The sequence below is a fragment of the Anomaloglossus baeobatrachus genome, chromosome 1, assembly GCF_048569485.1.
Source record: "Anomaloglossus baeobatrachus isolate aAnoBae1 chromosome 1, aAnoBae1.hap1, whole genome shotgun sequence".
In the NCBI taxonomy this organism is placed as follows: Eukaryota; Metazoa; Chordata; class Amphibia; order Anura; family Aromobatidae; genus Anomaloglossus; species Anomaloglossus baeobatrachus.
In genome coordinates this window covers 594,364,731-594,490,939 of record NC_134353.1, presented here as the reverse complement: position 1 = coordinate 594,490,939, position 126,209 = coordinate 594,364,731, and the positions used below count along the sequence as shown (strand labels likewise).

The 126,209-nt window shown below is 47.1% G+C and overlaps 1 protein-coding gene across 1 annotated transcript; it reads right to left on the bottom strand.

The window, feature by feature from the left end:
- Positions 1-9,273: 9,273 nt before the first annotated feature.
- Positions 9,274-104,132, bottom strand: OSTF1 (osteoclast stimulating factor 1). The gene is made up of 8 exons (XM_075340248.1): positions 103,976-104,132; positions 32,089-32,135; positions 31,706-31,756; positions 28,677-28,740; positions 19,574-19,627; positions 11,490-11,597; positions 9,859-9,908; positions 9,274-9,456 (listed from the first exon to the last, which is right to left on the bottom strand). Exons 1-8 carry the CDS (start codon positions 104,115-104,117, stop codon positions 9,289-9,291), a joined length of 684 nt encoding a protein of 227 aa, XP_075196363.1. The 5' UTR covers positions 104,118-104,132; the 3' UTR covers positions 9,274-9,288.
- Positions 104,133-126,209: the final 22,077 nt, after the last annotated feature.

The following is a 126,209-nucleotide window of genomic DNA, read 5'->3' as shown; positions in this document are numbered from 1 at the left end:
AATAACTGGTTTAAACAAATTCACTCCGAAGTAACGTCGGAGAACTGAAAACCGTTTAACATGAACAACATGTGTACCCGAAAAACAACCAAAAATCCCGAAGGACAACAGGGCGGGTGCTGGGTCTCCCAATAGGAGCTAGAAGAAAAGGAATTTACGGTAAGTAACAAAATTCCCTTCTTCTTCGGCGCTCCATTGGGAGACCCAGACGATTGGGACGTCCAAAAGCTGTCCCTGGGTGGGTAAAGAAATACCTCATGTTAGAGCTGCAAAGACAGCCCTCCCCTACGGGGAGGCAACTGCCGCCATGCAGGACTCTTCTACTAGGCTGGCGTCCGCCGAAGCATAGGTATGCACCTGATAATGTTTGGTGAAAGTGTGCAGACTCGACCAGGTAGCTGCCTGGCACACCTGTTGAGCCGTAGCCTGGTGTCGTAATGCCCAGGACGCACCCACGGCTCTGGCAGAATGGGCCTTCAGCCCTGATGGAACCGGAAGCCCAGCAGAACGGTAGGCTTCAAGAATTGGTTCTTTGATCCATCGAGCCAGGGTGGCTTTTGAAGCCTGCGACCCTTTGCGCTTACCAGCGACAAGGACAAAGAGTGCATCCGAGCGGCGCAGGGGCGCCGTGCGGGAAATGTAGATTCTGAGTGCTCTCACCAGATCCAACAAATGTAGATCCTTTTCATACCGATGAACTGCATGCGGATAAAAGGAAGGCAAGGAGATATCCTGATTAAGGTGAAAAGAGGATACCACCTTAGGGAGAAACTCCTGAATGGGGCGCAGCACTACCTTGTCCTGGTGGAACACCAGGAAGGGAGCTTTGGATGACAGCGCTGCTAGTTCAGACACTCTCCGAAGAGACGTGACCGCTACCAGAAATGCCACTTTCTGTGAGAGTCGAGAAAGTGACACATCCCTCAGGGGCTCGAAAGGCGGCTTCTGGAGAGCAACAAGGACCTTGTTTAGATCCCACGGATCTAACGGCCTCCTGTACGGAGGTACGATATGACACACCCCCTGCAGGAACGTGCGCACCTTAGACAGTCGCGCTAGACGCTTCTGAAAAAACACGGATAGTGCCGAGACTTGCCCTTTAAGGGAGCCGAGCGACAAGCCCTTTTCCAACCCAGATTGCAGGAAGGAAAGAAAGACAGGTAACGTGAATGGCCAGGGGGATACTCCTTGTGCAGAGCACCAGGATAAGAATATCTTCCACGTTCTGTGGTAGATCTTAGCAGACGTGGGCTTCCTAGCCTGTCTCATGGTGGCAACGACCCCTTGGGATAATCCTGAAGACGCTAGGATCCAGGACTCAATGGCCACACAGTCAGGTTCAGGGCCGCAGAATTCCGATGGAAAAACGGCCCTTGGGACAGTAAGTCTGGTCGGTCTGGTAGTGCCCACGGTTGGCCGACCGTGAGATGCCACAGATCCGGGTACCACGACTCCTCGGCCAGTCTGGGGCGACGAGTATGACGCGGCCGCAATCGGATCTGATCTTGCGTAACACTCTGGGCAAGAGTGCCAGAGGTGGAAACACATAAGGGAGCCGGAACTGCGACCAATCTTGCACTAAGGCGTCTGCCGCTAGAGCTCTTTGATCGCGAGACCGCGCTATGAAGGTCGGGACCTTGTTGTTGTGCCGAGACGCCATTAGGTCGACGTCCGGCACCCCCCAGCGGCGGCAGATTTCCTGAAACACGTCCGGGTGAAGGGACCATTCCCCTGCGTCCATGCCCTGTGTGGAGAGGGGCGGGCCCTGGGCGTGTTGAGACCAAGAGCGGGAAACTTGCGTCCCCACTGTGCCCAGTGAGAGGGCTGGAGCATGTAAATAAGGCTCCAGCCCTCGGCGCTGGCTATAGAACAGCGTCTCTCCCTTTCCCTGATTGACAGGGTGGGGGCGGGAACGAAGCAGAGCTAGGCCGCAAAAGCCGGGGACTAGATTTATGAGCGCTGCCGCCGTAAAAGCGCGGGCAGCGCGAGTCCCCGGCGCACTACAAGTCCCAGCGGCGCCGCCGCTCCCGGAGCGGCCGGCGCGGTAGTTCCCAAGACATAAAATCACTCAGCTAAGCTGCAGTGACTCTAACCCGAGCGCGCAGCGCTAGTGCCCCCGGCGCACTAGCACACCCAGCAAGCCTGGAGTGTGCGTGGCCTGTCTGTGCGGGGACACAGAGTACCTGAACGTTGCAGGGCCTTGTCCCTGACTGTACTCAGCTCCTCCAGCAGGGTCTCTGGGTCTGTGGATGGAGCTCGGCCTCAGGGTTTGGGGGCCGGTAAGATCCCACTTCCACAGAGCCCCTCAGGGAGATGGGGAAGGAAAGCAGCATGTGGGCTCCAGCCTCCGTACCCGCAATGGGTACCTCAACCTTACAAACCGCAAGTGGGGTGAGAAGGGAGCATGCTGGGGGCCCTATCTGGGCCCTCTTTTCTTCCATCCGATAGAGTCAGCAGCTACTGCTGACTAAACAGTGGAGCTATGCGTGGATGTCTGACCTCCTTCGCACAAAGCAGAAAACTGGTGAGCCAGTGATCCCACTGGGGGTGTATAGCCAGAAGGGGAGGGGCCTTACACTTTTTAGTGTAATGCTTTGTGTGGCCTCCGGAGGCAGTGCTATACACCCAATCGTCTGGGTCTCCCAATGGAGCGCCGAAGAAATAAATCCTTGCCTGTCCGGCACTAACTATACACGGTGTTATCCTAACTACCAACTGGAGGGCTTCTCCCTTCCAGCTAAACCATACAAACATCAGGCACTGCTCCTCACAAGTGTCTCCTACAACAGACAGGCTTACTGTGTTCCCAGATGGAGAGCCTCCCCCAACTTCCCAGATTCCTTTTACCTCCGTCCTTCACCTCCCATTAATCCATTAGTAGCCAGGTGATCCTGGCCAGGCTAAGTCACATAGGACCGATACCGGGGTGAGATATACCTGCCCTCATCCACTAATCCCATATGAGTCTCACTATATATATATCTGTCTATCTGTCTATATATCTGTCTATATATCTGTCTATATATCTGTCTATATATCTGTCTATATATCTGTCTATATATCTGTCTATCTGTCTATATATCTGTCTATCTGTCTATATCTATATATATCTATCTATCTATCTATCTATCTATCTATCTATCTATCTATCTATCTATCTATCTATCTATCTATCTATATATATATATATATATATATATATATATATATATATATCTATCTATCACAATCCACGGATATTCTATTTTCCTTCTTTATGTTTTACACTATTTTAAAGGTAATTATAATTAGATGGCTAGAAAATGATTGTGCTAAAAATTATGGATTGGACAAAAGTGAACAGAATCCACTGCATCGAATCTCCAAAAAAGTTACCAATATCCTGTAGGTGACAGTTATGATTTTATAAAGGAATTTTCTGGGACAGTTTCATTTTTCTAAAAGAAATGTTCTTCTTTGTCGCTCCATTGGGAGACCCAGACAATTGGGTGTATAGCTATTGCCTCCGGAGGCCACACAAAGTATTACACTCAAAAAGTGTAAGGCCCCTCCCCTTCTGGCTATACACCCCCAGTGGGATCACTGGCTCATCAGTTTTCATGCTTTGTGCAAGGAGGTCAGACATCCACACATAGCTCCACGGTTTAGTCAGCAGCAGCTGCTGACTATGTCGGATGGAAGAAAAGAGGGCCCATACAGGGCTCCCAGCATGCTCCCTTCTCACCCCACTTTATGTCGGAGGTGTTTGTTAAGGTTGAGGTACCCATTGCGGGTACGGAGGCTGGAGCCCACATGCTGATTCCTTCCCCATCCCTGTTACAGGGCTCTGGGCGAAGTGGGATTTTAACGGTCTCCAGGCACTGAGACCGTGCTCCATCTGCAGCCCCTGGAGAAGACGCTGGATATGGAGCGGAGTACATCAGGGACATGGCCCTGCTTCCTCAAGGTACTCTGTGTCCCCGTGCATTTCGCACGCACACCGCAGCATTGCTGGGTGTGTTAGTGCGCCGGGGACATCAGCGCTGCTGCGCTTGTGCCATTGTCTCACTTCAGCTTAGCTGAGTGGGCAGACTTATGTAGAACGGTCGCGCCGGCCGCTGGGACTGCGACGCGGCTGGGACTTGTGGTGCGCCGGGGACTTCCGCGCTGGCCGCGCTTTTACGGCGGCCGCGCTTATAAATCGAGTCCCCGGCTTTTGCGGCCTAGTTCGTTCGTTAACGCCCACAGGCCTGCCAGTCAGGGTAGGGGCGTGACGCTGCACATCACGGCAGCCCGGAGAGCTGGAGTATGTTTTGCATACTCCACCCCTCTCACTGTGTGCACTGTGAAACCGGATTCCCGCACTTTCTCAAGCACGCCCACGGCTTCCTTCTCTAACACAGGACGCCGGCAGCCATTATTGTCAGTTCTTTCTATAGCGATAAAACAGACAAGTGTGGGAACACCCTGACAGGGATTCTGAGGTTCACACAATCGCTGTGAGCAGGCGTTAATCAGCACTTGTGGTGCTAACCCCACTAGTGCCGAAGTGCATTGAGATATATGCTTCTACGCTATGCATTGCACTGTTTTGGTCGTACTTTTGTATATATCCTCCTTATTGTGCGGAGGAGATTACAGCATACTGTCTGTGGAAAACAGAGGTGCAGAAGCACATGTTTTCCATGCAGCCGGTACAGCAGGTACGGCTATATGGCCGGCAGGTTACATACACCCCCATTGTATGCAACTCAGCCGGAGTCTCTGCTAATGATCCAGAGGCTGGGGATGAAGTCTGCAGTGTTTACTGACAGATTTTCTGAGACTATGGCTGTGATACTAGAAGCCTTGCAGTCCAGACAAGTCTCTCACACCATGAGCACTGTTGAATCATTGATCCATGGTCCCCCTCAGTGTGAACAATTACAGCTCCGGGGGGGTCACGTGCATCCCAGAGTCACGGCTCTGACACGGACGACAGTCCCAGACAGCCTAAGCGGGCTCGCTGAGCGGCCCTCAGTTTCATCGCACTGGTCAGGGTCCCGCAGGTGGACTCTCTGGGTGCTGAAGCGGAGATAGCTGCTCAGGAGTCTTATCCTGAGACCGCTCTCAATCTCGGTACACCTGATGGGGACGCCATAGTGTATTATCTTATAGCGTCCATCAATAGAATGTTGGTCATTTCTCCCTCAGCTCCTCCTGTGAAGGAGCCAGCTGTACGGCAGGAGAAATTCTATTTCAGGTATCCCAAGCGTAAATTAGGTATTTTTCTGGACCACTCTGCCTTCAGAGAGATAGTCCAAAAACACCACGCTTATCCAGATAAGCGCTTCTCCAAGCGGCTTAAGATACACGTTATCCCTGCCCCTGACGTGGTCAAGGGCTGGACCCAGTGTCCCAAGGGACATCCTCCACTCTCCAGGCTTGTGGCTAGATCCATAATTGCAGTGGAAGATGGGGTTCCACTTACAGATGCCGCTGACAGACAGATGGATCTCTGGTCGAAATCCACCTATGAGGCTGTAGGCGCGCCTTTGGCTCCAGCATTCGCAGCCATAGAGGCACTCCAAGCCATTTCAGCTTGTCTTACACAGATGGACACAGTCACACGTACATCTGTACCGCAGGTGGCATCCTTAACCTCTCAAATGTTTGCATTTGCGTCTTACGCGATCACGCCTGTCCTACACTCTACGAGCCGTACGACAGAGGCGTCTGCTCACTCCGTGTTTTTACGCAGACCCTGGTCGTTAAGTGAATGGAAGGCAGATTTTGCTTCCAAAAAAGTACTTAACCAGTTTGTTTTTTTCTGCGGAACGACTGTTTGGTGGGCGTTTGGATGAAATCATTAAACACTCCAAGGGTAAAGATTCATCCTTACCTCAGCCCAGACAAACAAACCCCAACAGAGCAGGGGTCCCCTCGTCCAAAAGGACTCAAAAAGATCAGAGGAGCTCAGATTCGTGGCGGGCTCAGTCACGCCCAAAACAGACAGTCTGAAAACCCGCTTCCAAGGCGGCTTCCTCAGGACTTGCAGCCTCCTCTCTTCGCATCCGCGCTCGGTAGCAGGCTCTCCCGCCTTGGCGATATTTAACTGCCATAGGTCAATGGCCGTTGGGGGAGAGACATTCTGTCTCACGGGTACAGGATAGAGTTTAGTTCGTCCTCCAACTCGATTCTTCAGAACTTCTCCACCTCCCGGCCGAGCCGTTGCGCTTCTGCAAACGATAGGCACTTTATAGGCAGAAGGAGTGGTGACTACGTTTCTCTTCAGGACCAAGGTCACGGTTTTTGCCCCAATTTATTTCGGGTGCCAAAATAGGACGGGTCGTTCCGTCCCGTTCTGGATCTAAAACGGCTCAACAAGCTCGTGAGCACCAGGCGGTTCTGGATGGAATACTCCGCTCCGTCATCGCCTCAATGTCCCAAGGAGGTTTCCTAGCATCAATAGACAGGATGCTTATCTCCACGTGCAGATTGATCCAGAGCACCAGCGTTTCTGCGCTTCGTTATAGGAAACGAACACCTTCTGTTCGTAACTCTTCCTTCCTGCTGGCGACAGCCCCACGGGTCTTCGCCAAGTTCATGGCAGCAGTAGTGACAGTTCTGCACTCTCAAGGTCACTCTGTGATCCCGTATTTGGACGATTTCCTGGTCAAGGCACCCTCTTAGGGAACACTGCCCGTATGTTGCGCTGGAGACTCTCCAGAGTTTTGGGTGGATCATCAACTTTCAATGTCAGATCCGACCCTGACCCAATCGCTACCATATCTAGGCATGGAGTTTCATACTCTCTCAGCGATAGTGAAGCTTACGCTAAATCAACAGCGTTCACTACAGACAAGGCTACAATCTCTCCTTTAAGGACCAGTCGCACACATTGAGACGCCTCATGTACTTCCCAAGGTCCTTCCTACTCCCATCCTGGGTGGTAGTTACGACAGACGTGAGTCTATCAGGGTGGGGAGCAGTTTTTCTCCACCACAGGGCTCAAGGTACTTGGACTCAGAAATAATCCAACCTTCAGATCAATGTTCTGGAAAACAGAGCAGTGTATCTTGCTCGACTAGCCTTCCAGCAGTGGCTGGAAAGCAAGCAAATCCGAATTCAATCGGACAACTCCACAGCGGTGGCATACATTTACCACCAAGGAAGAACACGCAGCCGGCAAGCCTTCCAGGAAATCCGGCAGATTCTGACGTGGGTGGAAGGCACGGCATTCACCGTATCCTCAGTTCACATCCCAGGGGAAGACTGGGAAGCAGACTTCCTCAGTCGCCAGGGTATGGACGCAGGCGTATGGTCTCCTCAAGATCTGTCGCCGCTGACAGATGCCGGACGTCGACCTAATGGCGTCACGGCACAACAACATCGTCCCGGCTTCATGGCACGGTCTCACAATCTTCGATCTCTGGCGGCGAACGCCTTAGTTCAGCATTGGTCGCAGTTCTAGCTACCTTATGGGTCACGCCGCTGGCATTGTTGCCCAGAGTGCTGCGCAAGTTCAGGCCCGACTGCCGCCGCGCCATCCTCGTCGCTCCATTGGCCGAGGATGACGTGGTACTCGAATCGGTGGTACCTCACGGTGGGCCAACCGGAGGCACTACCAGACCGATCAGACTTGCTGTCTCAAGGGCCATTTTTCCATTTTTCCAGTTGAATTCTGCGACCCTCAACCTGACGGTGTGGCATTGAGTCCTGGAGCCTTGCGTCTTCAGGATTATCTCAGGACGTGGTTGCCACCATGGGACAGACTAGGATACCAACGTCCGCCAAGATTGACCACAGGATGTGGAAGATATTCTTATCTGGGTACTCGGCTCAAGGGGTTTCTCCCAAGCCGGTTCCATCGTCTATGTTTCCTTCCTTCCTGCAATCTAGGTTGGAAAATGGGTTGTCGCTCAGCTCCCTCTCGGGACAAGTCTCAGCGCTATCTGTATTTTTTCAGAAACGCCTAGCACGACTTCCGCAGGTACGCACGTTCCTGCAGGGAGTTTGTCTTCTCAGCACTCCGTACAAGCGGCCGTTAGAGCCCTGGGATCTGAACAAGGTTCTAATTGCTCTTAAGAAGCCGCCTTTCGAGCCTAGGAAAGATTTTCCCTTTCCCACCTTTCACGGGAAGTGGCCTCTCTAGTACGGTCACGGCTCTTAGGAGAAGTTTTCGAGCTAGTAACGCTCTCATACAAATCTTACTTCCTGGTCCTTTACCAGGACAAGGTAGTTCTGCGCCCGATTCCGGGATTTCTCCATAAGGTGGTATCCCACTCTCATCTCAATCAAGATATCACCTCACCTTCTTTGTGTCCTCATCCAGTCCACCAACTTCAGAAAGATTTGCAGCTGTTGGATCTGGTGAGAGCACTCAGGTTCTACACGGATGCACTCTTGTCCTTGTCGCTGGTCGGCGTAAAGAGTCGCAAGCTTCCAGATCCACCCTGGCTCGGAGGATCGAGGAACCAATTCTTGAAACCTACAGTTCTACTGGGCTTCCGGTTCCTTCAGGGCTGAAGGCCCATTCTACCAGAGCCGTGGGTGCGTCCTGGGCATTACGGCACCAGGCTACGGCTCAGCAGGTGTGTCAGGCACCCACCTGGTCGAGTCTACTTACTTTTACCAGGCATTATCAGATGCATACCTACGCTTCGGCAGACGCCAGCCTAGGTAGATAAGTCATTCAGGCGGCGGTTGGCCACCTGTAGGAGAGGGCCGTTTGACGGCCCTATCATGAGGTATTCTTTTACCCACCCAGGGATTGCTTTTGGACATCCCAATTGTCTGGGTCTCCCAATGGAGCGACAAAGAAGAAGGGAATTTTGTTTACTTACCGTAAATTCCTTTTCTTCTAGCTCCAATTGGGAGACCCAGCACCCGCCCTGTTTTCTCGGGGGTTTTTTCAGTTTTTTCGGGTACACATGTTGTTAATGTGGAATGGTTTCAGTTCTCCGATGTTCCTCGGATTGAATTGGTCCTTAAACCTGTTATTGGCTTTCCTCCTTCTTGCTTTGGCACTAAAACTGATGAGCCAGTGATCCCACTGGGGGTGTATAGCCAGAAGGGGAGGGGCCTTACACTTTTGAGTGTAATACTTTGTGTGGCCTCCGGAGGCAATAGCTATACACCCAATTGTCTGGGTCTCCCAATTGGAGCTAGAAGAAAAGGAATTTACGGTAAGTAAACAAAATTCCCTTCTTCTCCACCCGCAGCCCTGACACAACTGCATAAAAACGGTATTGCCATTGGAAGACACAATCATATGACTGATCAATGTATAAATGCCAAGCATAGGTCACAAGCATTCAACTCACTGTCTTACTTGATACACGCTCCTACAATAAGACAACTTCTTTTTTTTTTTTCTTTAAAGAATTCCTCATAAAAGGAGTAACATTTAAACTTGCCTTTTAAGAGCAGCAATTCGACGATGTCGGCATATCCTTTCCATGCAGCAGCATGCAGAGGAGTGTCGCCAAGCTTGTTCTGAGGGATGAAAGCAAATCACAGACCTCACTTTCTCTACTTGACAGCGCACACACACCCTGTCTAAATGGCCTGATTCCCTATGCTTTTATAATTTATCCCCGAGACATTCACAAGAACTGCTCAGCTCACAGTACAGTGATATTTCTTATAATATTAGGGCGAGACGTATGTTACAATAGCAGATTTTAGTAAAAAGCTGAACACTCCAGAAGAACTACTGAGAATACAGTGATTAAAAAGGGTAGACCCACAACTCGGGACCTTGACGGCCATGAGTTTGGGTTTACAAAGGGATGCATCACTTCAGTGTCTTCATAGATAACAGAGGTCCAACATCTACATAATAATACGTTATACACACATCTTACGCCTGCATATGCATGGGGAGGGATCACATACCTGTTGGTTGAGTTCAATGTTTGGCTGTGACAGCAAGACTTCTACAACATCTAAAAGGAGTAAAATGTGTAAGAATGAGTGGATAAACAAGTCACATGTGTCTCTCATACCACAAAGTAGGTCTGTCACATTATATTACATTTTATAAAAGCACTGTAGCGAATGGTCTACCAACTATCTGCTGTTTGCATTACTGCTAAAAATAATCCAATGCAGTCATAGCTAGGAGTTGACTTTTTTCACGAATACTGCTTCCACCCTCAGCAATGACTGACGCCAATGGCCGCTGATTATATTCCTGTAATCATAGTGGCCCTCACAGCTTATAAAGTAGAAATTATTTCTGACCAGCTTCTCCATACTACTATTCGTCTACAGATTGCACACTGATAAAGCTAAAGCCAAATTGGCTCAGAGGCAATCTATACCTTTGGCAGTCCCAATGATCTGGAAAGAGCCAACCAATCATACTAACAATTAGTGATTTGGTGCACCCTCCCCCCCCCCTCCATTAGGTAAGGATACAACCAACACAATACAGAACAACTGCCAGTTCCAAAAAGCACCAATATGTTTTCAGTTGACTCAAGTGAGGAAGGAGAGGGTGACATTAAGCATCTTCCTCTCACGACCCAGGCTTTCTATAAGCAACGTCAACTTTCCAACACCTTATAACACTAAGTGAACTGAACAATCTTATTAGATATTTGAATCTGTCCAATAGCATGGCTAAGCTCTTAGGTTTCAGGCTACAGAAGTGGAATCTCATAGCGGATGACGTTCGACTTTCTTTGTTCCGCAAACCATGATAAAGATCTTGTTCAATACTTCTTAAAAGAGTATATAAGGGACTCGCACTGCTCCTGCTGGCGATACAGTGGCTTCGTCAACAGAGCGGAGGCTTCTTATCCAGTCTGCTATGTAGACAGGGCAGGACAGATGACGTCATGCCAATTGACCATTGACTCCCCGATGTTTAACTGGGGGAGTCGGCTGTCCTGTCTCCTTTACGGAGCAGAGCAGATAAAAGACCACCGCTCTGTTGATGCAACGTCAACAGAGGCAACTGAATGGCGGCAGGAGCAGGCTGTGACCACTCTCTCCTGGCGAAAAAGGACACCGGGCACAACAGGCAAGTAGGTAACAACTACCTGTGTGTTAATGCTTACGCACATTTAAAGAAAAAGGAAAAAAAAAAAAAACTTGTTCTAGATGTACCCTTTAATGGATGGCGATCTTGTACCATGCACCAACATCGTGAAGTCACGTGAGCCCCAAGCCAATCATTGTCGGCTTCTCTTTCCTTCCAAAAAATTAGCTAGACAGGAATTGAGCGCTGTAGGTGCCGCTCACTTCCTATTGACTACTCTTGCGTCTAAAGGTGGCAATGCTGAAACGGCAGCAACAGCAGTGGTGAGTTTAAGCTTTTTTATTTTACCTGGCAAAAACATGTGGAATCAGAAGGGGTTGTCCTAGTAGTGGACAACTCCTTTAACATAGAAAAATGTTTGTGTTGCAGAACAGCAACAATTGGACCAACTCATTAAACTTTGTACAGTTCAATCGTAAAAATAAGTCCTCACCTAAATTAAAAAGTTAAACATTATATGAGGACAGCTGCTTCAAATTACCTCTATGTCCCCCGTGACATGCCCAATATAAGGCCGTGCTTCCAGCTTTATCCAAGCCATTGACTCCAACTCTGTTCTCTAAGCACTCTCTTAACCAACTAAGGTTACCTGGAACATAAAAAGCAGGTGTAATAAAAAGACATACAAGGAGATGTCACCCTCTTCCAAAAGTCACTGATAAATTGATTAGTAATATATAGTGGATATCAAAAGTCTAAACACCCTTGCCAAAATGTCATTTGAACATTTGTGGGGGGAAAGGGGGAGAAGGTGGGGTTAAATTTAAATATAGTATATTTTTAAAACCTTTTTCTTTTTACTGTATATCTGCACTGCTCCGTAATGCAGAAATCACAATCTCCTATAAATGGCGGCTCGCAAGAGTCTTTCGCAGAAATATAGTGGTAAGAGAAACAGGAGTAATCAGGTGACCCCCGGCTGCCACAACCACTGTCACGACAGCTGTGACCTCGCATCAAAGGCAGGGACAAGGCCAATGACAAATATATGTCATCGGCCATGAAGGGGTGAATGTTGCTTACAATCTGTACTATTCAATTGAAAAATAAATTAAAATCTTTTCAGATGGAAAAAAAAATAAATAGATAATGCCGTTACATACAAGTACTTTGTTGAAAACATCTTTGAATTTATTACAGTATTCAATCTTTTTGTGTAAGAGTCTATCGTATGGTACATCTAGAATTGGCAATCTTTGCCTATTCGTCCTTGCAGTATTGCTCCAAAACTGTTAAGATAGCAAGGGCATCTTCTGTGTACAGCACTCTTCAGGTCAACCAACAGATTTTCAAAGCCATTCTTTTGATGACTTGTAGGTATGCTTAGGGTGGTAGTCCTGCAGAATGGTGAAAATACTCTTCATCATCAGATTTTTTTTCAGCAGAAGTCAGAAGGTTTTGATGCAAAATTGACTAATATTTTAAGTTGTTCATCATGCTCTCCAACAACCCCAAATCATAATGCTGCCTCCATCATGTTTCATTAAGTGTATGGTGCTCATTTCATGATGTGATTCAGTGATGGCTTTGTGCTGAACATAGCTTTTGAAATTATGGCCTAAAAAGTTCAACCTTGGTCTTATCGGACCAGAACATGTTTTTATCCCCCATGCTTTCAGCAGACTTAATGTAGGTTTTGGCAAACCATAGCTGGGCTTGAATGTTTTTCTTTGTATGAATAGTGTTCCATCTCTCAATACTAACCCCACAAGCCAGACACTTAAAGAATACAGAAGATTGTTGTCACATGCAGTACACAACCAGCACTTGCACGAAATTCACGCAACTTCTTTAATGTTGCTGTAGGTCTCCTGGCAGCCTCCCTGAGCAATTTCCTTCCATTCTTTTCATCCATTTTTGATGGACATTTAGGTTGGGTTGTGCCAAAATTAAAGTGCACCAATCACCAGGATTTTCCTATATAACCTAAAGCCAGTGCTATACTGGCGCTATCATACTGATTCTATACATACCTTTAGTGGTCAGCTAGGATGTATAGGTTTTAAAATCCAAGCAAGTAAAGTTTGTAAAATTAGCTGCTTGTTGAGTGATAGCAGCAAAGGAGCAGATAATATCTGGGGGGTATTCATAGTTATTCGCTCCCCTTGTTATTTATGCTAATTCTATTATAGAATTGATTACTTTGTGACTAGCAGGACCTGTGCTGCTGCCATAGCCATGTGAACAGAAGGAGCGGGGCCTCAGCCAACAGAAAAATGTTGCTTCCTGATATCAGCTTTGTTGGCCGAGGCCCCGCACCTTCTGTTCACATGGGTATGACCTCACACAGGTCCTGCTAGTCAAAAATTAAATCGATTCTATAATAGAATTAGCATAAATAACAGGGGGAGGGGATAACTATGAATACCCCCCTAGTTATTATCTGATCCACAACTGCTGCCACTCAAGAAGCTGCTAATTTTACAACTTTACTTGCTTGTGTTTCAAAACCTATACATCCTAGCTGACAACTAAAGGTATGTATAGAATCAGCATGATAGTGCCAGTATAGCACTGGCTTTAGGCTACATAGGAAACTCCTGGTATATCTAATGCTTTGGAAAACTTTTTATTCACTTCTTACCAATAATTTTCAACAATGAGATCTCTCTCTTTGCTGTGTTGTTAGAGGTTTACAGATCATGTATTTTGCTATATAAGAATAAGAAATTTTACCTGCACTGAAACAAATAGCAAACTACAAAAAGGAAAAGGGAAACGTGAGTGCTTCTGATGAGCGAGAGACTGGATTTGACACTCTAATTAAAGATTGCCAGAAATAGCAATGCGGTTCACACCCTGCCAACAGTCTAATAATGCTGCTAGGACAGGGCCAATATTTGTATAGAAGGTGCAGGGATTTCCTCTCCATTTAGTGTAGCACGGCATTCAATGCATTTAGGCAATATAAAATGGACTTTTTGATTCTGTTCATACAGAAAATTGACAGTTCCTGAAATGACAAATTACTATAAAAGTTTGATTAAAGGTGTTTTCCAGTTACATGAAGCAAAACCCTGTCTCCAGGGACAGTTTGTTTAAAAAAAAAAAACCCCTTCCTTTACTCACTCTCCCCAAGTCCAGGACTACACCGCTGCTCTGATGTCTACGGCGCTAATGTCATGGCAGCAGCACTATAGCTCTGCTAGTGTAGTCGACGCAAGACACTCAGAGCCGCTGAAGTCTCCGTATGGCTGTTGGCGCGACATCAACATTGCAGAAAATAAAAGGCACATCGAGCATCAGCAAAGACTCAGCCCTGGACCTGAAGCGGATGGGGACAGTACAGTTATCTCTGGGGAAAAGGGTTTCTTGAAACTGGAAAACCCCTTTAGGCTATGTGCACACTAGGCCGTTTTACCCGCGGATTTACCTGCGGTTTTGAAGCACAAATTTCTTGAGAAAAGTTTGAAATCTTTCTGCAGACATTTCCCAGCAAAACCTATGGGAAAAAAAAAAAATAGCTGTGCACACACTGCGTTTTTTTCTCAAGAAAATTCTTTGTGAAGATTTTCTTGAGAAAATTTCCTGAGAAAATGTGCATGTCACTTCTTTTCCGCAGGTAGCTGCGGTATACCCCCGGTATTTCACTCCATTCACTGTACTGTAATCGCGAAATTCCGGGGGTATACCGCAGGTAGCAAATGATGTGTGGTATACCCCCGGTATAGCCGCGATTTACCTGCGGTAATGTACATCGCTGCCTGCGGTTTTGCAAGAAGTGATGTCATTATGCCAGGAAGAGGAAGCGGAGCAGAGTAAACACACACATCACACTCCCTGGACGTCGCCCAGAAGCACTTCCGTGTGACGTCCGGCGGGTGCCCGTGCAGTCTGTGTCCCACTCCGGCCCCGCGGCTGCCCGCCCTGCAGTGTGTCAGTGTCTACCCGCAGTATCAGCAGCTTGTCACGCTGCAGCACATACAGAAACTGACACACAGCAGTGCGTGCAGCCGCGGGGATGACGGGCGCTGTTGTCAGGAGGTGAGTTGAGATCATTACCTGCGGTGACGATCTCCTGCCTCCTGACGTCACCGCTGTCACTGCCTTCTATGCCCGCGGCCCGAGACTGTCTCTAGCTGTGACGTCACAGGCTCTCGCGATACTGCTGACAACGCGGCGGGCATAGAAGTCAGTGACAGCGCTGATGGCAGGACTGCAGGAGATCATCACAGCAGGTAATGATCTCATCTAACCTCCTGACAGCAGCGCTCGGCATCCACTGCAGTAACCTGGGCTGACCTATTGATGTTAGCCCAGGTCACTGCATTACTCTCCCAGCCAATGGGGAACATTCTGTTCTTCAATTACTGGGACAGTGACTATGGTATAGATCGTCGTGGGACCCCCCCCCCCCGATTGGATTACGCCGGACCCGGATTTGATTGTTCGTGTCAATAAATTGGTGAAAGAGGGAATGTGGGGAGTGTTTTTTCAAATAAAACTTTTTTTGTTGTCTATTTTTTAATTTCTTACTGACTGGGTTGGTGATGTCGGGTATCTGATAGACGCGTGACATCACTAACCCCAGGGCTTGATGCCAGGTGACATTACACATCTGGCATCAACCCCATATATTACCCCATTTGCCACCGCACCAGGGCAACAGGATGAGTTGGGGCGAAGCGCCAGGATTGGCACGTCTAATGGATGCGCCACTTCTGGGGCGGCTGCGGCCTGCTATTTTTAGGCTGGGGAGTGTCCAATAACAGTGGACCTCCCTAGTCTGAGAATATCAGACCCCAGCTGTCCGCTTTACCTTGGCTGGTGATCCAATATGGGGGGGAACCCCACGTTTTTTGTTTTAAATTATTTATTTAAATGTAAAATAACAGCGTGGGGTGCCCTCTGTTTTGGATTACCAGCCAAGGTAAAGCTGCCAGCTGTGGTTTGCAGGCTGCAGCCGTCAGCTTTACCCTACCTGGCTACAAAAGATGGGGGGACCTCACGTCATTTTTTTTTAATTATTTATTTTTTGGCTAAATACAAGGCTAAGCACCCTTTAGTGCCACATGAAAGTCACTAAAGGGTGCCTGCTTAGAATATGCAGGGGGTGGAACATTATATAGGTCTTTCTCATCTATCTATCTATTCATCTATCCCTCTATCCATTATCTGTCTATCGATTATCTATCTATTATCTATATTATTTATTGCAGTTCAGCATAAAAAAAAACGCAGGGACCAACCTGCGGAAAAACCGCGGCAAAAACGCATGCGTTTTTCCTGCGGTTTTGGTGCGTTTTTTCTTACCGCAGGTGCGGTAATCTTCAACTCCCAGAAGTTTCTCAAGAAATTTTCTTGAGAAAAATCACTTTTCTAGTGCGCACATAGCCTTAATTACCCAACTTGCAAAAAATCACCGTGGCAGCCAAGTGTGAATGCAGCCTAATTGACACTTCTAAGCAGAATAGATATTTGTACATTTAATAATTTTATAGTTTGAAAAGACTTCCCAAATCATGTCTTAATTTACTGTCAAAAAGCAGGTCTATAATAATTGGCAATGAACTAGAACACCATTAACAAGGTTAAGTGTGACAATTTGGTATTCATAAAAACACAGCAATTATTCTTTGAATATGCTGATTACTACAATATATTTCAGGAGATAAAAAAAGGTTGGTTACAGGATAGGTTTTATAAGGATATATTCGACCATTCTAATATATACATTAATGCGAACCAGTCAGCATGTTGTTTATATAAGGAAGTAGTCCAAGTGCCTGTCCACAACCCCAGTGCACTTCCAGCCTGATTTGCATTTGGCTCTACTTCTCATGTATGGAACATCTGATCTGATAAAAAAAAAAGGGTATTGGTTTCAGGGTATGTGTACATTTCGTCTTTTTCAGGTGAAGTCCTCTCTGAAAATTGACTGAAAAAAATGCTAACAAAGGCCCTGTGCGCACTAGAAAATGGAATTTTCTTAAGAAAATTCAGGACCCTCTGAAAGATTACAGCACCTGCGGTAAAAAACCACAGCAAACTGCACCCGAATACTGCATGCGGTTTTACAGCGGTTTTTCCCCTGTTGTTTTTCACTATTTCTATGGCAAAAATCGCAGGTAAAAAAGAGAAGTGACATGCAATTGCTGCAGAAAACATGCAGCAAAACTTGTTGGTAAAAAAAACACCATTTTTTTTTTACCATAGGTTTTGCTGGGGAAGGACTGCATAGAGGTTATGAACATTTTCTGCAGCAAAACATCGACAAAACCGCAGTAAAAACCGCAGCGTGATCACAGGGCCTAAGGCTATGTGCGCACTAGAAAAGTGATTTTTCTCACGAAAATTTCTTGAGAAACTTCTGGGAGTTGAAGATTACCGCATCTGCGGTAAAAAAAAACACACCAAAACCGCGGGACAAACGCATGCGGTTTTGCCGCGGTTTTTCACTGCGTTTTTTTATGCTGTAATTTCATAAAAAAGAAATTGACATTTAAAACATATAAGATAACCTCAAACAAATGTGAGACAGTGGATAATGGATGCACAAACATATAGGTAAATAATAGATGGATAGATGATAGATAGATAGATAAATGGATAGATAGATAATGGATAGATAGATAACGGATTGATGGATTACAGCTTTTATTTGTGATGTATGTGATCCCCCCCCCCCCCCCCCCCCCACAGTATTTGTGATAGAAGCAGTGACAACTGTGGGACCTCGGATCTGAGATCTCACAGGGTCACTGCCGGCCGGTGACGTCATGCTATTACCGCTCACTAGGTCGCGTGAGGACACACACGGTCTCGCTAGCGGTAATGTGATCAGCGTGGGAAATGTCCTGGAGTTACCCGTGCAGCCTCGTACATGGAGCTGCATTGAACACTCTGTCTCAGACGTCGCTGGATGCAAGCGTCGCCGGACCTCCTGTTTTGGACTACGTCGGACCTGGATGTTTGGGGGGGGGGTGTTAATAAAGGGGTGAAAGAGGGGGCTGTGTTTTATTTCAAATAAAGGCTTTTCGGTGTGTGTGTTTATTTACTATCACTTACAGATTAGTGATGGCGTGTCATAGACACTGCCATTACTAATTGTGGACTTAGCGGCAGCTATGGGCTGCCGTTAACTCATTCATTACCCCGTTGCCAGCACATCACGGCAATCGGGAAGGGCAGGTGACACGCCGGGACTGTGGCATCTGATGGATGCGACAGTCTCAGGGCAGCGCTGGCTGATATTCTTGGCTGTGGGAGGAGGGGGGCAATAACCATGGCCCTCGCCCTCCCCAGCCTGTGAATACCAGCCCCCCGCTGTGTGTTTACCTTGGTCGGGCGGTAAAAATATAGCGGAGCTCACGCTTTTTTTTTTTTTAAGATGTAGATTATGTGTCAGTGTATTATATATGGATGTATCTGTGTGTGAGTGGGATGGGTGTGTTTGGCATCACTTGGCATGATATCACTTTCCTGCAAATCGTAGGGTAGTGCCGAACATTACCGCAGGTAAACCGCATATCATTTGCTACCTGCGGTATACTCGCGGTATTTCGCGATTACATTACAATGAACGGAGTGAAATACCGCAGGTACCTGCGGAAAAGAAGTGACATTTTCTCAAGAAATTTTCTCAAGAAATTCTGCAGAAAGAATGTCCTTGAGAAAAAAAACGCAGTGTGCGCACAGCTATTTATTTTTCCCATATGTTTTGCTGGGGAATGTCTGCAGAAAGGTTACAAACATTTCTCAAGAATTTTCTGCAGCAAAACCGCAGGTAAAACCGCAGTGTGCCCACAAAGTCTAATAGCACAAAATAATGAATATATGCGTCTCTTTGTAATAAAACAAACTTCTTATTTATATGTTCAGTCTTTAACACCAACAGGTTTAAAGCAAGCTGACAATTCTTTCTGCTCTGAAAATGCTCTATACCAGAGGTCCCCAACCTGTGGCTCCCGAACCTGTGATGTGTGGCTTGCAGCTGTCTGCCAGCTTGGTGCACAAGCACTAGGTCTAGCAAACAGCTGAGAGCAGGTCTCCAGATGGCCATTTTTGTGGGTAAAGAGCAGACCTGAGTAGAGGTAGTGTAGGAACCCCTGGGTCCTGGAATACTGCCTTGGTGTGATTTCTGTGAAAAAGCTTTGGCTGTAATTATACTAGAAAAGGGAGTTCTGGGCGTCACTGCTATAAGAGCTGTATGTGTATCATGGTGCTGGATGTGGCTCACGTCCCTCTCTCAGAGCTGCATGTGGCTGTCAAGGACAGAAATGTTGGGGACCTCTGCTCTATGCAATATAATAAAAGTCAATGGGATAACTCGATGCTCGCCAGTGATGTCTTCCTTGTTGAATGGAGTTATAACAAAAATTAAAAAAAAAAGGTGTCAAAAAAAGGAAAGAAAAAAAACGCTCAAAAAGAACAAAAAAAAAAAAAAAAAAAAACAAAAAAACCACAGGCATTTCCAGAAGACTCTTCCTTTTGAACTACTACCTTTGGGTCACAAGCACCTATACATCCATACAAATACTTCTTTATGAAAAAATGGCTGACCGGTTCCTTTTAGACAACGAAACATCAGTCCTGGTACGTGACAATCTAGCAGATAACACTCACCTCTTTTAGCTGCCTCATGGAGTGGATTGTCAATGGATTCAGCCTGTTCTGCAACTGGAAAGACAAGCAGCAAGTTACATTTATATTTCGGGCCCCTGTTACATCTCACATCAGCCAAGCATTTTGTCGAGAAACATTTCATTATACCAATTTTTATATATTTGAATATTTAGGGCAATGATTCATATATCTGGATATACCTGGATAGGCACGGTGCATGCTAGTTTCATGCTGCACCTTCTAGTAAATGGTCGTTGCTTGTATGATAACCGTGGTGTAGTATAGACCATGGAAGGAGTAACTTTTAATTTTTATTTCATAAATCAATAGTTCATATGAAAATAAGCAATTTTTTATCATACGCTATCAGAGAAATCTTTCTCCTCCTGAATTTATCTTTCGCTCTCAAAAATCTCAATTTAGGGGTAAAATTTTCAGGTAATACAGGCTATTAAGATGGCAGTTACTACTAAAGAGATATGTAGAAAAGAGGAACTAGAGGCAGAGCGAAGAGCTAGAGGCAGAGCGAAGAGCTAGAGGCAGAGGGAGGAGAGCTAGAGGCAGAGGGAGGAGAGCTAGAGGCAGAGGGAGGAGAGCTAGAGGGAGCTGAGTTAGAGGCAGAGGGAGGAGAGTTAGAGGCAGAGGGAGGAGCTAGAGGCAGGCGCTAGAGGCAGAGCGAAGAGCTAGAGGCAGGAGCTAGAGGCAGGAGCTAGAGGCAGGAGCTAGAGGCAGGAGCTACAGGCAGGAGCTACAGGCAGGAGCTACAGGCAGGAGCTAGAGGCAGGAGCTAGAGGCAGGAGCTAGAGGCAGAGGGAGGAAAGCTAGAGGCAGAGGGAAGAGCTAGAGGCAGAGGGAAGAGCTAGAGGCAGGAGCTAGAGGCAGAGCGAAGAGCTAGAGGCAGGAGCTAGAGGCAGAGCGAAGAGCTAGAGGCAGGAGCTACAGGCAGGAGCTACAGGCAGGAGCTAGAGGCAGGAGCTAGAGGCAGAGGGAAGAGCTAGAGGCAGAGGGAAGAGCTAGAGGCAGAGGGAAGAGCTAGAGGCAGAGGGAAGAGCTAGAGGCAGAGGGAAGAGCTAGAGGCAGAGGGAAGAGCTAGAGGCAGAGGCAGGAGCTAGAGGCAGGAGCTAGAGGCAGGAGCTAGAGGCAGGAGCTAGAGGCAGGAGCTAGAGGCAGAGGGAGGAAAGCTAGAGGCAGAGGGAAGAGCTAGAGGCAGAGGGAAGAGCTAGAGGCAGAAGGAAGAGCTAGAGGCAGAGGGAAGAGCTAGAGGCAGAGGGAAGAGCTAGAGGCAGAGGGAAGAGCTAGAGGCAGAGGGAAGAGCTACAGGCAGGAGCTAGAGGCAGGAGCTAGAGGCAGAGGGAGGAAAGCTAGAGGCAGAGGGAAGAGCTAGAGGCAGAGGGAAGAGCTAGAGGCAGAGGGAAGAGCTAGAGGCAGAGGGAAGAGCTAGAGGCAGAGGGAAGAGCTAGAGGCAGAAGGAAGAGCTAGAGGCAGAAGGAAGAGCTAGAGGCAGAGGGAAGAGCTAGAGGCAGAGGGAAGAGCTAGAGGCAGGAGCTAGAGGCAGGAGCTAGAGGCAGGAGCTAGAGGCAGGAGCTAGAGGCAGAGGGAGGAGAGCTAGAGGCAGAGGGAAGAGCTAGAGGCAGAGGGAAGAGCTAGAGGCAGAGGGAAGAGCTAGAGGCAGAGGGAAGAGCTAGAGGCAGAGGGAAGAGCTAGAGGGAGAAGCTAGAGGCAGAGGGAGGAGCTAGAGGCAGGAGCTAGAGGCAGGAGCTAGAGGCAGAGGGAGGAAAGCTAGAGGCAGAGGGAAGAGCTAGAGGCAGAGGGAAGAGCTAGAGGCAGAAGGAAGAGCTAGAGGCAGAGGGAAGAGCTAGAGGCAGAGGGAAGAGCTAGAGGCAGAGGGAAGAGCTAGAGGCAGAGGGAAGAGCTACAGGCAGGAGCTAGAGGCAGGAGCTAGAGGCAGAGGGAGGAAAGCTAGAGGCAGAGGGAAGAGCTAGAGGCAGAGGGAAGAGCTAGAGGCAGAGGGAAGAGCTAGAGGCAGAGGGAAGAGCTAGAGGCAGAGGGAAGAGCTAGAGGCAGAAGGAAGAGCTAGAGGCAGAAGGAAGAGCTAGAGGCAGAGGGAAGAGCTAGAGGCAGAGGGAAGAGCTAGAGGCAGGAGCTAGAGGCAGGAGCTAGAGGCAGGAGCTAGAGGCAGGAGCTAGAGGCAGAGGGAGGAGAGCTAGAGGCAGAGGGAAGAGCTAGAGGCAGAGGGAAGAGCTAGAGGCAGAGGGAAGAGCTAGAGGCAGAGGGAAGAGCTAGAGGCAGAGGGAAGAGCTAGAGGGAGAAGCTAGAGGCAGAGGGAGGAGCTAGAGGCAGGAGCTAGAGGCAGGAGCCAGAGGCAGGAGCCAGAGGCAGGAGCCAGAGGCAGAGGCAGGAGCCAGAGGCAGAGGCAGGAGCCAGAGGCAGGAGCTAGAGGCAGAGGCAGGAGCTAGAGGCAGAGGCAGGAGCTAGAGGCAGGAGCTAGAGGCAGAGGGAGGAGCTAGAGGGAGGAGCTAAAGACAGGCACTAGCAGAGGGAGGAGCTAGAGGAAGAGCTCCTCCCCCTCTTCTATCTACATACAACCTCATCAGTAGCAACTGCTGTCTCCTATCTCTAATGTGAAAGGCATTATCCACTGAAAATCATTAATGGCCTCAAATCATCACGATCGGTAATTTTCTAGTCGGTCTTGTGGGGGCGGTGTTAGTCAGATGCTTGTGATTCATTATGAGGCTCAGGATCATCTGTAAAGATGCATGTTCCTCTACAATTGGACAAGCTGTTGCACTACGCCCACGCAGTGCCCCATTTTGGCAGAGCTGAGATAAACTGGCGTAAAAACACCAACGCAGTGTGGCAACAAAATTCTGTGACTTTTCATATGCAATTTACATCAGAATTCCAACAAATGATCTTTGACAAACGTGTTCGTTACCAGTGAACTGAGAATGCTGAGAATGAAGTTCTGGCAAAGTAAGAAGCAGATTTCTCTGATAAGATCTAGCACGGAGTTTCTGATTTTTATGTGTTCTACACATTTAGGAAATAAAAATTAAAATGACAGTTGCTCTATACCGCTCCAGGATTTCTCAGGTCTGCAGCAAAATTTGCCTGCATAATGTGATGAATTTGCTCAGAGCTTATGTTTTTGCATTGCAAAGTGCAATATCTGTACAAACAATTTACAGTCATGGTGAAAAGTTTGCAGACTGTCAATATATTTATCAATAATGGGTTGAAAACCTATGAAGTGTTTAGAATTGTGCATCAGTAGCCATAGAAAACATCGGATTAAAAAAAAAACAAAAAAAAAAAAACACTGAAGCAGAAGCTTTGCGAAAACCGAAATTTGTCAGCCTCAAGATGATTGGTGACGACTACCGCACAAATCTGCTGTAGTGCTTGGATACATATTACTAGGTTTTTTTTTCTCATTTTAAAAATTAAAAAAAAAAAAAAATAAGGAAACTTGAAAGCAGAGGTTAAAAAAAAATAAAATCCTATCATTAGGTTGGATTATATTTACATGGTTTCTCGTTGCTATAAGCTTAAAGCTGGCCAGGGACATGGTAACTATCTTCTCCAGTTCCACCATAACCTTGGCTACTGGATGTGCCTGACAGGCAGAATATTTACAGAGAAGGGGAATAGATTTTTCAAGCTAGATGACAGATGTGTAATTACTATAGACAGATGTAAAAAGAAGAACACTCCGATACTGAGAACAATGCCACTCTGAGAACGCATTCATTTTATTCTGCCTAGTTCTGCATTTTTAAAAAGCTGAAATTAGGACTTCCTCTTTAGCCCAAAATCCTTAGCCAACACAAAGGCTTCCAATACCCTCCCCTAGCTTCTGCTGCTGTCACAACTGCCTGCTCGGCATGCGGATCTTAGTGAGGGAAGAATCACAACGTCTGCCTCTTTAGTGTATGCCCATAGTCACATTGCATTTGGGCCAAACATTTATGGATCTGTAAGGGATTCTATCTGAAGCTAGGAAAAAACGTGATTCGGGCAAAAGCCATTTACTTTAATGAGGCAGATGGGGGTCATTGTGTGCGCTCTCGTGCAGGGTTCACCTTATTGAGTCACAGAGCACCGAAAACCATTGTCCTACACAAATCTATGAATATTCACTCTTAGTTTAGCCAAACGCATCAATCCCATAAAGCAGGGGACCCCAGCCTGTGGTTTGGGAGACATCTTTGGCTTGAGGGTCCCTCATGTGTGACTTGTGGCTATCCACTGAAGTGAGTGCCACTCTACTATCTTGGCAAACCCCATGAGGCATTATTACTAGGGATGATCAAATACCTCAAATATTCGGTTTCACAAATATTTTCCGAATAGGTCGCTGATATGCGAATATTCGATGCACAATGTAAGTCTATGGGAAGCCCGAATAGTTCCGAATAGTTGTTATTCAAGTTTCTCATAGAATTACATTGCGCATCGAATATTCGTGAATAGTCGAATAGCGACGACCTATTCGGAAAATATTCGCGAAGCTGAATATTTGAGGTATTCCATCATCCCTAATTATTACTTGTTAAGGGGCACTGAGGGACATTGTTACTTTGTAAGTGGCACGCAGGACATTAATACTATATTCAAGAAAGTACTTATGGGAATTATTACTTTTTAAAAGGAACATTCAGGGCATTACTAATTTCACAGAAGGCACTTGTTGCGTTGTATTTTAAGGGAATTACTACTTTATAAAAGGGACACTAGAGCAATTATTACTTTATATGGGTACACTTGTCAATATATATATATATATATATATATATATATATACACACACACATATACATATATATATCTATATATATCTATATCTATATCTATATATATAATTGCCTTATTCTGTCTGTCTTGCTCCAAAAATTGTGTCCTTACAGTGACAACCGTCGGATTGGTCGCTGGACTCGGCCTGGCCTGGCCCCACCCCCCGCATGGATTAACAGTTTGGCCAGGCCCGCCCCCCGCGCGCAATGCCCGCTAGGCCACGCCCCCCGCACGCGATGCCTGCTAGGCCACGCCCCCCACACGCGATGCCAGCTGGCCCCGCCCCCCGCATGGATTAACCGTTTGGCCAGGCCTGCTCCCCGCACGCGATGCCCGCTAGGCCACGCCCCCGCATGAGATGCCCGCTAGGCCACGCCCCCCGCGATGCCCGCTAGGCCACACACCCCGCACGTGATGCCCGCTAGGCCACGCCCCCGTACGCGATGCCCCTAGGCCACGCCCCCCGCACACGTTGGGCACTTGTACACCACCCCCCCAGGACTACTCCTATTATACTCCTCCTATTATACTCCACTCTGAGGGGTTCGCAGCATGGGGGATGGAGCACGATGGGGAGTGCAGCATGGGGATGGAGCACGATGGGGGGTGCAGCATGGGGGGTGGACCACGATTGGGGGTGCCCAGAATGGGGGGGGGATGAAACACGATGGGGGGTGTGCAGCATGGGGGATGGAGCATGATGGGGGGTGCGTAGCATGGGGGATGGAGCACGATGGGGGGGCGCGTAGCATGGGGGATGGAGCACGATGGGGGGGCGCATAGCATGGGGGATGGAGCACGATGGGGGGCGCATAGCATGGGGGATGGAGTACGATGGGGGGCGCATAGCATGGGGGATGGAGCACGATGGGGGGCGCATAGCATGGGGGATGGAGCACGATGGAGTGCAGCATGGGGGATGGAGCACGATGGGGGGTGCAGCGTGGGGGATGGAGCATGATGGGGGGTGCCCAGAATGGGGAGATGAAACACGATGGGGGGTGCGCAACATGGGGGATGGAGCACGATGGGGGGTGCGCAACATGGGGGATGGAGCACAATGGGGGGTGCGCAACATGGGGGATGGAGCACGATGGGGGGTGCGCAGCATGGGGGATGGAGCACGATGGGGGGTGCACACCTCCCCCCAAAACACACACACACACACACACCGCCACACACGCACTGCACAACACACCACACACACACTGGGAACCACAAACACCCACACACACAGACAACGACGCACACACACACACACACACACACAACACCCAACACACAAACACCGCGGCACACACAAATATACGCACATACCGCACAACACACACACTGCACATAACATACCTCCCCCCAAAACACACACATGCACTCCACACCCACACAAACCGCGCAACACACACAGCGCTACACAAACAACGCAAAACACACAACACACAAACAACACCGCTCTCACACACACCCCCACCCAAACAACACCCAGAACATTTACAGCGCACTACACAAACACTTGGCAACTACACACAACACATATATTATATATATATATATATATATATATATATATATATATATATATATATATATATATGTGTAACAGAAATCATACATTAACTACACAATACGTAAATTTTAGAATACCCGATGCGTAGAATCGGGCCACCTTCTAGTTATTTTATAAACAGCAATAATGGACCAAGTAATTTATAAGGGGGCTTAGGACATTATTACTTTGTAACTTGGCAATCATGGTATTACTACTTTATAAAAGGGGCAACTGAAGTATTATTAATTTACAAGGGGCTACTTGGGGGATTCTAGCTTTATAAGAGGCACACATTGGGCTTCTACAATTTCTTCACATACACTGTGGCTCGAGACCATCTTTCAGAGCTGAATGTGACTCTCAAGGCAATAAAGGTTGGACAACTCTGCCCTAAACAAACTGGGGAGAGCTTTAGATTATGGAGGTGCAAAATAAGCAAAAAAATAAAATCTGATTAACAGAGCATCTGTGCACAGCAAGCTGTCAAAGAGCTGGGCGTTCTGAAAGACGGCGGGCTCCTGGGAGAAATAAAGGCCATTTTCTCCCAGTAGCTGCTCTTTCAGTAGGGCGGACATACAGTGTTGTAACACTATTAACCTGCAGATTAACAGCGTCTGGGGACATGTCCTCTTTAGGCTATGTGCGCACTAGGAGTTTTTTACAGCGTTTTTGCGCGTTTGTCGGGTGCATTTTTGTTCAGAAAACTGCATGGCTTTGCTTCACCAGCAAACTATGAGTTTTCATTTTTGCGGTCTGCATACAGCGGGGTTTTTTTTTAGCTGCGTTTTTATGATGCCCACAAAAACGCAGCATGTCAATTATTCCTCTGTTTTTCACTGCATTTTTCACCCATTGAGTACAATGAGATGTTTAAAAATGCAATGAAAAACGCAAATTGCAACTATAGCTGCATTTGTATGACTAAAAATGCAGCTATAAACCCAAGGGGTAGGTAGTACAGTCACGTGTACAGGAAGAGGACTGTACTCACCCAGCATTCCATTTGTTGGTAAACACAGAAGAGTGAATCCTCCCGATACCGCCACCCCTGCTTCCACCTCCCGTCCTGCGCCATGTCCACTCCCAGGCTCCTCTCTCGGTACCGCCATCCCTGCTCCGGCTGTCTGCAGACTCCCGGGACACGTCCAATCGCTCCAGGACCTGCCGGTAATCAACTGATGCAGTCACCTGACGGCATAAGCTGACAGTTTAACTTCAGCGGTGAAGCCGGCTTTTTACCACCCAGCCGGTTTAAACGATTAGCTGATGCTGTCAGGTGACCACATCAGCTGATCACCGCCAGGTCCTGGAGCGATCGGACGGGAGTCTGCACAGAAGTGTGTAGTTTTTTTTTCTACTGATGCATCAGCTGATTGTATAAACGGCTTTTATACAATCAGCTGATGTGTCATGTGATTCAGGTCCTTGAACCTGAAACATCATCTGATCGCTTTGCCTTCCAGCAAATAGATCAGATGATATTGGATCCGGATTTGACATCGCAGCACCCTCGACCGAGGACTACGGCGGAGGGGGGTGGGGGTTCTTTAGTTCAATAAATAAGGAGTCACTAATTGTGTTGTGTTTTATTTCTAATAAAAATATTTGTGTGTGTTGTGTTTTTTTTTATTTTTACTAGAAATTCATGGTGGCCATGTCTAATATTGGCATGACACCATGAATTTCGGGCTTAGGGCCAGTTGATAATACACAGCTAGCCCTAACCCCATTATTACCCAGCGAGCCGCCCGGCACCAGGAAAAAGTTGAATACAGCGCCAGAAGATGGCGCTTCTATGAAAGCGCCATTTTCTGGGGCAGCTGCGGACTGCAATTTGCAGCAGGGGTGCCCAGAAAGCTTGGGCACCCTGTACTGCGGATTACAATCCCCAGCTGCCTAGTTGCACCTGGCTGGACACAAAAATTGGGCGAAGCCCACGTCGTTTTTTTTTTTTTTTAATTAGCTCATGACATGCAGGAAATAAATTAAAAAAAAGGGCTTCCCTATATTTTTAGTTCCCAGCCGGGTACAAATAGCCAGCTGGGGGTTGGGGGCAGCCGTACTTGTCTGCTGTACCTGGCCAGAATGCAAAAATATGGCGCAGTCCACGTCATTTTTTTTTTATTTTTTTTTTTACCATTTACGTTTTTGGGCAAAAAAAACCCCCTCCTGCATACAGTACTGGAAGGAGGATGCTGAGCCTTGTAGTTCTGCAGCTGCTGTTTGCTCTCCTCCATACACTAGTTTATGGAGTATGCTGAGCCTTGTAGTTCTGCTCTCTCTGCCTCTCCCTCCAGCATACAGTCCTGGATGGAGCATGCTGAGCCTTGTAGTTCTGCAGCTGCTGTCTGCTCTCCTGCATACACTAGTGGAGAATGAAGGAGAACAGATTGAAAAAGGAAATGTCATCAGATCTTTTATTTTTTTTTTTATTCACCAATCTTTAATGGAATTGTTCACTGATTAAAAAAAAAAACGCATAAAAATACAGTGAACAAAAACGCAGCCAAAAACGCACCAAATCGCGGTAAAAACGCATGCTTATTTGTTTCGGATGCATTTTTTGTGCATTTTTAGCAGCCAAAAATACAGCGTTTTTTGATGCCACAAAAAATGGTTAGGTGTGCACATACCCTTAAGCTAAGCAAGAGACAAAAACCCATAGTTTGAATCCGATAACACACACAAAAACACAGGAGACTTTAGCTGAGCCAACAAAACTGCAATCTTTGGTTGATGAAGGTAACAGAAGAATCTTACCATAATTACTTGGTATGAGTCCAGTTTTTCCCTTACAGGTGCCCTTCCACCAATTAGTATCACTCTATAAAGAAAGAAACCTTTTAAAGACACAATTAATACACAAGTATTCTCAATGTACAGCAATGCCAGGAGATAAAAACTATGTGAGGCTGCTTTTAGACAAGTGTAATATGGATGCTTTTAAGCAACCGTGTTATGGACGCACTAATTGAATTTCCACTAGATCATCAGAGCCTGAGTCAGAATACTGTGATTCTAATGATCGACAGGAGGTCTGTGGATTGTGTCTGTAATATAAAGTGCAAAAAGTTGTGTATGTGCAATGTCTCACAGCAGCAGTAGATAGGCTACAATAACATTTTACATAGTCAGCTAAAATATCAAACACTTGCAGATAAATGTACACAATTACCAAATTGCCTGGATATGTGGAAGCACGTACAACAGAAGGAACATTCTAGTGCTCACATTGAGCCATTTTCTCATTATAGCAAATTACCACTCATGTAAAATATGAAAGGCCAAAATCTGCTAGAGCGAAGGGCCTGTGAAGGTATTCCCTTCTAAGATGAGCAAGCTAGCTCTGATTTCTACAGCTTAAAGGGAACCTGTCACCAAATTTTTCCCTATGCAACTAAAACCACCTTCTGCAGCTCCTCGGCTGCAGTCTATGAAGGTGTGCCTTGTATCTGGCCCCCTTTTCAGACTGCAAAAATAACTTTAAATATTACCTTTTCGTATGTAAATTTTTTAGTAGGGCCTAAAGGGCGGGCTCTATTTCTCCTTCGTTCCCCCCTCCTGCCGCTGTACGCCATCCCCTATGTTGATTTGAATTGATGACGATGGTCCAGTGATCCTCCACGCTGTGCCGAAGAAGTTTCGCGCATGCGCCGTTCTCGTAGGCCGTTATCGCGGGCCTGTGCACAAACTATCCCACGCTTGCGCCTGGGATGTATTTGATCAGGCACGAGATTATGGGTGGCGCTGTGCATGACCTCACCAGCGTCATGCTAGTACCCACCCATAATCTCGTGCCTGAACAAATACATCCCGGGGTCGAATGTATCGTCATTTTAGCCATTTCCAATGGTTAGCGGTCAGTGCCAGGGCGCTGTTACAGCTGCTGCTCACTATGCACATAGGAGTGACAGAAGCCACACCGCCACCATTTCCTCCCGGCAGTGGGGCTCTCAGTGTGGGCGCCGGGCAGCTTCAAAACACTATTAACTGGCAGATTACTCCATATCTACAAGTTACTAGCTGGTTGTTAGTTTACCTGACAGTTTCCCTTTGACTGTTTTTTACTAATTACATTAAAAAAAACAAAACACAGTATAAAATTTGGCAACGACAGAATCGTTGTGCCACACAAAATATAAGTTATATGCAACTTTTACGAAATGTCAATTTTTAAAAACTATTGATTTTGCTGGTGCAAATGTAAGGCAATTTCATATTAGGGTTGAGGAAGGAGGAGTGTATGCTGGAGACACACATATAGACATGCTGTATGTCCACACACGCACATTTATATATATATATATATATATATATATATATATATATATATATATATATATATATATATATATATATATATATTATATATTATATATATATATATTATATACGTATATATATATATACATACACACACATATACATGTACACACATACATACATACACATATACATATACACACACATACATACATACACACACACACACACACACACACTCTACTCACAAAAAGTTAGGGATATTTGGCTTTCGGGTGAAATTTCAAGATGATCTTAAAATGCACTAGACTTTTAATGCACATGTATAACTGTTCAATGTTTCAGTACTTTTTACATAACTTGCCATTCTCCAATGAGGAGCTTGATGGCAACATTTACAATATGTGTTTGATCCATGAATCGCCCCATAAATGTCAGGATTTAATTGCATTTGGTATTTAAACAGTCCTCCTTATCATGCAGTCTACATTTTGACATCATGAGACCAAGACGACACCTAACAATTGATCAACAGTACCTCGTTAGAATAGCAGGGGGTAACACAATCTTCACAAAGATGGAAACGGGGATAAGCGCTACGCACAGACGCCAACTGTGACGACATCTTAGTTAATAGTAAAATTAGCATAGAGAACTGTGAGAGGGAGGAACAACCGGCAGGGGGGGCGGGAATCCATATGAATACCCACCCATATATTATCTGTTCCGTTGCAGATGCCACTCAAGCAGCTGCCGATTTTTTAAACTTCACTTTCATTGATTTGAAAACCTAAACATCCGAGCTCACCACTAATGGTATGTAGAGAATCAGCCTAATAGTGCCAATATAGCACTGCCTTTAGGTTATATACAAAAATCCTGATGATTGGTTACCTTTAAGCATCAGCCACTGTTGTCACAAGACGAACTTCGGTGGTGTTACTTAGTGAATGTTAGAGTAAAAATCCCTTTTACTCAAAATATTAAATCAGTCATTGTGTCCCTGCATGAACAACACAGGCCCAATTTCATCTTTGTGTACGACAATACTACAGCTTATCGAGGTTTCATCATTAGGGAACGGCTGCTAGAGACTGCGGTACCTCAAATGGAGTGGCCTGCACTTTCTCCAGACCTGAATCCCATAGAAAACCTATGAGATCAGCTGAGTCGCCATGTGGAGGCTCGTAACTCTGTATCCCAGAACCTCAATGACCTGAGGAACGCCCTTCAAGTGGATGTACCCACCACTGTTGGTTTTTGTTTCAATAAATTGTTTGAGATGAGGAAATAACCATTGCATGCTTCTACTTAAATGCCCTACTTTTTACATGCAACATAGATTTCACCCAAAGGTCAAATAAATATTATATATAGAGACACAGACAAACACACACACACACACACATGCGAAAGAGACCTACACACACACACACACACAACGTATTGTACATATATTTTGTTGCTTACCAGTCTAAATCAAGGAAATGAGGTAGGCGGAGATTGTGGCTGAATGACATACTTACCATATCAGAGATGTAAAGAATATCCCCTTCGTCAAAGTATAGTTCATCAGGCTAAAAACATAGCATAGACAATACAAGTGAGATCAAGCCTAATACAACTGGAAATTGAACATAAAAGTGTCTGGTTTGTGTGAACATTGCTGCTCAGCAGTATCAATTCTGAGAAACCGTGCTTGTTAGGAAAAAATAAATGTAGACTGTTTATCACCCCAACATGGTGGTTTTGTGACTGAGAAAGCCACAGTCTATTCTTATTGCTATATTAACACTTAAGACACTAGAACTCCTGTGACCTGTGGCTAATCTTACACAACTGAACTGTGACAATGCTTAACCTAATAATTTTAAAGAAGAAGAACTATAACATTGAAAATAGTACATACCGTTCTAGGTTCAAATGTGTACAGCGCCCGGAAAACTTTCACTTGCCCTGCAGAAAGGAAAGAAAAACATAGAAATCATTATTTAATATTAATCAATCCACCAATTTTCAAATAATTTGCGAGTTTGAATTTAATGGCAAATGGACATGCTGTATATCAATAATATGTCAAATAAATAAGTTATGGCTATTCTAGGGGATAACGCTATTACTTGGAAATTGGAGTTTTTCCAAACACAAGCGGGCTTGGTGAAGATACTGCTCCAGCGTTTTCTTTTATTATTGACAAGTTTATTCTGCTCTTACCAATATTAAGGTTATACAAAAATGTAACTAATTTTCCCTAAAATGATCCTGCTGAACTAAGACCGGATTTTGCTGCAACAATGAAACAAGTGAAGGGTTTGTCCACCAATAGACAACCCCTGCTTACTCAATTGAGGATGTTATAGAACATAAAAACAATGGATACTCATGTCCCATAGCGGCGCCTTGTCAATGTGTGTGCAGATCTGCCATGCACTGTAGGATAACAGTGAAATTGCTGGTCTACCTGTATAAGAAGGCCGAGCTACTCATGAACAGGTCCTGGAGCTGTCCCTTCTATATAAACATTTTTTGGCCACCTCCATTAGTCCCATAGACACTGAATACGGAGGTAGTGTGCACACATGGCCATCGGTCAACATACAGCTGTGCTCGTGATCGGACGGAAATGCCACCATCACTGAGTTATCAATCGATACTGTAGACCGGCAATAGATGTTCTTCATGGACGCACCATTAAGAGCTATTCTTTCTAACTCCCAAATACACACATGCAAGTGTTCTCAATGTGAAGAGGGAAATAAACCACTGATTGACAAACATGGTTGGCAGTATTCCATCTCCCAGCATATTTATGAGCGCTGTATAACTGCTAGATCTGCAGGAGAGAAAACATTGATTTTATCAAAATGACAGCAACAAGCTCAGTAAGTGACACATCGCTGGAATCAGGATATCTGTCGTTACATTATGCTGCTCTCGGATGAAGGAGCAAAAATCTGGTGACAGAGTCCCTTTAAGAGGCACATGAGGCCTCTACAGGAAGACATATCATAGGATCCTAACTCAATAGTGATAACAACCCAGGTTCCTTTCTTTTCCCTGGCATGAATATTTAAGTAAAAATGCAAATTTGAAAGTTTTGTACCATTATATGATATGCTCACACGCTGTATACAAATACCAAAATATTCTTTATTTTGTAAAGATTCCAGCCCATGTTTGTTGCGTTTGTGTTTGTTTACCCACTACATAAAATTAATAAAAAGATGATTAAATATAAAAAACTACTGTTTGGCCACATGTCAGGCTTGAGCAGAAGGTAGCCATTTGGCTTTTAGGCTATGTGCGCACTAGAAAAAGTGATTTTTCTCAAGAAAATTTCTTGAGAAACTTCTGGGAGTTGAAGGTTACCGCATCTGCGGTAAAAAAAAACTGCACCAAAACCGCGGGAAAAACGCATGTGTTTTTGCCGCGGTTTTTCAGCAGGTTGGTCACTGCGGTTTTTTTATGCTGAACTGCAATAAATAATATAGATAATAGATAGATCGATAGACAGATAATGGATAGAGGGAAAGATGGATAGATAGATGAGAAATATATATAATGTCCCACCTCCCTGCATTTTCTAAGCTGGCACCCTTTATTGACTTTCATGTGGCACTAAAGGGTGCTTAACCTTGTATTTAGCCAAAAAATAAATAATTAAAAAAAAAATGACGTGAGGTCCCCCCATCTTTTGTAGCCAGGTAGGGTAAAGCTGACGGCTGCAGCCTGCAAACCACAGCTGGCAGCTTTACCTTGGCTGGTAATCCAAAACAGAGGGCACCCCATGCTATTATTTTACATTAAATAATTTAAAACAAAAAACGTTGGGTCCCCCCCAAATTTGATCACCAGCCAAGGTAAAGCGGACAGCTGTGGTCTGGTATTCTCAGACTAGGGAGGTCCACTGTTATTGGACACTCCCCAGCCTAAAAATAGCAGGCCGCAGCCGCCCCAGAAGTGGCGCATCCATTAGACATGCCAATCCTGGCGCTTCGGCTCAACTCATCCCGTTGCCCTGGTGCGGTGGCAAACGGGGTAATATATGGGGTTGATGCCAGATGTGTAATGTCACCTGGCATCAGGCCCTGGGGTTAGTGATGTCACGCGTCTATCAGATACCTGACATCACCAACCCAGTCAGTAAGAAATAAAAAAAATAGACAACAAAAAAAGTTTTAATTTGAAAAAAACACTCCCCACATTCCCTCTTTCACCAATTTATTGACAAGAACAATCAAATCCTGGTCCGGCGTAATCCAATAAGGGAGGGGGTCCCACGGCGATCCATACCATAGTCCCTGTCAATGAAGAACAGAATGTTCCCCATTGGCTGGGAGAGCAATGCAGTGACCTGAGCTAACATCAATAGCCCAGGTCACTGCAGGGGATGACTAGCGCTGCTGTCAGGAGGTTAGATGAGATCATTACCTGCTGTGATGATCTCCTGCAGTCCTGCCATCAGCACTGTCACTGCCTTCTATGCCCGCCGCGTTCTCAGCAGTAACGCGAGAGCCCGTGACGTCACCGCTAGTGACAGTCTCGGGCTGCGGGCAGTGACAGCGGTGACGTCAGGAGGCAGGAGATCGTCACAGCAGGTAATGATCTCATCTCACCTCCTGACAGCAGCGCTCGGCATCCCCGCGGCTGCACTCACTGCTGTGTGTCAGTGTCTGCCTGCGCTGCAGCGTGACAAGCTGCTGATACTGTGGGCAGACCCTGACACTGCAGGGCAGGCAGCGGCGGGGCTGGGGCGGGACACAGACTGCACGGGCACACGCCGGACGTCACACGGAAGTGCTTCTGTGCGGCGTCCAGGGAGTGTGATGTGTGTGTTTACTCTGCTCCACTTCCTCTTCTGTCATAATGACATCACTCCCTGCAAAACCGCAGGCAGCGATGTACATTACCGCAGGTAAATCGCGGCTATACCGGGGGTATATCGCACATCATTTGCTACCTGCGGTATACCCCCGGAATTTCGCGATTACATTACAGTGAATGGAGTGAAATACCGCGGGTATTCCGCAGGTACCTGCAGAAAAGAAGTGACATGCACATTTTCTCAAGAAATTTTCTCAAGAAAATCTTCACAAAAGAATGTTCTTGAGAAAAAAAACGCAGTGTGCGCACAGCTATTTTTTTTCCTATAGGTTTTGCTGGGAAATGTCTGCAGGAAGATTGCAAACATTTTTCAAGAAATATCTGCAGCAAAACCACCGGTAAATCCGCGGGTAAAAACGGCCTAGTGTGCACATAACCTTAGAGGACAGATTTTACTACAATAGTTTGCAGGCGACAAATGTAAAGCCTCTAAAATTCCAGAACAGCAAAAAAACAGCAAAAAAAAAAAAAAAAAGAAAAACACAAGTGACCCCATTGTAGAAATTGCACCTCAAATTTATCTATTTATTTGTAACATCCCCACAACGCTTTTTTTCTGCACAAGCAAGAAGCAGTACAATAGTTATATTTATTTTTGTGCGGTTCACCGTGCTATACAAATCATAAGACAGCTTTATTCTTAGGACTGAACGATTACAGTAATACCAAATTTACAGACATGGCCGAATGTCTTGAAATCATTGAAATTGTTCCAAAAAACTTTCTCCCAGAAAATTATTGAGTTACGCATGTTTATTTCCTTTGTGTCTATTTAAAAACAGAAAAAATGCAAGTTGGACAGAACTTCATACAACTCCAAACATGGGCCCGGCAAAATTGTTAGCACCTTTCCAAAATTGTGGTTAAACTTCAAGCATGTGACGCTGATTCAAACTCACCTGTGGCAAGTAACAGGTGCGGGCAATATGAAAATCACACCTGAAATCAGACCAGAAGGGGAGAAGTTGACTCAATCTTTGCATTGTGTGGCTGTGTGTGACACACTACAAATGGAGAACAGAAAAAGAAAACTGTCTGAGGACTTGCGAACCAAAATTGTTAAAAAATAGTAACAATTTCAAGATTACAATCTATCTCCAGAGATCTTCATGTTCCTTTGTCCGCAATGTGCAACATGATCACGAAGTTTACAACCCTTGTCATTGTAGCTAATCTCCCTGGAAGTGGACAGCAGAGGAAACTTGATGAAAAGTTGCCACGCAGGATAGTCCAGATGGTGGATAAGCAGTTCCAATCAGTTTTAAAGAAATTCAAGCTATCCTGCAGGCTCAGGGTGTATAATATCGGCGTCACACAAAACGATATATCGGGCGATATGTCGGCGGGGTCACGTCGTAAGTGACGCACATCCAGCATCGTTTAATACATCGTAGCGTGTGACAAATACAAGCGACTGTGAACGAGCAAAAATACTCACCTTATCGTTGCTCGTTGACACGTCGCTGATTTTCAAAAAGTAGTTTTTTCTTCTCTGCGTCGGTTGTTCATCGTTCCCAAGGCAGCACACATCACTCCGTGTGACACCCCGGGAACAATGAACACAGCTAACCTACGTCCCGCTGGCAATGTGGAAGGAAGGAGGTGGGCGGGATGTTCCGGACACTCATCTCCGCCCCTCCGCTTCTATTGGCCGGCCACTGTGTGACATCGCTGCGACGCCAAACGTCCCTCCCCCTTCAGGAAGAGAATGTTCGCCGCCCACAGCGAGGTCGTCCGGGAGGTAAGTGCGTGTGACAGGGGGTTAACGACTTAGTGCGACACGGGAAACTAATTGCCCGTGATGCACAAATGACGGGGGCGGGTAGAATCGCTCGTGCGATCGCACGATAGATCGTACTGTGTGACGCCGGCATTAGTGTCAGCGTGAACTATCCGTCAACATTTGAAGGAAATGAAACACTATAGCAGGAGAACTCAGAGGACCCCACTGTTGACACAGAGATATAAAAATGCTACACTACAGTTTGCCAAGATGTACGTAAGTCAAAATCCTTCTACGGAAAGGGTCCCGTGGACAGATGAGACCAAGATAGACCTTGTTGGTAAAGCAAGTCATTCTACTGTCTACCGAAAATGGAATGAGGCTTATAAAGAAAAGAACACAGTACCTACAGTCAAATATGTACCTTGTTTTGGGGTTGTCTTGCTGCCTCTGCCACTGAGGTCCTTGACTGCGCGCAAGACATCATGAAAGCAGAAAATTACCAAAGCATTTTAGGTCGCAATGTAGTGTCCAGTGTCAGAAAGCTGGGTTTTCATTTTATGCCATGGGGCTTCCAGCAGGACAATGACCCCAAAGAGACTTCAAGAAACCCCCAGAAATGGATGGAAACAAAGTACTGAAGAGTTCTGAAGTGGCAGCAATGAGTCCGGATCTAAATCCCATTGAAGCACTGTGGAGAGATCTTAAAGGGAACCAATCAGCAGAATTTTCGCAATTAAACTAAAAGAATCCCCTTCTGCAGCTCCTGGGCTGCATTCTAGAAAGGTTCCTCTTGTTACTGTGCCCCCTTTCAGACCTAAATAAACACTTTATAAAATCTTACCTTTTGGTATGCTAATGTGGTTTTATGGTCACGGTGGTGAGCTGTATTGCGTCTGTTATTCGCCATCCCCCATTGCTCATTTACATACATGAGGCCGCTGCCCTCATGTAAAGCAGTGCTCCAGAGGTCTTGCGCATGCCCAGTGGCACTATCGCGGGACTGAGCACTGTGTAAAGCATGAGCGCTGGTGAGGTTATTGTGCAGGCGCGGGATTATGGGCGGCGATGTGAATGTTATCACCAGCGTCATCCAAGTACCCGCCCATAATCTCGTGCCCGCGCTTTTCCCTCTGCCTCCACCGTTATGAGCTAGCTGGGCATATCATCCACGTTACCTATTACCGCGGGCACGTATGTATGTAAATGAGCAATGGGGGATGGCGAACAGCGGCAAGAGGGTGAATAACGGACGCAATACAGCCCGCCCTCGTGACCATAAAACCACATTACAAAAACAGGAGGACAAAGAGTAAAATGCAAGTAAATAATTTAATTTAATGAGGAACAACTGGCACATTAGAGATCAGCAGCAAATCAAGCCGGCAATGTAGATAATAATTGTAAAAAAACAAAGTACAAAATACAAGTTAATATGGGACACAGAGGGAAAATGACAGTCTGGGTCCTAAAGTTGTTCCTCATTAAATTAAATTATTTACTTGCGGGGGGCGGAGCTAGACATGGCTGAGTGAAGACGTGATTCCTGGAGCTCCTCCATATAATCCCCCATAAAGCCGGCTTTCATATGCAAAATGGGCAAATCCACCACTAAGAAGGCTAAGCCCAGCACCCCAAGTCGGCCCCCTGCACCCCAGAACAACATTGGGGCATATTTCACCCGCTCCAAGGAGCATGAGACAACTGCGCAGCCGGGGCACAAATCGCGGCCTGCAGGGCCTGATCCGGTCCCTGCCCCTGTCCTGATGCCTGGGAATGTGACAATGCTGGAGACCCGGGATAGATGTGAGGCAGCAGAGACTCCCCGTGATCTGAGTGAGCCGGCCGAGAGACCCACAGCGGCGGTGTGCACATTCAAGGGCTCAGCGACGGGAGGAGCGGTAAATCTGCTGGCGCCATTCCAAGATGGCGCCCGCTCCCCTGAGACGCGGCCTGGAAGCCTAGCACTGGAGGGCGAGACACCCGTGGCCGCGATCTTGCCTCCCCTGCACCCCAAGGCGTCGCCGACGAGACCGGTTAGCCCCCACAACCTACCTGCAGCCAGAGCCAGTGGATCCTGGAGAGTTGCAGCGTGCGAGAGTGATCTGTACAAGTGCCCGGGCCCAGGTGATAACTCACCGCCGCAGCCCCGGGCATTGAAGAATCAGACGCCGAGCAGAGCAGCCGAAGCTCGGGTACTGCCAGCCCCTTATGTGAAGGCGACTGATGATGGTGGAGACGACGCAGCAGGCACCCCTGCAGGACTGCTAGACCAAACGTTGCAGGTACAGGGGGGAAAAGGGGACCTGCTGAAAGGGGCCCACATCAGGGGCGGTGGTAGCAGCATAAACCACACTCCCCTACCAAGGACCACACGGACCACAGAGGGACCTGCGGACAGAGGAGGACCGCAAGAGTCTATGGAGGTAGCCGCTGAGTTCTGGGGGATACCTCAGAAGGAGCTGCCCCCCACCTCTCCAGACAGTTGGTGCACGGGATCCTCCTGGGCTGAGAGCCAGACGGGCGCAGACGGGGTTCTGGATGGGGGCGCATTGATACCCGTACACAAAGGGCCCAGGAAGCTGGGGGCTCCCTCACACCATCTTGTAGCCGGACCACCGCTATGGGAGGACATGAACAACCCCCAAAATACGCAGAAAATGATCTTTGGCCCAGTTATACAGGACTCTTTTTATGCATACCCCAATATACCTCATGCTGCCGCCTCAGCGAGCGAGGATCGCCCGGCATCCCTGGCAGATCTGCGGGCACTGTTGCAAGCAATTCCTACTAAGAACGACATTGCAGCACTGGCCAAGCAGGTGGTGGCGGAATGTAAACAAGAATTTATCCAATTGCGATCTGATCTCTCCTCACTTACCCATAGGGTTGATACCCTTACCGACCAGCAATCAAATTCCCAAGTCTCTATTCAATCCATCCAAGAGACAGTACAGAACCAGTCCAAACAATTATTTGCCCTTCAACAACACGTAGATGATCAAGAAAACAGAAATAGAAGAAAACAATCTACGTGTTAGGGGCCTTCCTGAATCGATTGCGCCCCCAGACATCCCAGCCGTCCTCCGTTCCATTTTCAATAATCTATTAAGGAAGCCACCAGGAACCCCTCTAGAGCTGGACAGAGCCCATAGGGCTCTACGTCCCCCGGACCCAAAGAACCCTCGCCCAAGGGATGTTGTGTGCAGGGTCCACTTCTTTGCTGCAAAGGAGGCCATTTTACAAGCTGCCAGGAAGAAGCCGAACCTATCATACAACGGCTCTGCCATTCGCATTATGCCAGATCTTTCCAGGCACACCCTAGCCCAACGTGCTACCCTTAAGCCTCTTCTGGATGTCCTAAAAGAAAAGGGACTACCGTTCCGGTGGGGATTTCCATTCTCCCTATCGGTTCAGAAAGACTCCCGATGGTGGGTCCTACGCTCCCCAGAGGATATTCCGACGTTCACCGAGAACTTGGGCCTACCTGCCATTTCTATCACGGCCTGGCCACTTACGCTGCTCCAGCCCTGGGTCCCGAGAGAAAGGAACACCTATACCAGGCCAGACCCACCTTCTGGGTACAACAGGGGACTACCTCCACGAGGTGAACGGGGCCGTGGGGCGGGCCGCCCTCGTTACCTGACATAGAGAGGCTCAGAGGCCGCGTGCGCCCCTTTGGCCTATCTTATCTACAAATATTCAAAGCTAAATGACTTTTACTTGTGTTTTAAAGTTCACTCAATGCCCGTATCATATCAGCATCTAATTCTTTTGCCGGTGTTTATGGTTATCTTTAAGGTTCTTCATATATCCAGAGCTCTGCTTGGTCATGCCTGACATCCTTTTTCCCCAAATAGGTCGGGATCCTCTGTCCTGCCTAGTTAGGGCGGATATGTTCCCTAGGAACGTTTGTTCGGATTTAGTTTACTGTGCAAGGTCTTTTTAGCTGATGTTCTTTCTGTTTTCTTTCCCGCTACACTCTACCCATCTTAAACCTCTTTCTCCCCTTTACTTGGGCGGCCGGGCTGATCGTGTTCGATCCCCTTTCTCATATATTTCTAATGTATCACTCTCTTATAGATGGCGGACCTGACTATTGCTTCTTTCAATGCCAGGGGCCTTAATGTCCCGGAGAAGAGATCACAGATATTGTACCACCCTCACAAACGGAAGGTAAGCATGGTGTGTTTTCAGGAGACTCATTTCAAACAAGGGCATGTCCCCACTCTTAAAAATAAGTATTATCAGACATGGGTATCCTCAGACAACCCGGATTCCCGTTCCAAGGGTGTGGCGATAGCTATCCATAAATCCCTCCCACATCAAATTCTAAAGTGTACGACACATAGTTTTGGAAGATACATCATCCTCTCACTGAGGGTGGGGGACCAAATACTTACAATCATTAACGCATACGCCCCAAATCAAAAGCAGGACAGCTTTGTTACACGTCTGGTGGACGCTGCGATCCCCCTGATACAAGGTACAGTAGTTTTATACGGTGATCTCAATGCCACCCTTGACCCCACTTTGGATAACTCCAGGGGGAAATCTAACATTGCCTACACCACCATTAAACGGATCAAAAAAGCCCTATTACGCATTCAACTATTTGACACATGGAGATTGAAACATCCGTCCGACAGAGACTATAGTTACTATTCCCATACCCAAGACTCATATAGCCGCATAGATTACATATTATTACAGCACAACGCTCTCCCCTGGATCCAACACACTGAAATGGATAGCATATTGTGGTCGGACCATGCGCCGGTCTATTGTTCGATTGAGATTCCCTCTCTCCCAGCCCCCAGGGGGTCGTGGCGGTTGAATGAGTCGCTGCTGCTGGATGAGCTCTGTGTTACTGATGTTCAGACCTCTATCACAAGGTTCATAGAAGACCACTCCGTAGATGACACAGCTCTCACTTATAAGTGGGAAGCATTGAAATGTGTCCTGCGAGGTATTTTTATCAAACATGGGTCCCGAATTAAAAAAGAACGGGCCCAAGATATAGTAAAAGCTCTTCAAAAGGTTTCTGAACTGGAGCTCATTCACAAGCAAGCCTTATCGGCCGCAAACTTACAGGCTCTTTTGCAGGCCAGGATAGAGGTTAAAAAACTACTGGACTCCTCATATAAGCGCCTAATGCAGGTAGGAAAGGGGAGATTCTATGAGTTTGGAGACAAGCCAGGCAGGTTGTTGGCTAATGCATTAAGAGAAAGGAGAGCCCACACCCTCATACCCTGTATTAAGAACTCACGCGACGAATTAATCTATGCCACCACTGACATATCTAATACTTTCCATGATTTTTATTCCAAGCTATATAATTTACCTGTCGAGCCCCCTGCGTCGAGTGACTGATGCCCCGCAATACCCTCACCTTTTCGGCGTCTCAGTAGCTCCATAATTGAAGACCTGGAAAGTCCATTTTTATTGAATGATCGGCTAGCAGTGATCCGCGACACACCGGGTAACAAGAGTCCTGGACCCGACGGATTCCCTGCCAAATTTTACAAGGCCTTTGCGGAGCGGTTGGCACCTTTAATGCTTCTTTCCTTCAACTCAATCTCGGACTCTGCCCCTTTCCCGCCCCATTCAACCACTGCCTATATTTCCCTGATCCGTAAAGAGGGAAAGGACCCCATGGCATGTGGTAGTTTCAGACCGATATCACTCCTTAATGTCGATTTAAAATTCTACGCCAAGCTACTGGCAAATAGATTGAGCCCTCTGCTCCCTGGCCTAATTCATCTAGACCAGGTCGGATTTGTCCCGGGTAGGGAGGCAAGGGACAATACCATAAAGACCCTAGATCTAATCCAACACGCGCACAATAAAAAACTCCCTCTTATGTTGCTGTCCCTGGATGCCGAGAAGGCGTTCGACAGAGTCTCATGGCAGTCACTTTCACAGACACTGGAACATATAGGCCTGGGACCTGTTTTCTCTTCCAAGATTATGGCCTTATATCATTCCCCGACTGCATATCTTAAGATTAATGGCACTCTGTCGAGACCCTTCCCCTTCCGGAACGGGACCCGGCAAGGTTGTCCCTTGTCACCGTTACTTTATGTTCTAGTAATGGAACATCTGTTATCGGCCATCAGGAATAACCCGGATATACAGGGTGTTCGGATCGCCAACCGGGAGCATAAATGTGCCGCGTTTGCCGATGATCTCCTTATTTATCTATGTAACCCTCTCACATCCCTCCCGTCTCTACTACTGGAGCTAAACCGCTTCAGCAAATGGTCCAACTTTAAAATCAATTTCGATAAATCAGAGGCCCTAAATATCTCTCTACCCCTAACGACGGTAAATGCTCTTAAACCAAATTTTCCCTTTCGATGGCCGCCCCACGGCAGTATTGGATACCTGGGTATAAAGATCCCTGCTGACCCAGCCAGGCTTTTCCAATTAAATTATCAAACTTTCCTGTCAAGGCTCGAGGGAGATTTGGCCTCATGGCAAAAAGGCACTCTATCGTGGTTTGGCAGGATTAGCGCTATCAGGATGACGGCCTTGCCACGACTGTTGTACTTAATACAGACGGTTCCGGTCTACATCCCGGCAGCATACTGGGCCAAGGTACAACGCCTATTCAATCAATTTGTCTGGTCCAAAAAGCGAGCTCGCTTGAGATTCAGCGTCTTAACTAGGACCAAGAACGCAGGCGGGGCGGGTCTGCCTGATTGTAGGCGGTACTACATGGCAGCCGCGTACGCCAGGGTTCTGGACCTTCTGCATTGTTCTGGATCCAAGCTCTGGGTTGATCTGGCGCAGGATTTGTGCCCTTTGTCAATTCCGACCCTGCCGTGGACTTGGCCTCTCCTCACCAAACATAAAATTGAGATGTCCTATAGCACCAAACAAACATTGAAAACAATACATTCAATATCATCACGCAACCTCATGATCCAGCCTAGAGGACCCCTTATGCCACTAACTGACAATCCAGAGTTCCTGCCGGGAGCATCGTCCAACAATTTTCTGGGCAGCACGAAACTAAACCCCCTAAGATTAAAACAGGTGGCCCCGGGGGGTTCCCTCCTTCCGCTCCGGGAGATTGTGGAGGAGCGTAACTTCAAACTGCGGTTCCATTTTGAATATGCCCAACTCAAACACTTTATAACCTCTCCAGACACTGCCAGGGCCCATTGCCCGCCCCAAACACCTTTTGAAAATCTTTGTAGTGGGTCTTCTGATTCGCGCCATGCAATCTCAAGAGTGTACAAGTTTATGACAGGCGCGGCAGAGACGTCCCACCCTCACTTTTGTGCGGCATGGGAAACAGAGCTCAATCAGACGTTCCCTAGGAAACAATGGGAGCGTTGTTACCGCCTGACCCATAGGTCAGTGGTGGCCACCAGGATGCAAGAAACCAGCTATAAAATTCTTTCTAGGTGGTACAGGGTCCCAGCATCTCTTCATGCATGGTATCCTGAAGTTCCTGACACATGCTGGCGCTGTGGAGCGCAGGGGGGCACCATGTCACACATCTGGTGGTACTGCCCGAGTCTGTCGGTCTTTTGGAACAAAGTATTGGTGGCCATCCATGAGGTTACCGGGACTGTGGTTCCCAGCCGCCCAGAAGCTGTTTTGCTGCACATCTTTAACATACCCGAAAAGGTCTATAAAAAATCTATCCTAGGTCACCTCCTCCAGGCTGCCAAGACAGTGATCCCACGACGTTGGAAGGATCCTACCCCCCCTACGCTAGATGAATGGGTAATGGAGGTGAATGTAATTCACCGGATGGAAATGGTGATGGCCCAGTCACGTGGGCAGACGGTAGGGATAGCCGCCAAATGGTTTCAGTGGGAATCATTCCTGTCAGGTAAAAAATTTCTGGAACTAATCTAATCTCCGGAGGACAGGTACCCTGGCCCCCCTTATTCTTCAGATATATACTACCCTTTTGATGTATTATGGTCAAACAGACACAGTATCAGCTCCGGTCGCCGTGCCCAACTTCCCTCCCTTCCACTTCCTCCTCTGACCCGCTCTTTTCTCTCTACTCTTTACGACTGCCTCTTTTCTTCAGCTTTCTTCTTTGTTTCACTATCTTCAAGGGTTTAAAAATGATTATCCATATATCTTTGTAATCATACATATTCCATTATGAAGCTCTTGATAGTTTTTTTTTTTTTTTTTTTGTTTTTTATTGATTCAGATTATGGATGAACGCTATTTGATACAGTATGGTTTTGTGTCCTCCTCATGTATGTTTTATGTTTCTTTTTGAAAAATTTAATAAAACTTTAAAAATTGGAAAAAAAAAAAAAAATTATTTACTTGCACTTTACTCTTTGTCCTCCTGTTTTTGTAATGCTTTGAGTGTGCCAATACAGGTGCCATGTTTTGGTTTTCCTGTTTTTGTACTCTCTGGTCAATTTCTGCATAAAACTACATTAGCATACTAAAAGGTAAGATTTTATATAGTGTTTATTTAGGTCTGAAAGGGAGCACAGTAGCGGCCCAGGAGCTGCAGAAGGGGATTCTTTTAGTTTAATTGCGAAAATTCTGCTGACAGGTTCCCTTTAAGGCTATGCGCCCACATAGCGTATTTTCATGCAGTTACGCTGCGATCTGCACCACAGAGTAACTGCATGCGTCCTGCGTCCCCAGCACAATCTATGAAGCTTGTGCCCAATCCATGCCCACGTGGCGTATAAGAATGCTACTGCCGAAGCGCTGCATCATTCTAAGAAGGGACATGTCACTTCTTTCGTGCGCTTTACATGCAGTCCCCGCTCTGCCTATGGGAGGGGCTGCCTGCAGAGCGCATGAAATCGGCTTTTCACTACGGACTATTTCTGCAGCGCACGTGTGCTGTTCAAATCGCCGCAGAAACTTCTTCAGGGACAGAACGCAACGTGCGCACATAGCCTAAAATTGCTGTTGGGAGATGGCCCCTGCATATATTAGAGACCTGGAGCAGTTTGCAAAAGAAGAGACGTCCAAAATTCCAGTTGAGAGGTATAAAACGCTTGTTGATGGTTATAGAAAGTAATTGATTTCAGTTATTTATTCCAAAGAGTGTGCAATCAAATATTAAGCCGAGGGTCCCAAATATTTTGTCCGGCCCATTTTTCAAGCTGTGTGTGAAATGTCTAATTTGCTGGGGAGGGAGGGGTATAAAACACAAAGGAAATATGTGTACAACAAATCGTGCAATTGCAATACTTTTCTGTGAGAAATACTAACTTTTCAGGAAGACTTTCAAGGGTGTCAACACTTTCGGTGTTTAATGTATATATGGTAGTTTTTTTATGGTTTGCTACTACCACAGCTAAAAATGCTTTCTATTAAAAAAAAAAAAAACATTAAAATTGTCACCATTTTTTGAGAGCTGTAACTTTTTGGCTAATAGCAGTATGAAGGCTTATTTTTTGTGTGAAGAGTTGACAAACTTTTGGGGTACCATTTTGTAATATAAAATTTTTTAATCGCTTTTTATTCAGCTTTTTCAGACACAGAATTAACAAAAACCAGCAATTCAGATGTTTTTATTTTTTGCGTAGTTTACTGTATAGTAAAAGTGATAAGGCCGATGCACACTAAACAATATTTTACAAAAATTAATTTTGTTGCATTGCCATATTCCGAGAGCTGTAACTTTTTACGGGACGGTTTGGCCTTCTCCTTTGTACCATTATTTTTTTTACTTTAATCTTTTGGATTGCTTTTTATTAAATTTTCTGTGTTTCGGCATGATGAAAAAGCTAAGCATTCTGTAGCTTATTTTTTTACAATGTTCGCAGTACACAATAAATAAGATGACAGGTTGTTTTGGAGGTGGTAATATCAATTAAGTGTACTTTTTTTTTATTATTTTTGTTTTAAAGGGAAGGTGTTGTCAAAAAAAAAAGTATTCAATAACTAAAAAAAATGTAAAGTACTAATGTTTTAATTAAATACTATAATTAGTTTTTAATTGAGCAACATACAAAAAAAAAAAAAATGAAAGTTTCACACTCTTAGGGGTACTTCACACACAGCGAGATCGCTACTGAGATCGCTGCTGAGTCACGTTTTTTGTGACCTCATTAGCGATCTCGCTGTGTGTGACACTGAGCAGCGATCTGGCCCCTGCTGTGAGATCGCTGCTCGTTACACACAGTGCTGGTTCGTTTTTTTTTATTGTTGCTCTCCCGCTGATAAGCACACATCGCTGTGTGTGACAGCGAGAGAGCAACAATCCTGAATGTGAAGGGACCAGGAGCCGGCCGGCGCCTGACAGCCTGCGGTAAGCTGTAACCAAGGTAAACATCGGGTAACCAAGGTGGTTACCCGATATTTACCTTCGTTACCAGCCTCCGCAGCTCTCACGCTGCCAGTGCCGGCTCCTGCTCCCAGAACACGCTAAGTTAGGCGGTGTGAGCTGGTAACTAAGGTAAACATCGGGTAACCATACCCGATGTTTACCTTAGTTACCAGTGTCCGCAGCTTCCAGACGCTGGCTCCGTGCAAGCGCAGCGTCGCTTCCACACGTCGCTGCTGGCTGGGGGATGGACAACTGGTCGCTGGTGAGATCTGCCTGTTTGACAGCTCACCAGCGACCATGTAGCGATGCAGCAGCAATCCTGACCAGGTCAGATCGCTGGTCGGATCGCTGCTGCATCGCTAAAGTGTGAAGGTACCCTTAAACACTAGGGGGAGCAGCTGCTGAAATCCTACAGAAACCTACAGAACCTACAGAATCCTACAGAAATCCTACAGAACTAGCTCAGATTACAGTAAAAGTAGGTGGAATCTGCTCTCCTGTGTGCGATGTCACCTCCCCCTCCCAATCTGGGTATTTCCAAAAGGATAAGGCCGCTTTCACACATCAGGTTTTTGCTGTGCGGCACAATCTGGTGCTTTGCAGAAAATACGCATCCGGTTTTGCCGCCGGGTGTGGTTTTTCCTCAGACTTTTATTAGCGCAGCATTGTGCCACATGTACTTGCGTTTGATCCGGTTTTTGCCGGTTGCGGCAAAAATCGTCACTCCAGCGGCCGCACAGGATGCAGAGCGGAACGTTTTTTTGCCAGCGGCAAAAAACTGCATAGCTGTGCGGCATGGTGCATTATGAAAGTCTATGCAGAATTTGGTGGCATGCCTCAAACGCCGGAAGCATGTACCGGACTCGGTAAAGTGATATAAATTAATTGCTTGTCAGAAAATCAATCACTCACTGACTCACTCACGCACTGACTCATTCACTCACTCTCACCGATCACGGGCGCGGCGCTGCACGGCTGTCACACTGCTGGCGGCTTCACCTGATTTGAAAATGCCGGCCGCCCATTATTCAATCTCGTATTCACTGCTTTCCCCGCCCACCGGTGCCTATAATTGGTTGCAGGCAGACACGCCCCCATGCTGAGTGACAGCTGTCTCACTGCAACCAATCACAGCCGCCGGTGGGCGGGTCTATTTCGTGCAGTAAAAAAAATAAATAAATTTAAAAAAACGACGTGCAGTTCCACATCGCATTCACCTCAGATCGGCCCCTGGCAACCTGTCCTGTCAGCTTGGTGTCTGTTCCTCCTGTCAACGATCACAGCACAGAGCAGCGAGGACCTGCTAGCAGCAGAGGCCCTAGGTCAGCACAAGCGGGGAAGGGTGGTGGTGGGGGGGTGATTGGCAGGGAAGGGGGTGGTGGGTCGAGGGCTGGGGAGCCGCACGCCAGGATCAGTTACGATGCAATAACCACTGCCTGGCACCAGTACTCACCCCTGCCAGAGCGGGTGACAGGGAGAAAGTGCAGCACACAGCATACGCTGTGAGCTCCACAAAGATGGCAGCGATCTCGTCCCTCTGCTGTGATCTGCCCAGCCCAGGGGGCGTGTGTGTGACGCCCTGGACTAGCCAGGTAGTCACATACATACCAACATACACACCCCCCACCCTAGACAGTTACAGCAGTCAACCAAAAGCCCTTGTTGCCTCCCTCCAGGGTCTGATGTCCACACCGGGTGGGGAGGAGACAGGCAGTTGGCCCCACCCACCGGGGAGTTCATGGGCCTGGAGGCTGGAAAAGTGTCAGATCAGTTTTGGAGGTGAAAGTGAGAGCAGTAAACACTTGAGGTGTCTGGGTGGGAGCCCAGGCACTGACGGCGGGGTTGGCGGACGGTGGTTGCCGTCTGCAGGAGTTGGTGGAGCTCTGCGGGGCCATATGGACCGGGGTCGGGCGTTGGCCCGCCGGTGCCGGGCTGGGGAGCGGAGTTGGACTGGGCACACGGGCGGTGCCGTCGGGCCCCGACCAGGCTTGGAGCCGCTGTCAGTAGTCGGATCCGAGTGTGACGGGAACCCCAGGGGTTTCCCAACAACCAAGTCCCGACAGAAGGCAACAGCCCACACCGTGAGGATATACAGCCACAGGCTAGAGATCCAAGGGCCAGCGCCTGCGGGCAAAACGGGCTCCTACGGCACCTATACGCCGGGGAGCGGACTACCGGTGGCAACCACAGGAGTCAGAACATTTCTAACAGGTGCAGGGAAAGACAGCCACCATCAGCCGTCCGGGGAGAGCACAACAACAACACTGCAGTCGGCTGCGGGACCCGTCCATCCGGCCGTTTTGGTTTACCAGCGACTCTGTCAGTGATTGTCTGATAACAGAAATCAGTAGAGAGGGGTGGTAATGCCGCGCCAAAAATCACTATGAATGTCAGATTGACGTGTCTTTATTATTGGCATAGGTCTACACGTTTCAGGAGCTCTGCTCCCTTCTTCAGGACCGACAAGCATAAAAGAAACATCAAATCTACAACTGTGACAGCAGACATACATTAAATAGCCGCATTGACGTCACCAGAACCATCCCACTTGAAAAAAAATGGGCGGGAAACAACGAAGCAATGCAGTAAAATCATGACATCATGGATGCATTTATAAAACTAAAAATAAAGATATATACATGCAAAAAAATCGCATGAAATGAATAAAATTTGTTCAAACAATGTGTACATTTATTGTGATGCTTGTGAGCAAAAATATATCTAAGGATGTGAATTATATATAAAATAGTACGTGTGTAGGGACCAGAACCCACATATACTTGTAATTCATGTGGCACGTTAAGGGTCTGCAAGGTAGAGAAGATCCAGTGTGGCCAACAAGGCATGTGTTCTTTTTCCATAAGAAAAAACATAACCGAAAAGAACAGCTATGGAACAGGAGGTAGAGCGACCTATAATAGAATGTGAAACTAGGGCAAATATATGTGGATTTATCTCACTAGAAAGAACCAGGAATGAGGATAGTGGGAAAAGTGTGTGAAACTGCTACAGATCCTCATCACTGACAGCGGTTCACCAAAGTTCAATAGCGTGGGAAAAACTCTACCGCGCCTGCGCCGGGGATATGTATCAGGGGCAAGCAGGTTAGAGGAGTTCATAAGCGTGGGAAACAAGATAGGGCGCATGTGTGCTACCCGACAATAGAGATATGGTGTGTGTCAACATATAAGGACTAATAAAACCGATGTGAAACATAGAAAAATAAAGGTGGAGGTGAAGACTACCTTCCGATAGCCCTGACCACCTGATCATGCATGTAAACATAAAATAGAATCACTGTCCTCGCAGAAAGCCGGGAACTTGGACAAGACTGTGTACTAATACCGCTAGGTATAGCACTGAAAAACCCGCTACCCCAACCAAAGGGCAGGCTAGATTAGGACTGGATTGGGATATATCAAGTGAGAAGAAGAAAGATAATAGATATAACGGAAAGGTATAAAAGTGGACCAAAAAATATATGTTCAGTGTACCGAGGGTGTTGGCATAAAACAATGCTCATAGACAGGTATCAATATAATATTATTACACTAAAATTGTACTCATAAGACCACAAAAATATTTCAGTATAAATATATAAAAAAAATTACTCATAAGATCACATAAATAAAATATATATATACACACCGTAGCCTATAAAATGCCAATATAAAACATATGGTAATAAAATCAGAAGTAAATTATATCAATGGGGGGAACCCTGACAACATTGTCAAAGGTATAAAATATATATAATAAAACAGGAAATATAAAAACAATACATCATATATCATACTCAATGGAATAAATCAGTAATTTCATTAAGACCCCAGGGTTTAAGGGTATTGAGTTTTTATATCCAAAAAGTCTCTTTTTTATTTAGGACATTTATTCTATCAGGAACGTATGAAGGTATCTGCTCAATAGGGGTGACATTGAGTGTGATTTTCTTTCCATGGACTAAAGTAGCATGCCGTGATAAACCATGGAGCATGAACCCCACTTTGATGTTGTGTCTGTGGGAGTTCATGCGATTATGTAGTGCCTGTGTCGTCCTACCTATATATCGTTTTTCACAATCGCATTCTATCAGATAAATTACAAAATCAGACTGACATGTGAGGTGTCCTTTTATCGTAAAATCTGTATCCCCTGGGGTTAAACCAAAATTAACCCTTCCGTGCTGGATATTCTTACAGCAAGCACAATTCCTGGTGTAGCATCTGTATGACCCTGCAATACTATTGTTAATAGTAGGACTGACTATTTTTTAGCCTGCTGGGAGCCAGTTGGTTCCTAAGGTTGGAGGCTCTACGGAACGTAATCCCTGTGTGGGTGGGTAACACTTCTTTTAAATATGGGTCATTATGCAGTATAGCCCAATGTTTTTTTAAAATCTTTCTAATTAGTTCGCCATCACAGCTGAAAGTAGTGAGAAAGTTGGAAGCAAACTTGTCATTATTTCGAATAACTCTTTCTTGAGGGGTATCTGCTTTCTTGATAAGATCTATTTGCCTCAAGTCCTTGTTAGCCTGATAGGCTCACCTAATGGTCGCCCAGGGATATTTTTTGTCAAGAAACCTTTCTTTCAAAATGGTTGCCTGATCTTTAAAATCCTCATCCCCAGTACAATTTCTCCTGATCCTTTGGTACTGATTCTTAGGTATATTTATTAGCCATTTATAGTAATAACTACTGGTAAAATCTATATAACCATTGCTATCCACCTTTTTGAAGAAAGTTTTGGTCATGATAGCATTATTGGTATGGGTTATAGATAAATCAAGAAAGTCAATGGAAGTACGATCTATTGTGGGTGAAAAACTTAAGCCCCAGGTATTATTTTCGATGCTCTCTAAAAACAATGAATAATTATTATCAACGTCATCCCAGATAATGAATAGGTCATCTATGTACCTTTTGTAGATGACCACATGTTTAAACCACTCCGATGAATATATATATCGCATTTCAAAGAGGCCCATTACCAGATTAGCAAAGGTAGGTGCAGCCTTCGAGCCCATAGCTACTCCACAACATTGCCGGTATATACAGTCTTGGAACGTAAAAGTTGTTTTCCAAAATGAACAACATACTATTGAGCATAAACTCTTTCTGTGTCCCTGGAAGACGTTCATCAATCTCCAAAAATTGTCTAAAACATTCTAGTCCTAAATTATGAGAAATATTAGTGTATAGCGATGCAATATCCAAAAGTAATAAAAAGGAAGGAATCTTTCCATGCAATTCCCTTAAGAATCTCTATAAGATGTGGGGAGTCCCTAAGGTAACTTTTCAGATTTGTCACATGTATCCTCATCGTGTAATCAATATACGCTGCTAAATTTTCTGTGCAGCAGGCTAAAAAATAGAGTCAGTCCTACTATTAACAATAGTATTGCAGGGTCATACAGATGCTACACCAGGAATTGTGCTTGCTGTAAAAATATCCAGCACGGAAGGGTTAATTTTGGTTTAACCCCGGGGGATACAGATTTTACGATAAAAGGACACCTCACATTCAAGTCTGATTTTGTAATTTATCTGATAGAATGCGGTTGTGAAAAACGATATATAGGTAGGACGACACAGGCACTACATAATCGCATGAACTCCCACAGACACAACATCAAAGTGGGGTTCATGCTCCATGGTTTATCACGGCATGCTACTTTAGTCCATGGAAAGAAAATCACACTCAGTCACCCCTATTGAGCAGATACCTTCATACGTTCCTGATAGAATAAATGTCCTAAATAAAAAAGAGACTTTTTGGATATACAAACTCAATACCCTTAAACCCCGGGGTCTTAATGAAATTACTGATTTATTCCATTGAGTATGATATATGATGTATTGTTTTTATATTTCCTGTTTTATTATATATATTTTATACCTTTGACAATGTTGTCAGGGTTCCCCCCATTGATATAATTTACTTCTGATTTTATTACCATATGTTTTATATTGGTATTTTATAGGCTACGGTGTGTATATATATATATTTTATTTATGTGATCTTATGAGTAATTTTTTTTATATATTTATACTGAAATATTTTTGTGGTCTTATGAGTACAATTTTAGTGTAATAATATTATATTGATACCTGTCTATGAGCATTGTTTTATGCCAACACCCTCGGTACACTGAACATATATTTTTTGGTCCACTTTTATACCTTTCCGTTATATCTATTATCTTTCTTCTTCTCACTTGATATATCCCAATCCAGTCCTAATCTAGCCTGCCCTTTGGTTGGGGTAGCGGGTTTTTCAGTGCTATACCTAGCGGTATTAGTACACAGTCTTGTCCAAGTTCCCGGCTTTCTGCGAGGACAGTGATTCTATTTTATGTTTACATGCATGATCAGGTGGTCAGGGCTATCGGAAGGTAGTCTTCACCTCCACCTTTATTTTTCTATGTTTCACATCGGTTTTATTAGTCCTTATATGTTGACACACACCATATCTCTATTGTCGGGTAGCACACATGCGCCCTATCTTGTTTCCCACGCTTATGAACTCCTCTAACCTGCTTGCCCCTGATACATATCCCCGGCGCAGGCGCGGTAGAGTTTTTCCCACGCTATTGAACTTTGGTGAACCGCTGTCAGTGATGAGGATCTGTAGCAGTTTCACACACTTTTCCCACTATCCTCATTCCTGGTTCTTTCTAGTGAGATAAATCCACATATATTTGCCCTAGTTTCACATTCTATTATAGGTCGCTCTACCTCCTGTTCCATAGCTGTTCTTTTCGGTTATGTTTTTTCTTATGGAAAAAGAACACATGCCTTGTTGGCCACACTGGATCTTCTCTACCTTGCAGACCCTTAACGTGCCACATGTATTACAAGTATATGTGGGTTCTGGTCCCTACACACGTACTATTTTATATATAATTCACATCCTTAGATATATTTTTGCTCACAAGCATCACAATAAATGTACACATTGTTTGAACAAATTTTATTCATTTCATGCGATTTTTTTGTATGTATATATCTTTATTTTTAGTTTTATAAATGCATCCATGATGTCATGATTTTACTGCATTGCTTCGTTGTTTCCCGCCCATTTTTTTCCAAGTGGGATGGTTCTGGTGACGTCAATGCGGCTATTTAATGTATGTCTGCTGTCACAGTTGTAGATTTGATGTTTCTTTTATGCTTGTCGGTCCTGAAGAAGGGAGCAGAGCTCCTGAAACGCGTAGACCTATGCCAATAATAAAGACACGTTAATCTGACATTCATAGTGATTTTTGGCGCGGCGTTACCACCCCTCTCTACTGTTCTCTGTTATCTGCCTCCGGGGGGCTGCAGCCTGGATCATAATTTTACATGCGAGTAAAGGAGTTGTGACTTGCACAACTTCATCTGGTGAGTAGTACTCCCCCCCCCCCCCTTCACCCCACATTATTGGGGTAATACCCTATCTGCGCTTCTTTTTCCACAGCTCTATATCAGTGATTGTCTGAGTGAGTACACCAGTGCCGTCCGGCACCGCGCCGCGCAGTCCCTGCACCCCAGCCATCCAGCCTCCCCGTTACACCACCGGGCCCCGAGATCACCAACCCCCTACCCACGGAGGGGACAACATCCCAGCTGCACCCTACCATCTCTCCCGGGAACCCCGTTACCAGAAGCGGTGGTGCCATCATCACCACGTCCCGTGGGTGGCGTCACGAACAATCTCCCTAAACGTACCACCCCTTTTCACTCACGGGCGAGGAGCGCTGCTCGAGTCCCCGGGTCCGGCCCACCGCTCGAGCCACCGATCAGCAGAAGCAGAAGCCCCGGACCCGAGCGTGGCGAGCGCGTCCCATCCGCCCGCGAGATGTCCAGCTCACAGCAGAAGCAGTGTCAGTGTTAAGTATAGAGTCGCAGTTCGTCTATCTGATCCAATGCACAGAGAACTGCCATAAATGAGGTAACTGTCGATACTCCATGATGGCAGCCCCCAGTGTTTCAGTAACAATAGAATTAAATCAAAACTAAATAAAACAGTGAATTAAATTTTGTATTAGAAAAAATTGATTCCATAATCACTATTATTAACACAAAAACGCAACACCTTACCTTTAGGCTTTGTGCGCACTGGAAAATGGAATTTTCTAAAGAAAATTCCGCAAGCACTGAAAGATTACCGCACCCGCAGTAAAAAAACGCGGCAAACCGCACAAGAAAACCGCATGCGGTTTGCTGCGGTATTGTTCGCGGTATTGCTGCGGTTTTGCCGCGTGCGGGTTGGTACATGTGCTTTAATGCATTCAATGCAATGCAATAAAGCACATTGAAGAAAATTTTTTTCTCGATAGACAGCGGGATAGACAGCGGGATAGACAGCGGGATAGACAGCGGGATAGACAGCGGGATAGACAGCGGGATAGACAGCGGGATAGACAGCGGGATAGACAGCGGGATAGACAGCGGGATAGACAGCGGGATAGACAGCGGGATAGACAGCGGGATAGACAGCGGGATAGACAGCGGGATAGACAGCGGGATAGACAGCGGGATAGACAGCGGGATAGACAGCGGGATAGACAGCGGGATAGACAGCGGGATAGACAGCGGGATAGACAGCGGGATAGACAGCGGGATAGACAGCGGGATAGACAGCGGGATAGACAGCGGGATAGACAGCGGGATAGACAGCGGGATAGACAGCGGGATAGACAGCGGGATAGACAGCGGGATAGACAGCGGGATAGACAGCGGGATAGACAGCGGGATAGACAGCGGGATAGACAGCGGGATAGACAGCGGGATAGACAGCGGGATAGACAGCGGGATAGACAGCGGGATAGACAGCGGGATAGACAGCGGGATAGACAGCGGGATAGACAGCGGGATAGACAGCGGGATAGACAGCGGGATAGACAGCGGGATAGACAGCGGGATAGACAGCGGGATAGACAGCGGGATAGACAGCGGGATAGACAGCGGGATAGACAGCGGGATAGACAGCGGGATAGACAGCGGGATAGACAGCGGGATAGACAGCGGGATAGACAGCGGGATAGACAGCGGGATAGACAGCGGGATAGACAGCGGGATAGACAGCGGGATAGACAGCGGGATAGACAGCGGGATAGACAGCGGGATAGACAGCGGGATAGACAGCGGGATAGACAGCGGGATAGACAGCGGGATAGACAGACAGAGTCCCTGTGAGCACACGCTGCATTTCTCACGGGCAGTAGTGAGTTCACATTACCGGCTGTGGGAAATGCCCTGTGGTTACCGCTCTGCTGTCTCGCTGCGAAGCTGCATTCAGAGCTGTGTCTGTGTCAGTCGCGGCTGGATGCAAGCATCGCAGGACGTGAATTACGCCGGAGCGGTGTGTTTCGGGGGGGGGGGGGGGGTTAATAAACGGGTGAACCAGGAGCTTTTTTGTGTTTTATTTAAAATAAAGGATTTTTTGGTGTTTGTGTTTTTTCACTTTACTTACGGGTTGATCATGTCAGCTGTCACATAGACGCTGCCATGATCAAGCCTGGACTTGGTGACGGCGATCTGCCGCCATTAACTCCTTATTACCTGGATCGCCACCGCATCACGGCATCTAGAAGAGCTGGGGACACTCCGGTACTGACGCATAATGGATGCGACAGTCCCAAGGCAGCTGCGGGTGATATTCTCAGCTGCGGGAGGTGGGAGGGAGGCGGGGGACATTAACCCTGCCCCTCGCCCTCCCCAGCCTGAGAATACCGGGCCGCTGCTGTGTGCTTACCTCGGCTGGAAGGTAAAAATACGGTGGAGCCCACGTGTTTTGTTTCTATATTTCCGTTTGCTTTCTATGTGTATTCTATATGTCTGTATCTGTGTCTGTGAGGTGTGTGTGTTTACTCTCTGCTCTGCTTCCTCTTCCTGTCATAATGACATCACTTCCCTGTAAACCGCAGGCAGCAATGTACATTACCGGAGGTAAACCGCGAATACCGGAGGAAATAACGCAGGAAAACGCAATGAACTGCACAGAATTTGCTGCCTGCGTTATTCCCTGCGGGATTTCACGATTACATTGCAGTCAATGGAGTCAAATCCCGCAGTGACGTGCGGAAAGAAGGGAATTTTGTTTACTTACCGTAAATTCCTTTTCTTCTAGCTCCAATTGGGAGACCCAGACAATTGGGTGTATAGGCTATGCCTCCGGAGGCCGCACAAAGTATTACACTAAAAGTGTAAAGCCCCTCCCCTTCTGCCTATACACCCCCCGTGCTCCCACGGGCTCCTCAGTTTTGGTGCAAAAGCAAGAAGGAGGAAAAAAAAAAATTATAAACTGGTTTAAAGTAAATTCAATCTGAAGGAATATCGGAGAACTGAAACCAATCAACATGAACAACATCTGTCACAAAAAAACAGGGGCGGGTGCTGGGTCTCCCAATTGGAGCTAGAAGAAAAGGAATTTACGGTAAGTAAACAAAATTCCCTTCTTCTTTGTCGCTCCATTGGGAGACCCAGACAATTGGGACGTCCAAAAGCAGTCCCTGGGTGGGTAAATAATACCTCATAATAGAGCCGTAACGGCTCCGTCCTACAGGTGGGCAACCGCCGCCTGAAGGACTCGCCTACCTAGGCTGGCATCCGCCGAAGCATAGGTATGCACCTGATAGTGTTTCGTGAAAGTGTGCAGGCTCGACCAGGTAGCCGCCTGGCACACCTGCTGAGCCGTAGCCTGGTGCCTCAAAGCCCAGGACGCACCCACGGCTCTGGTAGAATGGGCCTTCAGCCCTGAGGGAACCGGAAGCCCAGCAGAACGGTAAGCTTCGGGAATTGGTTCCTTGATCCACCGAGCCAGGGTTGATTTGGAAGCCTGTGACCCTTTACGCTGGCCAGCGACAAGGACAAAGAGTGCATCCGAGCGGCGCAGGGGCGCCGTACGAGAAATGTAGAGTCTGAGTGCTCTCACCAGATCTAACAAGTGCAAATCCTTTTCACATTGGTGAATTGGATGAGGGCAAAAATATGGTAAGGAGATATCCTGATTGAGATGAAAAGGGGATACCACCTTAGGTAGAAATTCCGGAACCGGACGCAGAACCACCTTGTCCTGGTGAAACACCAGGAAAGGGGCTTTGCATGACAATGCTGCTAGCTCAGACACTCTCCGAAGTGAAGTGACTGCTACTAGGAAAACCACTTTCTGTGAAAGGCGTGCGAGAGAAATATCCCTCATTGGCTCGAACGGTGGTTTCTGAAGAACCATCAGCACCCTGTTCAGATCCCAGGGTTCCAACGGACGTTTGTAAGGAGGAACGATGTGACAAACCCCCTGCAGGAACGTGCGTACCTGTGGAAGTCTGGCCAGGCGCTTCTGAAAAAACACAGAGAGCGCAGAGACTTGTCCCTTAAGGGAGCCGAGTGACAAACCCTTTTCCAATCCGGACTGAAGAAAGGACAGGAAAGTGGGCAAGGCAAATGGCCAGGGAGAAAAACCCGCAGCAGAGCACCACGACAGGAATATTTTCCACGTCCTGTGGTAGATCTTGGCGGACGTTGGTTTCCTAGCCTGTCTCATAGTGGCAATGACCTCCTGGGATAATCCTGAAGACGCTAAGATCCAGGACTCAATGGCCACACAGTCAGGTTGAGGGCCGCAGAATTCAGATGAAAAAACGGCCCTTGAGACAGCAAGTCTGGTCGGTCTGGTAGTGCCCACGGTTGGCCGACCGTGAGATGCCACAGATCCGGGTACCACGACCTCCTCGGCCAGTCTGGAGCGACGAGGATGGCGCGGCGGCAGTCGGCCCTGATCTTGCGTAACACTCTGGGCAACAGTGCCAGCGGAGGAAACACATAAGGGAGTTGAAACTGCGACCAATCTTGAACTAAGGCGTCTGCCGCCAGAGCTCTGTGATCGTGAGAACGTGCCATGAATGCCGTGACCTTGTTGTTGTGCCGGGACGCCATTAGGTCGACGTCCGGCATCCCCCAGCGGCGACAGATCTCCTGAAACACGTCCGGGTGAAGGGACCATTCCCCTGCGTCCATGCCCTGGCGACTGCGAAAATCTGCTTCCCAGTTTTCCACGCCTGGGATGTGAACTGCGGAGATGGTGGAGGCCGTGGCTTCCACCCACATCAAAATCCGCCGGACTTCCTGGAAGGCTTGCCGACTGCGTGTTCCTCCTTGGTGGTTGATGTAAGCCACCGCTGTGGAGTTGTCCGACTGAATTCGGATCTGCTTGCCTTCCAGCCACTGCTGGAATGCTTTCAGGGCAAGGTACACTGCCCTGATCTCCAGAACATTGATCTGAAGTGAGGACTCTTGCTGGGTCCACGTACCCTGAGCCCTGTGGTGGAGAAAGACTGCTCCCCACCCTGACAGACTCGCGTCCGTCGTGACCACCGCCCAGGATGGGGGTAGGAAGGATTTCCCCTTCGATAATGAAGTGGGAAGAAGCCACCACCGAAGGGAAGCTTTGGTTGCCTGAGAGGGAGACGTTCCTGTCGAGGGACGTCGGCTTCCTGTCCCATTTGCGTAGGATGTCCCATTGAAGAGGACGCAGGTGAAACTGCGCGAAAGGGACTGCCTCCATTGCTGCCACCATCTTCCCCAGGAAGTGCATGAGGCGCCTCAAGGGGTGTGACTGACCTTGAAGGAGAGATTGCACCCCCGTCTGCCGTCTGTAGTGAACGCTGCTTGTTCAGCGGAAGCTTCACTATCGCTGAGAGGGTATGAAACTCCATGCCAAGATATGTCAGCGATTGGGCCGGTGTCAGATTTGACTTTGGAAAATTGATGATCCACCCGAAACCCTGGTAAGTCTCCAGAGTGGCGGTGAGGCTGTGCTGGCATTCCTCTTGAGAGGGAGCCTTGACCAGCAGGTCGTCTAAGTAAGGGATCACCGAGTGACCCTGACAGTGGAGGACCGCAACTACTGCAGCCATGACCTTGGTGAAAACCCGTGGGGCTGTCGCCAGGCCGAACGGCAGTGCCACGAACTGAAGGTGTTCGTCTCCTATGGCGAAGCGCAGGAAGCGCTGATGCTCTGGAGCAATCGGTACGTGGAGATAAGCATCTTTGATATCGATCGATGCAAGAAAATCTCCTTGGGACATTGAGGCGATGACGGAGCGGAGGGATTCCATCCGGAACCGCCTGGTCCTTACGTGTTTGTTGAGCAGTTTTAGGTCCAGGACAGGACGGAAAGACCCGTCCTTCTTTGGAACCACAAACAAGTTGGAGTAAAAACCGTGACCCTGCTGCTGAAGAGGAACAGGGACCACCACTCCTTCTGCCTTCAGAGTGCCCAGCGCCTGCAGAAGAGCATCGGCTCGCTCGGGAGGCGGAGATGTTCTGAAAAATCGAGTCGGAGGACGAGAGTTGAACTCTATCCTGTAACCGTGAGACAGGATGTCTCTCACCCAACGGTCTTTTACCTGTGGCAGCCAGGTGTCGGAAAAGCAGGAGAGCCTGCCACCGACCGAGGATGCGGTGTGAGGAGGCCGCAAGTCATGAGGAAGCCGCCTTGGTAGCGGCACCTCCGGCGGTCTTTTTAGGGTGTGACTTAGACCGCCATGGATCGGAGTTCCTCTGATCCTTCTGAGGCCTTTTGGACGAGGAGAATTGGGACCTGCCCGCACCCCGAAAGGACCGAAACCTCGACTGTCCCCTCCTCTGTTGGGGTAATTTTGGTTTGGCCTGGGGTAAGGATGTTTCCTTTCCCTTGGATTGTTTGATGATTTCATCCAGCCTCTCACCAAACAAACGGTCGCCAGAAATTGGCAAACCGGTTAAGCACTTTTTGGAAGTCGAATCTGCCTTCCATTCCCGTAGCCACAAGGCCCGAATTGTCGGCTGCAACCGCCGTACGGCTCGCAGAGTCCAGGACAGCATTAATAGCGTAGGACGCAAATGCCGACGTTAGAGAGGTTATGGACGCCACTTGCGGCGCAGACGTACGTGTGAGTGCGTCAATTTGCGCCTGACCCTCTGAAATAGCTTGGAGTGCCCATACGGCTTCGAATGCTGGAGCAAAAGACGCGCCGATAGCTTCATAGATGGATTTCAACCAGAGCTCCATCTGTCTGTCAGTGGCATCCTTGAGCGAAGCCCCATCTTCAACTGCAACTATGGATCTAGCCGCCAGTCTGGAGATTGGAGGATCCACCTTGGGACACTGAGTCCAGCCCTTGACCACGTCAGGGGGGGGAAGGGATAACGTGTATCCTTAAGGCGCTTGGAAAAACGCTTATCTGGACAAACTCGGTGTTTCTGGACTGCTTCTCTGAAGTCGGAGTGGTCCAGAAACATACTCGTTGTACGCTTGGGGAACCTGAAACGGAATTTCTCCTGCTGAGAGGCTGACTCCTCCACTGGAGGAGCCGAGGGAGAAATATCCAACATTTGATTTATGGACGCGATAAGATCATTCACTATGGCGTCACCATCAGGAGTATCAAGGTTGAGAGCGGCCTCAGGATCAGAATCCTGATCAGCTACCTCCGGGTCATCATACAGAGAGTCCTCCCTCTGAGACCCTGAACAATGTGATGAGGTCGAGGGGATTTCCCAGCGAGCTCGCTTAGGCGGTCTGGGGCTGCGGTCCGTGTCAGAGACCTCACCCCGGGATCTATGAGACACCTCGGGGGATTGTTGTCCCAACTGAGGGGAACCAGGGGGCAGTGATTCCACAGTGCCCATGGTCTGAGATACCGGTCTGGACTGCAAAGCTTCTAGAATCTTAGCCATAGTCTCAGAAAGTCTTTCAGTAAAAACTGTAAACTCCGTCCCTGTCACCTGGACAGTGTTAGCAGGTGGTTCCCCCTGGGCCCCCCTTAGCAGAGGCTCCGGCTGAGCAAGTGCCACAGGGGCCGAGCACTGTACACAATGAGGGTCAGTGGAACCTGCCGGTAGCGAGGTCGTACATGCGGTGCAGGCAGCATAGTAAGCCTGTGTTTTGGCACCCCTGCTTCTTGTGGGCGCCATGCTGTTGTCTCCCCTGAGCAACACAATAGGGTATATAGCCAGAACTAAACCGTGCACCATACAGTGTAAAGAATAGCCTATAAACATATAACCTATAATTACACTTCTGCACAAGTGGGGCCAGCACCTCAGGTGCTGCTTACCGGCCGCTTAAAGCGGTTGTGTGGCCACCAGAATCCCTGCCTGGGTCTCCCAGAGCTTGTCCCCCCTCTGCAGCGTCAGAGTAGCTGACAGGAATGGCTGCCGGCGTCCTGAGGAGAGGAGGGAGCCGTGGGCGTGACCCAGAAAGTGCGGGAACTGGTGCCCCACTGTGCACAGTGAGGGGGGTGGAGTATGCAAAGCATGCTCCAGCCCTCAGTGCTGCCGTCCTGCACAGCGTCCCGCCCTTCCCCTGACTGGCAGGCCTGGGGGCGGGAGAAAAAGAGACTAGGCCGCAAAAGCCGGGGACTCGAGTTATAAGCGCGGCCGCCGTAAAAGCGCGGTCGGCGCGGAAGTCCCCGGCGCACTAACAGTCCCAGCCGCGCCACAGTAATAACAATGGTAGCGGCGGTCAGCGCGGTAGTCCCCATACACTAACACACTCAGCGACGCTGCAGTGTGTAATGGCACAAACGCGGTCAGCGCCGCGGTCCCGGGTGCACTAGCACACCCAGCAATGCTGGAGTGTTGCTGTGCGCGGTCCCCACGGGGACACAGAGTACCTCAAAGTAGCAGGGCCATGTCCCTGAACGATACTCGGCTCCTATCCAGCAGAGTCCTCAGGAGCTGTGGATGGAGCACGGTCTCAGTGCCTTGAGACCGATTAGGATCCCACTTCACCCAGAGCCCTAAGGGGGATGGGGAAGGAAAACAGCATGTCGGCTCCAGCCTCCGTACCCGCAATGGATACCTCAACCTTAACAACACCGCCGACAAGAGTGGGGTGAGAAGGGAGCATGCTGGGGGCCCTGTTAAGGGCCCTCTTTTCTTCCATCCGACATAGTCAGCAGCTGCTGCTGACTAAGCTGTGGAGCTTATGCGTGCATGTCTGCCTCCTTCGCACAAAGCAAAAAACTGAGGAGCCCGTGGGAGCACGGGGGGTGTATAGGCAGAAGGGGAGGGGCTTTACACTTTTAGTGTAATACTTTGTGCGGCCTCCGGAGGCATAGCCTATACACCCAATTGTCTGGGTCTCCCAATGGAGCGACAAAGAAAGAAGTGACATGCAATTGTTTTTGCTGCGGGAATCCCGCAGCAAAACATGCAGCTGTCACATTCCGCATAGTGCGCACAGCATTTTTTTTTCCATAGGTTATGCTGGTGATTCACTGCAGAGATGTTATGAACATTTTCTGCAGCGAAACATGCAGCAAATCCACAGGAAATCCGCGGGAAAAACCGGTAAGTGCGTGCAGGGCCTTAACACAAAGGCTTTGGTTTTAGTGGCAAAATGAATTTGTGCTTTTTTTTTATTACACATTTCACTAATTTTTACTTTTTAATTTCGTCCCATGATATGAATATTTTTTTACTTTGATTGTTGGTCTCCTGCACTGCAGTGCCTTAGTCCTGTCAGTTTCTCACTGACATAGCCTGTTAGATTCTACTTATGTCATTGTCTAACAGGCCACCGTACTCTTGGGTCATTCAGATGACTTCGGGATATCATGACAACGATGGGGAGCCGCAATACTGACCGTGGGAATGGGGGGGGGGGGGGTGCGATGCAGCGAACGGTCGACTTTTAAGCCCCATTTAGCCACTTACATGTCGTCTTCGTGATTGACAGCAGTAATCAAAAGGGATAATTGGCCCCTATCTATTCCAAAACAGATCGGGACTGATGTTGTAGGGTGTCAGCTGTCACCCGTGGAATTATTACCCGAGGGGGAATGGGCCACTATTTACTAATACTTATTCCTGATCGCAGTTTTAGAAACCTTAATTTTAGCTTGAAACAAATGCATTTCCTATACTGTAGGTAAGAAAACCTTAATTATGCAAAGGATGCCTGGAAATGCAGTAAGAAACTATACAAAGAGCGGCAATCCTGCTGAGCTGCCTGTCCGTACACCCGATGAATCACTTATGCCCAACTTCTGCTGTAACATCATGACAGGAAGTGAAGGAAACGAGTTGAGACATCTTTCCTGCATGTCAAGCTAGATCCACCCTGTGCGATACATGATAAGTAAGCAACATTTCAGAGAGTGACATATAACATCTGTATCTGAGCCGTCATGCCACATTTCTACATCCCACTATCACAATTACAAGGAATCCAGTACAATAAATTGTGGTACTGGGTATGGAGCAGTGCTGCCTCCTCCATGTTACACAGATATGTATATAGAGATAGTGGCAGGAAACGCGGAGGAGAAATCACTTAGGCTGCTTTCACACATACGGCTTTTGCAATGCGGCACATCCGGGACTTTGCAGGAAAACCGCAACCGTTTTTTTTTGCTGCCGTATGCGTTTTTCCTGCATAGACTTTAATTAGTGCCGCATTGTGCCGCATGGGCTTGTGTTCGGTCCGGTTTTTGCCGCATGCGGCAGATTTAGCCGATGCGGCGGCCGGATGGAACGTTCCCTGGCACGTTTTTTGCTCCGGCAAAAAAAACCGCATCGCGCCGCATCCGGCCGATGCGGCGCTTTTTCCAATGCATCCCTATGGATGCCGGATGCGGCGCGATGCGGCAAACACCGCATCCGCCCGCCGCATGCGGTTTTTGCCACTGCGCATGCTCAGTAGCATGCCGCAAGCGGCAAAAACCGGACCGGTCGCATGTAAAAAACTTATGCAAAGGATGCGGTGTTTTCACCGCATCCGTTGCATAGGCTTCACAGCCGGATTGAGCCGCACTGCTCAAACCGGATGTGTGAAAGCAGCCTTAGGGGTGCTTCACACACAGCGAGCTCGCTGCCGAGATCGCTGCTGAGTCACGCTTTTTGTGACGCAGCAGTGACCTCATTAGCGATCTCGCTGTGTGTGACACTGAGCAGCGATCTGGCCCCTGCTGCGAGATCGCTGCTCGTTACACACAGCCCTGGTTCGTTTTCTTCAAAGGCGCTCTCCCACTGTGACACACAGATCGCTGTGTGTGACAGCGAGAGAGCGACAAATGAAGCGAGCAGGGAGCAGGAGCCGGCGTCTGGCAGCTGCGGTAAGCTGTAACCAAGATAAACATCGGGTAACCAAGGTGGTTACCCGATATTTACCTTAGTTACCAGCCTCCGCCGCTCTCACGCTGCCTGTGCTGCCGGCTCCGGCTCTCTGCACATGTAGCTGCTGTACACATCGGGTTAATTAACCCGATGTGTACTGTAGCTAGGAGAGCAAGGAGCCAGCGCTAAGCAGTGTGCGCGGCTCCCTGCTCTCTGCACATGTAGCTGCATTACTATCGGGTTAATTAACCCGATGTTTACTGTAGCTAGGAGAGCAAGGAGCCAGCGCTCAGTGTGCGCGGCTCCCTGCTCCCTGCACACACAGCTAAGCGGTGTGCGCTGGTAACTAATGTAAACATCGGGTAACCATACCCGATGTTTACCTTAGTTACCAGTGTCCGCAGCTTCCAGACGCCGGCTCCGTGCAAGCGCAGCGTCGCTTGCACGTCGCTGCTGGCTGGGGGCTGGTCACTGGTCGCTGGTGAGATCTGCCTGTTTGACAGCTCACCAGCGACCATGTAGCGATGCAGCAGCGATCCTGACCAGGTCAGATCGCTGGTCGGATCGCTGCTGCATCGCTAAAGTGTGAAGGTACCCTTAGGCTACTTTCACACATCAGTTTTCTGCATTCAGGCACAATCCTTTTTTCCCTGATCCAAAGGATCCGGCAAAAAAATGTAAAACCGTATCCACCGGATCCGTTATGCCGGATGCATAAAAAAACGGATCCGTTTTGCATCCGTTTTTGCATCCGGTTTGTCCGTTTTTTTGATGGATCAGTTTTTTTAATTAATTTGGTGCATGCGCAGTTAACAAAAACGGATCCGGCAGCCGCATCCATTTTTTACCGCATTGCGCCAGATCCAGCGTCCATAGGCTTTCATCGTAAAACACGCCGTATCGCGCCGAATCCGGCGCGATGCGGTTTTTTTTGCCGGACAAAAAAACGTTGCAAGACACGTTGCCTCAAGCCGCCGCTTTAATTATTGTGCCGCATCCAGAAAAAAACGGATGCAACGCAAAGCCATCATGTACAATCCGGTAGCAATGCAAATCTATGGGGATAAAACGGATGCGGTACCGGATCCGTTTAACCCGTTTTTTTCCAGATTGTACCTGATGGAAAAAAACTGATGTGTGAAAGTAGCCTTATTCAGCTGTCACTGACACTTCTATTTATCACTACGAGGTCAGGTTCACACTAGCGTATTTCACATTACATATATGGACCATAATGCCCGGACAGACCGCGGGTCTTCTGACCCTAACTTAGACATGAGACTTAGGGGTACTTTGCACACTACGACATCGCAGGTGTGATGTCGGTGGGGTCAAATCGAAAGTGACGCACATCCGGCGTCGCTGTCGACATCGGATTATGTGAATCCTTTTTACTACGATTAACGAGCGCAAAAGCGTTGAAATCGTATCATCGGTGTAGTGTCGGTCATTTCCATAATTTCGGAAGGACCAATGTGACGATGTTGTTCCTCGTTCCTGCGGCAGCACACATCACTGTGTGTGAAGCCGCAGGAGCGAGGAACATCTCCTCACCCGAGTCCCGGCTGCAATGAGGAAGGAAGGAGGTGGGCGGGATGTTTACGCCCCGCTCATCTCTGCCCCTCTGCTTCTATTGGCCGCCTACCATGTGACGTCGCACCACCCGCCCCCTTAGGAAGGAGGCGGTTCGCCGGCCAGAGCGACGTCGCAGGGCAGGTAAGTGCATGTGAAGCTGCTGTAGTGATAATTTTCGCTACGGCAGCTATCACCAGATATCGCAGCTACGACGGGGGCGGGGAATATCGCGCTCGGCATCGCAACCATCGGCTTGCGACGTCGTAGTGTGCAAAGTGCCCCTAAGTTCAATCCAGGAGACCTGCCACCAGACCAGGCATTATGGTCTGTATGTGGATCGGAAAATACACTAGTGTGAACCCAGCCTAAGGGGAACAGCACATACCTGCACTCTCCAAGAGGAGGGATTTAGAATTAGAAACCTGTGTGTCTGTGGGTTGGTGTATAGATTTGCAGTTTAAGGCCTTTAAAGGATTTTTCTCAATAGATTTCTAGAGTCTGAAAGATTAGCGCACTTGCGCTCAAAAAACGCACCAATAACGCATGCGTTTTTACCGTGTTTTTCCACAGGTTGGTCCCTGCGTTTTTTATCATTATCTATGGCAAAAAATCTAGGTACCTGCAGAAAAGAAATTACATGCTCATTGTTTTTCTCAACCTAAGTAACTATGTAACTATGTATATGTAACTATGTAAGAAATTCTGCAGAAAAAAATTTCTTGAGAAAAAAAACCGCAGTGTGCGCAGCTATTTTTTTCCCATAGGTTTTGCTGGGAAATGTCTGCAGAAAGGTTACAACCATTTTCTCAAGAAATTTCTGCAGCAAAAATGCAAGCGCGGGTAAAAACGCAGTGTGTGAACAAGGCCTAAAGGGGATTGCTCGGTCATAAGATATTAATAACCTATTCCTAGGGTAGTTCATTAACAGATTTAGTAGAGGTCTGACAACCACCAACCCCACAAATCAGCTGCTAGCAGCTCCATTCAGTGTAGTGCCTGCTGAGTACATAGATGTTAGGGGTGCTTCACACACAGCGAGATCGCTGCTGAGATCGCTGCTGAGTCACGGTTTTTGTGACGCAACAGTGATCTCATTAGCGATCTCGCTGTGTGTGACACTGAGCAGTGATCTGGCCCCTGCTGTGAGATCGCTGCTCGTTATACACAGCCCTGGTTCGTTTTTTTATTGTTGCTCTCCCGCTGTGACGCACACATCGCTGAGTGTGACAGCGACGAAATGAAGCGAGCAGAGAGCAGGAGCCGGCATCTGGCAGCTGCGGTAAGCTGTAACCAAGGTAAACATCGGGTAACCAAGGTGGTTACCCGATATTTACCTTCGTTACCAGCGTCCACCGCTCTCACGATGCTTGTGCTGCCGGCTCCTGCTCTCTGCACATGTAGCTGCAGTACATATCGGGTAATTAACCCGATGTGTACTGTAGCTAGGAGAGCAGGGAGCCAGCGCTAAGCAGTGTGCGCGGCTCCCTGCTCTCTGCACATGTAGCGACATTATGATCGCTGCTGCATCGCTGTGTTTGACAGCTAAGCAGCGATCATAACAGCGACATACAAGGTCGCTGTTACGTCACATAAAATGGTGACGTAACAGCGACGTCGTTGTCGCTGTCGCTATGTGTGAACCCAGCTTTAGGGTTACAGATTGCTACTAGATAAGCTCACTTACACATTCAATGGAAACTCACTATGTTATGTACAGTGACAAAGGCTGTAAAAGCTCAACAGCTGAGAATGTTCTAATCCTGTAGAAAAAAAGTTTTAGTTGAAAATACATGTATTTAAGAATGAGACAGAATTTATTATTTTAGCCCTTTCTAATGCAACCCCACCAGCACTTCAGATCGTCAGTGGGTAGTTTCTTACATCATTTTCTTGCTCCAGCTCCTCTATCAAGATGGGGCCACACGAGCGTATGGCATGCGATGCGAGTGCATCAGATGAGATATGTTAATGACACCCGCCTCCAGCTCTGCTGAGAACATGAGCCGAGTGTCTTTATACTGTGATGCGATCCTGCAAGGAAAGGGAGAGATTAATCTCTCCATGTTCTCCATTGCCTGTCTGTGCGTATATCACACTGCACTCGGATGTCAGCAGTGCAGTAGGAGGTTTCACTTGCACCCATAGACTTGTATGGGTGCAAGTGAATACGGCTCTTGCATACACTCGCGGCCTGCTGCGATTGATTTCGCTGTACGATTCTGCCCGAGAAAAAAAAATCGTAGATGAGAACTGCCTGACAGAGTAACATTGGTCCGAGTGGCATGAGATGTTGTTTTTTTTTTATCACATTCCATTAATCCGATTATACTCGCCGGGTGTTCTAGGCCTTGTGACTCCCTACCCAGTGCAAAGCGGGCCGCCCCCAGTGCAAAGCGGGCCGCCCCCAGTGCAAAGCGGGCCGCCCCCAGGGCTGCCCATGTGATCTCTGTAAACTACACTTCCCACAACCACCTGCTTCTCCTCCACATTTCCTACTATTCCCCATTCACAGATAATTTTAGCTACTCCCCGAATTGCTCTATGAACAGCTGATAGCCTGTGGGGCACAGCCAACAAGAGGAGACCTGGTGCTGTGCATAGTTTTTCTAGTATTTCAATAATACTTGTCCCAGCTTTGTATAAAGGTGACTAATTCTCCAAGTCTGCATGTGTTTCACATATAACCCCTCTGTGTCCAGCTGTAAAAGTTAGATTGCCTATAGCAGCCAATCACAGTGCAGATTTCATCAGCTCTATTTAAAGAATATGCGAGCGGAGATCTACTTGGTTGCTATAGGGAACAAAGACCATTTTTCTTTTTAGACCGCATATTGTAAAGGCTTGCTTGTACTATTGTATATATAGGTAGGAGGTGTCTACTGTAACAAATATGGACAGAAAATCACACCTTAATGAGAAAAACCATCGGTTGTCTAGTGACCGATATGTCCACTTTTTCTCTGCTTTGTCTATCATACAAGCAAGCAGCACAGATTGATATTGTGGAAATATCCCTTTAAATGGAATCTGTAACCAGGTTTTACTACCCAATTAGAGCAGCGAAATGAAGGGGCAGAGACCCTACTTCAATCGAAGTGTCACTTTACTGTGTGCTGCAGTTTTGATAAAAACTTATCTGCTGCAGATGTAGCAGTCCTCTGAATTCTGAGCTCTGTATAAGCCCAAACCACCGGTTGACAGCTTTCATGCCTGTGCACAATTTACACAGAAGGCTGACAATCAGTAGTGTGGGTGGGGTTATATATATTATATATATATATATATATATATATATATACAGTTAGGTCCAGAAATATTTGGACAGTGACACAAGTTTTGTTATTTTAGCTGTTTACAAAAACATGTTCAGAAATACAATTATATATATAATATGGGCTGAAAGTGCACACTCCCAGCTGCAATATGAGAGTTTTCACATCCAAATCGGAGAAAGGGTTTAGGAATCATAGCTCTGTAATGCATAGCCACCTCTTTTTCAAAGGACCAAAAGTAATTGGACAAGTGACTCTAAGGGCTGCAATTAACTCTGAAGGCGTCTCCCTCGTTAACCTGTAATCAATGAAGTAGTTAAAAGGTCTGGGGTTGATTACAGGTGTGTGGTTTTGCATTTGGAAGCTGTTGCTGTGACCAGACAACATGCGGTCTAAGGAACTCTCAATTGAGGTGAAGCAGAACATCCTGAGGCTGAAAAAAAAGAAAAAATCCATCAGAGAGATAGCAGACATGCTTGGAGTAGCAAAATCAATCAGTCGGGTACATTCTGAGAAAAAAGGAATTGACTGGTGAGCTTGGGAACTCAAAAAGGCCTGGGCGTCCACGGATGACAACAGTGGTGGATGTTCGCCGCATACTTTCTTTGGTGAAGAAGAACCCGTTCACAACATCAACTGAAGTCCAGAACACTCTCAGTGAAGTAGGTGTATCTGTCTCTAAGTCAACAGTAAAGAGAAGACTCCATGAAAGTAAATACAAAGGGTTCACATCTAGATGCAAACCATTCATCAATTCCAAAAATAGACAGGCTAGAGTTAAATTTGCTGAAAAACACCTCATGAAGCCAGCTCAGTTCTGGAAAAGTATTCTATGGACAGATGAGACAAAGATCAACCTGTACCAGAATGATGGGAAGAAAAAAGTTTGGAGAAGAAAGGGAACGGCACATGATCCAAGGCACACCACATCCTCTGTAAAACATGGTGGAGGCAACGTGATGGCATGGGCATGCATGGCTTTCAATGGCACTGGGTCACTTGTGTTTATTGATGACATAACAGCAGACAAGAGTAGCCGGATGAATTCTGAAGTGTACCGGGATATACTTTCAGCCCAGATTCAGCCAAATGCCGCAAAGTTGATCGGACGGCGCTTCATAGTACAGATGGACGATGACCCCAAGCATACAGCCAAAGCTACCCAGGAGTTCATGAGTGCAAAAAAGTGGAACATTCTGCAATGGCCAAGTCAATCACCAGATCTTAACCCAATTGAGCATGCATTTCACTTGCTCAAATCCAGACTTAAGATGGAAAGACCCACAAACAAGCAAGACCTGAAGGCTGCGGCTGTAAAGGCCTGGCAAAGCATTAAGAAGGAGGAAACCCAGCGTTTGGTTATGTCCATGGTTTCCAGACTTAAGGCAGTGATTGCCTCCAAAGGATTCGCAACAAAATATTGAAAATAAAAATATTTTGTTTGGGTTTGGTTTATTTGTCCAATTACTTTTGACCTCCTAAAATGTGGAGTGTTTGTAAAGAAATGTGTACAATTCCTACAATTTCTATCAGATATTTTTGTTCAAACCTTCAAATTAAACGTTACAATCTGCACTTGAATTCTGTTGTAGAGATTTCATTTCAAATCCAATGTGGTGGCATGCAGAGCCCAACTCGCGAAAATTGTGTCACTGTCCAAATATTTCTGGACCTAACTGTATATATACAGAGCCTATGAAAATAGAGGACTACATAGCAGCAGGATCATTACTCTTCTCATGATAATCAACTTCAGTAGAAAAGTGATTTTATAAAAAATTAAATCTGAAGTGACATCGCTGGAATCAGGATCTCTGCCCCTATATTACGTTGCTCTCGGCTTAATGGCAAAAAACTGGTGATAGATCCCCTTTAAGGGCCTGCATAACTGGTTTAGTGCTGTGTACCCTACAAAGTAGCGTTTCTTGTACACCAGGAAATGCTGCATGGTCCTATTCACATGAATTACTTCAGTAAGGCCTAAAACACACAGCGAGAAAAACGGTGCAAGTGGAGAGCGATAAAAAAAAAAAGACAAACACATTCCACTCGGACCAATATTAGCCTGTGTGTCAGCGCACATGAACGATTATTTTCTCCGCCCTAATCGGACCGAGAAAACAATCTCAGGATGCTGCGGGTGTAATGCGATCCTTGTTTCTCTCGCACCCATTCAAGTGTATGGGGCGAGAGGAAAAATCTCCCTGCACTCGCGGTACACCGGTGTACTGCGAGTGCAGAGCGAGAATGGCAATAGCCGGCTACGGAGGAGAGATGGAGATAAATCCCTCCCTCCCCTCCGCAGCGCTGGCCCTCCACTCCGCAGCTGAGGTCCACTCGCATGATCAGACCTCAGTCGCAAAGACACTCGCATGACACTCGGCTCTGTTGTACTGCCAGCGTGAGCAGAGTATCATGCAAGGGGATCGCCGTAATCCCCGTGTGGCCCCAGCCTTCCGTAATACTGTATTTCTTTCCCTGCTGGGGATAACCCTTCAAAGTGTAAAAAAAAAAAAAAAAATAAGCGCATACTGAACAAAGAAAACAAAAATTGAACTTACATTTTAGAAAACCCTAGTCCTTGGCAAGATAGCATGCTCAATAATATAACAGACATTATCTGGATCTAATACCAAGGAAAGTTATTCTATTATGGACAACAAATGGAGCCCTATATATGTTGTTTAGGGTACGCTCACACAAGCGTATAATTCAGACGAGTGCAATGCGAAAAAATCTCACATTGCACTCAGACCAATGTTATTCAATGAGTGAGAGCAGATGGGCAGCTTTTTTCTCATCCAGATTCTGAATGAGAGAAAAGTCGCAGCATGCTGCTATTGTCTGTGAGCACCGTGTAACCCAGCACCCATACAAGTCTATGGGTGCGAGTGAAACATCGAACTGTACTCTGATGATATCCGAGTGCAGTGTGATAATCGCATCAGCTGACAATGGAGGAGATTAATAACTCCCTCTCCTCCACAGCTACGATCCAATCGCAGGATCGGATCACAGTTGCATGACACTCAGCTCACGCTGACAGCAGAGCAGGAGGGAAGGGTCATTAGCATATCACTTCCAATGCACTCGCAACAGACGCCATACCATCGTGTGACTCCAGCCTTATACGGTGAATGGAGATTGCCCGTACATAACTAGAGAACGGTATATAAACATTAGGCTCTACTCACAACTATGCTAAACGGCCTTTATCAGATCGGACAGACGAAAAACCCAACAGAAAGTCCCTGACAGGTCTCTCACCTTCAAGGGGTGGTTCACCCATATTTTTTATTTTCTAGATCGATATTATATTGAGAAACAATGTTTCTCTCAAATACCTTATGTTGGCAATAGTGCCTGTGAGAGGTGCTATAGCAGGCCGCTGTTCCCCGCTTCGTGACCAGAGCTCCGTGACCTCGGGGATCCTGTGATGTCATGTCAAGTTCCTGACACCGCGGCCAGCCGCAATGTCCGTGAGTGATGGGCTGTGGGCGGTGTTTCACCACTCGTCACAGCCCATCTGCTCCCTCCTCCCTCACAGCAGAGCGCTGCAAGCAGGAGACATGCTGGGTTGTGACAAGTGGTGAAACACCGCCCACAGCTCAGTGACTCAGAAAGACTGGGGCCAGCCGCAGTGATGTGACGTGTCCGGAACTTGACGTGACGTCACCGGATCCCCGAGGTCACGGAGCGGGGAACAGCAGTCTGCAATAGCGCCTCTCACAGGCACTATTGCCAACATAAGGTATTTGAGAGAAACATTGTTTCTCAATATACCGTATATGCCGGCGTATAAGACGACTGGGCGTATAAGACGACCCCCAACTTCTGCCCTAAAAATATAGAATTTGGGATATACTGACTGTATAAGACTACCCCGCTCCCAAATGAAAAAAAGTCTGCTTTGATTGCAACATGTTAATTTTAATTCCGCGAGAGCCGTACAATATGTTTTTAAAGGGCCATTGACAGATCAATCGCTCCAATGTTCACTTAGTACAGCAAGGAATGCTCCTCCCTGCTGTATAAAGCCACAACTGGACTGAAACAATGGTACTACACTCTGCTACAAACAGACACACACAACTCTGCTACAAACAGACAAACACACACAACTCTGCTACAAACAGACAAACACACACAACTCTGCTACAAACAGACAAACACACACAACTCTGCTACATACAGACAAACACACACAACTCTGCTACAAACAGACAAACACACACAACTCTGCTACAAACAGACAAACACACACAACTCTGCTACATGCAGACAAACACACACAACTCTGCTACATACAGACAAACACATACAACTCTGCTACATACAGACAAACACGTACAACTCTGCTACATACAGACAAACACACACAACTCTGCTACATACAGACAAACACATACAACTCTGCTACATACAGACAAACACATACAACTCTGCTACATACAGACAAACACGTACAACTCTGCTACATACAGACAAACACGTACAACTCTGCTACATACAGACAAACACATACAACTCTGCTACATACAGACAAACACGTACAACTCTGCTACATACAGACAAACACATACAACTCTGCTACATACAGACAAACACGTACAACTCTGCTACATACAGACAAACACATACAACTCTGCTACATACAGACAAACACATACAACTCTGCTACATACAGACAAACACATACAACTCTGCTACATACAGACAAACACATACAACTCTGCTACATACAGACAAACACGTACAACTCTGCTACATACAGACAAACACATACAACTCTGCTACATACAGACAAACACATACAACTCTGCTACATACAGACAAACACATACAACTCTGCTACATACAGACAAACACATACAACTCTGCTACATACAGACAAACACGTACAACTCTGCTACATACAGACAAACACACAACTCTGCTACATACAGACAAACACATACAACTCTGCTACATACAGACAAACACATACAACTCTGCTACATACAGACAAACACGTACAACTCTGCTACATACAGACAAACACGTACAACTCTGCTACATACAGACAAACACATACAACTCTGCTACATACAGACAAACACGTACAACTCTGCTACATACAGACAAACACATACAACTCTGCTACATACAGACAAACACGTACAACTCTGCTACATACAGACAAACACATACAACTCTGCTACATACAGACAAACACATACAACTCTGCTACATACAGACAAACACATACAACTCTGCTACATACAGACAAACACATACAACTCTGCTACATACAGACAAACACGTACAACTCTGCTACATACAGACAAACACATACAACTCTGCTACATACAGACAAACACATACAACTCTGCTACATACAGACAAACACATACAACTCTGCTACATACAGACAAACACATACAACTCTGCTACATACAGACAAACACGTACAACTCTGCTACATACAGACAAACACATACAACTCTGCTACATACAAACACATACAACTCTGCTACATACAGACAAACACATACAACTCTGCTACATACAGACAAACACATACAACTCTGCTACATACAGACAAACACGTACAACTCTGCTACATACAGACAAACACATACAACTCTGCTACATACAAACACATACAACTCTGCTACATACAGACAAACACATACAACTCTGCTACATACAGACAAACACATACAACTCTGCTACATACATACAAACACATACAACTCTGCTACATACAGACAAACACATACAACTCTGCTACATACAGACAAACACATACAACTCTGCTACATACAGACAAATACACACAACTCTGCTGCTCTGTGGGGCCTGCACCCGCGGCTCGGCGGGTACAGCACCCGCGGCATCGGCGGGGGGGGGATTGGCAGGGCATACATCTGGGGGGTTAGAAGCAGCTCACCGGGGCCCATAATGGGCACAAGTCCCCCTGTGTTAGATATCTCCCCCATAGTGCTGCCCATGGCCCCTATATAGATCGCACAAGTCCCCCTGTGTTAGATATCTCCCCCATAGTGCTGCCCATGGCCCCTATATAGATCGCACAAGTCCCCCTGTGTTAGATATCTCCCCCATAGTGCTGCCCATGGCCCCTATATAGATCGCACAAGTCCCCCTGTGTCAGATATCGCCCCCATAGTGCTGCCCATGGCCCCTATAGATCGCACAAGTCCCCCTGTGTCAGATATGGCCCCTAGGCTGCTGCCCAAAGTAAAATAAAACCCTCTTTCCTTACCTCCTCCAGCGCTGAGCTCCCTCCTGTCTGGCTCCGTGCTTCTGTTCTTCCACTTCCTGGTTCTCAGTGTGGTCATGTGATCGGCACAGCAGGCTGAGCTCTCTGCCTGATCACACTGGAAGCAGGGACACGGGGAGAAACGCTGGAGGGGGTAAGTAAAGCTTTTTTATTTTAGAAGGAGCAGCAGCCTGGGGGCCAAATCTAACACAGGGGTGGGCATGTGCGATCACACTGGGACGCAGGCTCATAGAATATGCACCGCTGCTCCAGCCCCTCACTGCGTGCGATTTCAGCACCATTGGAGATGGACAGCGGCTGTGCATATTATATGAGCGGGTGCAGGAGATCAAAGGATGCAGGCCGCAGCGTTCCACTGTGCTCCAGAGCTGCTGCCCCGACCTCCCCTGGACGCTGCAGTGTACATACACACCCCCCCCCCCGTATATCCGGCGTATAAGACGACCCCCCACTGTAGCCATTATTTTAAGGGGGTAAAAAGTCGTCTTATACGCCAGTATATACGGTAATATTGATCTAGAAAATAAAAAATATGGGTGAACCACCCTTTTAAATACACAGTGGGTACAGAAAGTTTTCAGACCCCTTTAAATTTAAAATTTTCACTATTTATTTCATTGCAACCATTTGGTAAATTCAAAAAAGTTGATTTTTTTCTCATTAATGTACACTCTGCACCCCATCTTCACAGAAAACCCCCCAGAAATTTAGACATTTTTCCAATTTTTTTTTAAGCAAGAAAAGCTGAAATATCACATGGTCATAAGTATTCAGACCCTTTGCTCAGACACTCATATTTAAGTCACATGCTGTCCATTTCCTTGTGATCCTCCTTGAGATGGTTCTACTCCTTCATTGGAGTCCAGCTGTGTTTAATTAAACTGACAGGACTTGACTTGGAAAGGCACACACCTATATAAGACCTCACAGCTCACAGTGCATGTCAGACCAAATGAGAATCATGAGGTCAAAGGAATTACCCAAGGAGCTCAGAGACAGAATTGTGGCAAGGCACAGATCTGGCCAAGGTTACAAAAGAATTTCTGCATTACTCAAGGTCCTGAAGACCACAATGGACTCCATAATTCTTAAATGGAAGAAATTTGGGACCACTAGAACTCTTTCTAGACCTGGCCGTCCAGCCAAACTGAGAAATCGTGGGAGAAGTGCCTTGGTGAGAAAGGTAAAGAAGAACCCCAAGATCACTGTGGCTGAGCTCCAGAGATGCAGTAGGGAGATGGGAGAAAGTTCCACAAAGTCAACTATCACTGCAGTCCTCGGGCCCGTACATTAATGAGAAAAAAAAATGAACTTTTTTGAATTTACCAAATGGCTGCAATGAAACAAAGAGTGAAAAATTTATAGGGGTTTGAATACTTTCCGTACACACTGTATGATAAGTATGGAATACATACCTATTATGTATGCTACAAGTGATCCCACATTTTGCTGGTCTGACAATGCCAAGAGTGAAGAATAATGGGAAACGCAAGACCCCCCAGGCCAGTGAGTGACTGAAGGACAGGCAATGTGGCCCTCGGAGAGCAATAATTTATCACATTCTGTGGGTTGCAGAAATCTGAGAACGGTAAAATACTAAAAGCTATGAGTTTACTACGTGTCACTGTAATAATCTACAATAAAATAATACACTGTAGTACAATGTTAGCGAGAAGAAAAAAAATCAATGTACTTTTGTGCCCAAAAAGAAAAGTATTTTAGGACTGATAAAATGAACTTACATCGAGACTTCACTGATAAGCACAGTGGTTCCACATGCTGCTTCCTCACCACCTGCGCCCTGTGTGCTATAATGCGCTGCTTCCTCACCACCTGCGCCCTGTGTGCTATAATGCGCTGCTTCCTCACCACCTGCGCCCTGTGTGCTATAATGCGCTGCTTCCTCACCACCTGCGCCCTGTGTGCTATAATGCGCTGCTTCCTCACCACCTGCGCCCTGTGTGCTATAATGCGCTGCTTCCTCACCACCTGCTCCCTGTGTGCTATAATGTGCTGCTTCCTCACCACCTGCGCCCTGTGAGCTATAATGCGCTGCTTCCTCACCACCTGCGCCCTGTGTGCTATAATGCGCTGCTTCCTCACCACCTGCGCCCTGTGTGCTATAATGCGCTGCTTCCTCACCACCTGCGCCCTGTGTGCTATAATGCGCTGCTTCCTCACCACCTGCGCCCTGTGTGCTATAATGCGCTGCTTCCTCACCACCTGCGCCCTGTGTGCTATAATGCGCTGCTTCCTCACCACCTGCGCCCTGTGTGCTATAATGCGCTGCTTCCTCACTACCTGTGCTGTGTGCTATAATGCGCTGCTTCCTCACCACCTGCGCCCTGTGAGCTATAATGCGCTGCTTCCTCACTACCTGCGCTGTGTGCTATAATGCGCTGCTTCCTCACCACCTGCGCCCTGTGTGCTATAATGCGCTGCTTCCTCACCACCTGCGCCCTGTGTGCTATAATGCGCTGCTTCCTCACCACCTGCGCCCTGTGTGCTATAATGCGCTGCTTCCTCACTACCTGTGCTGTGTGCTATAATGCGCTGCTTCCTCACCACCTGCGCCCTGTGAGCTATAATGCGCTGCTTCCTCACTACCTGCGCTGTGTGCTATAATGCGCTGCTTCCTCACCACCTGCGCCCTGTGTGCTATAATGCGCTGCTTCCTCACCACCTGCGCCCTGTGTGCTATAATGCGCTGCTTCCTCACCACCTGCGCCCTGTGTGCTATAATGCGCTGCTTCCTCACCACCTGCGCCCTGTGTGCTATAATGCGCTGCTTCCTCACCACCTGCGCCCTGTGTGCTATAATGCGCTGCTTCCTCACCACCTGCGCCCTGTGTGCTATAATGCGCTGCTTCCTCACCACCTGCGCCCTGTGTGCTATAATGCGCTGCTTCCTCACCACCTGCGCCCTGTGTGCTATAATGCGCTGCTTCCTCACTACCTGTGCTGTGTGCTATAATGCGCTGCTTCCTCACTACCTGTGCTGTGTGCTATAATGCGCTGCTTCCTCACCACCTGCGCCCTGTGAGCTATAATGCGCTGCTTCCTCACTACCTGCGCTGTGTGCTATAATGCGCTGCTTCCTCACCACCTGCGCCCTGTGAGCTATAATGCGCTGCTTCCTCACTACCTGCGCTGTGTGCTATAATGCGCTGCTTCCTCACTACCTGCGCTGTGTGCTATAATGCGCTGGTTCCTCACCACCTGCGCCCTGTGTGCTATAATGCGCTGCTTCCTCACTACCTGCGCTGCTTCCTCACCACCTGCGCCCTGTGTGCTATAATGCACTGCTTCCTCACTACCTGCGCTGTGTACTATAATGCGCTGCTTCCTCACCACCTGCGCCCTGTGTGCTATAATGCGCTGCTTCCTCACCACCTGCGCCCTGTGTGCTATAATGCGCTGCTTCCTCACCACCTGCGCCCTGTGTGCTATAATGCGCTGCTTCCTCACCACCTGCGCCCTGTGTGCTATAATGCGCTGCTTCCTCACTACCTGTGCTGTGTGCTATAATGCGCTGCTTCCTCACCACCTGCGCCCTGTGAGCTATAATGCGCTGCTTCCTCACTACCTGCGCTGTGTGCTATAATGCGCTGCTTCCTCACCACCTGCGCCCTGTGTGCTATAATGCGCTGCTTCCTCACCACCTGCGCCCTGTGTGCTATAATGCGCTGCTTCCTCACCACCTGCGCCCTGTGTGCTATAATGCGCTGCTTCCTCACCACCTGCGCCCTGTGTGCTATAATGCGCTGCTTCCTCACCACCTGCGCCCTGTGTGCTATAATGCGCTGCTTCCTCACCACCTGCGCCCTGTGTGCTATAATGCGCTGCTTCCTCACCACCTGCGCCCTGTGTGCTATAATGCGCTGCTTCCTCACCACCTGCGCCCTGTGTGCTATAATGCGCTGCTTCCTCACTACCTGTGCTGTGTGCTATAATGCGCTGCTTCCTCACTACCTGTGCTGTGTGCTATAATGCGCTGCTTCCTCACCACCTGCGCCCTGTGAGCTATAATGCGCTGCTTCCTCACTACCTGCGCTGTGTGCTATAATGCGCTGCTTCCTCACCACCTGCGCCCTGTGAGCTATAATGCGCTGCTTCCTCACTACCTGCGCTGTGTGCTATAATGCGCTGCTTCCTCACTACCTGCGCTGTGTGCTATAATGCGCTGGTTCCTCACCACCTGCGCCCTGTGTGCTATAATGCGCTGCTTCCTCACTACCTGCGCTGCTTCCTCACCACCTGCGCCCTGTGTGCTATAATGCACTGCTTCCTCACTACCTGCGCTGTGTACTATAATGCGCTGCTTCCTCACCACCTGCGCCCTGTGTGCTATAATGCGCTGCTTCCTCACCACCTGCGCCCTGTGTGCTATAATGCGCTGCTTCCTCACCACCTGCGCCCTGTGTGCTATAATGCGCTGCTTCCTCACCACCTGCGCCCTGTGTGCTATAATGCGCTGCTTCCTCACCACCTGCGCCCTGTGTGCTATAATGCGCTGCTTCCTCACCACCTGCGCCCTGTGTGCTATAATGCGCTGCTTCCTCACCACCTGCGCCCTGTGTGCTATAATGCGCTGCTTCCTCACCACCTGCGCCCTGTGTGCTATAATGCGCTGCTTCCTCACTACCTGTGCTGTGTGCTATAATGCGCTGCTTCCTCACCACCTGCGCCCTGTGAGCTATAATGCGCTGCTTCCTCACTACCTGCGCTGTGTGCTATAATGCGCTGCTTCCTCACTACCTGCGCTGTGTGCTATAATGCGCTGCTTCCTCACCACCTGCGCCCTGTGTGCTATAATGCGCTGCTTCCTCACTACCTGCGCTGCTTCCTCACCACCTGCGCCCTGTGTGCTATAATGCACTGCTTCCTCACTACCTGCGCTGTGTACTATAATGCGCTGCTTCCTCACCACCTGTGCCCTGTGTGATATAATGCGCTGCTTCCTCACCACCTGCGCCCTGTGTGATATAATGTGCTGCTTCCTCACCACCTGCGCCCTGTGTGCTATAATGCGCTACTTCCTCACCACCTGCGCCGTGTGCTATAATGCGCTACTTCCTCACTACCTGCGCTCTGTGCTATAATGCGCTGCTTCCTCACTACCTGCGCCCTGTGTGCTATAATGCGCTACTTACTACCTGCGCCCTGTGTACTATAATGCGCTACTTACTACCTGCGCTCTGTGCTATAATGCGCTGCTTCCTCACTACCTGCGCCCTGTGTACTATAATGCGCTACTTCCTCACTACCTGCGCTCTGTGCTATAATGCGCCGCTTCCTCCCCACCTGCGCCCTGTGTGCTATAATGCGCTGCTTCCTCACCACCTGCGCCCTGTGTGCTATAATGCGCTGCTTCCTCACCACCTGCGCCCTGTGTGCTATAATGCGCTACTTCCTCACTACCTGCGCCCTGTGTGCTATAATGCGCTACTTCCTCACCACCTGCGCCGTGTGCTATAATGCGCTACTTCCTCACTACCTGTGCTCTGTGTACTATAATGCTCTACTTCCTCACCACCTGCCCTCTGTGTGCTATAATGCGCTACATCCTCACTACCTGCGCTGTGTACTATAATGCTCTACTTCCTTACTACCTGTGCTCTGTGTGCTATAATGCGCTACTTCCTCACTACCTGCGCTCTGTGTGCTATAATGCTCTACTTCCTCACTACCTGTGCTCTGTGTGTTATAATGCGCTACTTCCTCACTACCTGCGCTCTGTGTGTTATAATGCTCTACTTCCTCACTACCTGCGCTCTGTGTACTATAATGCTCTACTTCCTCACTACCTGCGCTCTGTGTACTACCTGCGCTCTGTGTACTATAATGCTCTACTTCCTCACTACCTGCGCTCTGTGTGCTATAATGCTCTACTTCCTCACTACCTGTGCTCTGTGTGTTATAATGCGCTACTTCCTCACTACCTGCGCTCTGTGTACTATAATGCTCTACTTCCTCACTACCTGCGCTCTGTGTACTATAATGCTCTACTTCCTCACTACCTGCGCTCTGTGTACTATAATGCTCTACTTCCTCACTACCTGCGCTCTGTGTACTACCTGCGCTCTGTGTACTATAATGCTCTACTTCCTCACTACCTGCGCTCTGTGTGCTATAATGCGCTACTTCCTCACTACCTGTGCTCTTTGTGCTATAATGCGCTACTTCCTCACTACCTGCGCTCTGTGTGCTATAATGCGCTACTTCCTCACTACCTGTGCTCTGCATGGCTTCCTTACTAGAGATGAGCGAACCTTTGGAAGTTCGGTTCAACAAGTACATTTGAACCTTAAAATGTTCAGTTTTTGACCCCAACTTGATCCGAACCTCAACGGAAATCAGTAATTGGGCATTTCGTGACTCCACCCACATGCAGCAAACTTCCGGGGGCCAGTGGGTGGGGTTTTCCAATTTTTATATTTTTTTTTGTGTGTGCACATTGCATCTGATCACACTGATTGTATCCCAAATGTGAGCCATTCAAACACTGCGACTTGCACAGGGTTGAGCATCACTCACACCCAAACACAGTGCTCCTCGCTTGAGTGGTTTGCATTCATAACTCACTCAAACTTCGAACCGGAACTTTGGTTTCTGGAAGGCTGTTTCCAAACTTGAACTCCGAACATCGAACTTCAGGTTTGCCCATCTCTATTCCTTACTACATGAGCTCTGTGTGCTCTAGTGCGCTGCTCCCTCATCATCTGTGCCCTCTGTGCTCTACTGCACTACTTCCTCACTACTTGCGCTCTGTGTGGTGTAGTGTGCTGCCTCCTCACCACCTCTGCTGTGTGCTCTTGTGCGCTGCTCCCTCACCACCTGTGCTGTGTGTGGTCTAGTGCGCTACTCCCACACCACCTTTGCCATGTGTGCTCTAGCGTGCTGCTTCCTCAACACCTGTGCTCTAGTGCGCTGGTCCCTCAACACCTGCGCTCCTTCAACACCTGCACGTCTACTGTGAAATGGACGTGCCAGATCACAGCAGAGGGAGGAGATCAGCGCCTTCTTTGCTCCACTTTCACCCGCCGGGATGAATGGGGAGAGTACCGGCGCCGGGCAACGGTGATTGCACCGTAATTGATCCTGCCGCTCACCCCCAACCCCACTCCGCTGACCCCCACTCCACCCCCCCACCCTCCCCACGTGTGCTCACCTCGGGCCTCCGCTGCTCATACTGTGATCGCTGACATGGCAGGCTGCCGGGGGCACTGGTCTGAGGTGAGTGCATGCGGCTGGGAGCGGTGATTTGCAGCCTGAGCGGCACTGCACTACGGATCACTCCTCCTAGCTGCATGTCATATCGGACCTCCGATCCCGGCTGGAAGCACAGTATATGGGGGCGCGGGATAGAGTGAGGCATAGCGATCCAGTCAGCGGGGCATAGGGAAACAGTCAGCGGGGCATAGGGAAACAGTCAGCGGGGCATGTCACCCAGGGCTATGGGGTTCTCTGTCCCGGGCCGTTTATGTACGGGGACGCTGTGTCATGGTTGTATAATGGCCTATGACCCTGGGGACGCTTTTTAAAAGGGGGTATATACAGGAGAGTGAAAGAGTTTGTATTGTGACGCCACTTGCAGGTTGCGGTTACTGTGATGGAACCGCTGCTGCCCAGTCTATTGCCCCTGGGGCTGGTGGTGGTGGCAGCCAAGATGGTAGGCCCTCCACAAGAAGGGCTGGGGCCCCAGGGAATGGATGGAGGGGTCCGTCGCAGAAAGAAGGGAGACCACACCGATGCAATTGAACTTTTGTTTACTCACTGCCAGGTGGTATGGTGGCCTCGAGGATGACTGGTCCAGACACCTGGCCTATTTTGTCACCATGCCGGTGTAGTAACCTGATAGTTTTTTTCCCCAGGACCTCTCACTTGTGGTTGGGACCCCGTAGCCTGGAGTGTTTGTGGGTCCCTTACTGTCTTTTGGCAGTCTCTTCTCCGTACGGCGGGCAGTGCGAACCCTGTAGGGTCGGTGTTCTATTCTGGTCCCTGGTTCAATCTTTACTGCTGGTGCCCCTGGATTCTTTGGGTCAATGAGGTCCGTGAAGGTCCCCTTACTGTGCAGGTGTTTGTCAAGTCGTGTATAGCTGTCGTCTGACCTAGGGGCCCTGTGCCCCATCAGTGCTCTGGTTCCAGGAGGTACCTGGCTGTACCGTCCCTGGCAACCACTCTCCTTGCTACCTGGGTCACAGTTACACAATCCCCGTCTGGGACACGTCCGTCCCCTTACACTGTTACTACGGGATTCCACTCTTGAGTCGGTCTGTGTCTGTTTTATCCCCTCCCACCGGGATGCCTTCTAGTGGACTGGACTGGCTCCACCTTTAGGCGGCCATCCATTGGGTCCCGGACTAGTCAGTCATCCCTAATGGGGAGTGGGGAACTGGGGATATTAAGTGTGTGTTGGTACTGGGTTTCCAGGTCCATGGGGGTAGGCCTTGCATCTGGTTCAGGATGCAGTACCTAGTAGAGCCCTGAGGGGTTAAGGGGCGCTACAGGGGCATAAGAATACAGTGCGGCGCGGGATACAGTGGAGCACTATGCAGCTGTCCTTGGTAATACTTTAGACATATTAGGATTACTTTGTGGGCACCAACAAAATAGTTCCACACTGTGATCCTAAACTTCATCTTCCCTTATCCTTTTGGAAACACCCAGATTGGGAGGGGGGAGGTGACATCACACACAGGAGCGCAGATTCCACCCACTTTTACTGCAGTTGTAATGTGAGCTAGTTCTACAGTAGCTCTAAAGCAGGATTTCAGCAGCTGCTCCCCCTAGTGTTTAAGGCGGGCTTTGCACGCTGCGACATCGGTAACAATGTGTTACCGACGCTGTAGCGATAGTCCCCGCCCCCGTCGCAGATGCGATATCTTGTGATTGCTGCCGTAGCGAACATTATTGCTACGGCAGCTTCACATGCACTCACATGCCCTGCGACGTCGCTCTGGCCGGCGAACTGCCTCCTTCCTAAGGGGGCGGGTCGTACAGCGTCACAACGACGTCACACGGCAGGTGGCCAATAGAAGCGGAGGGGCGGAGATGAGAGGGATGTAAACATCCCGCCCCCCTCCTTCCTTCCGCAGAGCCGGTGTGAGACGCGGTGACGCAGGTAGGAGATGTTCCTCACTCCTGCGGCTTCTCACACAGCGATGTGTGCTTCCGCAGGAACGAGGAACAACATCGTACCTGTCGCTGCTGCCAAATAATGGAAATGTCGGACCCTACACAGATGATACGATAACGACGCTTTTGTGCTCGTTAATCGTATCAAAAAGGATTTACACACTACGATATCGACTGCGACACCGGATGTGCGTCACTTTCAATTTGAACCCACCGATCTCGCACCTGCAATGTCATAGTGTGCAAAGCCCGCCTAAGAGTGGAAAATATCAAACTTTTAATTTTTTTTATATTTTTCTCAATTAAAAATAATATTATTTAAACATAACTTTAAAACATTAATACTTTATATTTTTTCAGTTACTGAAAAATTACTTTTTTTTTTTTAACACCTTCCCTTTAAGAAGAAAAACTGCACACCTTTTCCTGTTGTACAAACATCTGACCACTGCAGTGAATCCCAGTATGCATCAATGGTCACATATCTTTCCCAGCTAGAAGAGTAAGCTTGGGCTTACTGGTAGGACCTGGGCAGTGCTAGAAAATGAATAACAGGGACCAGTAAGGCTAGTATGCTCTTTTAATTTTAGACCCCGATTATGCTGACTTTTTTTTATGGTAGGAGTGAAAAACCCCTTTAACTACGATAATAGACCTAAAAAGTTTACACTTCAAAATTAATTAAGTCAGCATTTTGGGAGATGATATGCACAGGTCTTTTCTTGGTGAAATGCCATAGTCCGGGACACTCCCATTAAAAAACAAAACAAAAAAAAAAAAAAAGCAGAGTGAATCAGCTCACCACCATGTAGTCATTCCAGGAAGAAAAATAGAGATGGTGCTCGTGAGTCAAGAAGGCAGTAGTCAATCAAAAACAGGCGGATCCCCGGCACAAAGAACGTCCATAGAAACTTGAAATAAAGTTAAAATTTCATTTTATTCCAATAATGGTTAAAAAAGGGGGAAGAAGGAATAAAACATAACTCCTCCGATCTACGCATTTCAGATGCGATAGTCATTAGTCAGATCAACATGATCTGAAACATGTAGATCGGAGGAGTTATGTTTTATTCCTTCTTCCCCCTTTATTAACCATTATTGGAATAAAATGAAATTTTAACTTTATTTTAAGTTCCTATGGACGTTCTTTGTGGCGGGCATCCGCCTTTTTTCCGGGATACTTCACAGTGTATGTTACTCCAGTCGCTTATGTTACAACTCCATTCAGTATTTAACGTAGACTACAAGGTAAGAAATAGAACAAGTTCCAGGGTGTAGCGCTCTATTATTGTAGTAGACGGTGTTATGAGGAAGCAGAAAGCTTTCACAGAAGCAGCCAGACAGGAAAACCTGAGAAATATTAGAAATGAAGAACTACAGATGATGGTCTGCATGTTATGGGTCTGCAACACCATATAGAATGGCTCAGGCTGCTTTCACACATCCGTTTTTTCCTGTGCGGCACAATCCGGCGCTTTGCAGAAAAACCGCAACCGTTTTTTTTTGGCGCCGGTTGCGTTTTTTTTGCATAGACTTTCATTAGTGCTGGATTGTGCCGCATGGGCTTACGTTCGGTCCGGTTTTTGCCAAATGCGGCAGATTTAGCCGATGCGGCAGCCGGATGGAACGCTGCCTGGCACGTTTTTTTGTCCGGCAAAAAAAAAAAACGCATCACGCCGCATCCGGCGCGATTTGCAATGCATGCCTATGGACGCCGCATGCGGCGTCCTGCGGCAAACACCGCATCCGGGCGCCACATGCGTTTTTTTCCACTGCGCATGCTCAGTAGCGTGACGCAAGCGGCAAAAACCGGACGGGCTGCATGTCAAAAAGTTATGCAAAGGATGCGGTATTGTCGCCGCATCTGTTGCATAGGTTTTAGAGCCGGATTGGCCGTCTCTGCTAAAACCGGATGTGTGAAAGCAGCCTTAGCGGCTACCACTGTGACCGGCTACTAGTAATATACTACTACAAGGTAACTTGTACAGATATCGTCATTCACCTAGACACTGGGCAGTAAAAGTGTACACACAATTACATATACCTCTGTATAGGTAGCCAGCAGGGGCCAACACGTTACTCTGCCAGGTATGTGATCTACGTATTTATTTGCCCTGTATCATACATACTGTTCTGCTGAATTTACCAACTAGTCATGTCTGCTAAATGTAGAACTGACCGGCTTGGAGTGCAGCTCCGTCTGGATAGCTGATGGGCGCAGGAGCTGCCGTTTATTTACATACACTTGTCTGGCCCGTAGACTGCACCCAAGTCTGTGTATGAAATAGCCCATGTGAGCTATATCAGAGGACAGACAGGACACTGACCAAAATACGGTCTTGTAAACCCATAGTGCGTTTTCCACTCTCACCCAGAGGTCACCGCAGGACTCCCCTAGCCCACCATCCCCCTTGTAGTCAAAGCAGGTTAGGTTTCTGCATTGTCCCTGCTATCATAGACTGATCCAGGGAAGTACACTAGGCTAACATTACAGCTGCGCTGTCAGACAGACAGTCTGTGACCGAGTGGAAGCGCTCAGCCATCTCGCACATACTGTAAATGGCAGATTTCCTAGTCCACACAGCAGCTGGGTTTTGTCCAGCTGGGTAATAAAGGTAAATAGATGGATTAGTTGCATTGTAGGGAAACATTGCAATATGAAAAAAGGTATTCCCATCACTAACACTAAGCAACACCAACCATGTGTGGTGCAGCTTCTATTGTGTCATCTCGGAGCGGCAGGACATTTGCCCGATTGATCTTGTGGGGGAAAATGGAGTGTTAAAACCCCTATTCTAGCAATCAGTGGAGGTTCCAGTGGTGGCACCTCAGGGACAGACATTACCTATCATTGTCCACACAGCTGCCACCCAGGCTTTAGTTTAGTCTGGAGAAATTGCAGAGGAAGTGGGGAGCCGTATATGAATGTACAGGCCGTTATGGCTTTTCAGCATGACTAAAGATTGTCACTACTGCAACCTCAATGATTGCAATGTGTAACTGTCATCTGAAGAATCCTGGAAAAAAAAAAAGGGTAGCGCATATATGAGAAGCACCTGAGGAAAGCAACAGAGACTTTGCTGAAACGCGTTGTATGAAACAGGAGTTTACCCTTTTATTACTACTAATAATAAAACAAATTATCCACAAAGCTGGCAGCCCATTCATTAGCGCTCAACCAGACCGAAATTCCAATTCACTATATCTGAAGAACCCTACAAGTCAGAGGCAGCAGTTTACAGGCAAAGGTTCGCTTGCTGAAAAGCCCAAAAATCTCTAGTGAAGAAGGGGAGGCGCTCAGCCGAGTCTGCTGTCCTGCCAGACTGAAGAAGAGCTCAATAGGTGGCCTATGGCCCGATTCATCATTGTCCACGCGCATATTTTTGGTCTATCTTTTGTGCTTTGCGAATTTTGCCTTTCTTGTTGTTTGTACCCAATACATACCTTATATGTGCTTGCCTGTTTTTTCCATTTTCCGCTTTGTAGAGGAGTACCTGCCCATTCTACACGGCAGAGATCTCTCCTACTAACAATTCTGCAGCTTCCTCCGATGTTACTTCAAGACAGCAGCAGCTTCTGGTTCGCTCTGCTGTTGACGAGGCATGACTGCCCATGTCATGCTGATTGACAGCGGGCTCTTTGCTGCCAAACTGCTGGAGGGATGATGGCAGTAGCAATGAGCGAATCGAATATGAACTTTAGCAAAAAAGTAGTACAGAGTTAAGGTGCTTTACGAATGAAAACCACTCGAACAAGCATCACGGTGCTCGGGTACACTCAATGCTCAGCCCACTGCGAGCTGCTTGCAGTGTTTGAATGGCTCTCACTGGGGGTAACATGAGCATTATCTGTATTGTCTCAGCGCTGGAGTGATGGTTTATATTTAAGTAACCTGCCCCTTATCTTACACTCACCCTCCAGCATTTTCAGCTTTTTTCGGCATCACTACGGTCCCACGGTGCCATCTTGTGCTCATAAATTCTCGCTGTCTGGAAATCAGAAGTTACATCACATGCTCCCAATGGATCTCTATGAGAGCAAGAACGAGGCTCAGAACGAGGCCAGTTGAATTGAGTTGTAAACACTGCATCTGCCAACAGGTCACAAATCACAAGAAACCGACCGGAGCGGCACGTGAAAAAGATGAAGACGCTGGAAAGGGAGTTTAAGACCGTTGGGAGGGGGCTAAAATTTAGGCCGAGGCCACACAGTGAGTGCTCGCATGACACACTAGCAGCACAGCAGGAGCAGAGTGTAATGCGAGTGTCATGCAACTGTGGTCCGATCGTGCGATCAGACCACAGTTACGGAGGGGAGGGAGGGATTTATCTCCTCCGTTGCCAGTTGATGCGAGAATCACACTGCTCTCGCATTACACCGGTGTAACGCGAAAGTAATGCAATTTTTCTCTCGCCCCATAGACTTGTATGGGTGTGAATGGAACAGGATCGCATTCCACTCACAGCATGCTGTGACTGTTTAGGGCTGAGAAAATAGTCGCTCATGGGAGCTGCCCCATAGAGTAACATTGGTCCGAGTGAAATGCGATTTTTTTATTGCATTCCACTCGCACCATTTTTCTCGCCGTATCTCCTAGGCCTTAAAGCACCACTCCAGCAGTGAAAAATAAAAAAAATGCCAGAGTGGTGCTTTACATGAGCAGTCCCATAGGAATAGTGTTCATATAGGCTAAAAAGACTAGTGACTTTTGTACGCTAACATGATCAAACTTTCAGAAATCACTTTTGAAGATTATGTCGCATTTATACATTCATGTATCACGACCCAGCATGGACCATGATGCACGCTGTCTGCGGATCTGACCCAAACTTCACACCCTTGTGTATGCCGATGAGGCTGTCAAGCTCAGGTCAAGAGACCTGCGGATAATCGTGCTCGGCTCTGACACACAAATAATGCATTACAAATAAAATACTTGGGCTCTCTTCAATGTTCAAGATGTTAAAAAAAAGAAATCATTTCAGTAGTTTTGCTTGGGAAAATGACGGTCATATTATACGCAAGACTGGCTGATCTTGTAATACAAGGATCTGTCATGCAAGCGTGGACATATCGTTGATGCAACCTGTGCAGCCGCTGAGGGGTCCAAGAGATAAGAGGGCCCATGACCACGTCCAAAACATGTGGAATTGTGCATTTTTATGAGCTGCTAGCTGTAGTACCCGGGCATTGCCCAGGATAGTAACTGTCTCTCTGTCTCTTTGCCCCGTCTGTCTCTGTCTCTATCTCTTTCTGTCTCTCTTTATCCGTCTCACCACTGACATCTTATTACCTCACACATAACCTTCTTATACTAACAGTTTATTTTGTTCCTATAGCAACCACTGACAGTTGTTATTAGCTAGTAGCTCCCACCTCCATTCAGTATAATGGAGGCAGGATTTTGGAGACTAACTGTAAAGCGCAGGGTTACATTTTCCGGTCAAAACATAGTCTATGACGTTCCCTGGGTCACATGGGGCGTCTGTGCAAAATTTCATGATTGTAAATGCAACGGTGCAAATTCCTTTAGTGGACATACACTGAGCTTTATATATTAGATTGGACAGAAAAGAGCCCATATATTGTTCTTGCCTCTTTGTCTGTGCCCGCCAGTCTCAAGTCTTAAAGGGGTTATCCGGCTTCTTTGACTTTTTTTTTTTATTTCCCTATTGGGCTACATTGGGGCAGGTAAGTAGATAGAGACCACTTACCTGCCCCGCTGTCAGCCCCCTCTCCCCCGGCTCAGAGCGGTCATGTGACCGCTCCTGCCGTGATTTTGCTGCTTCCGGTCTTTGCACGTCTACATGGGCAGGGCCATGTTGACATGCAAATGTGGAGCAGCATGTCACCTCCCTGCTGGGCGACTACAGTGCGAGTAGTCACCGCCCCCCTTCCCTGCACCCTCCCACACATTCCCCTGCACCTCCAGTAACCTCCCCCTGCACTGCTGTGGGGTCCGTGATTTGGGGGCGGGGCCTGGCGGCAGCTGCCGTAGTGTCAGCTCCAGCACCGGGCCCCCTGCCCAGGATCGCACATTCAAATGTACCGGCATCACAGATCACCGATGCCGGTACATTTGAATGTGCTGATGAGAAGTCACTGTCCCTCCCGCTGTCTGTGCGCTCTGCAGCACAGCGGTGACGTCACTACTGTGCTGAAGAGAGCACAGACAGCGGACGAACGTGCAGGAGCGGCGGGGACCGAGGACGGATGAGTATGTACTCCACATGTGTTCCCGATGGGGATGGGGGGGTTGCAGAGCCATGTGTGTGCAGAGCCATGTGTGTGCGTGTACAGTGCAGAGCCATGCGTGTGCAGAGCCATGTGTACGGTGCAAAGCCATGTGTGTGCGTGTGCAGAGCCATGTGTGTGCGTGTACAGTGCAGAGCCATGCATGTGCAGAGCCATGTGTACTGTGCAAAGCCATGTGTGTGCGTGTGCAGTGCAGAGCCATGCGTGTGCAGAGCCATGTGTACGGTGCAAAGCCATGTGTGTGCGTGTGCAGAGCCATGTGTGTGCGTGTACAGTGCAGAGCCATGCATGTGCAGAGCCATGTGTACTGTGCAAAGCCATGTGTGTGCGTGTGCAGAGCCATGTGTGTGCGTGTACAGTGCAGAGCCATGCGTGTGCAGAGCCATGTGTACGGTGCAAAGCCATGTGTGTGCGTGTGCAGAGCCATGTGTGTGCGTGTGCAGTGCAGAGCCATGCGTGTGCAGAGCCATGTGTACGGTGCAGAGCCATGCGTGTGCAGAGCCATGTGTACGGTGCAGAGCCATGTGTGTGCGTGTGCAGAGACATATGTGTGCGGTGCAGACCCCGATGTGGGGCTGTTATTTGCAATGCTGTAGTGATACCAGGTCAGGTGCTGGGGAAGAATATACTGACAGGGACTGTGTGTGCAGGGGGCGGGCAGGGGGCGAGGCTGGACACTGGGGAGGGGCTGGACACTGAGGCTGGGCGGTGACAGCTCTGACTGAGGTTTTGCACAGGAAGTGGTCAGTTTGCTGGATCTGAATGTAAACAAGAAGCTGCAGAGAATAAAGGTATAATTCAAGAGGAACAAAAGTTAGAAAACAGAAAATAACAATGTAGGGTGATTTATATGACAATACAGCACAGATAAACTCAAACATTTTTGTTAAGCTAATGTCGGACAACTCCTTTAAGAGCTGCTCCCACAGAACTACACTCCATTCTGACTCAAGAATGGATCCTGAGTGGGGGATCCCACTATGACATAGGACTTACAGGCAGTGGGCACCACCTTTAGCCTAGGTGAACAGACATATGGAGCACAGTTCCTGAAGAACTGCCGCTCAGTGACTTGGTAAGGTAAAAAGCTCAGATTTCTATGAAAAGTTGCAGCAATTCTTCCCTGCACATGCAGCGGTGTACTGGAGATTTTTACCCTTTGTTCACCAATCTATGTGCATTGCGATAGTTGTGTTGCCACTGTGCAGTATGCCCATACATTGGTAACAGATAACAAAAATCCCCTGTGTATAACTCCATGTGCAGGGAACAATTGCTACAATCTTTCCCTTAATGACAATCTGAGGTTGAAAATGAAAATCTGCAGCAGAAATCCTAGACTTACTCAAAATCCTTATAATTTGGGTTTTAAATTCTCAAAACCGCCCCCAAAAAATAAGCAGAACATAATCATGAAATTCAGCTGATATCCACTCACTTTTAGGCCACATGCACACACTGTGTTACTTATGAGGTTTTTGCAGTTTGCCACAAACCTGCATGCCAATGTAGTGAACACATTGCTTATTTTTTCCTTGCAGATTTGGTGCAGAAATGATCTGCAGCATGTCAATTCTTGGTGCGTTTTTCAGGCCTTCCACCCATTGACTTTATTATGAAAAATGCATGGTAGAAAACGCACCAAAAATGCATCTCGTTTTTGGTGTATTTTTTCTTCCAAAAGATGCAGAAAATTTCTGCTCCAAATACTCAGCGTGTGCACACAGTCTTAGGCCCTGTGCCCACGGTGCTTTTTTTTCAGCACAAAAAAAGCTGCTTTTTTCTGTGCTTCTTTTCATGCTTTCATGCTTTTTTTCATGCTTCTTTTCATGCTTTCATGCTTATTTTCTTGCTTCTTTTCATGCTTTTTTTCTTGCTTTTTTTCATGCTTCTTTTCATGCTTCTTTTCATGCTTTTTTTCCTGCTTTTTTTCCTGCTTTCATGCTTTTTTTCCTGCTTTTTTTCATGCTTCTTTTCATGCTTTTTTTGTTACTATTGAATGCTTGTTTCAGCTCATTAAAGTTGGATATGAAAATAAAGGTGTTCTGATATCATTTCCTTCTTCAACCCATTTTCTTCAATCTCCATTTTGGAATAAAAGTGACAGGAAAATGATGATCCATTAGATCGTTTACCAGCGCCGGTATTCACCAGCTCATGCAGGTGAATAGAGGCGCCGGGAATCAGGTACTCAGAGATCACTGTTGCTATAGTAACTCGCTCATTAGGTTACTATGGCAACGGTGGCAGCGGTGATGTCACCGCTTACCAACCCGCAGTCTCTGCTCACTCATTGAGTGATTAGACAGCACGAGGAGCAGAAGCGTTCTTGCTCCCCCGTGCTTCCTGATGTAGCAGAGCTAGATCGGTGACAGAAGACCAGGATCGAGGAGGGGTGAGAGGGAGTAATAAAGATGGAGTCCCTAACTGTGTCTGTGTATTTATTTCTAATAAAGTGTTTTTTTCTGTGTGGTGTAACCCTTCATTGGAGATTCTAAATGGCCGGGTCAAACTTGGCCTGACAATAAGAATCTCGGACTTAATACCAGCTGGTAAAACAAAGCTGGTATTAACCCCTTATTACCCAGCGTGCGACCCGACACCAGGTCCGCTGGGAGAGTTGGACACAGCGCCAAAAGATGGCACTTCTATGAAAGCACCATTTTCTGGGGCAGCTGCAGACTGCAATATGCAGCAGGGGGCCCAGAAAGTTTGGGCCACTCTGCGCTGCAGATTCCAGTCCCTAGCTGTCTGGTTGTACCTGGCTGGACACAAAAATTGGGCGAAGCCCACGTCATTTTTTTAGATTTTTGGCAAAAAAACTCAAGGAAAAAGGGCTTCCCTGGATTTTTCATTGCCAGTGAAGGTAACACCAAGCAGGAGGGGTTAGCAGCCAGTAGCTGTTTAAGTTACCCTAGCAATAGAAAATGCAGCGAGAGCCTAAGCATTTTTTTTTACCCCTAACCCTTTTGGGTTATGTGTTTGGTTTTTTTTTAATGAATTAAAAAAAAATCGACATGGGCTTCGCCATATTTTTGTATGCCAGCCAGGTACAGCAGGCAGGTACGGGTGGCCTCCAACCCCCAGCTGCCTATTTGTACCCAGCTGGGAACCAAAAATATAGGGAAGCCCTTTTTTTAATTATTTCATGAATTTCATAAAATAATTTAAAAAAAAACCGACATGGGCTTCGCCCAATTTATGTGTCCAGCCAGGTACAACTAGGCAGCTGGGGACTGGAATCCGCAGTACAGGGTGGCCCAAGCTTTCTGGCCCCCCCCACTGCGAATTGCAGTCCGCAGCTGCCCCAAAAAATGGCGCATTCATAGGAAGCGCCATCTTATGGTGCTGTATCCAACTCTTCCAGCGGCCCTGGTATCGGGTGGCTCACTGGGTAATAATGGGGTTAGGGCCAGCTTTGTATTATCAGCTGGCCCTAAGCCCGAAATTCATGGTGTCACGCCAATATTAGACATAGCCGCCATGAATTTCTAGTAAAGATAAAAAAAACACAACACAGAGAAAAATATTTTTTATTAGAAATAAAACACAACACAATTAGTGACTCCATCTTTATTGAACTAAAGAACCCCCCTCCGCCGTAGTCCTGGGTCGAGGGTCCCGCGATGTCCAATCCGGATCCAATATCATCTGATTGAAAGGCAAACTGATCAGATGATGACACATCATCTGATCGGTTTGCCTTCTGATCAGATGATATTGGATTCAGGTCTTTGAACCTGACACAGGTTCAAGGACCTGAAACAGATTACACATCAGCTGATTGTCTAAAAGTCCCATGGGCTCCAGGACCCGCTGGTAAGCAGCTGATGCTATCAACTGATAGCATTATCCGATTGTTTACGTCCAGGGAAGATCAGCTGATTCATCATCTGCTTGTTAAAAAGCCGGCAGGCTGTTCACCGCTGGACTTAAACAATCAGCTGCTTACCGGCAGGTCCTGGAGCCCATCGGACGTGACCCAGGAGACTGCAGAGAGGTGAGTAAGGTGAAGAGTTCATTCCAGTGGCGGATCTCCTACATGAACTGTATTCAACTTGTGACATCCCCTGACCTCCCTGTAGAGTGGTGTCGGTAAAACACTGCAAGAATACTGAATGTCTGGTGCACGGCACAAGGTGAACACAGTTCATGCAGGAGGATCACCGGGGTTTTTCGAGGTTCATCTTGACGTCAGCGGGGGTTGCCTGCATTTATGTGGCATAGGCTGTGCACCAGGCATTCAGTATTCTTGCGGTGTTTTACCGCAACATCTCTTTGCAGGGAAGTCCGGGGATGTCAGGAGGTGAATACAATTCATGCCGGAGAATTACCGGGGACTTTCCTGGAGATCCCCCGCTGGGATGAACTATTCACCTTGTGACGTCAGCGGGGGTCCCTGCATTGTTTACTGCCACATGTCCTGCAGAGAAGTTCGGGATGTCACAAGGTGAATACAATTCATGCAGGGGGATTACCGAGCAATGCCCCCCCATTCATGGAGATCCCCGCTGGGATGAACTCTTTACCTTGTGACATCAGCGGCAGTCCCTGCATTGTTTACCGTGACACCTCGCTGTATAAGTTCGGGGATGTCAGGAGGTGAATACAATTCATACAGGGGGATTACTGTGGGATTTCCTGGAGATCCCCCGCTGTGATGAACTCTTTACCTTGTGACGTCAGCGGGGGGTCCCTGCAGAGGTATCACGGTAAACAATGGGAGATAAGATAACAGCTACAATGGGAGATAAGATAACAGCTACAATGGGAGATAAGATAACAGCTGCCGACTCTGGCTATGTGGCTTTCTTCTATGAAGGAATCTACATAGCCATAGCTTTCTTTTCTCCCTAAAAACGCCCAAACGCATAAAATATAAAGCAACGTGGGCATTACACATGCGTTTTTTCTTGCTTTTTTCCCTGCCTCCATTGAAGTCAATTGGTGAAAAAAGCAGGAAAAAACGCTAAAACAATTGACATGTTGCTTCTTTTTTCAGCAAGAAAAAAAGCAACTGAAAAAGAAGCAATGTGGGCACAGCAAGTCCCGATTCTCATAGACTTTGCTGGGATGCTTTTTCCTTGCTTTTATTGATTAAAAAAAGCAATGAAAAACGCTAGAAAAAACGCTGTAAAAACGCCCTGTGGGCACAAGGCCTTAGTCCTAAGACACATGGCGAGAAAATCGGTGCAAGTGAAGTGCGATAGAAAAATTGCATTCCACTCGGACCAATATTAGCCTGTGTGTCAGCGCACATGAGCGATTATTTTCTCAGCCCTAATCAGATCGAGAAAACAGTCGCAGCATGCTGTGGGTGCAATGCAATCCTTGTTTCTCTCACACCCATTCAAGTCTACGGGGCGAGAGAAAAATCGCACTGCACTCACGGTACACCGGTGTACTGCGAGTGCAGGGCGAGAATGGCAGTAGCCGGCTACGGAGGAGAGAGGGAGAGAAATCCCTCCCTCTCCTAATCAGTGCCGGCCCGCCCCCCGCAGCTGAGGTCCGCTCGCACGGTCGGACCTCAGTCGCAGGGACACTCGCATGACACTCAGCTCTGTTGTACTGCCAGCGTGAGACAAGTGTCATGCGAGGGGATCGCAGTAATCCCTGTGTGGCCCCAGCCTTCGTTTTGGAGGTATCAGAAAACAAGAAATCCTAAAGACCCTTGTAAAGTCTACAAAGGTTTTTTATTTTGTTTTTCAATGTGGCTACAGCAACAGTAGGAAAAGTTGATAAATACAAAATAAGCAAAACCTCACTGCCCGCCAGTCCAGTGCTGCGGCTCCAGTGGTCCCTGTCAGTCTTGTTTACATTACTGCAGACAAATGTACTCGACATCTTTGCTGGGACACAGTAAACACCGACCACCGGGAATCAAAGGAGCGCTGGTGCCGGAGCACAGGGGTTCAGCACAGAAGAGTATGGCATTTTCTTGTTCCATCAACTTTCCTGCCATTGACAATTTTGTTTCTTTTTAATCCTGGATGGCACAGGCGGATATTCTCGTGGATTTTGGCCTGTACTAGGCTATGTGAGCACGTTGCGTACTGTCCCTGCAGAAATTTCTGCAGCGATTTGAACAGCACATGTGCGCTTCAAATCGCTGCAGAAACAGTCCGTAATGAAAAAAAAAGCAGATTTCATGCGCTCTGAGTGCAGCCCCTCCAATAGACAGAGCGGGGGATGCATGCAGAGCGCACGAAAGAATTGACATGTCACTTCTTAGAACGCGCACTTAGGGTAGCAGCTGAATCGCTGCGCTCTAATACGCCACGTGCGCACGGCTCCTGCACAATCTTCATAGAGTATGCAGGGGACGCAGGACGCATGCAGTTACTCTGCGGTGCAGATCGCAGCGTAACTGCATGTAAATACGCAAGGTGCGCACAGAGCCTTAGTCTAGAAGAAGGAACTCTGGCACACCAGACCGCAAAGCCTCAAAAACCACTGGTCAGCCTCAGATTTCTGCTGCAAATCCTGCAAGAACCTGCTGTTACCAACATATTGCAACCTATATGTACACTGAAGATCAAAATTCGAGAACAATGTATGAGCGCTTTTTTTTCAGACACAACATTGGAAGGTTTTTTGTAAGGGGTACACCATGCCACTAGAACAGTGTTTTACAAAAGATCTAAAGTTTATCAACATAAAACCTATATTTTGCCCAAAATGTGATGATCATAATTAGAGAACAACAATGACTGTAGCACAGAGAAAGATTATAACTAAATATTCTGAAGGTAACAACAGTCACCAATCAGTAAAAACTATACAGAGCTTTGCTCTGAATGCCTTCAGCACATCTGCAGCCACAGGACATCACTAGTCTCTCACACTGCTCTGGTGGGATTTTGGTCCAGTCTTCCTCAGTCTCTTCCACAGTTCTTTGACTGTTGTGGGTTTCTTGGCCATAACTTTGTCACCAAGAATTTCCAGAGATTTCTACTGGGTTTAAATCAGGACTCTGGGCTGGCCATTTCATTGTTTCAGTGTTTTCCGTTTCGAAGAGTTGTTTTACCCGCTTTTCTGTAAGACAGGGGGCATTGTCCTGCATGAAAATTTTCTGGCTGATTGAGTGAGGAACCGCGTTCTGATACACACTTGCATTCACTCTGCCATCTAGCTGTATGAGAGGTCCAACTCCTGCTGCAGAAAACATTCCCCAAACCATGACACTTCCTCCACCACCTTCCACTGACTTCTTAACACACTTCAGTCTTTCCCCAGTTTGTTGGCAAACATAATGTTTCCCATCAGACCCTAATAAATGAAACATGCTTTTATCACTAAAATGAGTTTTGGACCACTTCTCCTCTGTCCAAATAACATGCTCTTCACCAGATGGGAGACTAGCCTTTTGATTCTTTCTGCCAATGAGAGGTTTGGTCACTGCAGAGTGGGCTTTCAGTCCAAATGCTCTTAAAATGTGACACTGTATGACGAGACAGATCTTTACCTTCTTCAGTGCTGCACTGGTGAGCAATTCCAGCTGCAGTGTTAAAACGATTACCCATGGAGATTGTCCACATTGTATTGTCCTCTCTTGCGTGGGCGACCAGCCTTTTTTGGGGACTTGAAAGAGTTTGTGATGTTGTAAAGATGCAATATACTCAAAACCACACACTTGGCATGACCAACGTCTTTTGCTATGGCTGATAGGGTCACCTCTTTGGCCTTCATCTGGACAGCCTGCTGCCAGAATATTTCAGTCACTTTGGAACGGTACGCCATTTTTGCAAAGTCAGTGCAAACTGGAAAGTTAGGCTATCATTTAAATAGGGCTTGTCAGATAGGAAATTAGTACCAGGTACCAGATTAACACCAATAACTTGCAGGTATCTGAAAGTGTTTTCTAATTTTGATCAGTGTTCTTTTTATCTCATTTAGATTTTAAGTATGAGCTTTATAATAAATTCAATTTATGAAATAAGCTTAAAATACTGCTAGTTTACTCATGTTAGGATATAATCACATAGGACTACACAATGACTGCAACACTTAGGAAACTGTGTTGTTCTCTAATTTGGATCTCCAGTGTATATGTAGCCGAAAGCCCTGCATGGCCAGCACTTGACCGCTGTACGGTGATATAGTACTCCTTTGAAAGCTACAACATAGAAGTATTGTTTTATGCATAGGTAGCAAGGCATATTTTCAGTCAATGTTCAGTCAATGTTCGGGCACTATACAGTGGTATTGTACAGGTAGTAGCGGTGGTTACTATAAAGTGGTATTATTCAGGCACTATGCAGTGGTACTGTACAGGCAGTAAAGGTGGTCACTATATAGCATCATTGTTTGGACACTATTCAATGGTATTATAAGGGGCAGTAGAGGTGGTCACTATATGGCGTCATTATTCGGGCACTATTCAGTGGTATAAGGCTATGTGCGCACATTGCGTAAATACATGCAGTGACGTTGCGCTTTGTAGCGCAGCGTAACTGCATGCGTCCTGCGTCCCCTGCACAGTCTATGGAGATTGTGCAGGGGCCGTGCGCACGTGGCGTTTTAGAGCGCAGCGCTTCGGCTACTGCCGAAGCGCTGCGTAAAAAGAAGTGACATGTCACTTCTTCCGTGCGCTTTGCCGGCAGCTCCTGCTCTGTCTATGGGAGGAGCTGCAGGCAGAGCGCATGGAATCGGCTTCACTACGGACATTTCTGCAGCAATTTAAAGCGCACATGTGCTCTTTAGATCGCTGCAGAAATTTCTGCAGTGAACTGTACGCAACGTGCGCACATAGCCTTATACGGGCAATAGCAGTGGCCACTATGCAGCATCATGGCATGTGCGCACACTGCATTCTTGATTTGACAAAAAAAAAAAATGCACCCTCTGGCAGACTTGAACAACTGTAAACATTGTGTTTGACAACAAAAAACGCATCCAAAACGCATGCGTTTTGGATGCGTTTTTGACAGTGCGTTTTTAAAGGAGAAATAAAATGATAGAATAGATAAATAGAAAGAACATGTAGAATAGGTAAGAAAGAATAGCTAGAACGAAATTACAGAATAGCTCAATAGAGGGATAGCTAGCTTGGACAGCTGTATTTTTTTGTGTAAAAAAAAAAAAACAAAACACGACGTGGGGTCCCCCCATTTTCAGTGTTCGTGTTTATTTACTTTTACTTACAGATTAGTGATAGACGCTTGCTATGACTAAAGGCCCAGTCACACACAACGACTTACCAGCGATCCCGAAAACGATGCGACCTGATAGGGATCGCAGGTAAGTCGCTGGGAGGTCGCAGGTGAGATGTCACACAGTCAGATCTTACCAGCGATGCAGGAACGATACAGGTTGCAGTAGTGACCTGTATAACGATCTCAGCAGTCACTGTGACCCTGTCACACAGTGTCAAACACAGCGATGTGTCCTGCCCAGCAGGACATCGCCTTTGAAGAAAATGGCCTGGACCATTCTGCAACGACCAGCGACCTCACAGCAGGGGCCTGATCGCTGGTAGATGTCACACATAACGAGATCGCTAACGGGATCTCTACTGCGTCACGGAAACCGTGACTCAGCTGCGATCTCGCTAGCGATCTCGTTATGTGTGACGGTACCTTAAGACTTAGGGTACCTTCACACTTAGCGATGCAGCAGCGATCCGACCAGCGATCTGACCTGGTCAGGATCGCTGCTGCATCGCTACATGGTCGCTGGTGAGCTGTCAAACAGGCAGATCTCACCAGCGACCAGTGACCAGCCCCCAGCCAGCAGCGACGTGCAAGCGATGCTGCGCTTGCACGGAGCCGCCGTCTGGAAGCTGCGGAGACTGGTAACTAAGGTAAACATCGGGTATGGTTACCCGATGTTTACATTAGTTACCAGTGTGAGCAGGGAGCCGCGCACACTGAGCGCTGGCTCCTTGCTCTCCTAGCTACAGTACACATCGGGTTAATTAACCCGATGTGTACAGCAGCTACATGTGCAGAGAGCCGGAGCCGGCAGTACAGGCAGCGTGAGAGCTGCGGAGGCTGGTAACTAAGGTAAATATCGGGTAACCACCTTGGTTACCCGATGTTTATCTTGGATACAGCTTACCTCAGCTGTCAGACGCCGGCTCCTGCTCCCTGCTCGCTTCATTTGTCGCTCTCTCGCTGTCACACACAGCGATCTGTGTGTCACAGCAGAAGAGCGGCTTTGAAGAAAACGAACCAGGGCTGTGTGTAACGAGCAGTGATCTCGCAGCAGGGGCCACATCGCTGCTCAGTGTCACACACAGCGAGATCGCTAATGAGGTCACTGCTGCGTCACAAAAAGCGTGACTCAGCAGCGATCTCGGCAGTGAGCTCGCTGTGTGTGAAGCACCCCTTCGTGGCTGCTATGGGCTGCGATTAACTCCTTATTACCCCACTTGCAACTGCAAGTGGGCAATCAGGATGAGCCGGGAAAAGTCCCAGGACTGTAACATCTAATAGATGCGGCAATTCCGGGCGACTGCTGGCTGATATTTGTAGGCTGGGGGGCTTCCAATAATGTGGGTCTCTCCAGCCTGAGAATACCAGCTCCCAGCTCTGAGAATTTATCTTGGCTGGTTATCAAAATTGAGGTGGACCGCACGCTGTTTTTTTCTTATTTAATTTACTGTATGATATAAACCCGCCCACCGGCGGCTGTGATTGGTTGTAGTCAGACAGCTGTCACTCACCGTGGGGGCGCGTCTGACTGCAACCAATCATAGGCGTTGGTAGGTGGGGGGAGCAGTGAATATGATATGAGCCTAATGAGCGGCTGTCACTTTCAGAAGCAGGAAAGGCCGCTGGAGTAGTGCGACAGCCGCGCCGGTGATCAGTGAGTATGAAGCGGAGAGAGAGAGAGGGAAAATGGAGAAGAAGACCTGCGTTTTTGTTGACAAAAATGCATCCAAAACGCAGTGCAAATGCACAGCTAACATTTTGGTTGCATTTTGGACACACCATTCATTTCAATGGGTGACAAAACAGGACCGAAACGCAAAAAGAATGAACATGCTGCTTTTCTTGTCAAAAGATTTTGACAAATATTTGTCAAGCAAAACGCCGCCTAAAAAAAGCAACGTGCGCATAGAATTTCTGATTTCTCATAGACTTTGCTGGGGAAGCAAAACGCATGTGTATTTTGTCAAAGACACGGAGCAGTTTAAAACGCAACCAAAACGTGAGAAAAAACGTAACGTGTGGACAGACCTCCAGTGTTCGGGCATTATGCAGGCACTAGTGGCGGTCACTATGCAGTGTCAGTGTTCGGGCACTATGCGGCGGTCACTGTGCGGTGTCAGTGTTCGGGCACTATGCGGCGGGCACTGTGCGGTGTCAGTGTTCGGGCACTGTGCGGTGTCAGTGTTCGGGCACTGTGCGGTGTCAGTGTTCGGGCACTGTGCGGTGTCAGTGTTCGGGCACTATGCGGCGGGCACTGTGCGGTGTCAGTGTTCGGGCACTGTGCGGTGTCAGTGTTCGGGCACTGTGCGGTGTCAGTGTTCGGGCACTGTGCGGTGTCAGTGTTCGGGCACTGTGCGGTGTCAGTGTTCGGGCACTGTGCGGTGTCAGTGTTCGGGCACTGTGCGGTGTCAGTGTTCGGGCACTGTGCGGTGTCAGTGTTCGGGCACTGTGCGGTGTCAGTGTTCGGGCACTGTGCGGTGTCAGTGTTTGGGCACTGTGCGGTGTCAGTGTTCGGGCACTGTGCGGTGTCAGTGTTCGGGCACTGTGCGGTGTCAGTGTTTGGGCACTGTGCGGTGTCAGTGTTTGGGCACTGTGCGGTGTCAGTGTTCGGGCACTGTGCGGTGTCAGTGTTCGGGCACTGTGCGGTGTCAGTGTTCGGGCACTGTGCGGTGTCAGTGTTCGGGCACTGTGCGGTGTCAGTGTTCGGGCACTGTGCGGTGTCAGTGTTCGGGCACTGTGCGGTGTCAGTGTTCGGGCACTGTGCAGTTTCTCCTATATGGTGCCCCGGATTTCTCGTCTATACTTGCAGTACATGAGGCTGTTATCCGCTCTATGGCTGCAGTATTTTATGGTGCCGCTGCTCATGGCCACACTCACATGCCCACACCCCACTCGTGACATGCCGCGGTGCCCCCACAACCTCAGCTCAGGTACAGCCGGGAGTGGCTGCCAGTGGCAGGAAGTCGGGAGCCACCATCACCTGTGCCCTGCCCTCACCGTACAGCCCAGGCCCCGTCCTCTGCACGGTACCGCCCGGTGTGAGCGCTGACAGGAGCGGAACTTCCCCGGGTGCAGGCGGCGGCTCCGGCACGATACACACTTCTGCCGGTGTGCCCGCAGGTGCCCAGCCCCGGACGCTGCCTCTCACCTGGCTTCACTGGCTTGGGTGGCGGCTTGGACATGGTGTGAGCGGAGGTGTCCGGCGTCTTCTGAAGGACCGAGGACGAGAAGTCACTGTCCGTGCGGAGAATGAGGAAGTGAGCGGCCTCCGCCGGGGGAGGAGGGGCCATGCCGGGCCGCCCTCATCCATCCACGCAGGCAGGAGCCTGCACGGCGCTGTGCGCGGGGGGCACTACAGTACAGAACAGGCACCACTGTACACGCGAGTCCACGGACTGCCCAATACCACACGCGTGTCCACGGACTGCATAATGTTACACGGACTTCACAATACCACATGCATGTACACCGAGTGCACAACACTACGCGTGTGTATACGGACTGCACAACACTACACACGTGTACACGGACTGCACAACACTACACACGTGTACACGGACTGCACAACACTACACGTGTGTATACGGACTGCACAACACTACACACGTGTACAGGGGCTGCACAACACTACACGTGTGTATACGGACTGCACAACACTACACACGTGTACACGGACTGCACAACACTACACGTGTGTATACGGACTGCACAACACTACACACGTGTACACGGACTGCACAACACTACACACGTGTACACGGACTGCACAACACTACACACGTGTACACGGACTGCACAACACTACACACGTGTACACGGACTGCACAACACTACACACGTGTACACGGACTGCACAACACTACACACGTGTACACGGACTGCACAACACTACACGTGTGTATACGGACTGCACAACACTACACACGTGTACACGGACTGCACAACACTACACACGTGTACACGGACTGCACAACACTACACACGTGTACATGGACTGCACAACACTACACGTGTGTATACGGACTGCACAACACTACACACGTGTACAGGGGCTGCACAACACTACACGTGTGTATACGGACTGCACAACACTACACACGTGTACACGGACTGCACAACACTACACGTGTGTATACGGACTGCACAACACTACACGTGTGTATACGGACTGCACAACACTACACACGTGTACACGGACTGCACAACACTACACACGTGTACACGGACTGCACAACACTACACGTGTGTATACGGACTGCACAACACTACACACGTGTACAGGGGCTGCACAACACTACACGTGTGTATACGGACTGCACAACACTACACACGTGTACACGGACTGCACAACACTACACGTGTGTATACGGACTGCACAACACTACACGTGTGTATACGGACTGCACAACACTACACACGTGTACACGGACTGCACAACACTACACGTGTGTATACGGACTGCACAACACTACACACGTGTACACGGACTGCACAACACTACACGTGTGTATACGGACTGCACAACACTACACGTGTGTATACGGACTGCACAACACTACACGTGTGTATACGGACTGCACAACACTACACGTGTGTATACGGACTGCACAACACTACACGCAAGTACGCGCATGTACACGGTTTGCACAACGCTACATGGACTGCACAAAACCACGCGTGTACACAGATTGCATAATACTACACTTGTGTACACGGACCGCACAGTACCACACACGTCTACATGGATTGCACAACACTACATGCGTATACACGGACTGCACAATACCACAAGTGTGTATTGCATCTGACCTGTGTACATTGTATGTGACCTGTGTACACGTGTGTGTAATATATATCACCTGTATACGTGTTTACTGAAGGTGTTAACTGTATATATTATCAGTGTACACGTGTAGTGTTTCACAGTTAGCCGCCAGTGTACACATGTGTAATGTTTCGCAGTTAGCCGCCAGTGTACTCGTGTAGTGTTTCGCAGTTAGCCGCCAGTGTACACATGTGTGTAGTGTTTTGCAGTTAGCCACCAGTGTACACATGTGTAATGTTTCGCAGTTAGCCGCCAGTGTACTCGTGTAGTGTTTTGCAGTTAGACGCCAGTGTACACATGTGTAGTGTTTCGCCGTTAGCCGCCAGTGTACTCGTGTAGTGTTTCGCAGTTAGCCGCCAGTGTACACATGTGTGTAGTGTTTTGCAGTTAGCCGCCAGTGTACACATGTGTAGTGTTTCGCAGTTAGCCGCCAGTGTACACATGTGTAGTGTTTCACAGTTAGCCGCCAGTGTACACATGTGTAGTGTTTCGCAGTTAGCCGCCAGTGTACACATGTGTAGTGTTTCACAGTTAGCCGCCAGTGTACACATGTGTAGTGTTTCACAGTTAGCCGCCAGTGTACACATGTGTAGTGTTTCGCAGTTAGCCGCCAGTGTACACATGTAGTGTTTTACAGTGAGTGGCTTGTGTACATTCTTGTAGTGCTGCGCATTGAACCGTCCATGTACACATGTAGTGTTTCTGAGTGTGTCGCCAGCTTTCTGACACTGGGCACTGCACTACTACCCAAAATCCTTTGGTAATCTTTATATTTCATGCACACAGTGAAGGCACCCAGTGCCAGAGGCAGCAAAGCATCCTGCACCTCCACCAGACAGTTCTCTTCTCCTCTTTCTGTTCTCCATGCTCGGTGTGGCATACCCATGCATACAATACAAAGATTGTCAACTTCTCCACTTTTGACTTGGATTCAGGTATGATTTTCACATTGCCCACAAAGTTGTTTACTCCCGATTTTGTAAAGGTGTGAACAATTTTGTCAAACCAATTTTGGGAATTTTGTGTGAAATGATGTCCAATTTGCTTTTTTTCTGTTTTGTTATATTGGGGGGGGGGGGATTTGTATTGTTCCAATACACATAAAATAAATAAACGTGTTTGACAAAATGTGTACCGTAATTGCAATAATTTTCTTAGAGAAATACTGTGGAACCTTGGTTTACGAGAACAATCCGTTCTGGGAGTGTGCTTGTTAACCAAGTTACTCATCCAGCAAAGCAAGATTTCCCATAGGAGATCATTGCAATGCAGAAACTTGTTAAATGTCCCATCCTGGTGCCCTATTGTGCCATTCCACACACGCACACACAAAACGCGCACACACACATATATTATGCTCACCTTATCTTCCGTTCCATCGCCGGCCTCCTGGGACTTGCAGCTCGCCGGTACAGGATGTGTATCGGGTAACCATCGCGACCGATGCCGGAACTTCCACTTTCAGAGCACTGACATCAAAGGCAGGAGCCGCTTGGCTCTGATTGGTCAGCGCGCTGCCTTTGAGTAGCGGCTGACAGTGGAAGTTCCTCCCTCATCGCGATGGTTACCCAATACACATCCTGTAGCAGCGAACTACAAGATCCAGGAGGCCGGCGATAGAACGGAAGGTAAGGTGAGCATAATATGTGTGTGTTTGTGCGGACTGTAAGAGCAGGTCAGAGCTCGGTAGATGTACGGAACCGGAAGTGTGTGCGGTGAGTATTTTGCTCGTATGGCAAAACTTGCTCGTAAAGTGAGTTACAAATTTACAGCAAGCTTTGCTCGTTAAGCGAAATACTCGTTAACTGGGTTACTCGTAAACCGAGGTTCCACTGTACTTCATTTCCTGGAACATTTTCAAGGGTGCCAACACTTTCGGCTTTGACTGTATCTGCTACACAAATGTGTTTGCGCTACACACTCGTGTACACAGGGAACATATGGACTATACACGGGCATATAGAGGCAACAGATACGCTATACATAGGCTAAAGACACTATTCCTGCACATACACAGGTGACAGACACTACACAAATATACGCAGGTGGCATATACACTACTACTGACATCACACAAACACCACTTTGACCAAATAGACTGCTGCATAGTGACCGTTTCTTCACGTGTACCGAGTGTCCGCATGCACTACTCTCTTCCATATGTCGGATGATACTCACCTATTCAAGTCTATGGATCATCGGAATAGATACACTGACATAGTTAACCTAGGAAATTGTATTTGCTAATATAATATATAATAATATATGGTATTTGCTAATATATTGTATTTGCTAATATAATAATATATTGTATTTACTAATATACATTTCAATATAATTTTAATATACATTTTAATATACATTTTATATATTTATTAATATAATTTTAATATACATATTAATATACATTTTATATATATTTATTAATATAATTTTAATATACATTAATATATATTTTATTTACTGCTGATGTATAGAAACGGATCTCACATGGATGTAAAAAAGATAAATCAGACATGTATATGATGTATGAGATGAAAACTAACTTTTTTTCAGCATGACAATTAGATAATTTTTAGCCTCTTGTGAACTTAGCCTTATCATCAGTACAAGTAGGGTGCAAGAGGACAGGGAGGATGAGGATGATTATGGTAATCAGAGAATGTCTTGCTCTCCATCACACAATAAAGCTCAGTATTCTGCTCCACTGAAGCATTGTCAGTGAGCACACCAGTCATATGGGAGACAATACTTCTCTATATAGCTATTACATTGAGCTTCCAACAGGCAGCAATCAAGAGATTCTTTCATTATCTAAATATCGAAGTACATATACAGTGAATAGAAAGAAAAACAAAAATATTCACATGCTTAATATAATACTTTGTTCTAGTGCCCTTTAAATTTATGACAACATTCACTTCTTTTGGGTAGGAGTCTGTCAGCATGGCAAACATAATATTCACAATTTTGACCTCTCCTAGCAGTATCACTCAAAATCTGTCAGAATTTGGGGGCATCTCCTATATACAGCCCTCTTCAGGTCACCCACAGATTTTGAAGTGCATGTAGGCCTGGGTCTTTCAAAAACTTTCAACTTCTCGTGGCAAAGCCATTCTTTTGTTGATTTAATGTATGCTTAGGGTCGTTGTCATGCTAAAAAGTGAAATTCAGATTTTTTTTTTTCCAGAGGCCTGAAGGTTTTGTAGCAAAATTATCTGATGTTGGAACTTTTCATAATTACCTCCTATTGAGGCCTCAGTTGCAGCTCCCAAAAAAACAGCTCCAAAACCCATGCTGCCTCCACTGTGCTTCACTGTGGGTATGGTGTTTTTTTGACAGTGCACAGTTTTGGCTTTACACTAAACATGCCTTTTTGCAATTATGACCAAAAAGTTGAACCTTAATCTCACCAGACCATAACTTTTAAACCAATTTGTATTTGGCAGACTTTCGGTAGATTATGGTAAAACATTGCTGAGATTGGATGTTTGTATTTGTAACTTAAGACTAGGCTTCCATCTTGTCACCCTGCTCCACTGGCCTGACATATGAAGAATACTGGAGATTGTTGTTACATTCAGTATACAACCAGTATTTGCCTGACATACCTGCAGCTCCTTTAATGTTGCTGTAGGCCTTTTGCTAGCCTATTGGACCAATTTCTGCCTTATTTTTTCATCAATTCTTGAGTGACGTTCTAGGTAATGTCACTGTTATGCCAAATTTAGGCCACTTTTTTGCGCTCTTAAAATGGTTGCAGTGTGGAACAAGAGCTGTATCATTTGTTTTTTTCACCCATATATTCTACAGGTTGGATACATGACACACATTAATAATATGCACATACTGTATATACATGTACTACACACATTTTTGCAAAAATACATTGACATTTCTAAAGTTGACAAACTATTACAACATGAATGTAAATGAAATGTTTTCTTTTCAATGATATAATAATGACAGCCTGTAGTATAGATGTTTAATTGATGTTTAACCAGTTTGGCCATGTGCACACGTTGAGTATTTGGTGAGTTTTTTACCTCAGTATTTCTATCCAAAACCAGGAGTGGGTGATAAATACAGAAATGGTGCCCGTGTGTATATTGCACTTTTCCTCTGATTGTCCCACTCCTGGTTTTGACTTACAAATACTGAGGTAAAATTCTCACCAAATACTCAGTGTTTGCACGTGGCCTAAGGGTGCAGATTTTTCAAGTGGATTTTCGTGCAATAAATCCACCCTATAATACAGTGACGGTTAAGTGAATGAGGAGGCTATAAAAATATAATTTACACACGCTATTTTGTAAATTAACCTGTGGTGCAGATTATTAAGTCCACAGCTTAATACGGTAATTCTTTCTGTAGATTTTCATTGTGAATTTACCCTTTGCAAAGCATTTGATGAAATTCACACAAAAAATCCACTTGTAAACTTTGCTGCCGAAAATCTACCGTACCTAAAATCTGCTAAGAGTGCAAGTACCCTAAGTTCCTATGCTAACTAGAGTATTTACTATTCAAAGGGGCATTAGTTCCCCAGATTAGTCTGCCCTCCTTCCATGTTATCACGACCCTGTGGGTGTGGTAACATGATTTCCACATGCCAGTGCCACTGCCAGCTCCTGGCAATCTTGCGAATGCACGCGGCTCATTTCGGCCACGTCAGTGCACCTTGAAAGTCGGGTGTATGTTTCCCGAAATTATAAGGGGAACTGCGCATCACTGGAAGTTCAAAAGATGTGTACGTCAGCCATCTTCGGAACTTCCGGTCATGCTCAGTGCACGTACACCTGGATTCAAAGGTGCACTGACGCGGCCGAAATGAGAGACGCACATCCACGAGATTTCCTTGAGCTGGCGGCTACACAGCCTCATGGAAATCATATTATCATGGCCACAAGGGCGTGATAACATGGAAAGAGGTCAGAATAGTCTAGGGCAGGGGTGGGCAATTAATGTTCCCATGGGGCCGCATGAGAAGTTGGGATGCTTTTAGAGGGCCGGACTAATATTATTAACTCAGTTCTACTATAATAAATATGTGTGTATATATATATATATATATATATATATATATATACACACACATATATACTGTGTGTGTATATAATATATATACACATACACACAATGTATACATACACACACACACAATCCCCATATACTACATCACTACACCCGCCACATACTACATCTGTAATATACATCCCTATACACTACAACTGTAATAAACTACACCTCTATATACTATACCACTATATACTACATCACTACTCCCCTATATACACCTGTATTATACTACACCCCTATATACACCTGTATTATACTACACCCCTATATACACCTGTATTATCCTACACCCCTACACCCCTATATACACCTGTATTATACTACACCCCTATATACACCTGTATTATACTGCACCCCTATATACACCTGTATTATACTACACCCCTATATACACCTGTATTATACTACACCACTATATACACCTGTATTATACTACACCACTATATACACCTGTAATATACTACACCACTATATACACCTGTATTATACTACACCACTATATACACCTGTATTATACTACACCACTATATACACCTGTAATATACTACACCACTATATACACCTGTATTATACTACACCACTACATACACCTGTATTATACTACACCCCTACACCCCTATATACACCTGTATTATACTACACCCCTATATACACCTGTATTATACTACACCCCTATATACACCTGTATTATACTACACCACTACACCACTATATACACCTGTATTATACTACACCACTATATACACCTGTAATATACTACACCACTATATACACCTGTATTATACTACACCACTATATACACCTGTATTATACTACACCACTACACCACTATATACACCTGTATTATACTACACCACTATATACACCTGTATTATACTACACCACTACACCACTATATACACCTGTAATATACTACACCACTACACCACTATATACACCTGTAATATACTACACCACTACACCACTATATACACCTGTATTATACTACACCACTATATACACCTGTAATATACTACACCACTATATACACCTGTATTATACTACACCACTATATACACCTGTATTATACTACACCACTATATACACCTGTATTATACTATACCACTATATACACCTGTATTATACTACACCACTATATACACCTGTATTATACTACACCACTACACCACTATATACACCTGTATTATACTATACCACTATATACACCTGTATTATACTACACCACTATATACACCTGTAATATACTACACCACTACACCACTATATACACCTGTAATATACTACACCACTATATACACCTGTATTATACTACACCACTATATACACCTGTATTATACTACACCACTACACCACTATATACACCTGTATTATACTATACCACTATATACACCTGTATTATACTACACCACTACACCACTATATACACCTGTAATATACTACACCACTACACCACTATATACACCTGTATTATACTACACCACTATATACACCTGTAATATACTACACCACTACACCACTATATACACCTGTATTATACTACACCACTATATACACTTGTAATATACTACACCACTATATACACCTGTAATATACTACACCACTATATACACCTGTAATATACTACACCACTATATACACCTGTAATATACTACACCACTATATACACCTGTATTATACTACACCACTACACCACTATATACACCTGTATTATACTATACCACTATATACACCTGTATTATACTACACCACTATATACACCTGTAATATACTACACCACTACACCACTATATACACCTGTAATATACTACACCACTATATACACTTGTAATATACTACACCACTATATACACCTGTAATATACTACACCACTATATACACCTGTAATATACTACACCACTATATACACCTGTAATATACTACACCACTATATACACCTGTATTATACTACACCACTACACCACTATATACACCTGTATTATACTATACCACTATATACACCTGTATTATACTACACCACTATATACACCTGTAATATACTACACCACTACACCACTATATACACCTGTAATATACTACACCACTATATACACCTGTATTATACTACACCACTATATACACCTGTATTATACTATACCACTACACCACTATATACACCTGTATTATACTACACCACTATATACACCTGTATTATACTATACCACTATATACACCTGTATTATACTACACCACTATATACACCTGTATTATACTACACCACTACACCACTATATACACCTGTATCTTACAATACCACTATATACACCTGTATTATACTACACCACTATGTACACCTGTATTATACTATACCACTATATACACCTGTATTATACTACACCACTATATACACCTGTATTATACTATACCACTATATACACCTGTATTATACTACACCACTATATACACCTGTATTATACTACACCACTACACCACTATATACACCTGTATTATACTATACCACTATATACACCTGTATTATACTACACCACTACACCACTATATACACCTGTAATATACTACACCACTACACCACTATATACACCTGTATTATACTACACCACTATATACACCTGTAATATACTACACCACTATATACACCTGTAATATACTACACCACTATATACACCTGTAATATACTACACCACTATATACACCTGTAATATACTACACCACTATATACACCTGTAATATACTACATCACTACACCCCTATATACACCTGTATTATACTACACCAGCGTCTTCTGCTGCCGGGCGGGAACTTTTCAAATGACACATGCGCGCCGTACTGACGATATCAGGGCGCGCGTGTGTCACAGAGAAAAGCTGCCGCAGGGAACAGAGGAGAGATTCCTGCGTTCCGCTGCCTGCACTGACTGTGCGGAGTTGCAGGATCTGTCCTCTGTTTCCTACCCGGCACGCAGCGTGTGATGAGGGCAATCTGACCACAGGCCTCCTGGAGCCTGGAGCTCCGGACAACAGGTCAGATTGCCCTCATCAGTGACCGGCCAGCAAGGACGCCCTGAGCCAGGCGGGCCGGTCACAGAGAGTAGGCGGGCTGGATGTGGCCCGCGGGCCGCCCCTTGCCCAGGTCTGGTCTAGGGAAACATTGCCCCTTCGACTAATCAATGCCCCAATTAGGATAGGAACAGCTCCGTTTATGAATCCTTTTATTAAACATTTATATGTGTGAATAACATTATTCAGGGCTGGTTAGGCAGGGCATTTGGGCATACAGGTATCAATGTTGCTGGGTTGATAGGCATAGGGGTCCTGACAGGTCCATTTAAGCAGATCCATTTTGAAAATCTACATAAGAGCATTTAAGGGGTTTTCATGTAAGAAGATGGACATACTGCCACATTTCCAGCTTGAAGACACTAGTAATGTTAAGATGTGTATTGTGTATGTGTAGTGTGACAAGCGTTATTTGTGGTAGAGTGTATTTGTGTTAATGTGACAACAGTTTGTGTTAACATGTAACAGTGACGGTTTCCTGTCAGGGGGGCAGAAAAGGCCCAGCGTGCAGTAGTGACGTACCTAAGGTGTGACCAGTGTGCAAAGCCGCATAATGTGTGTTTCCCTAGAGTGAGTGAAGACCGACACAAAGGATAATGGGATCCTGAGGAGAGACTGAGATACAGAGTGAACGTCAGGAGACGGCTCCTGGGACAGGACGCCTAGCAGTATGGCCCCAACTTTATAACTCAAAAAGGTATCGGGCCAGGACGGTACAGAACCGTAAGACAAAGTGAATACCTTGGGCAAGAGCTCCTTAAAGCGTAACAGCCATTTTAATTTTAAATTGTATAAATCAATAGTACACATGAAAATAATCAAATTTGCAAAAACTCATCAGAGAAATTTTCTTCTTTCTCTACCAAAATTGATCAGTCATTATCAAATTCTCAATTCTAAGGTGAAATCTTTATTCAGTGAAGATTTTCCCATTACTAAAAGGAGATGGCAGCTGTTACTGAGGAGATTCTATGTAGGTAGAAGAGGGGTCGGAGCTCTGCTTCTAGCTCCTCCTTCTGCTTCTAGCTCCTCTAATGTGATGAGCCACTTCTGGGGTAGCTGCAGGCTGCTATTTTTACGCTGGAAAGGGCCCTGATAACCATGGACATTTTAGCCTGATAATACCAGCCCTCAGCTGTCTGCTTTACCTTTGCTATTTATCAAAAATAGGAGGGACCCCATGTAATTTTTTTAAATTATTTATTCATAAAAAGCTGTCCAATAAACTCCATAGGGTGCAATTGTATTATGTCTGCCCTCTCTCTGCCTATTTCTATTATCTATCTTTATAGATCCAACAGAAATAAAAAAAAACTCTCTTCATAATTAATGTAAAAATCCTTTATTGGTACATCAATTCAGAGGGCTATACATATTAAAACCATTTAAAAAGAGAAAATAGGGGAATGTGTAGGATGCAAAAAAACAGACCCAGGGTACAAAATAAAAACATTGTTGTCTCAATCAAACCACTACATTGCTTATATAAGTAACACTTAAATAATAGTAGATGGTAGTGTGATGCACAAGGTTAATAAGTAAACATATATATACAGTACAGACCAAACGTTTGGAGATACCTTCTCATTCAAAGAGTTTTCTTTATTTTCAGGACTCTGAAAATTGTAGATTCACATTGAAGGCATCAAAACTATGAATTAAAACATGTAGAATGAAATACTTAAAAAAGTGTGAAACAACTGAAAATATGTCTTATATTCTAGGCTCTCCAAAGTAGCCACCTTTTGCTTTGATTACTGCTTTGCACACTCTTGGTATTCTCTTGATGAGCTTCAAGAGGTAGTCACCAGAAATGGTTTTCCAACAGTCTTGAAGGAGTTCCCAGAGATGCTTAGCACTTGTTGGCCCTTTTGCCTTCACTCTGCGGTCCAGCTCACCCCAAACCATCTTGATTGGGTTCAGGTCTGGTGACTGTGGAGGCCAGGTCATCTTGCGTAGCACCCCATCACTCTCCTTCTTAGTCAAATAGCCCTTGCACAGCCTGGAGGTGTGTTTGGGGTCATTGTGCTGTTGAAAAATAAATGATGGTCCAACTAAACGCAAACCGGATGGAATAGTATGCCGCTGCAAGATGCTGTGGTAGCCATGCTGGTTCAGTATGCCTTCAATTTTGAATAAATCCCCAACAGTGTCACCAGCAAAGCCCCGCCACACCATCACACCTCCTCTGCCATGCTTCACGGTGGGAACTAGGCATTTAGAGTCCATCTGGTCACCTTTTCTACAAAGACACGATGGTTGGATCCAAAGATCTGAAATTTGGACTCATCAGACCAAAGCACAGATTTCCACTGGTCTAATGTCCATTCCTTGTGTTCTTTAGCCCAAACAAGTCTTCTGCTTGTTGCCTGTCCTTAGCAGTGGTTTCCTAGTAGCTATTTTACCATGAAGGCCTGCTGCACAAAGTCTCCTCTTAATAATTGTTCTAGAGATGAGAAGGTGTATCCAAACATTTGGTCTGTACTGTACATATAATGACAAAAGAAAGTAACCAGGCTTAGTGTGTGTGTGTGTGTGTGTGTGTGTGTGTGTGTGTGTGTGTGTGTGTGTGAATAATGGCTCCAAGGTGTGAAAGTATGGGAGTCTCACAAAGGGCGAACTAAGTCAGTGCAAAGCAGGGTTCAAAGTAAAATTACAACCACACATAACCATTATCAAATATTTAATACACCTGGACTCAATGAAGGAAAATGGATACCATATGAATGTGCCCCTGAGAGGCCCAGGGGGCATGTGACACATATTAATACTCAGGCCAAATAGGTTTTTACTATCTATATAGCATTCACTGCTGGCTTAAAATGCTACAAAATCCAGCAAATATGCAGCAAATTTGCAATCCTTTTTATACCTGTGGTTTTATAGTATTTTGACAGACTTCATTGAAGTCAATGGGTGAAAAAACGTTTCAAAAACGCTGATAGAATTGACATACTGATACATACAGATTATATTCTGCACCAAATCTTCTAGTCACAAATGAGCAACTTGTGCATGATACTTCAGGATTCTCATTGACTTTGCTAGCATCAGGCTTTCTTTCAGGTTTTGTGACAAATCCCCACTCAAAAACTCATAAAAAAACAGTAAAAATGTAATATGTGCACACAGCGCTAAATGGCATTGTACTGTTGTACTGTTTGAGGAGCTGGTTGGAGGAATCATATTCTATTGAATGCTGTTGATGAAGGTAAAAGGGTTAAATAATGCTTTAGTGCTTGATATAAACTGCATTAAATAATATGGTTTTGATTAGCTGCTACTAGTAAGAATATTTCTTTCAATAAGCACTATCTTAACATGCAGTTGAACCGAGAAGTTTACATACAGTATCTAAAAAGACACATATGCATGTTTTTCTCAATTATCTGACATGAAATGAGAATAAACCTTTCCCATTTTAGGTCAGTTAGGAACCAAAATTATTTATATTTGCCAAATGCCAGAATAATGAGACCCAGAATTTTTATTTATTTTTTTATTTATTTTAGAGGTATTTTTATTACTTTCTGCAGTCAAAAGTTTACATACACTAAGAGTACTATGCCTTTAAATAATATGGGACATCCCATACGATGATGTCATGTCTTGGATGCATCTGGTTTATTGGCAACATCTGAGTTAATTAGAGACACCTGTGGATGTATTTTAATGCACATCTGAAACACACTGCTTCTTTGTGTAGAATCATGGAAAAGTAAAAAATTATCAGCCAAGAACTCAGGAAGAGAATTGTGGACTTGCACAAGTCTGGTTCATCCTTGGGTTCAATTTCCAGATCCCTGAAGGTTCCCCATTCATCTGTACAAACAATTATATGCAAGTACTAACAAGATGGGAATGTCCAGCCATCATACCACTCAGGAAGGAAACCGGTTCTGTGTACCAGAGATGAACGTGCTATGGTCAGATATGTGCACATCAACCCAAGAACAAAAGCAAAAGACCTTGTGAAGATGCTGATGGAAGCTGGTAAGATTGTGTCATTATCCACAGTGAAACAAGTACTATATCAACATGGGCTGAAAGGTCATTCTGCCGAAAAGAAGCATTTACTTCAAAAGAAACATAAAAAAGCCAGATTAATGTTTGCAAATGCACACAGGAACAAAGACCTTAATTTGAAACTAAAATTGAACTGTTTGGCCATAACGACCATCGTTACATTTGGAGGAAAAAGGAGCTTTGAAGCTTAAGAACACCATTCCAACTGTGAAACATGGGTGTGGCAGCATCATGTTGTGAGGTTGGTTTGCTGCAGGAGTGACTGGTGTACTTCACAAAATAGATGGCATCATAAGGAAGAAGATTATATGGCAATACTGAAGCAACATCTCAAGACATCAGCCAGGAACTTAAAGCTTGGGTGGAAATGGGTCTTCCAAATGGACAATGACCTGAAGCATACTGCCAAACTGGTTACAAAGTGGCTGAAGGACAACAAAGTCAATGTTTTGGAGTGGCCATCAAAAATCCCTAATCTCAATCAGATTGAAAATTTATGGGCAAAGCTGAAAAGGCAGATGCGAGCAAGGCGACCTACAAACATGGCTCAGTTACACCAGTTCTGTCAGGAGGAATGGGCCCAAATTTCTAACAACTAACGTGAGAAGCTTGTGTGCCGCCCCCATACCAGCAGCCGCCGCTGCTCGGGTCCGGACCCGCTGTGTGTGTCTGTGGCTCGACGGATCCTCCGGACACGCCGAATAAAATGGTCGGACGTAGATGTACGGGCTAGGCCGTATTAAGTTCGTGACGCCACCCACGGTGTGTGGTGAGGTGGGACACCACCGCTGCTGTTGTGGGGCACCCAGGTGAGATGTAGTGGCAGCTGGATGTTAACCCCTCCGTGGGTAGGGATGGTTGCCCCGTGACTCAGTGTCTTTGTGCAGGGTATAGCGATGGCAAGGGCCGGCGCGCCGGAACAAGCGGGGGGATGTTTTGTTACTCACAGTAAATGAATCACACAAGTCTTTTGGTAAATCAAGGTGCTGGTGGCCGGCCGTCATGGCCGGTTGCATTCAGGTCCCCCACCTGGGCTGGTGGTCGCTGTCATTTTCCCTCTGCACTTGTTTTGTGTATGGTGGACTGCCTGGTCTGGAACTCAGGAGTCCGCTCCCAGCTGGCTGTGGCCTAAGGAGCCGTGCCCGCAGACGCTGGCCCGTGGGATCTATGGGCCCTGGTGGTGGCCTTATCCCTATCGGGGGGCTGTTGTCTTCTTTAGGGACTTTGGGTGGGACAGGACCTATACTCCTGCCCTCAATCGGTTAATTAGCTAGGCCGCTGGTTTCGGTCCTGGCTTCAGGGTCCGAGTACCCCCTCTGTGCTACGGTTTCCTGGTCAGTTCTCCGTGTCGGTACCGGCGGGCTACAACCCTGTCCCGGTCCACCTCGGATCTGCTGAGCCATCTTCCCATCTCCTGCTGACGGAGATCACCGTCTGCCTCCTAGCCAAGGTACCAGGGCTCCTACCCTGGCACCGTTCAACTTGAACTTCCTTTGCTGGAGCTACCCTAGCTCCAGCCCACACTCCTCTCCACTTGAACACAAACTTAAATGCTTGTTTTCCCGCCCCAGGCTGTCTAGACCCCTGGGTGGGCGTTTCCAACCATCTGTTCCCGCCCACAGGTGTGCCTATCTTTCCCTAAGGGGGGTGACTAGGGTTTCAGGTCAGCTGTGTGTTACCTAGGTGAGGGAAGGTGTTATGCGGGTGCCTATTTGTGACTCCCTTCTTTTGCCAGGGCGTCACACTTGTGGAAGGATATCCAAAACGTTTGACCCAAAGGTCCAGTCACACTAAGCAACTTACCAGCGATCCCAACAACGATAGGGATCGCTGGTAAGTTGCTAGGAGGTTGCTGGTGAGATGTCACACTGCGACGCTCCAGAGATCCCACCAGCAACCTGACCTGGCAGGGATCGCTGGAGCGTCGCTACACGAGTTGCTGGTGAGCTCACCAGCAACCAGTGACCAGACCTCAGCGCCGCGTGGAAGATGCTGCGCTTGGTAACTAAGGTAAATATCGGGTAACCAACCCGATATTTACCTTGGTTACCAGCGCACGGAGCTACACGTGCAGAGAGCAGGGAGCAGCGCACACTGAGCGCTGGCTCCCTGCTCTCCTAGTTACAGCACACATCGGGTTAATTACCCGATGTGTACTGCAGCTAAATGTGCACAGAGCAGGGAGCAGCGCACAATGTTTAGCGCTGGCTCCCTGCTCTCCTAGCTACAGGTTAATTAACCCGATGTGTACTGCAGCTACATGTGCACAGAGCAGGAGCCGGCACTGACAGTGAGAGCGGCGGAGGCTGGTAACAAAGGTAAATATCGGGTAACCAAGGACAGGGCTTCTTGGTTACCCGATGTTTACTGTGGTTACGAGTCCTCAGAAGCCGGCTCCTGCTGCCTGCACATTTAGTTGTTGCTGTCTCGCTGTCACACACAGTGATGTGCGCTTCACAGCGGGACAGCAACAACTAAAAAATGGTCCAGGACATTCAGCAACAACACAGCAGGGGCCAGGTTGTTGCTGGATGTCACACACAGCAACATCGCTAGCAACGTCACAAAAGTTGTTCGTTAGCAGCGATGTTGCTAGCGATGTTGCTTAGTGTGACGGGGCCTCAAGTCACACAGTTTAAGGACAATGTTGCGAAATACTAATGAAATGTAAACTTTTGACTTTGCAGAAAGTAATAAAAAAGCCGTAAAACATTCTCTCTCATTATTCTGGCATTTGGCAAACATAAATTTGCCAAATTTGCCAAACATGTATGTTTCTAATTGACCTAAAATGGGAAAGGTTTATTCTGATTTCATGGCGGATAGTGAGAAAAACATACATGTGTCTTTTTATATAGCGTATGTATACTGTACTTCTGGTTTCAACTGTATATTAGCACTAGGAGCTAATCAATATACTTAATTCTGCTCAATATTAAGTGACAAAGATTAATATAAACTTCCATAAAGCTGTGGATTGTCAGTATTCCCAAGGTGTTTAAATACCCTTTCCTTCCTTTGGACTGTGCTGGTGATATTTTCAGTTCCTTCAAGCCGAAGTTGCAAGCAGGTGATTTGTACTACTCTGTGGTATCGATGCTGAAAGCTCTGCTGAGCTCCTACCTGAGTCATCTAATGATAAGTAGTTCATGTTTTTCCCCCTGAGTGTCCTTCTTATGTCTTCTATATTTTTTTAGTGGGGCTGATGAAGAGCCCACCCCATCCGTTCCCTATATAGTGCCCAGCATTAGAGATACCTAGGGTCAGGTATTCGGCTCGGAGCTTAGGTGCGGAACCTATCTAGGGTGATGAGGGACCCCAGATACCAGCAGTAGATTCGGTCAGTGGTCACCATCTCCCCTTTCCCAAAACACTGGTTTTCCCTTTCGCCGTGCACTTGGTACTTCCCCGTACCTAGCGTGATACCGTAGTACCTCTATGGTTTATGACATGGGGCCTTTAGCATGTAGGTGTATGTTCCCAATGTAGTTTTTAACTGCAATAATAGGCCTGTGGAAAACCAGTGGTGATGCCCTCTTCCTCTAAAATTGTCTGTTTTGTATATTGTGCAACTTATTCTTTTGCGGCCGCAGTTTATTAAGCAATGACCTTATTTGACTCTTGAATCTTCCTTCACGTGATCTTTTTTCAGCATTCATTTGACTAAAAGAACTCAAAACTAGATTTCTTTTTTTTTTTCACAAGCATGTTTTTTTTTTATTGTTCACACGTTCAGTTTTCCAAGCATTTTACTAATGTATAGTAAAGCTTATGATGACACCTGAAAAAAACTCAATGCCCAGAACACGCTGTATATTGAGAAAAATAAAATAAAAAATGGTAAAAACGCACAAACTCAACAAAAATGCCACAACTGACATTATCTAGTGTTTTGTTTCCCTGTTGACTTCAAACTAAGATCTGCCCATAGTTTCAAAAACAAAGCCAAGAAAGATGCTGAATTTTTTTCCAAAACGTGAGTTAAATCACCCTGATATGACTCCCCTAAGTGAAGAAAGAAGTAAGAAGAAAATATTTTAATCTGAACAAATTTAATATAAGCCTTGCCCTTTCAATGTTTCATTTTTTTGCCAACTTCTATTTTTCATCGTAGTAAGACATACCGTATTTTTCGTTTTATAAGATGCACCGGATTATAAAACGCAACCCAAATTTAGAGATAAAAAAAGAAAAAAAATGGGGTCTGTCTTATACTCCGGTGTTGTCTTACGAGAGGGGGCCGGCAGCGGTTGTGGAGCGGGGTCACAGGAGGCAGAGGTTATGCTGGCAGTGGCGGCGGGTCAGTGCTGGCAGCGGGTCAGTTCTGGCAGCGGGTCAGTGCTGACAGCGGAGTGTCTGTGCTGGCAGAGGAATCTGCGGTGGTTGTGTGTGGAGCAGGCCGGTGCGGCAAGTGTTCCAGATGCTCTGTTGGCGGTCCGGGCTTCAAAGAAATGGTGCCCGGAGTGGCGCATGTACAGATGGACCTCTCATCCAAGAGCTCCATCTGCGCATGTGCTGACTCCAGGCGCCATCATTTTAAGCCCGAACCGCGGGCAGATCATCTAGGACACCCGTCGCACAGCCACCGCAGCTTCCGCTGCCAGCACAGCCACCGCAGTCTGCACAACCAGCCGCCCGCCCACACAGAGTGGCATCCAGCAGACCACCCGCGCACCCGCACAGAGAGGCAGCTGGCCGCCAGCACAAAGAGACAGTCGCCTGCACACTCCGACAGGCACCTGGCTGCCTATACACAAAGGAGAATCCTCTAGATTTTTGTTACATGGAAAGAAGGGAATTTTGTTACTTACCGTAAATTCCTTTTCTTCTAGCTCTTATTGGGAGACCCAGACGATTGGGGTATAGCTACTGCCCTCCGGAGGCCACACAAAGCACTACACTAAAAAGTGCAAGGCCCCTCCCCTTCTGGCTATACCCCCCCGTGGTATCACGGGTTCTCCAGTTTTAGTGCCAAAGCAAGAAGGAGGAAGCCAATAACTGGTTTAAACAAATTAACTCCGAATAACGTCGGAGAACTGAAAAACCGTTCAACATGAACAACATGTGTACCCGCAAACAACAAAAAAATCCCGAAGGACAACAGGGCGGGTGCTGGGTCTCCCAATAAGAGCTAGAAGAAAAGGAATTTACGGTAAGTAACAAAATTCCCTTCTTCAGCGCTCTATTGGGAGACCCAGACGATTGGGACGTCCAAAAGCTGTCCCTGGGTGGGTAAAGAGATACCTCATGTTAGAGCTGCAAAACAGCCCTCCCCTACGGGGATGTCACTGCCGCCTGCAGGACTCTTCTACCTAAGCTGGCATCCGCCGAAGCATAGGTATGCACCTGATAATGTTTGGTGAAAGTGTGCAGACTCGACCAGGTAGCTGCCTGGCACACCTGTTGAGCCGAAGCCTGGTGTCGCAAAGCCCAGGACGCACCCACAGCTCTGGTTGAGTGGGCTTTCAGCCCTGAAGGAACCGGAAGCCCAGCAGAACGGTAGGCTTCCAGAATTGGTTCTTTGATCCATCGAGCCAGGGTGGCTTTAGAAGCCTGCGACCCCTTGCGCTGGCCAGCGACAAGGACAAAAAGTGCATCTGAACGGCGGATAGGCGCCGTGCGAGAAATATAGATTCTGAGTGCTCTCACCAGATCTAGCAAACGTAAGTCTTTCTCATACCGGTGAACCGGCTGAGGACAAAAGGAAGGCAAGGATATATCCTGATTAAGATGAAACGAGGATACGACCTTAGGGAGAAACTCCGGAACGGGGCGCAGCACTACCTTGACCTGGTGGAACACCAGGAAGGGAGCCTTGGATGACAGAGCTGCCAGCTCAGACACTCGCCTAAGCGATGTGATCGCAACAAGAAACGCCACTTTCTGTGACAGGCGAGAAAAGGAAACGTCCTTTAGAGGCTCGAAGGGCGGCTTTTGCAGAGCAACTAGTACTCTGTTCAGATCCCATGGATCTAACGGCCGCTTGTACGGGGGCACAATATGACAGACCCCCTGTAGGAATGTGCGCACCTTAGGAAGACGTGCTAGACGCTTCTGAAAAAACACAGATAGTGCCGAGACTTGCCCTTTAAGTGAGCTGAGCGACAAGCCCTTTTCCAACCCCGATTGCAGGAAGGAAAGAAAGGTGGGCAATGCAAATGGCCAAGGGGATACTCTCTGTGCAGAGCACCAGGATAAGAAAATCTTCCACGTTCTGTGGTAGATCTTAGCAGACGTTGACTTCCTAGCTTGTCTCATTGTGGCTACGACTCCTTGAGATAATCCTGCGGACGCTAGGATCCAGGACTCAATGGCCACACAGTCAGGTTCAGGGCCGCAGAATTCTGATGGAAAAACGGCCCTTAGGACAGTAAGTCTGGTCGGTCTGGCAGTGACCACGGTCGACCGACCGTGAGATGCCACAGATCCGGATACCACGATCTCCTCGGCCAGTCTGGGGCGACGAGTATGACGCGGCTGCAATCGGATCTGATCTTGCGTAACACTCTGGGCAAGAGTGCCAGAGGTGGGAAGACGTATGGGAGCCGGAACTGCGACCAATCTTGAACTAATGTGTCTGCCGCCAGAGCTCTTTGATCGCGCGACCTCGCCATGAATGCCGGGACCTTGTTGTTGTGCCGGGACGCCATTAGGTCGACGTCCGGCACTCCCCATCGGCGACAGATTTCCTGAAACACGTCCGGGTGAAGGGACCACTCCCCTGCGTCCATGCCCTGGCGACTGAGGAAGTCTGCTTCCCAATTTTCTACGCCTGGGATGTGAACCGCGGATATGGTGGATGCTGTGTCCTCCACCCACATTAGAATGCGCCGGACTTCTTGGAATGCTTGCCGACTGCGCGTCCCTCCTTGGTGGTTGATGTATGCCACCGCTGTGGAGTTGTCCGACTGGATTCGGATCTGCTTTCCTTCCAGCCACTGTTGGAAGGCCAGTAGGGCAAGATACACTGCCCTGATTTCCAGAACATTGATCTGAAGGGTGGACTCCTGCGGAGTCCACGTCCCCTGGGCCCTGTGGTGGAGAAACACTGCTCCCCACCCTGACAGACTCGCATCTGTCGTGACCACTGCCCAGGATGGGGGCAGGAAGGATCTTCCCTGAGACAATGAGGTGGGAAGGAGCCACCATTGTAGAGAGTCCTTGGCCGTCTGGGAAAGAGAGACTTTCCTGTCCAGGGACGTTGACTTCCCGTCCCATTGGCGGAGAATGTCCCATTGAAGTGGGCGCAGATGAAACTGCGCAAAGGGAACTGCTTCCATGGCTGCCACCATCTTCCCGAGGAAGTGCATGAGGCGCCGTAAGGGGTGCGACTGGCCTTGAAGGAGGGATTGCACCCCTGTCTGTAGGGACCGCTGCTTGTTCAGCGGAAGCTTCACTCTCGCTGCTCGAGTATGAAACTCCATGCCAAGATACGTTAGCGACTGTGACGGTGACAGATTCGACTTTGGAAAGTTGATGATCCATCCGAACGTCTGTAGAGTCTCCAGCGTAGCATGTAGACTGAGTTGGCATGCCTCTTGAGAGGGTGCCTTGACAAGTAGATCGTCTAGGTAAGGGATCACCGAGTGTCCCTGAGAGTGCAAGACTGCTACCACCGCCGCCATGACCTTGGTGAAGACCCGGGGGGCTGTCGCCAGACCGAATGGCAGAGCTACGAACTGAAGATGGTCGTTTCCTATCACAAAACGTAGAAAACGTTGATGTTCTGTAGCAATTGGCACGTGGAGATAAGCATCTTTGATGTCTATTGAGGCAAGGAAGTCTCCTTGAGACATTGAGGCAACGACAGAGCGGAGGGTTTCCATCCGGAACCGTCTGGCGTGCACATGTTTGTTGAGCAGCTTTAGATCCAGAACAGGACGGAACGAGCCGTCCTTTTTTGGAACCACAAAGAGATTGGAGTAAAACCCTCGCCCTTGTTCCTGAGGCGGTACAGGAACCACTACTCCTTCCGCTCTTAGGGAGTCCACCGCCTGCAGCAGGGCATCTGCTCGGTCTGGATGTGGGGAGGTTCTGAAGAACCGAGCTGGAGGACGAGAACTGAACTCGATTCTGTACCCGCGAGGCAAAATGTTTGTCACCCACCGGTCTTTGACCTGTGACATCCAAATGTCGGAAAAGCGGGAGAGCCTGCCCCCGACCGGAGATGCGGAGGGGGGGGGCTGGAAGTCATGAGGTAGCCGCTTTGGAAGCGGTTCCTCCATTTGCTTTCTTGGGGCGTGCGTGAGCCCGCCAGGAATCTGAGACTCTTTGCGTCCTCTGAGTCCCTTTGGACGAGGAGAATTGTGTCTTGCCCGAACCTCGAAAGGACTGAAACCTCTGCTGCCATTTTTTCTGCTGAGGTTTGCTTGATCTGGGCTGGGGTAAGGAAGAGTCTT

What these genes read in the sequence shown, in the direction of transcription:
- OSTF1 (XM_075340248.1), bottom strand. Translation starts at nt 104,117, where the DNA reads ATGGCCCCTCCTCCCCCGGCGGAGGCCGCTCACTTCCTCATTCTCCGC. An exon ending in ACTCATACCAAGTAATTATG is followed by an intron (nt 19,628 to 28,676) that starts GTAAGATTCTTC and finishes TTGTCTTTCCAG; the next exon opens with TTGCAGAACAGGCTGAATCC. An exon ending in CCATGAGGCAGCTAAAAGAG is followed by an intron (nt 11,598 to 19,573) that starts GTGAGTGTTATC and finishes TTTATGTTCCAG; the next exon opens with GTAACCTTAGTTGGTTAAGA.